The sequence below is a fragment of the Microcebus murinus genome, chromosome 15 (genome assembly GCF_040939455.1).
Source record: "Microcebus murinus isolate Inina chromosome 15, M.murinus_Inina_mat1.0, whole genome shotgun sequence".
In the NCBI taxonomy this organism is placed as follows: Eukaryota; Metazoa; Chordata; class Mammalia; order Primates; family Cheirogaleidae; genus Microcebus; species Microcebus murinus.
This window is the reverse complement of record NC_134118.1, coordinates 43,931,763-44,075,941: the sequence shown is the minus strand read 5'-3', so window position 1 is coordinate 44,075,941 and position 144,179 is coordinate 43,931,763. Positions and strand designations below refer to the sequence as shown.

The 144,179-nt window shown below is 36.1% G+C and overlaps 1 protein-coding gene across 2 annotated transcripts; it reads left to right on the top strand.

Moving 5' to 3' along the window:
* The first annotated feature begins 92,010 nt into the window (after positions 1 to 92,010).
* Positions 92,011 to 123,345, top strand: USP38 (ubiquitin specific peptidase 38). 2 transcript variants are annotated; one of them, XM_012783817.2, is made up of 10 exons: positions 92,011 to 93,255; positions 95,022 to 95,157; positions 101,221 to 101,350; positions 103,070 to 103,171; positions 106,654 to 106,812; positions 108,591 to 108,784; positions 111,620 to 111,713; positions 114,124 to 114,230; positions 115,747 to 117,106; positions 122,138 to 123,345. In XM_012783817.2, exons 1-10 carry the CDS (start codon positions 92,574 to 92,576, stop codon positions 122,297 to 122,299), a joined length of 3,126 nt encoding a protein of 1,041 aa, XP_012639271.1. In that variant the 5' UTR covers positions 92,011 to 92,573; the 3' UTR covers positions 122,300 to 123,345. The 2 variants fall into 2 exon arrangements, with proteins under 2 accessions (XP_012639271.1, XP_075866716.1); XM_076010601.1 differs by lacking the exon at positions 92,011 to 93,255 and having other exon boundaries at positions 95,042 to 95,131.
* Positions 123,346 to 144,179: the final 20,834 nt, after the last annotated feature.

The window sequence follows — 144,179 nt, the reverse complement described above, 5'->3', positions numbered from 1 at the left end:
GCTGCCAGTCTCCAGCCACAGGCCGTGCCTAGGATTGGGTTGTGGGGAGGGTCAGAGGGGGAAGAACTTTGAAGTTGATATAGAATTAGAACAGCATAGTGAATGCCTGAAGATAGTAGCAGTAGTTACCAATAACACACCTGTTCTTGTATCTATCTGAGAGTGACTAGAAAGCCATGGGATCCGAAAGAGATGTCCTCAAAGAGGAGGAATAGAGATGATCAGAACCAAATAGAAGGCCTGGTCCAAGCCACTGTTGTCTTCTTCCTGGATTTTTGCAATCAGTTTTTTAATAGTCTTCCTTTTGCCATGGCCCTCCTTTAGTCAGAAATACCTGAAGTAATGACTGACCCCAGGACTGGGGAAGAAATGTGCAAGATGAATTTGGAGGATTCTTGTCTAAAAAAATGGGAAATTATCAAAAACTACTAGGATTGTATCAAAAGGATTTAAGAGCCAACTTCAAAAGGGTACAACAGCTCATAAATGGAATAAATGGAGATCAATATAGATTTGATTTTAACAGTTTGAAATATATCAAATATGTTAAAATCTTCAGTGCTTTAAAAAACAAAAGGAAAAGAAACCAGTTTCCACCATGGGAGGATCCTAAAGAAACAAAGCATTATTCTGAAAACCAATGAATACAGGTAAAAAAAAAAAAAACAAAACAAAACAAAAAAAAACAGAATTATAAGAATAAACATCCACGTAAGTTTGTATAATGAAACTTAAGCTCAGAATCTCCAGAGTTTAGTGCGATCTCTAGCATGCAGTAGCAAATTAATAAATGCAGTGATTTTGTAGTTATTTGCAAAAATAAAGGCAAAACAGTGACATCAGAAAGATGGCAGAATATAAAGCTGTTTACCTTCTTATCCCCTGTGGACACACAGCTTCAACAACATTACATGGACCAATTCCCTTTATGAGAAATCCAGAAATCAGTTGAGAGGCTCCTGAACCCCAGGCGAGAGGGAAATGAGTCTCATTGAAAACGGTAGGCAAGGCCGGGCGCTGTGGCTCACGCCTGTAATCCTAGCTCTTGGGAGGCCGAGGCGGGCGGATTGCTCAAGGTCAGGAGTTCAAAACCAGCCTGAGCAAGAGCGAGACCCCGTCTCTACTATAAATAGAAAGAAATTAATTGGCCAACTGATATATATATAAAAAAAAATTAGCCGGGCATGGTGGCGCATGCCTGTAGTCCCAGCTACTCGGGAGGCTGAGGCAGAAGGATTGCTCAAGCCCAGGAGTTTGAGGTTGCTGTGAGCTAGGCTGACGCCACGGCACTCACTCTAGCCTGGACAACAAAGCGAGACTCTGTCTCAAAAAAAAAAAAAAGAAAAAAAGAAAACGGTAGGCAAAATTCAAGGTTCCCTGTCACTGTGACCTCTGCCCCCCAGCACAGTGCCACAGGATCAGGAGGAAACCCCCAGTTTCCAGTATTTTCCTTGGGGGCAGGGGTAAGGAAAGGTCTGGACCATGCATCCAAAGAAGTTATGACTCATCTAAAGTTTGCCCAGGGGACTGATTTCTGCGTGGTTTCATCTGGATGCTGACAGGTGTTTCTGGAAAATCTCTTGGTTTTTACAGGAAAACCACTGCCCAAACTGAGATGGAGTTGAGACAACAAAGAATGACTCAGACAAATCCAGCGGGGTGAGTTAGACGAGCTTACTAGAGGTTACTTCCAAGGGCACTTGCTCCTGGGCAGCACAGGAACTTCTTCCACAGGAGCTTTCTAGCTAGCAAAATCCACATCTGCCCACCCACGGTGTTGCCTTAAATCCTTCCCATTGAGGGATGCAGAGCCCTTACATTGTATCACTATATGCTCCCATTGAAATAAATCAAGCATGTGTAGCATAATCATCATGGGCCTTCATATAACCCATGTCATGTTAATGACATAGTTTTCTACTACATGGGGATTTTAGTATTACATGTAGTATTTAGTATTACATGTAGTATTACATGTAGTATTTCTACTACATGGGGATTATTAGTGCTACAGGGCACTGTAGGACAGCTGAAACAGGTCTAAAACAGTCAGGGCTAGTCTAAGCTGGTCATCTCAAGGCAAGACAGTGCTGAGGCACCCAAGAAAGTGCTGGGCACTTTTCATATGCCCAGTAGTTACCTTGGTATTTGCTTAATCTACTTTGTAACAGTTTTACTGAGGGCTCCAGGCTAACATAGTGTTTCTGCTATGTGGTGAAGAGCTTGCATTTTTCCCTCAACAGAGAAGGTGGCAGGATGGGAGTCACTGATAACAAAGGCAGCAGTGTGGACTTGCAAGCACATATCTGCCATAGCCTCTCCCCCTGGCTCAGTGCTGGGTGACTGGGGAAAATCCCTAAATCCCAGCTTGGCCCTGGAGAGAGATGACTTGAACTGTTCATTCACCATTCCAACTGTTCTGGGGCTGCCTGAGGGAGTAGATTTTTTCTCATCTATCTCGGAATGCTCATAGGACCCAGCATACTCTAGATGCCTGGGGACTGCTGAGAACAACCACAAAATAAAGATCTTGGGGCTTGCTGCTGCCCCAGAAGGCCCACAATATCACAGAGAAACACCAGAGGGAGCAAGAGATTACAAACTCCTGAAACAAAAAAATTAGTGCATCCCTCCAACAGGGATCTTACACACACAAGTCCAGATAAAATGCATACAGACAGAAGGTTTGAGAGGGCCCCAGAATCTCTCTGCTGGGCTGACCACTGAGGGGCTTCTCCCATACAAAGCCAGTATGTGAAGATGGAAGAAGTGGCTGTTTTTTCTAATGTGTGGATACCAGCATGAAAAGTCAGGGAAAATAAAGACACAGGAAAATATGGACAAAACAAAGGAACAGGATAAATCTCCAGAAACCCTAATAAAACAGAGATATATGATTTATCTGACAGAGAATTCAAAATAATTATCATAAATATGTTCAGCGAGTTTAAGAGAAAAGCAGATAAACAAAGTGAAAATTTCAAAAAAGAAGAAGTATTTTAAAAGTACCAAACAGAAATCTCAGAGCAAAAGAATGCAATAACTGCACTGAAAAACTTCACTAGAGGGGTTCATCAACAGAGGAGATCAAAAAGAAAGAATCAACACACTCAAAAACAGATTCAAAAGGCAATCTATGCAGTGGGAGAAAATATTTGCCAATCATATAAGTGATAAGTGGTTTTCTATATATAAGATAATGTCATCTGCAAACAGAGATAATTTTCCTTCTCCCATTCTGATTTGGATCCCTTTTATTTACCTTTTTCTTATCTAATTGCCCTGGCTGAGACTTCCAGTACTATGATTAGAAGTTGCAAAAATGCATGTCATTGCCTTGTTCATGATCTTAGAGGAAAACCTTTCAATTTTTCACTGATGAGTAGCTGTGGTCCTTTCACTTCTGCCCCTTATTATGTTGAGGTAATTTCCTTATATTTCTAGTTTGCTGAGGTTTGTTTTGTTTTTGTTTTTGTTTTTTTGTTTTTTTGTTTTTGTTTTTGGTTGTTTTTTTTTTTTTTTTTGAGACAGAGTCTCGCTTTGTTGTCCAGGCTAGAGTGAGTGCCGTGGCGTCAGGCTAGCTCACAGCAACCTCAAACTGCTGGGCTCAAGTGATCCTTCTGCCTCAGCCTCCCGAGTAGCTGGGACTACAGGCATGCGCCACCATGCCCGGCTAATTTTTTATATACATATCAGTTGGCCAATTAATTTCTTTCTATTTATAGTAGAGATGGGGTCTTGCTCTTGCTCAGGCTGGTTTCGAACTCCTGACCTTGAGCAATCCGCCCACCTCGGCCTCCCAGAGAGCTAGGATTACAGGCGTGAGCCACCGCGCCCGGCCTTGAGGTTTGTTTTTTGATCATGAATCAGTATTTGATTTTCATCACTTTTTCTGCATCTACTGAGATGATCATGTGATTTCTATCCTTCAATCTATTAATGTAGTATATACCACATTGATTTTTATATGTTGAACTATCCTTGAGTCTCAGGAATGAATCCCATTTACCTGGTTTATGATCTTTTAAATGTGTTGCTAAGATGAGTTTGCTAGTCTTTTGTTGATGATTTTTTTCAACTGTTCATCAGGGATAGTGGTCTATAGTTTTCTTATGGTATCTTTGTATGGCTCTGGTATCAGGGTAATGCTGGCCTCATAAGATGAGTTTGGAAGTGTTCCCTTCTCTTCAACTTTTTGGAATAGTTTAAGAAGGACTGACATTCATTCTTCTTAAAATGTTTGGTAGAACATTTTACACCAGTGAAGCCATCTGGTCCTGGGCTTTTACCTGTGGGTAGTTTTTCATTAACTATTCAAGCACTTGCCAGTTACAGGTTTGTTCAGATTTTCTTTCTTGATAATTCAATCATGGTAGGTTATAAGATTCTAAGAATTTATCCATTTATCTAGGTTATCCAAACTATTGTCATATAATTACTCATAGCATTCTCTTATAATTCTTTTTATATCTGTGGCATCAGTAGTGATGTATCCTCTTTCATTTTTTATTTTATTTTCTTGGGTCTTCTCTCTTTTTTCCTTAATAGCCTAGCTAAAATTTTGTCAATTTTGATATTTTTGAAAAAACAATTCTTAGTTTCATTGAGTTTTTTAATTCTCAATTTCATTTATTTTTGCTCTAAGATTATACTGTTTCCTTGTTTCTGCCAACTTTGGGTTTAGTTTGTTCTTTTCTAGATTTTTGAGGTATAAAATTAGGCTGTGTATTTGAGACCTCTGTTCTCTTTTAGTGTAGGCACTTATTACTATAAACATTACTCTTAGTACTGCTTTTGCTGCATCCCATGTTTTGTTATGCTGTGTTTTCACTTTTGTCTCAAAATATTTCTCACTTCTCTTTTGAGTAGTTCTTTGAATCATTGGTTTTTCAAGAATGTGTCATTTCATTTCCATATATTTTTAATTTTCCAGTTTTTTCTGCTATTTATTTCTAGCTTCATTCCATTGTGGTAAGAAAAGACATTTGACATGACTGAAATCCTCTTAAATTTGTTATGATTTGTTTTTTTAACTAATGTGGTCTATCCTGGAGAATATTCCATGTACTCTTGAAAATAATATGTATTCTGCTGTTATTCGGTTGAATGTTCGGTATCTGTTAGGTCCATTAGGCCTCTATTGTTGTTGATGTCCTCTGCTTCCTGATTAATCTTCTCTCTGAATTCTATCCATTATTGAAAATGGAAACATTTCCTACTATTATTGTGTTGCAATCTATTTTTCTTTTCAGTTCTGGCAATGTTTGCTTCATATATTTGGTTTCTCTGATGTTGAGTGCTTATACATTTATGATTGTTATAAATTCTCAGTTATTTGACCCTTTTATCATCATATAATGTCCATCTTTGTCATTTCACAGTTTTTAACTTAGTTTATTTTGTCTGATATAAGTATGGCCACCCCTGCTCTCCATTAGTTACTATTTCTTTGGAATATTTTTCCACCTTTTCAATTTCAGTTTCTATGTGTTCTTAAGTCTTAAATTAAGCTTCTTATAGACAGTACATAAGTGAATCTTGTTTATTTTTAATTCATTCAGCCACTCTGTCTTTTGATTGAGAGTTAATCTATTTACACTTAAAGTAATTACTGATAGAGTAGTAGTATGCTTTTGCCATTTTGTCTAGGGTTTACTGTATGTCTTATAGCTTATGTCTTTTTGTCTCTCTTCTTCTCTTGCTGTCTTTCTTTGTGTTCATTTATTTTTATAGTGATATGCTTTGATTTCTTCTCCTTGTATTTCATGTATCTTCAATAGGTATTTTCTTTATGGTTACCATCAGAGTTATATAAAACATCTTATAGCTATAACAATCTATTTTTTGCTGATAAAAAGTTAACTTCAATTGCATACAAAAGTATACCTTTTATTCCTCCTACGTATACTTTATGTTTTGCATCTTTGTATGTTGTGCATCCATTAACATTATAAATCCATTATAATTTTATAAATATAGCTATTTAAGTAATTTTGCCTTTTAATTTATACATCATAATTAAAAGTTATTAACTCACCATCTTTGCAGTATTATAGTATTCTGTGTTTGACTATGTATTTACTTTTTCCAGTGAGCTTTATACTTTCATGTTTTTGTGATGCTGTCTGGTGTCTTTTTGTTTCAACTCAAAGGACTTCCTTTATCTTTTCTTATGCAGCATATCTACCAGTGATAAACTCTCTCAACTTTTATTTGCTTGGGAATGTCTTTATTTCTCCTTCATTTTTGAAGGATCATTTTGTGGGGGTATAGTATTCTTGGTTGCCAGCTTTTTTTTTCCCTTTCAGCATTTTGAATATATTTTCCCAATCCCAACTGGCCTGCATGGTGTCAGCTGAGACTCTTCTTGTGATCTTATGGCTCCCTTGGACATTATGATCACTTTTCTCTTGCTGCTTTCAGAATTCTCTTTTTGTCTTAGTCTTTTGACAATTTGATTATGTGTTTCAATATGGAGTTCTTTAGGTTCATCCTAGTTGAAATGTATTGGGCTTAAGAGTCTCAATATCCATTTGCTTCCCCAGACTTAGGAAGTTGTTAGTCATTATTTCTTCAAATAAATTTTCTTCTCTTTCACTTTCTTCTCCTTCTATAACTTCAATTATGCATATATTGGTCTATTTGATGGGTGTCTCATAAGTATCTCAGGCCTTCTTCATTCTCTTTCATTCCTTTTTCTTTTTGCTCTGCTGACTGGATACTTTCAAGTAGTCTGTCTTCAAGGTAGCTAATTCTTTCTTCTGCTTGATCAGATTTACTGTTGATCCCCCTCTAGCTTATTTTGTAGTGCAATTATTATACTCTTTTGCACTAAGATTGATTTTGCTTTGATTCCTTTTTTGTATTTTCCATCTCTGTATTAATATTCTCATTTTGTTCATGCATCATTTTCCTGGACTCACTGAGCATCTTTAACATGTTATTTTAAACTCTTTGTCAGGTAATACATATATGCCTCCATTTCTTTATGGTCACTTTCTGGAGATTTATTTTGTTCCTTTGATTAGGGCTTGTTTTCTTTTTCTTTATGTGTTTTACAACTTTGTGCTGGGATCAGTGCATTGTAAAAAACAGCTACTCTTCCCAGGTTTTATGGATTTATTTTGTACAGAGAAAGACTTTCACTAGTCACCCTGGCTAGAGATTTTGGGAGCCTCTCAAACCTTTTCTGTGTATGCAACCTCTATGGACATATATAAATTCCCAATTAAAGAGATGTTGGTTTCTTTTTTCAAGAATTTATAATCTTTTGCTCTTTCTGGTGTTTGTGTATGGTTCTGCAGGTTTTCTGACCTGCTGCAAGTTTCCCAGTTCTCTTTTTCCCTCACCAGCCCACAGACTTCTACAGCATTCCAGGTCTCATCAGTATTCTCAGATAAGTGAGACAGAAACTAGTACCTTGGAAAGTCTCCTGAAAAGTCAGAATACTGAAAGAACTCTCCAACTCTTTTCCTCCTCATGGAGAAGCCAGGCCTTGGCATTTTCTCCAGATCATTTCACAGTAAGTGGAGGGAAGAAATATGGCAAGTGAATACATGGTAGACCAATCTATTGCTTTTGTTTTCAGAAATAGTCCGGTACCCTTTCTTGTCAGCACTTAGATTCAGGCAAGACAGAAACCAATCCTTTAAAAACCTCCCTAACATTTCTGAACATTGGTCATGTTTTAGTCTTCTTTTTCTCTCCCCAGAAAGAAACCAAGAACTGCAGTTTTCTCCCAACTGTTCTACACTGAGCCAGAGGAGGGACTCTGGCAAATAAGTGCCACAAATTTTCCTACTGGATTTGATGCAACTGGTTTTGCAGTCACCTAGAGTGCAGGAGGTGCTTAAATGGTTTCCACATTTCTCACAAATTGGTTCATGTATTGTTGAGTTAGTGCTTCTGTGATAGAAGGAGGGTCTGAAATTTCCTAATCTGCCATTTTGGTGATGTCACTAAGAAATTTCCTTTTAATTACATAAAAAGGTTTACATTTCCTGAAAGTCTTTGGAAAAGTAATCTTAAGCTGTTTCAATTAGAATTCTACTAAATAAGAAAAGAAGGAATAAAATTAATAAGGCTGTTTAAATTTTTGTGACTTATAAAGAAAGTGAGGATCACAATACAATCAAAATGTTTTGCAGGAGCTCAAAGGCCATTATGACTCTTTCTCCATCTTTTGCTGCTCCACATTAGTATAAGTCAGCTCCAGTCTTCTGTATATCCCTGCGGCCAGTCTTTCTCTGCTTTTCTAATCTATACAACAGAGTACATAACCAACAATAACCCTAGAGTTCAAAATTCAAAATTCAAAAGACCAGGAGAAGATCAAAACTTAATAGATTAATTTCAAATTCCTAGAGAGGCTTCGAGTAGGCTAATTCTGTTGTACAAACATGGCTATTCTCACTGTAACCATGTAGATTAACTTAGGTGGGGAGGGGGGTCATGAGTGCTTTAGGACAAATTAGTGGGGCAAGCAATCCCACAAGTTTTCACTAAAAATGATAGTCTGAAATGTTCCAAGCATGAAAATATGCAACGTGATTTGACAATTTCTGTTAGATTTTGTTGTTAAATAAATGTGTTTGTTTTTGTTGAAAAAGAAAAAAAGGTAATAGAACCTACAGCAAATGTTTAGACTAACAATTCATTTTATTTGCTGGTGTACCTTGTAAAATAATTAGTCCAGAAAGAAGAAATCAAGCCAGTAGATACATTCTGACTGAGACTGTCATCAAACACAGAACAAGAAAAAGATGTGACTATTATTGTGAGAAATAAAAAAAAAACTGAAATGCTCAGCTCATGAAAATCAGCAATAAAGAAAAGAAAATGAGATACTTGGATATTCTCAGCTGAAGAAACAAATACTCAAACAAAATGGGGCATAATGTTGTCTGATATGGTGTCTCTTTGTTTCCATTTAGAGAATTGGGTGCAGAATGGATCACCAGAATACAAAAAGCCAGTAACCTAATAAAGTGAATATATTTTCCATTCCAAGCACAAAAGTACTGAAAACACTTTATAAATTTGGCTGAAAAAAACTTAATATTTCTTAACGAGGTGATATTTCTTATAATGAATGAACAAATAAGATTTTATACTGGCGTGACATTTATGAATGATAAAGCATTCAAAATTCATTAACAATCAGCAAATAAATTTTGCAGCCAGCAATATTACTCCCTGTAAAATATAACTATAGTGAATGGATTAATTTGGAAGACCAAGAGGGAAAGAAATATCCTATAACTATCCATAGTAGCTAGAGGTTGTTATGGTGAACCAATATCATTTCTTTAAGAATCTAATCAGAACAGACTTCCCAGAAATAGCATTCAGCAGTGAGATTCGAATACTTTTGTATGACATTCATTTATAAAATGAATGACTTTATTCCCTTACCCTTAATATCATATTACTCGCCTATAGTAAAAACAACCAGATTCAAATTTATTTATTGGGCTTCTTCAGATTCTAAGTCCTTTGCTACTTCAAGGAGTAGGAATTACTATTACTAGTTTTAATTTTTCTCATAATTCCTGATAGTTAATATGCATACAGGAATGCTAAATATTCTCACTATAATAGACATGTACTTAGGCCATTATTTTATACTATATTTATACTGATTATCCCATATGGGATATTTACTAGAACCCAGAAATTTCTATGACATTCACTCTATGAAATCCCCCACTGCACTTAAAAAGATTAACACTATTTCAAAACCTTGGGCAGAACTGCTGCATTTTTATTGTTAAAATATTTAAGACAAATGTCTGTTGTTGTGAGGATAAGGTATCTTAAAAACCAATATATTAATTAGTGTTCAGATATTCTTACAATGTCATTGAAGTTCAATGTACCACAAGCAGATATTTCGGTACATATTATTTTCCAGCTCAAGTTTAAAGAACTCTGTTCTAACTAGCATTTCTTCTCATTTCCAGGTTTCTTTATTTGAGGCTCTTTGAAATAATATTGACTTTAATATTAATAACTTGAAATCACAGAGTCCTTATCTCTGCCAACCTGATGTGAAGAAAAAATGTTTGTTCCCTTTAATTATATTTCACCTATGAGTGTTTACATCAATGTAATGTACTTTTCATTGTTTTAATTATAGTTTTAAATGTAACTCAATCTTACTATTGCAATACCACTCAGTTGTGTGAGATTTTGTTATTATTTTGTCATCTTCAATGATTTTACTTTTGTTCTGGACTGAGAGATATTGCAATTATAAAGTTAGCACGAACAATATATTTCCTGATGATCATTGCTAGTATGTGTTTTCTACTTAGAAAATATTCTAATTAAGGTCAAATACAATCAAAAGTTTCTTTCTACAAACTGTTAAGTACAATCATCATGAAATCAAATCTTATTTGAGAATTTAAGTATATTGTGCTTATCTCTGGATACTTTGATTGAAAACATACAGGTAAAAATGGAACATTTACATACCATTGAGCTATTTAAAAAATACAACTACTGCCTATAATAAAAACACAAGAACTAATTTCTCTCTTTTTATTTATAACATGACAAGGCAATACCTAGACTACACATATATCGATGTACACATGTTAAATAGTTATTAAAATGTTTCTTACTACTAATCTCCACCAATCCAAGAATATAAATGGCATTGGATTTCCCCAACAGCAACACTGGATGTTAGAAAAAATGGTCCAATGTCTTCACAGTTCATGCAAAAAATCAGTGTATCAAAAATTTAACATTTCAGGCACAACTTCTGAGAAAGTGACTAAAAGGTATGCTACACTAAAATGAAGTAATAAAGGAAGAAAGATGACATGAAATCCAGGAAATAGTGAGTTCAACAGAAAAAGTAGTGAAGGAAATGTGTATGAACTTGTCAAAAAGAAATCTCAAGCTGAGAGCCACACAGGAAGCCTACGCTGAAATCATGCAACAGAAACATGGAAGATTCCAGAAAGGATGCTTTTATTAAAAAATAAATAAAAGGGGGTGATATCGTTACTAGCAGATTATCTGAGAAATTTAAGATCATCAAAAATTATATTCGGAGATACTTTACAGAGCTGTTAGAGGTTATAGAAAGACAGCTTTTGATTTAAAGAAAACAAGGTAATTTGGGCGGAGGGAAGGCGATTAGCAAGTCCAGAGGGAATACATCTGACCAGAAACTGTAATTATGCTAAGACGCTTGAGCTCAGCAGTCAAAATGAAAATACATGCACACACATGCACATACACACATGTACACATTCATAATAATGAAAATCCTAGAAGTGGATTTAACCAAAATGGTGACATTTACTATATTAGGGTGTAGGAAAAAGACAAAAAAATCTCATCTACTATGACAAGAAGGCAATAGACACTGTCTAAAAAGTTAAAAATCATGAGAACTGTTTGCACATATTTAAAAATAAGCAGTGAGTTCCAAAAAAAAAAAAAATGAAAATGTTAGAAAATGTGAAGCATTAATAATTGTCCCTAAGAATGAGAAGTTGGAAAATGAAGGAGGACATGGGCAAAAGACACGAGGAAGTTTGGGAGTTTCTGAGAAGATAAATAAGGTGACCACATATTCCAGGTTGTCTAGGATGGTCTGGTTTATTTTTTTTAAATCAAATAACAATGCTTCCATATTAATTTAGCTTATTTTCTATTCCACATTTTATTAGAGTTGTATGAAGAGTGAAGTGATAGCTAATATGTTGGCTCCATTAGCAAAAGCACAACATCACACAGGGTTCATTATGCCAGTTTCATATCTGTGTCATCAGATCCTTCAAGTGGAAAATGAGTTAATACTAATAATCATTTATTTTTTTCGTGAAACTTATGGAATCAAAATTTGGAAACTCATTCTAGTGAACTAAAACAGTTGACATTATTGTTAATGTCATTCAAAAAAAAGTTTGTTTTCCAGTAATAATACATATATAAATTTTGATGAAAACTGTCATCCTAGTCAAAACAATATTCCTATTAAATTAAAAATCTATGACATAGAAATATACTCAGAATTGATTGTGGTACACACATAATTCGTAATTGTATTCAAATATGTCATAATTTTAGACCAGTTAAAAAAGGAGTGGAAGGTTTAAGAATTTATGAATGTTTTATACAACTGACTGCAAAATTTTGTAATAAAACTAATGTGAAAATAAAACAACAGCAAAAAAAAAGAGAGCTCCCACATGGTAAAATACATTGTCTCTTTGCTATGTGTTGTAAAATAGTTAATCCTTTGAAGAACAACTTTGTAAAATCACATTTTAGGGCCCCTAATAATGTTGGTAAAGATGTTGAACTCATAAAACATTGAATTGTATTTTTTCTGAAAACTGTAAAAGATTTGATTTCATCTTTAAATTTGAAGTTTAAAAGGAAAAGAGCAGAAGCATAAACTCAAGGGCAATGAAGCAAAGAAGGCAAAAAGAGGTAAGATTAAGAATTCACAGGAATTCACAGAAATCAAGGAGGATTATCACAAGCTATAAAACTTGGAGTTCAGGTCATGTTGAGCCAGATCTCTAAAGGGTATGGGGCTCCAGATAACATCAATATTATGAGATTTTGTGAGACATATTTATTATTCATTATTACCCAGTCTGGACCCCAAATGCCCCATTTAATGGCTTGATTCAGGTCCAAACTTGCTGTCTCCAACCTTACAGTGGACATCCATATTCCAGAGGTTAGCATCCTATTTTCTGATAGGGAGCTGGGGCCCCGAGGTCAAGCTTGGATTGAAACAAAGAGTGACGAGATGAATGGAAGAAAGGAGAAAGTTCTCACCAACTCCATGCCCCCTCAAACACCTTTTCAAAACAGACACCTCTGAAATCTATCCACCACTTTTTTGAATGTTCATTGTTTTCTTAAAGGAGTAATGAATCAAAAATCCAAAAATTTCACTCAGTTTTAAATAAAGTTTATTCAGCAGTTATTCTGCAACCATGAGGAAGAAGCCAACCAACTAATGTTGGTGAAGTGAAAATACAGGAAAGGCCAAAGTATTATGTTTGATATTGTGCCTGAGTAATTGAACTTACGTGGACAACTGCTTCTGGATTTCTTCTATATGATAAAAATAAACCCACATTTTAAGCAACTCTTGACCAGGTTTTTGTTTCTTGCAATCAAATAAAATCCTGAATAATACACATTTAGAAGATGAAAGATTAGATAGTGAAACAAATACTTTTTTAAATTTGGAAAATCTTCTTGGAGAAAAAACAACTATGTGTGAATGCTGTAAATTAGACTCCCCTAAGCAGACAACTGTGCTACATGTCATGATCAAAATGCCAAGAGGAATCAAAAACAAAAGGAATACTAAATAAAGTTAATGCAGGTCTCATTTAGTGAAATCCATTTTCACAAAGGGTACTTGACCTTCATAAGCCAATATCTGCAAAGTTTTTAAGAGTTTGTAAACCACTCAGACAAATTCCCTTTCAGAAGAAACAGTCCTTTTCTAGGAAGATCTCATTCAGGAAAGAGAATAGAAAGTACACTTCAGTACAATCTCCAACAGTGAAAAAGCCACCAGGTTTATCTCTGCATGGGCTAAAGATTATCGCAGCAATGTTTTAAATAGCAAGAAGAAAATGATACAAAATAATACTCACATTAAATGTCTGACAGTGAAATACCATACAGTTTTAAAAAATGAAAATGCTTTTACAGGTCCTAAAGATTTCTCACCTACTTGAGAATTGTTCAGATTCCTCCTACGTTAAAAAAAAAAAAAATCTAAAGAAGCTCTCCAATCAGGATGCAAAAAAAAACGTGCTATGCAATAAATAAACAAATTTTTAGAGAATGTATCAGCCAAAACCTTTAGCAAAGCACTATTAATCAGTACCACCACACACTACCCTGAGAGACAGACATTTATTTACCCTCAACTGGCTTCAATGTACCCAACTGTAAAAAGGGAAAAAGTATTTGAACTAGATAATACCTAAGACTCAATACAACGTTAAAATTCTTAAATAATGCATTTTCTTATTACATTGTAATCTATATTTGTTAGAGAAAAATTATAAACACAGATTGGCAGAAATAGCATAACATGATTTTTGCCAAAATCTGGCTATCTTATCTGACAGTTTCTTTTCCAAACAATGAGACAGAGGTTTCAGGATAGTAAGAGACAGAGCCCAATCTGAGATTTATTCATCTATTTTGTACCCAAGATCATGCTAAGAATGGGTCAGATATTACTTAAATTGCTTCTCAACCATCTGCTGGTGAAATTTTCTCTTTCAAATATGCAAATCACTGGGATCTTTTCCAGGATAAATATTTGGGCAAAAACGGGGTTTCTTATAGCCCAGCTTTGTGGGTACAACCTGGAAATTTCTTCAAAGTAGGATAATATTCCCATCCAATCACAACTTCTTTTCTTTGGTTCCCTTGAAGCACTGAGCAGCAGGTTTTTTGTTTTGTTTTTTTTTTGTTGTTGTTCCCTAATAAAATCAGTAAAAGAACTATTAATATAAAATTTAGTTCCAGAAAAAAGAGCTCTAATACAGATTTTCTAAACACTGTGTGTTCTCTTAAACTCTTGTGATACTGATCTTAGGAAAGCTAATGTCAATTCATTGGTCCCATTTTTTTTTTCCAGAAGACTTGTCAAACGTCTAGAGTCTAAAATCTCCCCAGTCTGTAGCCAGGATAGTACAAGAAACTTTTGAGACAGTTGTATTGCAACTAGCTTTTTGTCACTTCGCATATTATAAGCATCTTTCCATGTCATTAAATGCATTCCTACATCATTATTTTTTCTTAAGGAGAATTAACTTTCTCATTGTTTCTAATTATAAACATAATATCTCCACCACTGTTTCATCTTGGGCAATTTACTAAATATCAAAGCTTCAATTTCATCATCAGTAAAATAAGAATAATATAATTCCTATCTTTTGTTGGAAAAATCAAAAGAGAAAATTAATATGTGTCATTTTCACACTGCTGGATACATAGTATTATAATTTAAGTATCAGCTTTTTAAAAATTCAAACAGTAGAGAAAATTATAAAAAGAAAAGTAAAAATATATAATTCTACCACCCATGTCGAAGTCCTTTTGACATTTTCTTTCAATCTTTTTAGACCTTTCTCTTGGCATATGTGTAAGTGCTCACAGACACAAACTCATGCATTATTTTGATTTTTTTCACCATCGCATCCCTAAATGATTAGCAAAGTATTAAATAAATATTTGTGGAATATTAAAAGCATTTATTAATTAATTAGTGAAAATGTGACTTCATGAAAAATCTCTATTGTATTCAGCCCCAGCTAATGGAGTATTTATTTCATATAATGTTTGACACATGAGAAATTCAGTATAAAAAATAATCTGAGTATTTTTCACAGTGCATTGGAACATGACTTAATTTATAATTTGGAAAAGGTATGTGTGGGCTTATATCAGTGAAAATGATTTGCCTGCAAGCAACAGAAAATATAATTCAGATTAAATTTAACTATGAAGACATATCTTCACATAACTAGAAATCCGGAGAGAAGATGTTCATCAGAGTTGTCTTGATCCAGTATTTTATCTCAATTTCTTTTGGTCTTGACCTCTTCCAGGTGTTTTATTTATCTCCACACTACTGTGTTTCCCCAAAATTAAGACAGGGTCATGTATTTATTTTTCCTCAAGAAGACACCCTAGGGCTTATTTTCAGGGAATGTGTTATTTTCTTCTCAAAGCCTCAGCTTACAGCATGCATGGGATGGCAGGGACCTGACAGGAGGAGCTGACCTTGTTGGTGGGGCTGCCCACACCTTTCCAGTCACCTCTGGGATAGTAGCTGTCACGATGGGGCAGATGAGAAGGGCTGCTCGACTTCTTTAGTGCTCCCGGTCGAAATGCATGGGTTGTGCAGATACACTGCACAGCCACGCCCATCACTACATCTTATTTTCGGGGTAGGGTTTATACTGCGCAAATGCTTAGAAATCCTGCTAGGGCTTATTTTATGGGTAGGTCTTATTTTCAGGGAAACATGGTAGTAACAAGATACAGAAGTTCCTTGTATCACATTCACATATGAGAATGGCACAAGGAAAAGTAATGATTTACTTTTAGAAATTGTCTGGAAGTTCAGCCATAAAGGGTTGTAGGTATCAGATTACCCTCCTGCAGAAATCCCCATAAAGCAGGACAAATATATGAGGTGGATGTTTTTTAGCATTAGAAAAAAGAAAGTATGGGAATATAATATTTGAGAGAAGATAAATATATAACACAAGCTCTCCTTCTATCCTGGCATTTGTCCTACACACACTTACAAACCATCTCTGAGAGAGGTATAGCCTGAATCAGTCTCACTGGGTGTATAATATAAATATTTGAGTTTGGGATTGCTGAGACAGTAAGGATTGGCCAGGGAGGAAGAAGTTATGCAAAGAAGGAAGCACATAAATCTATTAGGATTTATCTTGAGTCTTTAGCCAGACACTTAGTTGTGTATGCACAGGATGAAATTCTGCAAGGCCTGACAGGGATCAACTACTAGAAGTCTGTAGGCTGAATGAAGATTCCAGAGATCACATGATATTGGGATTCTGACCACCCATAAACCTCGTACAACTTTCTAAGCATTCAATATCTTTTTAACCATTTTCCGTGTGTGACCCCAGAAAGGTCAAAACTTAGAATGAGCATGCCTTGGCCATAATATAGAGACTCCCGTAGACCTATGTAAACAAAGCTGAAAACAGTGCCTCAAAAGAACTAAATGGAGTCATCAATTAGTTTCCTACCAAAACAAAAATCAACACTCTGTAAGGAAAAACAATGTGACCTTTACAATGTCTAGCATACAATAAAAATTACTAGATGTACAAGGATGAGAGAAAATTTGACTTATAACCAGTAAGAAAAAAAACAATCAATAGAAATAATTCTAGATACGATAAATGTGTTAAACTAATAAGAAAAAAATTTTAAATGTTTATGATAATTCTACCACATCATAAGAACTCTTGAGGGCTTGCTACTTTGTCTATTTTAGAGTGGAAAAGAGGTCCATCTCTCAATTTCCTAAAAATAAAAGCAAGTGTTGTAATTTCATGTATTCACTGTCAATTGCCCCAATATAAAAGGGAAGGCACTTCTCTTTGGAAAGAAAGAAAGAGGAACCAGATCATATCCATGAAGCTTGACTATGGTTGAACTTCATTTTGCCTGCATTATACTGATATGCTGATGTTGGAAGTTAGAAGGTAGACAGGTGTTGGTGGACATTATCATTTGAAACACAGCTTGAGGGAGTGTGATGAAATAGCGATTTAGTTGATTTTAAAGCTTATTTCCTGAATCAAACAGAATTCATTCAGAAAAGAAAAACTGATTCTATTGCATTTCAAGCAATAGGATGTAAATTAAATTATTACAAAATCAGTGGAAGGACTGATTTTGTCCGTCCAGAGTGAAGAAAAGCCAGCACTAACTCACAGGTTGGCCAGTGGCATTCAGAAACTAAAGTTACAGGCATCACAGGATATAGCTAGCAATGAACACAGCTGCTTTTGCACCATGCTGGGTGATTTTCAAGTAAACACCTACAGGCCTCTGAAAAATCTCAAATTGCTCCTCATGCATCTGCCACTGCTGCTGAAGTAGCAAGAAAATAGAAGCTTCACTTCAGTCTTTCAAATCAAATGTAGGTACCTCTTATTGACAGAATCTAATCCAGAATCTGGCTGGCCAGGATTGTAAGAATTTAGTTTCCAGGCATTCATAATATAGGGAAGATTCTAGAAGAAAGAGAATGCTTCTGAGTTGCCAGTAAGCCATCAGAAATATTTTCTGTTACCCCGGTTTTATCAATTCTTATAATAATACCTTACATTTGCAAAGTATTTTCACCCACATTTTCTTACTTTACCTTCTGAATACCATTATGTGCTGATATAGTTAATACTATGACCCTTATTAAGAACTGACACTCGCAGTGGTGATAATTTTCCTTTTGTTTATTCTTTCTTTCTACAATACGTTAATGGGCCCTGCAGGTGCATTTTAATCAAGAAAATATTTTGACTGTAAGATAGAAATTTTCACACCAAATGGTGTCCCATAGTGATGGTCACCAAGAATGGTCCCCAGTTGAACTTACAGGTTTATTTCTTTAAATTGTCTTTTATTTATAATATTTTTAAATGTGATAATTGTTAATATTTCTAATTCTAACTATACTAATGAAGAATAATTATGTATACTACTCTTACATATGTGGAAAGAATTTACAAGTTATACAATCGGACTTTCACTACCTACTAGTAATCATCATTTGCATGATCAATTTGGGCAGCATACAGAAATTTCTCGAACATTTAATTGACAAACCAAAACACATAAAGTAGCAATGGTAAATGTCACAATTATTATTTTTAATGAAATTCACACACAAAAAAATAGTCATTGTATATTTGGGGGCATTGATAAAACAAAGAAAACAATCAATGCAACCTACAAATCATAAACCGTGGAGAATCCTGGTGATCTATAAGATCTGTATATTCTGTCACTAGCAACTCTGACAAAATAAATTTAAATTTAATCTTTTAATAATTTCTACTTATCAATATCTCAATACATTTGAACCACACCTTTTCTAAACTTTCTAGTACAAAATATTAATACATAGATATTTCTATGTGGTTATAGTATCAATGCCTGGATATAAAAGAAGATTTTGATCTTAATAAAATAGGTAGCAGTAAAGACAATACCACTGGGCCAGGTGCAGTGGCTCACGCCTGTAATCCTAGCACTCTGGGAGGCCAAGGCAGGCAGATTGCTCAAGGTCAGGAGTTCAAAACCAGCCTGAGCAAGAGCAAGACCCATCTCTATTATAAATAGAAAGAAATTAATTGGCCAACTAATATATATAGAAAAAAACATTAGCTGGGCATGGTGGCACATGCCTGTAGTCCCAGCTACTCGGGAGGCTGAGGCAGGAGGATTGCTTGAGCCCAGGAGTTTGAGGTTGCTGTGAGCTAGGCTGATGCCATGGCACTCACTCTAGCCTGGGCAACAAAGTGAGATTCTGTCTCAAAAAAAACAAAAAAGGACAATACCACTGACAGATAATTTCTAGGAACTTATCACTAATCAGACAATGTAGAAGTAAAAGCTGTTATTAAAACAATTAACATTAAAAAAGGAAAGAATTGAATCCTATTATTTCATTGGGAAAAAACCTTTTCTGTGATCTAAAGTCACAAATAAAACTGGCTTTAATCACATTTACCTCTCTCCTCCCTTTCCTGCTTCACATTATTGTGCCCTCTTTTTTCTTCCTCTACCCCTCTTCTTCCTGTTCCCTCCTTCATTGTTTTCTTTTGTTTGTTTTTATTATTTATTTATTAATATTTTATTGCAATATATTTAGAGGATACAAGTGGCTTTTTGATACATGGATGAATTGTATAGTGGTGAGGTCAGGGCTTTTAGTGTACTATCACCCAAATAGCATAGATATCCTGATAACGTAATTTAGATCCTTCATTCCCCTCCCAAACTCCCCATTTCTAAGCCTCCAAAGTCTATTATACCACTATCTATGACCATATATACATATTACTTAGCTCGCACTTATAAATGAGTACATGCAATATTTGTTTTTTTGTTCCTAAGATATTTCATATTTCACTTAGGATGAGGGCTTCCTGGTACATTCAAGTTGCTGCAAAAGACATTTCATTCATATTTCATACCACAATTTCCTCATCCATTCATCAGTTGATAGCCATTTAGATTGATTCCATATCTTTGCAATTATGAATTGTGCTGTGATAAACAGATAAGTGCATGTGACTTTTTGATATAATGACTTTTTTTCCTTTGGGTAGATACCTAGTAGTGTGATTGCTGGATCAAATGGTAGGTCTACTGTTAATTCTCTAAGAAATCTTGATACTGTTTTCCACAGAGGTTCTATTAATTTACATTCCCACCAAAAATGTATAAGTGTTCCCTTTTCATCATATGCATGCCAGCATCTGTTGTTTTTGACTTATAAATAATGGCCATTCTCACAGAAGTGAGAGAGTATCTCATTGTGGATTTAATTTGCATTTCCCTGATGTTTAGTGATGTTGAGTATTTTTTCCATATATTTGTTGCCATTTGTCTATCATCTTTTGAAAAAAAAATCTGCTCATGTCTTTTGCCCACTTTTTCATGGGGTTGCTGTGTCTTGCTGATTTGATTTTTAGGTACATTCTGAATATGAGTCCTTTGTTGGATGTATGGTTTGCAAATATTTTCTTCCATTCTGTAGGTTATCTATTTACTATGCTGGTTATTTCCTTTACTGTACAGAAACGTTTTAGTTTAATTAAGTCCCATTTACTTACTTTTATTATTGCTTTATTTGCTTTTGGGGACTTAGTCATAAATTCTTTGCCTTGGCCAGTGTCCAAAAGAGTTTTCCCTATGTTTTCTTCCAGAATACTTATGGTGTCAGGTCTTACATTTAAGTCTTTAATCCATCTTCAGTTAATTTTTGTGTATACTGAGAAATAGGGATCCAATTTCATTCTTCTGCATGTGGTTCTCCAATTTTCCCAGCATCATTTATTGAATAGGGCATTCATTTCCCAGTGTATGTTTTTGCCTGCTGTGTCAAAGATCAATTGGTTAGATCAATACGGTTTTATTTCTGGGTTCTCTATTCTGTTCCATTCATATATGTGTTTACCTTTATACCAGTTCAATGCTGTTTTGGTTACTATAGTCTACTATACTATTATTTATACTATTAATAGTATAATTTGAAGGCTGGTAAGATGATGCTTTCAGATTTCTTCCTTTTGCTTAGAATTGTTTTTGGCTATTTGGTCTCTTTTTTGATTCCATATAAAATTTAGGATTATTTTTTCTAGTTTTGTGACAAAGGACATTGGTATTTTTATGGGAATTGCATTGAATCAGTAAATCACTTTCAGCAGTGTGGACATTTTAACAATATTGATTCTTCCAATCCATGATCCTGAAACATTTTTTAATTTGTTTTTGTCATCCATGATTTCTTTCATCAGTGTTTTGTAGTTCTCCTTGTAGACATCTCTCACTTCCTTAAGTAAATATACTCCTAGGTATTTTATTTTCTTTGCAGCCAATGTAAATGGTATTGAGTTCTTAATTTGACTCTCTGCTTGCCTATTATTAATGTAGAAATGCTACTGATTTGTGTACATTAATTTCATAACCTGAGACTTTACTGAATTTATTTATCAAATCTAGGAGTCTTTTGTTGGACTCTTTCAGATTTTCTAGATATAAGATCATATTACTGGAAAACAGGGATAGTTTGACCTCCTCTATCTAATTTAGATATGCTTTATTTCTTGACATTGCCTCATTGCTCTGGCTAGGACTTCCAGCACTATGTTGAATAGAAGTGGTGACAGGGGGCATCCTTGTCTTGCCTTATTCCAATTTTTGAGGGGGAGATTTTTTTATTGCTGATTCAATCTTGCTAATTATTATTATTCAGTTAAGGATTTCAGTTTCTTCCTGATTCAAGCATGGGATGTTGTGTAGGTAATTTCCCACTATGGTGTTGCTATTGGATGTCAGACCCCTGGAAGAGTGTTCAGGTGCCAGCAGTGGTGGACAAGACTAGGTAATCCCCAGTTCCCAGGCCTGTGGGCGGCATGCTTGAGTCCTAGAGGGGCCATACTGAGACCATCTGCCAAAATTTCTCTCAAGTCTCCCTGAGTTCAGGTGCTGGCTGTGATAGTGAGGGGTTGGAGTGATCTGCTCTGGAAGAACACTCAGGCAGGACAAGGTTAGATGCACTGTGAGCCTGTGACAGGAGTGGGGCCCTCTTGGTGAGATTACTAGTGGCAGGAAGCTGTGACCTACCCATAATATTCACACCTTGCTCTCTCAGCAGTAACAGTGGCATCTGTCCTCCAGGGGCACAAAAGCACCCAGGTTCCACCCTGACCCAGCTCCAGCAGAGGTGAAGGAGGCAGCTCAACCCACTGTGTGCAAGGCTACCAGATTTGCCATGGGCTGTGCTGAAATGTTCCAGCAGGGAAGGTGTGGTTGTGCCAGGGACTTGCCTCCAGGGTGGATAGGTTCCTCCTAGGAGAGACATGCTGCACAGAGAGAGGACTGCTAGCCCTTCATTTCCTCGGGGAGGTGGTAGCTTTTGTCTTTGGGGCACACAAAAGTGCTTGCTGCATATTTTTAGGGGGAGAGGGTAATGCCCAAGCTCTGTGAAATATTGAGTGTTTTAAGTACTCTGTCAGAGGCAGGACGGACACTTTCAAGTGCTCTGGCTTAATCATCCTTTCTGGAACCCTTGCCAATCCCAAGCCAAAGCTGCCTTGGCAGCAGTGGGCAGGGAAAGGAAGGAAGAAGAAAAGTCTCCAAATGCTGGGGAGCAGGTGCCCTGGTCTCCTTTGTCCTTAGTGGCCTTATGGCATGCTGCACTCTCCTCTTGGCTGGAAGTGGCCTGCCCTGAATACCTAACTAAGCTCTGGGAGTCTGACAGTTCCCCCAGTACTCACCAGTCCCTAAGGCTTCTGGGGTCTGAGTGGGTGCTGGTGGGCACTGACTGTGGATCTCTCAGGCTTGGCAATCTCATTCTGTGTTCTTGGTTCTTGATATGCTCTTGGCCAAAGAATAACCAGACATACCAAAGTAAGGCAAGCACAAGGTGAAATTTATTAAGAGGGAGCAAGATATGATTATAGAGCAAGAGCAAGATACAGGTTTACAGAGTAATATACATATGCCACAGATGACAACCAAACTCCTCGTCATATCAAAAGAGATCTTGGTTATGGTCCGGGTCTTGTTTTATAGTGTCTGGATAGGGACCTCCCCATGGTTCAAATATCACTGTGGAACCACTTTGATGGACAGTTGGGAGTTATGTGACCTGAGTCTTTCTCCACGAAGCTCTCCCATGAGCCTCCCTGAAAGCCCATCTGTGGGGGTGAACTGCAACATAGATTTAAGTTAATAATATGATAATCAGCCTTAGGTTGCCCTTAGTCACCTCCCACACGTATGCCACTTGGCCCATGGGCTAAAGAGTTCACTGCATTCTTTGGCAGTTGGCGAGCTAAGTTCTGATTGGTAGATTGGTAGGGCGTTCCCTCCTCCCCCACGTGCAGCAGTTGCTTGGGGCATTATTAAGTTGGGGCAGTACCAAGATGGGGGCCTGGGGCATACCCTTTTCCTTCTTCCCAGATGGGGCAATTGCTCAGGGCAGCACCAAAGCAAGGCACCCAGTTTCATCCATAAGGAGGCCATAATCCCTTGCTATCTACCTAACAGATCCAGCAACATAGAGACCCAGGAGCTGAGATTCCTAGGTTGGGACAGCTGGAAAAACAATACCTATCTGTGAAGGGAGGGAAATGAGCTGCACTTTGTATAGAGCCTGGGTACAGTGATCAGAGTGCTATTGAGGGTGTATGCCCCCACCAGGTTTAGAACTGGCTGTCCTGCCATTCACCTTCACCTAAAGCTCTTTCTTGGGGACAGAGGTGCTCCCTCTTCCTCCTCTCAGATCCTAAGACTTCCCACTAACTAAAATTAGCTACTCAATAGAGCAATACTCATGATACAGCAATTTGAGGTGTTTAGCAGAGCAGTGATAGAAAAAAATAATTTTTATGTGCACTGCTCTTCAAAAATCTTAAAAACTTATTATTAAATACCATTAGTTGGTTCTTTGAAAAAATAAACAAAATTGACACACCATTGGCTAAGCTAACGAAAAGCAGAAAAGAGAAATCTCTAATAAGCTCCATCAGGAACAAAAAAGGAGATATCACAACTGATCCCAAAGAGATACAAGATACAATTTATGAATACTACAAAAATCTTTATGCACACAAACTGGAAAATGTGGAGGAAATGGACAAATTTCTAGAAACACACAGCCTCCCTAGGCTCAATCAGGAAGAAATAGATTCCCTGAACAGACCAATCTCAACAGCTGAAATAGAAACAGCAATTAAAAATCTCCCTAAAAAGAAAAGTCCCGGTCTAGATGGCTTCACACATGAATTTTACCACACTTACAAAGAAGAACTAGTACCTATCTTGCAGAAACTATTCCACAACATCGAGAAGAACGGAAACCTCCCGGACACCTTTTATGAAGCAAATATTACTCTGATACCAAAACCAGGAAAGGATGCAACAAATAAAGAAAACTACAGACCAATATCCCTAATGAATATAGATGCAAAAATTTTCAAAAAAATCTTAGCTAACCGAATCCAGACACTTATCAAAAAAATAATCCACCACGACCAAGTGGGCTTCATCCCAGGGATGCAGGGATGGTTCAACATACGTAAATCTATAAATGCAATTCACCACATAAACAGAAGCAAAAACAAAGACCACATGATTCTTTCAATAGATGCAGAAAAATTCAACACCCTTTCATGATACGAACACTGAAGAAAATAGACATAGAAGGGACATACCTAAAAATGATACAAGCCATATATGACAGACCCATAGCCAACATCATACTGAATGGGGAAAAATTGAAATCATTCCCACTTAGAACTGGAACCAGACAAGGCTGCCCACTATCTCCACTTCTATTCAACATAGTGCTGGAAGTCTTGGCTACAGCAATCAGACAGGAAAATGGAATCAAAGGTATACAAATAGGGGCAGAAGAGATCAAACTTTCACTGTTTGCTGATGATATGATACTGTATCTAGAAAACCCCAAAGATTCAACCAAGAAACTCCTGGAACTGATCAATGAATTTAGTAAAGTCTCAGGATACAAAATCAATACACAGAAATCAGAGGCATTCATATACGCCAACAACAATCTAATTGAGAACCAAATCAAAGACTCAATTCCCTTCACAATAGTAACAAAGAAATTAAAGTACCTAGGAATATACTTAACCAAGGACGTAAAAGACCTCTACAGGGAGAACTATGAAACACTGAGGAAGGAAATAGCAGAGGATGTAAACAGATGGAAATCCATACCATGCTCGTGGATCGGCAGACTCAATATCATCAAAATGTCTATACTACCCAAACTGATCTACAGATTCAATGCAATACCTATTAAAATCCCATCAGCATTCTTCACAGATATAGAAAAAATAATTTTACGCTTCGTATGGAACCAAAGAAGACCCCGAATATCAAGAGCAATTCTAGGCAACAAAAACAAAATGGGAGGCATTAATATGCCAGATATCAAACTATACTACAAAGCTGTAGTAATTAAATCAATATGGTATTGGCACAAAAATAGGAATATTGACCAGTGGAACAGATGTGAGAATCCTGATATAAAACCATCCTCATATAGCCATCTAATCTTTGACAAAGCAGACAAAAACATATGCTGGGGAAAAGAATCCCTTTTCAATAAATGGTGCTGGGAAAACTGGATAGCCACCTGTAGAAGGCTAAAACAGGACCCACACCTTTCACCTCTCACAAAAACCAACTCACGCTGGATAACAGACTTAAACCTAAGGTATGAAACTATTAGAACTCTAGAGGAAAAAGTTGGAAACACTCTCCTAGACATCGGCCTGGGCAAAGAGTTTATGAAGAAGTCACCAAAGGCAATCACAGCAGCAACAAAAATAAATAAATGGGACATGATCAAACTACAAAGCTTCTGCACAGCCAAAGAAATAGTCATGAAAGTAAACAGACAACCTACAGAATGGGAGAAAATTTTTGCATCCTATGCATCCGATAAGGGACTGATAACTAGAATATACTTAGAACTCACGAAAATCAGGAAGAAAAAATCAAATAACCCCATTAAAAAGTGAGCAAAGGACTTGAACAGAAACTTTTCTAAAGAAGACAGAAGAATGGCCAAGAAACATATGAAAAAATGCTCACCATCTCTAATCATCAGGGAAATGCAAATCAAAACCACAATGAGATATCACTTAACCCCAGTGAGAATGGCCTTTATCAAAAAATCTCCAAACAATAAATGCTGGCGTGGTTGCGGAGAGAGAGGAACACTCTTACACTGATGGTGGGACTGCAAACTAGTTCAACCTCTGTGGAAAGCAATATGGAGATACCTTAAAGCGATACAACTGAATCTACCATTTGATCCAGCAATCCCATTGCTGGGCATCTACCCAAAAGATCCAGTGACACTTTACAAAAAAGACACCTGCACTCGAATGTTTATAGCAGCACAATTCATAATTGCAAGGCTGTGGAAACAGCCCAAGTGTCCATCAATCCAAGAATGGATTAATAAAATGTGGTATATGTATACCATGGAGTACTATTCAGCTCTAAGAAACAATGGTGATATAGCACATCTTATATTTTCCTGGTTAGAGCTGGAACCCATACTACTAAGTGAAGTATCCCAAGAATGGAAAAACAAGCACCAGATATATTCTCCAGCAAACTGGTATTAACTGAGTAGCACCTAAGTGGACACATAGGTACTACAGTAATAGGGTATTGGGCAGGTGGGAGGGGGGAGGGGGGCAGTTATATACTTACATAATGAGTGAGATGTGCACCATCTGGGGGATGGTCATGATGGAGACTCAGACTTTTGGGAGGAGGGGGGGAAATGGGCATTTATTGAAACCTTAAAATCTGTACCCCTATAATATGCCGAAATAAAAAATAAAAAATAAAAAAAATAAAAACCATTAGTGGAGTGCCTCACAGGACTCAGACACTGTCCTAGGTAAGGTTGAAAAACATTTCATCCTACCAAATAGTACATGCTGTAATTAGCTAAAGCAAGATCCAGACCCAGGCCAGTCCTGATGCATGACCATGCTGCATCCCCCAGTTTCTTCTCACCTTATGTCTACACTCTGGGCGCTTACCGATTGCCTTTAAATTAATTCCCGTTCAAGGGACAACCTCCATTTGCCTTTACGTCTCCTTATCAACTAGAAATATCTGTTGCTCTTCTGATATCACTATGTCCTCATTATTTACTACCTCTCTTTCCAAAGCAGACAACCAAAAATCTCTTTCACGTGGGCACCTCTTCATCCTATTTATGAATCTTTTTATTTAACTGGGAAAAAGTTTCTGTGCAGCTCTCAGCAGAAAGAGAACTTTTCCTCTCCCTCCAATAATATATGATCTCTAGAAGAACTGAGGAGGAGGGGAGAAAATAAGGCAAAAATTCATCAAAGGACAAGAGGCATCTCAAATTGTAACCACGGTGACTCTTTAGTAAGCAGCTGAGACAGCCTAGCAACCTACCACTTTGAAAGATGTTCCTATGGTACAAAAAATTATAGCTTGGTCAGAAATCTAAACAAATATCTTAGCAAGAGATATTTGAAGAGGTATGCATGCCATAATAAAAATATCTCACACATATTTAGCACTTCTCCTAAAAATCTTTACAAATATTATATTAATTGAGCCTTACAACAAGCCTATAGAAAAGTCTGAATAATTTTCTTCTTATTTTATTTATAAAAAACACACTTTTATATAAAAATTCAAATAACACAGTACATAGAGCAAAATGTGAAGGTCACATGACTTTCTATCATCATTTGTCTTTTCATGTGCATCACCATCTCTATTATAAGTAACTTGAGAACAAGAACAATACCATATGCTTTGAATTCCCACCCCCTTGCACAGTGCATTACAATGTGAGCCCTAGATAAATATTCGTGATGATGCCAATTAAATTCATCATACCCGTAGAAGACAGAAAGCAAAATAAAACAAAAATCCATTCTAGTTATCCAATCTTAGAAAAGGAACCTGAAAAATCTGTAAAGATTAGTTAAGGGAAAAAATTTAATGATAGCATGTAAAAAATTCAATAACCCACAAGAAGCTGAAAAATATTGTGAATAGTTCATTGACAACACAAAATGCCAAGTGTGTGTGTGTTTTCCCAGGCAAGTTTAAGGGAATATGGAAGAAATTTTTCCATTTAAGAGAGGTATTTTTACAAGAGTATTTTTAAGTAGGGGAAGAAATGATGAATGGATGGAAGGGAGGGAGAAAGGGAGGTAGAAAGGAAGGGAAAAAAGAAAGGGAGGGAGAGAAGAGGAAAGAAAAGAATCTTTCAAAGACTAGAAATCTAGCTTAATCAAAAAGAGCAGGAAAACCCAGGAAGTATGCCAGATCAGGTACAAACCAGAAGTTAGGCAGACTGAAAAAGAATTGTGTGGAACTTCTAAAAGAATGTCCAAAACCATTAGCAGAATTCAGAACACTACCTGTGGAATTGGTGGGGCCACTTAAAGGTCATGGTGTACAACTCACACAAGAGCTTGGTGAGGAAGAGAGAAATGGCAACTGCCCCAAATAAGCAGGTGCTTGAGCTGATTTAAGGAGCTGAGGGTTTATCCTGCCCAGGTTTTTGAGTAGGTGTGTTGAGATAGATACTAGGAAGGGTGGACAATAGATAAAGGCCTTTATTTTTCACCAGTCTCTCCCTCTTTCTATGTCTACTTTTCCTTGCCCAGCTATCTTCCACTTCCCTCTCTTACCTGAAAATTCCTGTGCCTTTCTCCGTCATTGTCTTCCTTGCCTTAAAGAATTCAACCCTCCAAGACATAATTTTGTATGGAGTACTCTCAGTTTCTAAAAGTCTAAAATAGATGTCAACATTTAGAAATAAGAAGACTTAATGTTCTGTGTTTCAGGTACCCCTTGAAAACAAACTGAAGATGTGGCAGTACAAGGCCCTGGTCCCTTGGGAACAAAGAGCTGGTACTGAGTGGCTTCTATCACTCTACACAGAGCCACATTCTGCGTCCCTTCAGCCTCCATCCAGCCAGATCTACCGCAGAGACTATGTGCCAGGCCCACTCAGGATGCAAGTTTGCTCCTCTGTGAGCATTCTTATTCCCCTCTTTGTTCTCATGTATTTTCTTCCTATGCATTCCCTAGATATTTATTGTCTTCTTAAATTTCCATAAGCTATAACTGTAGTACCTATGTTATTTTTGTCTGTTCCTAATTTTTAACTGAACATATAGAAACTTTTCATTTTCTCTTTATTTCATACCACCCCCATACCAAATAATATGCTTTTTAAATTAGTCCCTGACTAAGGATAAAAATATCCTTAGCATACATCCAAAAATAAATAAATAAAACCACTTTGCTCTTGCTCTATTGCTAATTCAAAACCAGTACTAAGCTTTGTCCATGTTTTAGCAGTGAAAATAACATAAATATTGCAACATATGTAAGTTTCTCTTTGACAACCAGGAATAAAGAGGTGGTGTTTGTTTGCTTTTTTAAATTGTGAGTGCTAACTTCTGTTTAATCACTGTCATGTCCTTAAAACATGTGCGCATTATGAACACAAATCTAGTCCCCCTAGAACTTGTGTGTGAAGAGCTCCCAATGACCTCTCTGCCTAGTCATTTTTATCACGATCAGTTCCTGGGCTGCCCAGCCTTGCTGTGTATAGACAAATTCCCCTCCCATTGAACCACAGCTTGTCTCTAAAAAAAACTCCTCATTTACATGTTGCTTGCAAATTTGAAACTCCTTCATACAATTTTGATAATTGTACATCCTTCTGGGCATACATAGCATAATGATCTTGACATCTAAAGATGTCAGGTGAGACTCACTGCTAGAATTTTTCATTTGGTTGAGAAATATTCATGGAAGGCCTGTTTGGTGTCACATGTCATTCTAGATAGTAAGGATACAATATGGAATATGCCATAGTCTTCACATTCCAAGAATATGCTTATTCCCATTTTCATAGACAAGGAACCAAAGATAACTGGACATTTCACTCGATATACCTAATATCTAAAAAATCCAATGTAGTAGCAGATCCAAATTTGTCAATGTATACATGATTCCTCTTTCCAGAGATTATGGTGCCCATTTTGATTTTTTTCTTACTTTTCCTCTTTCTTTTTTTATCTATACAGCTTGTATAAATGTCTATCTTTCATTAAATTCAACGATGATTTCATGCTCAGACCAAAAAAAGAAAACGATTGCATTATTTACCTGCTCAGATGTTACCTTAATATGACACAGAACTTTTATATATGTTGGTGATCTTAGGTGTTTGTGCAATTCAGATTCCTCATTTTTACATTTTGAATTCTTTCCTTTTTTATGGCTATTTACTTTTTTTCCTTATCTCTCCACAAACTGGGATAAAAGACTTCCAAACAAAGTATTAAAAAATAGACTCCCCAGGAAATTCGGAGATAGTAATTACAGGCACTCTGGCATTCCTACTTAAGTAGGTGTTTTAAACAAATTTGGCATAGGCTCATTTGCAACAGTCCCTATTTTTGTAAAAAAAAAAAAAAAGTAATAAAAGAGTTTTATACTTCGTATTTTTTTGGTTGTACCACTTTTTAAAATTCTTCACCTTTGCAATATTAATACTTAAGAAGTTTCTTGCAACATTTTATTTCTATTCACAATAGTTCTTTGAATAAGCATTTTTCATATTTTAAATCTGAGACCTAGGCAGAATCTTTCAAAATTCTATTGCAAACTGATAATTCTTTTTCTTTGGGCTCTTGGAAAAGTCGTGGATATCTGAATTTCAATCACTAATAAAATTGTCTCAGGTCCGGTGGACTAACCCCTTTTTATCTGCTTCCTGCTTCCAGTTTTCACATGGGCACTAATTATCTTAATTAACTGCAATTGGTTTACCTATCAAAATTGCAGGAAGTTAGTCAACACGAGTCTGCAATGGAGCAACTAATTATCTCTGGATATAATGAGAACTTCCTGTTTCTAGAATTGCAAGGTTAAGGAATATCCTGGCAGTAGCAGTATTGTTGAGAAGCTCTGTCTGTTACCAGCCATCCCTGCCGCAAGCACACACCACTAGCAAAGATGCCATTACTAAGTGTGTGCCAAGCATCTCACCAAATACCATGGAGCACACAATACGCAGCACTGCGGGGTTTTTAATCAGCCCATCCTTCAGAGACCTGGTCTGTGCTCAAGGGATTGCAGAGGGGACCTTTTGTAATATAATGCAAATAGGAGTAAAGAGATAGAGACTCCTTTCACAGAATAACAACCAGTGGTACTACTAAGAACCAATCACCCTTAGCAGGGTAAAACTTGATTGTTATCATAGATTTTTTTTTTTTTAACCACAAGGCTGGACTAATCGGGGTAATTTCCCTTCTTCCACACATGGATTAAAAGCATCCTCAGACAACCTCAGCCAAGAAAGAGAGAATAGAGTCATTAACTACTCAAGACCCAGGACAGGGATGGAGAAGAGGCTCCCAAGCAAACAGCAATCACCAGTGTAGGGGGAAGGGACACATCTGGAGCAGACTGCACGGCCACTCCTGCTTCTCCACCTAATGGGGGTAAGAAATCCTCCCTTCAGTTTTCTCACTAAAATCTTAGAGCAGTAAGAGCTTCTTGCAGAATGGAGACTAAATCATATTATTCTACCCTTCCGATATTTAAGGTATAATAAACAGATTAAACAGATGAAGAAAAAATGACCTACCCTCAGGAAGCTAACAATCAAAAGCAGCAAGGGCCAGTTTATACAATGCTGTAGGTACTTCTTCAATTTATTGAAGACACACTATCAGGACAATGGCTCTCCTGGGGGGGTCGGCTGTGGATACATGTGTGGTGGGTGTTTATTAATAAACACATATTCAGTTGTAAGACATATGCTGATTTCAGACATATTAACTAGAAAGATGGTTTAATGAAATAATAACAGTATGGGTATAAATATTACTGCTAGAAAAGAAGTCATCATATCAAAAAATCATCGATACTCATATGTTTGTCACAGTGCTATTTACAATTGCAAAGATATGGAATCAATCCAAGTGCCCATCAACCAATAAGTGGATAAAGAAAGTGTGGTATATGTGTACCATGGAATAGTACTCAGACATAAAAAAAGAATAAAATAAGGTCTTTTGCAGCAACTTGGATGGAACTGAAGGTCATTATCTCAAGTGATGTAAGTGACAGAAAACCAAATACTGCATATCCTCACTTATAAGTGGGAGTTAAGCTATGGATACATAGGGGCCTATAAAGTGACATATGGACATTGGAGACTCAAAAGGGGGAGACTCAGATGAGGTTGAGGGATAGAAAATTACCCACTGAGCACAATGTACCCTATTAGGGTGATGAGTATACTAAAAGCCCAGACTTTACCACTATATACAATACATCATGTAACAAAAATAAACACTTGTTACCCCCTAAAAATATTTAAATTAAAAAAATTTAAATAATGGGGACCATCCCGTAAAAGAAAAATAAATAGTACTGCTAATCGCGATGGTGCAATGGAATCTACATTTAATTTCCACCATTTGTAAAAGATGTAAAAAGTGACTAAGCAACAAACTCCATTAATATAATACACTTGGTACCAATGGCATTGTTGGTATAAAAAGAAAAAAAATATATATAATACACTTGGGATAAAAATGCACTGAGATAAGCTTCTCTTGATCAAGATGGTTCTTTAAAAAGGAATTTCTCAGTCAAAAAAAAAAAAAACACTAAAGTAACACCACCCCGCTTACAATCATCTTACAAGAAACCTAATAATCTTTAACTAGACATTTTTTTTGCTCTTTTTATAAATTTATATAAATTCAAGGGGTACAAGTGCAGTTTTGTTACATAGGTATATTGTGTAGTGATGAAGTATGATGGGTATATTGTGTAGTGATGAAGGCTTTTAGTGTGTCCATCAATTGAAGAGTGTACGTTGTACCCGTTAAGTGATTTCTTATCACCTGCCCCAACCTTCTGAATCTCCAGTGTCCATCATTCCACACTCTATGTCCATGAGTACATATTATTTAGCCCCCACTTACACAGGAGAACATGTAGTATTTGACTTTCCACTTCTGAGTTGTTTTACTTAAGATAATGGCCTCCAGTTCCAGCCACATTGCTGTAGACATGCTTTTTTAAAAGATATAATCTAACAATGATTCCTTAACCATTTATTTCCCCATAACATGCCTGTACCAACAGGAAATCTCTGAACTGGCTTTCTTAGGAGCTTCCTCCCTATAGCACATTTGAAACAAAACTTTGGCGCATGCCCACAATCTGAGAAACTGTAACACAAGTACTAAATCACAAGTGGTACTGCCAAACTAGAAACTCCTCTGCTTCTTCCAGGAAAGGCCATGGGTTCTGGTTGGAGAGGCAATAGTGTAATGCAAGGAAAATTCAGGCAAAAAAAAAAAAAAAAGAGAGAGAGTTTTTGATTCAGTAAAATCTGGAAGCTAAAAGAGTCTCCTTTAACTGGGGAAAAGAGAAGATTGAGATGAAATGAGATAAAGAAAAATTTGTAACTCGGGACATAGACTTCTTCACTAGCAAAAATGCAGCTCTGCTCCTAAGAGAACACAAGGAAGTCAGTAAAAAAAAAAAAATCTAAATTTGGGAGGGTCTGGACAAAAGTATTCATACAAATAGAAAAATGAAGGAAAAATTTTAAAAGGTTTGTTAGAGGTTCTGACTCTATTCTGAATGTCTACGTTCCTTCCTATTGTCTTCACCGTCTGTAGAAAAGTCTTTTTGGCCTTCCTGCACAACTGCTTTCAGAAAGTCACACTGGGAATCCTCTGCAGTCAAGGAACCACACAGGACATAAGAGCAGGGCTGGCTTTTTGAAGCTACTAACCATCAACCATACCCAAATCCCATGGTGGCAATGTCAGAAGAAGCAGCCTGCTGTAAAGCTTGCCCTGGGCTTATCAGATCTATTAATTAAGGTGTGCCTGCCGAGAAAGAAGGTAAGGTTAGGGACTCAAAGTCTTAGTCACAAAATAGCTTTAGATCTTCCTGTGGAAGCAGAAATAGTAGAGTCTGCTTTTCCCAAAAAGACAGTGACACATTGTCAGTTTTTATAGTTGCCAAGGAGCAAATGTAGATTAAGCAGGGGTCTTCTGAAAATAGTACTCCAGCACAGGGGATATGCATGGCAAGTTTTTAAGCATTCTCTCAAAAATCAGTAGGCCTCTGTCTAATCCATCTTTATCCCTAAACCAACCATGGAAAAAATGAAGCATGCAAATAAAAAGGGAAACAGGGTTCTTATGGTCCTCAACTCCCTCCTCTACTTCTGTGGCTCATTCTGTAAGTGCTTGGCAAAGGCAGACCTCATCTTAGACATTGTCCCAGATCCTACGAAGTATTTTAAAAAGTGAATGATGAATAAGATGTGATCCTTGTATTCAAGAAAATTAGTCTTTTTTTATAAATAAATATATAACATCCAAAGATAGATAATTATACATAAGTTTAAAAGTTACAAATTCCATGAGAGTCCAGAAACAGTACCATGAATATAAGGAAATTTAGTGACGAAAAAGTTTGCATTTAAAATTAGTGCAGAATAATGGACTATATCATTTTTTATTCAAAACGATGGCTATTAGCATCATTTAGGAAAATATAAAGTCAGATTTAATCTGAACACACATACATATACATATACTCCACATGAATTTAAAAACTATAAATAAAACAAAACCAAGCAAGCATTAGAAAAAATTCTATTAGAACATTTTTATAATCTTTGGTGCTAGGAAAGGCCTTTCTATGCACAAAGGGAAAGATATTTAAATTTGATTTTTTTTTTCATTTTTTTTTTATTTCAGCATATTACAGGGGTAAAATGTTTAGGTTATGTATATTGCGTTTGCCCCACCCGGGTCAGAGCTTCAAGCGTGTCCATCCCCCAGACGGTGCACACCGCACCTGTTAGGTATGTATATACCCATCCCCTCCTGCCCCTACCCATCTGCCTGACCCCCAATGAATGTTATTACTATATGTGCACTTAAGTGTTGATCAGTTAATACCAGTTTGATGGTGAGAACATGTGGTGCTTGTTTTTCCATTCTTGTGATACTTGACTTAGTATACTGGGCTCCAGCTTTATCCAGGATAATATAAGAAGTGCTAGAGTGGAAATTAGGGAGGGGGGAGAGGGAGGAGGGGATGGGTGATAACATGTACAATGAATACTGTCTGGGTGATGGGCACACTTATAACCCTGACTCAAGCATAACAAAAATGATCCATATAACTGAAAACATTTGTACCCCCATAATATTTTGAAATAATAAAAAAATTAAATGTTAAAAAATAAAATTGAAAAGAAAAGAAAATGTTCCTAAAGATATCATTCAATAGACTAAGGAATTGTCTTTCTATTCCTATTGCTAAGTTTTGAGGTTGTTGTTTATTTAAAAATCATAAATATATGTTAAATTTTATCAGATTCTTTTTCTAAGATGTAGCAGGCTGAATAATAGCCCCCCAAAATGTCTATATCCTAATCCCAAGGGCCTGTGAAGATGTTGTCTTATATGACAAACGGTTTTTAAGAATTTTGAGATGGGGGGAATATCTTGGATTATCTGGGTGAGTCCAGTGTAACCACACGACTTACAAGAAGAAGTCAGGAGAGTCCGAGTCACAGAGAACAAGACTGGAAGATGCTATGCTGCTGGGATGAGGCCACAGCCAAGGGGTGTGGGCAGCCTGAAGAAGCTAGAAAAAGCAAGGGAACAAATTCTCCTGCAAAGCCCCAGAAGGAATGCAGCCCACCCAACACCTTGAGACTGATTTTGGACTTCTCATCTCCAGAGCTATAAGATAATAAATTTGAGTTGCTTTTAGGTACTAAAGTTGTAGTGATTTCTTTACAGCAGCAACACTGGATGCAAGGACTATTGCATTGGATTTCAACCTCTTTTAGTCTGTGATTACAGTGAATTACTTTACAGAAGTCTGGTTAATAAATCATCCTTACATTCTTGCTAAGATGATCATTCTTTAAAGATTAAAGGTTAAGAGGTCTTATTTTTTTTTAATTCAGTGGTAGATTTAGTTTGAAAATATTTTATTTAGTATTACAACTATGTTCATAAATGAGATTGATCTTTAATTTTCCTTTCTCATAAAATCTTATCTGTTTTGGGTATCCTGGACTCATGAAAGGAAATGAGGAGTACACCTTCTTTTACTATTGGATAGACACATTTTATAAGATTGGGATTAAATAGCTTCATAAAACTCACTTGCAAAAGGTTCAGAGGTAGGTGCCAGTATTGTGTGTAAATATTTGAATGTTTGTTAGGTTTTTTAGTGTTTATAAGCATTTTCAAGTTTTATTCTTTTTGAATCAATTTCGGGTGATTTACATTTTTCAATAAAAGTATTTATTTCAGCTCTTTTCAAATCCAGTAACATAAATCTTTTTATAGTTTTCTCCTACTTTTTTTACACTTTACTTTATATGTAGTTATGCCTACTATTTAATTTCTACTATTATTCATTTGTGACTTCTCTTTATTTACCTTGTTCATTGTTGGAAGAAATTAACCTATTTTGTTAGTCTTCTCCAAAAACTAGCATTTGATTTAGTTGATCATATATTATTTATTTGATTTCTATTTCCTTAATTTATGTTCATATCATTTTTATTTTCTTTCTTTATATTTCTTGGGTTTACTCTATTATTCTTTCTTAAAATGTTTAGTTGAATATTTAGCTTATTATTTTTTAATCTTTTTGCTTTCAAATTTCTAGATAACTATTACATTTAAAGAAAAAACTGAATGAAGTAGAAACAAAATAATTGTACCCCCTCTTGCTCACTGAAGTTTTATTAGGCAAGTTCCTTCCTGTCCTTTGAGGAAATTCTACAAAATGTCTGATGACTTTTTCCATTATCTCAAATAACAAGAGTCTTTTTCTGGTCCCTGTAGTTTCAAGAATAGTCTCATTTCAATTATTACAATAGTTGTTCTCACATAATAGCTAAAACTCTGAAATTCATTAAAAGTCAAAAATTATCCCAATCCCAGTTTAGGTTGCTTCAAAAGGGAAATCTGTGCAAAAGAGAGGTGTGGTCAGCTTCCTTACTATTCTTCACTTTCTCACTGCCTCCCCTCCCTCCCATCAGCTTGGTAGCTAGAAATTATGGTAGGTAGCAGAAAGACCTTCCTCTACTAGTATCGGTGCTCAAAGGTTACTCTTTTATTCGTTATATTGTTAAGGTATAGTCTCTTCTGCTAAGAAAAAGGATTCCAAAAATGCAGTGACTTAAAATAAAAGCTTATTCTCCCCTATAAAGATCGTCAAGTGGTCTAGGCTAGAGAGATGGCTTCGTTCCATGAGATCAAAGACCTATGTTTCATCTTATTGCTCCATACCGCAAGAGCTTTGTCCTCATTTTCATGCTCCAAGATGGGACACTACCTTGCCTGCATTCCAACTCACGGGGAGGATACGGAGGAAATGGAGCACTTCCAAGAGAAGCAGGTGATGCAGTTGCAGATCACATCTTCCCACTTTTTCAGTAGCACAAACAGTTCACACTTCTCTTTCCTTCTGAAACATCTCACTTATCAAAAATGTGTACTTTGAGGCATCTCCATACTGTTTTCCATAGAGCTTGTACTAATATGCAGTCCCATCAGCAGTGTATTATATGGCCATTTTTTTCTGTCCGAAACCACACCAGCATCTATTGTTTTTTGACTTTTTTATAATGGCCATTCTGACAGGGATAAAGTGGTATCTCATTGTGGTTTTAATTTGCATTTCCCTGATGATTAGTGATGTTGAGCATTTTTTCATATGTTCGCTGGCCATTTGTCTATCTTCTTTTGAGAAAAAAATCTGTTTATGTCTTTTGACTACCTCTTGATGGGGTTGTTTTTTTGTGTGCTGATTTACTTGAGTTTTTACAGATTCTGAATATTAGACCTTTGTCAGATATATAGTTTGCAAATATTTTCTGCCATTCTGTATGTAGATTGTTTATTTACCCTGTTGATTATTTCCTTTGTTGTGCAGAAGCTTTTTGATAGTTAACTAAGTCCCATTTATTTATTTTTGCTGCATTTGCCTTTGGGGTCTTAGTAATAAATTCTTTGCCTGGGCTGATGTCCAAAAGAGTTTTCCTGACATTTTCCTCTAGAATTTGTATGGTTTCATGGCTAACATTTAAGTATTTAAGCCATCTTGAATTAATCTTTGTATATAGTGAGAGATAGGGACCTTGTTTCATTCTTCTGCATGTGGCCCTCCAGTTTTCCCAGCACCATTTATTGAATAGAGTTTCCTATGTGTGTTTTATCAAGGACCAGTTGGTCATAGCTATACGGTTTTATTTCTGGGTTCTCCATTCTGTTCCCTTGGTCTATGTCTCTATTTTTATACCAATATCATACTCTTTTGGTTACTGTAGCCTTATAGTATAATTTGAAGTCAAGTAATGTGATACTGCCAGATGGTTATTTTTTCTGTCGATGCTTTGGCTATTCAGGCTCTTTCTTAGTTCCAAACGAAGCTTAGGATTATTTTTTCTAGATCTGTGAAATATGACATTGGTATTCTGATGGAAATTGCATTGAATCTGTAAATCACTTTGGATAGTATGGACATTTTAACAGCGTTTATTCTACCATTCCATGAACATGGGATGTTTTTTCATTTGTTTGTGTTGTCTATGATTTCTTTCTTCAGTGTTTTATAGTTTTCCTTGTAGAGATTTTGCACTTCCTTGGTTAAGTACACTCGTAGGTATTTTATTTTCTTTGAAGTTATTGTAAATGGTAGTTTAGGCATAAAGAGAGATTGAGATAAACCCATTGAGGGACATTTTGCAATATACAAGCCAATATTCATTTAAAATGCCATGGTTATGAAAAATCAAGGAATTGTTCCAGATTAAAGGAGATTGAGGAGACATGATGACTAAATGGAATGTGTGATCCTAGATTTAGATTCTAGATCTGCAGTCCCCAACCCCCCAGCCTCAGCCTGTCAGGAACCAGCCACAGAGCTCCACTGTATGCCGCATCCCCCAACCCCTCAGTCTGTGGAAAAATTGTCTTCCATGAAACTGGTCCCTGGTGCCAAAAAGGTTGGGAACTGCTTTTCTAGATGCAGAAAGGACATTAGAAGGAAAATTGGCAAAATTTGAATAAAGTTTGTAGCTTACAGAGTACTGTATTAATACTAATAGTAACTTCCTGGTTTTGATCATTGCCCTATGGTTATGTAAGATGTTACTATTTGAGGAATCTGGATATATACAGGATTTTTGCACTATTTTCCAACTTTTTTGTGTGACTGGAATTATTTTAAAATAAAAGGTAAAATACACACACACACACACACACACACACACACATGCACATATGCTTTTGATCTCCAGTTTAAATCTCTAGCCCAAAACTCACTTCTAAACTAATATATTCAGCTGCCTGATTGATGTCTCTGCTGAGATGTATCGTAGGCATTTCAAGCTTAACATTTCTAAAATTGAACTCTTGCCCTAACTTCAAAATGTCTTCTTTCAAAACTCTTTTCCAGATTACTAAATGCCACCACTACCTATCCAGTCACTCAAAGCAAATGTCTTGACATCATTCCCCATATCTAACCCACCACCAAAATCTCTTGAACCTATTTACAAATATGTATGTCAAATCCATTTGATTATCTCCATCTCTGTTGCCATGATTCTAGCATAAACCACTTCATCTCCTGTGTAGCATATTGTAATGATCTCCTAACTAGTCTTGCTAGTTGGACCAGAACTGCCCTCCACGCTGTTCTTCAAACAAGTGCACATGTGATCTTTTTAAAATGTTAATTAGATTATGAGTCTCCCATTTTCAAAATACTTCAATAACTACTCATACCTAGAATAAAATTCATAATTATTAATTTGGTTTAAGGCAAACTAAGCCCTGAATAATTTTTCTGTCATTCCTACCCCTTTTTCAAACACACATACATTCTTTCTGCTCTCTCCATCACTTGTCTCCAGATCACAGCATACATAAGGTTCTTCAAGAACTGCAATTTATTTGCTGCATAAGAGCCTCTATGTAATTATTATTTCTTCTTCATTGGATGCTCCTCCTGCTGCCTAGGAGCCTCTTCTTTATAGTTTTCCCTTGATTAGTTCCTTTTCATCTTTCAAATTCAGATTTCATATTAAAATCTCACCTCATTCTAGAGGTCTTTCTAGTTACCCAACTTAAAATGTGTCCTTCTTGTTTTTCTCTCTCATAGCAATCTGTCCCTTTCCCTTACAGCACATAGGACAATTTTTAATTATAGTTTTATTTATTAATTACTTGGCATCTATATCTCCCATTAAACAATGACCTCAATGAGACGAATCAGGTCTGTTTTATTCACCTTTATATATCAAGTACCTAGTTTATGCTCAACAAATACAGGGTGAACAAGCACATAAATAAATTAATTAAAATGCCTCTGCTGACATATACTGTCTACACTTACCATGGGGGCTAGGCAGTTCTGATTCTGATTCACTGCATGAAATATGACTCATCCAGGTGAATTGAGATAAACCCCCAATTCAACAGCAAGTACAAGTGCTATTATATCCTTCTGAGGACCAAGCTAAATTTGTTTTGTGATGGTAGTCTCCATAGGTTAGAGATTGAGAATTATTTTCATACTTAAACAGTATACAGAAAAGATGCATTGTTTAGTAAATGTAGTTAAGCACCTATACTTGGTTGTCATTCTACAACTTAACATAGAGTGAGTAGCTTGACCTAATATGCTAAATAGCCATTCTTCTAATCACCAAATCCCTTTTGTGGCTGTACTTTGCAATGCATTAGGAAGTACATGATGGGCCTTGACTTGTATGTAGGTAACATATGCCAAAGGATAGCTATTTTTTAGTCTCAGAACTATGCTGTTGAGAAGATCCAAATTATATAGCAAAATTGGCTTGGCGCTTCTTGTATTTGGGTCAGAATGTTCTGGGTATGGAGTTGTAGTGGAGATGTTCTTATGTAACTTATCAAACTTTAGAAAAAGGGATGCATAAGAAATCTGAGTTTAGAATAATTTGCCTTTGAGGATTTGTTGGGAATATATTAGTTCCAGAAACAAAATTAAAAGAAATGAGAAGGGAGATTTTATTTTAAGGATTTTAGTTTCACTGTGAAAACTTGATAATTGAAACAGAAAGAAAACAGAAAGTATTCATATTTCAAGCTTTCGTATTACTGCATTGTATTAATAGGATTAGTGGCATCTGTACCTAATCCTCTCTAATTAGCTAAATTGCATAATCTAAATAGGTTTGTAAAATAGAGGGTGAATTTTTCCAGAGAGTGTGCCCTAAGAACTAGAATAAGCAATGTCATGTGGACCCATTTCAGAATCTCCTCTAATTATTTTTTGATCTTTTTTTCCAAGAGAGAATCTTTGACTTTGGATTTGACTTTTAAACCCAATGGATTAACAAGATCAATAGCAAAGTCAGGGAAAATAGGCATTAGGAGAGGGAAAACCACCTATATAGTTGGTGGGGGAGCTCTTTTACTGGCAAGATATAACTCTCAACACAAACCAGGTTAACCAAAAGGAAGATTAATTAGAAATAAAATTGTATAACTCATAGAAATAAAGAGGAAACAAAGGATTTTTAAAGACCTCAAGGAATAACTCCTAAGATCATCTCTCCTTACCTCTCTTCAGTCTCAGTTTCTCCAAGCAGGGAGAGGCATAGAACCAGCAGCTCTGAATCTTATACTTTCAGCTTTCTTGCAACAATGAAAGAGAAATATTTCCCCAGAGAGCCATTTAGGAAAAAAAATCTCAGGAGAGTATTCTGATTGGCTCAGCTTCAGTTAAAAGTCTAGTACTGAACCAATCACAATGCCCAGGAGATATGATAATCTAATTAGATAGGGTTGGGTTGTATGCACAGTCCTGAGGCAAGAAGATAGAGGACTACTATGATTGGAAACTCCACCAGAATATCAGGACAAAAGAAAAAAAGAACCCTCACTTCCCCACCAAAGGCTCAGAGGTAGACATTGTTGTTACAGGAAAAAAGAAGAGAAGCTATGTAGACAAAAGCACAAATATTCATCTCACTTTGTATATCCCAAACAGAAGAGAAGAGTTGAGTTTTTTTTTTTTTTGAGACAGAATCTCACTTTTGTTGCCCAGGCTAGAGTGAGTGCCGTGGCATCAGCCTAGCTCACAGCAACCTCAAACTCGTGGGCTCAAGCGATCTTCCTGCCTCAGCCTCCCGAGTAGCTGGGACTACAGGCATGTACCACCATGCCCGGCTAATTTTTTTTTGTATATATACTTTTAGTTGGTCAATTAATTTCTTTCTATTTTTTAGTAGAGACGGGGTCTCACTCAGGCTGGTTTCGAACTCCCAACCTGGAGCAATCCGCCCGCCTCAGCCTCCCAGAGTGCTAGGATTACAGGCGTGAGCTACCGCGCCCGGCCCCATAGAGTTGAGTTTTAAAGCCAAGATTACTTAATCACAACTTTTCTTCACCTTATTTGTGACAGAAAATAAAAACATAAGTTTTCCATAGCTTGTGGGGAATTGAATATTTCTCCTTGCAAGAAGTGGTCCAAAGCCTGGAAAAGTAGTAGTCAGTGCAAGGTCTGGTGACAGTGGATGACAGAGTTTCCAAGTCCAGCTTCTGTAGTTTGAGCAGCATTGTTTGTGTGACATGTAGTCCAGTGTTGTCTTGCAAGAGATTGGCCTGTCTCTGTTGACCGATGTTGGCTGCTTCTTCACAAGCATCCTCATCATTTCATCCAGTTAGTTGTAGTAGACATCTGCTGTAATCAATTGACCAGGTTTCATGAAGCTATAGTGCATAATACCAGCGCTGAATCACCAAACAGACACCATTAGCTTTTTTTGATGAATATTTGGTTTTGGACTGTGTTTTGGCACTTTGTCTTTATACAACCATTGTGCCAAATGCTTGTGATTGTCAAAAAGAATCCATTTTTCATCACTCATCATGATATGGTGTAGAACTGGTTTGCCTTTATGTCATGACAGCAAAGAAAGGCAAGTTTCAAGATGATTTCTCTGCTGAGACTCATTTAATTCATGCAGAACCCATATATCCAGCTTCTTTACTTTACCCATTTGTTTCAAATGATCCAAGATGGTTGGAATAGTAACATCAAACCTTGCTACTAATTCGCACATAGATTGAGATGGATTTGCTTTTTATCCACTTTGGTCTCAGGTCACCCATATGGCTCATTTTCAAGATTAAAATCACCAGAATGGAATTTCTCCAATCATCAATGTACTGTGAATTCATTAGCCACATCCTTCCCAAACACTTCATTGATATTTTGAGCTGTGTGCCCAGCACTAGTTCCATGAAAGAACTCATATTCACAAATAAACAAATTTTTTATTGATTCATGGTTTCACAAAAATTGCTCTAAAAAATTTGAAAGATAATCACAAGCCAAAATGTGAGTTTGAAAGACTGAGGATGTACCTTCATAATAAAAATTAAACAAGAAATGTCACAGTGAAATGTCAGAGATATCAACTATAAAACTTAGTACTTAAGGAAATCAGACATTTCATACTTAATAACCTAATAATTAAAAGTGGAGCATCTCTCCTGGCTATAGTTAAAGAGAGACTTAATGGAAGAAAAGTCATAGAGATGTGATGTTTCTTGCTCTGAAGATGGAAGAAAGGGACCAGGGCTTAGGCAGTACAGATGACCACCAGAAGTGAGAAAAAGTCAGGAAACAGATTTTTCCCAGAGCCTTACAAAGGAATCTGGCCCTGTTGACATCTTAACTTTAGCCAAGTGAGACCTGTTGTCACACTTCTGGAATACAGAACTGTTCTTATTATCTTTAACAAGTATGTGTTGTTTTGTGACACTAAGTTTGTGGTAATTTGCTATTGCAGTAATAAACAACTAATATAAGGTGATATGAAACTATTTACAAAACTTTGATTAAGAACAATAGACCATACACCACATATAGTCTATTAATATTATTTGCTTCTGAGGAGGAGTAAAAGGTGTAAAATAGCTGTGCTAGGGGGCTTTTCAAGTTCTTTTCAGAGGATTTTCCAATGAATGAGTGATATGAGAGGGCATAAGTTACACCATGTTCACAACAGGTGATGTAGTCCCTCGTGTCAAAAAGTCAGTATACAGATGTAGTTTAGTATTTTTTCTTTCCTGACTTCTGCCTAAAAAACGTCTAAATTATGGAAGCCTAAATTATGGAAAGATTTCACCTGACTTCAGGAAATTTTAGCCAGTGAGTAATATGTCTCTGTTTCTCGTAAAACACACTTAACGGAGACAGGAACCATGAAGAAAGGGGGTTTGCCACACAGTTTCTGTCTCCTTTCCTGGCATGAGAGGCAGAGGCTAAGTAGCGGGTGAGGAATGTGTGGGTCTGCATCTGCATTATAGACCAGAACTGTAGAAATAAGCCATTTCCTCTGTAGGTTTCAATGATGCTGCCAGTAATGCTCTCGATCATTGGAGGCAGGAATAATTGGAACCAAATCCACCGACAGGAGAATTCCTACTCTAAAAAGAATTCAACTGGGACCTGTTGTGGTAGAATAAAAATCCTAAATATCAGTGCCGCTTCTTTCTTTGTTCAAATACCCAGCAAACAAAAAAGTTCTAGAGTCAAATGTCAAAAAGTAGAGAATCGAAGTAAACCATATGCAAATTACATAAGCCATTCTGCCACACCTGGCCATGATGTTATCAAATACAGGCTCCTTGAGGGCAGGGACTTTATTTGTTCACTCCTTTACACGCAGTGCCTGACAGTGGATACTTAATGCAAACATACTGAATATATGAAGAGCATTCCAATCCCACCATGACTTCAGCAGGTCCCAGGAGGTCCTGTTTGGCTTGCAGTCATCCTAAGAGAATATGATTCTGAATTTCCTCAGCCGAAGAACAGCCAATTCCAGAATACTTCTTCCTTTTGCCTGGTAGTGCATGCCAGTCGCTTAAAATGAGCAAGAATCCTTGTGGGTGTTATAAAGACACACACCAGCAGCTGCTTGTCTCCAAGGGAAGCCCAGACATTAGATGTCTAATATCATCCGCTTCAATGACATGATAGTGATATCAGTTGAATCTTTTAGTGCCACACAGCTTCTGTCTCCTTCTTTCCAAACTGAGAGCAATAACCTCTTCCCCCCCTTGGGCCTTTGTGCCAGCTGTTCTTTTTGCTTGGAATGCTCTCTCCCAGAATTTTGCAAGGCTGGCTCCTTCTTATCATTTTTGGCTTAGCTCAAATGTCACCTCGTGAAAGAGGCCATCCATGCAAAAGTAGTACCACAACCTCTCTATCACATTACCCTGTTTCATTGCTAGCTCATATTCTCTTGCTGCTTCGATTTGGTGTTTGCTTTTGTTTTAGTTTGTTTAAAGACTGCACTTTCAGGATTACTTCTATAGTTCATTTTCCTTTGTTTATTGTCTGTCTGTCTTCCCACTAAAGTTTAGACCTTTGAGAGAAGGGACCTTTTCTTCCTTCTTCACCTCTGTGTCCCCAGTTTCTAGAACATAGTGTATGTTCACAATATATGTTTAATAAATACTGTTGAATAAATGAATAAACATGTCAAAGTTAAGTTGATGGCACCATTCAATAGATAATGTCACAGTACCTGAGCAAGGCCTGGGAATCTAGCTCTAGCAGGCAGACAGAACAAGAGACTGACTAGCCAGTTAGTGTCCTTCCCCCACATGCCCCATCCCAACAGGTGCTCTTTCACCCACTACTGGGGCATCACACACATCATCTGGCATGTTCTGGGTGGCGGGAGAGTTTCCTGCAATCCAGAGCATGAGGCCCTCCAGGAAAAGACAGTACCTTACTCAGTTTCCTGTCTCAAGCCCCTGGCATGTGACAGGCACCATCAGGGCACTCATTAAATGTTTGGTTGAAGGAATGAAACTGTTGAGATCTGTGGTCAATAGAACTGAGCTTAAGTACCATCTTTGCTATGGTATAGTTAGGTGACTTTGGCAAGTATTATACTCTCTGAGCCTCAGTTTCCTCATTTGATTTGTAAACATCAAGTGAGATAACAACAATGTAGAATCTCCTGATACAGAGTCAGTTTTCAAAAGGACATTTATTTAGTAAAAAGGGCTATTCAGTTTAGTGAAACTTACTCTTTTGGATGGAAAAAAAGTGGCAACCACCATTCTGAAATCTAAGAACAATAAATATAATTTATTATTCTATAAATATCTAGACTCATATTTCAGTTTTACATTAAGGAAAATATGGGAAGAGCAGTAAAGATAAAATTGTGATGTTTTCCAAAGCTACAAGAGGGAATGATAATTAAATAGCGGTATGATTTTTCTTTTAATACAGTTCTTTAGATGAATAAAGAAATCACTGAATGTTGCCAGGATTTGTTACCAAAAGTGTTTTAATTCCTCTTTAAGATACAGAAACATATATCAGATCTTCCTTGTGTTTTGCAGAAAGAAATGTTAATGATTCAAGAATGTTCACAAACTTTCACAGTGTAATGAGCCCACCTTGTGGCCTTTTATAATATTACCACTTCTAAAGTGAAATATTACTTGTTAACCATAGGTTTAAATGGTGTTTTTATTCAACAAACAACTTTTGAGTACTTACTGTCTTACTGTGTTCCAGGTATTATGTTGACTGTTGGGGGCAAAAGAAAATGTAATAACAAACAAACAAAAACAAATTTGTTTATTCAACAAACAACTTTTGAGTACTTACTGTCTTACTGTGTTCCGGGTATTATGTTGACTGTTGGGGGCAAAAGAAAATGTAATAACAAACAAACCAAAAACAAGGCCCCTGCTCTGAATTCATGCAAATCTAAAGGCAATCAACTTTTAGGCAGAGATATTATAATAAAATAGTTAAGTATTCTTATACAAAGGTATGAACCTAAGTTACTATACCAGAGTTAAGTGTCCCCAGAACTCAGAATGAAACTGCTATTTCTGCACTTCCAGGAATAACTCTGATCACTAAAGAAATCATGTATCATTTGAGGCTGGGCTAAATATTAATTTCTGGTCTGCCACTTCATGAGGACGTGGTACAGGATTTTCTTTTATTTATTTATTTATTATTTATTTTGGCATATTATGGGGGTACAGATTTTAAGGTTTCAATAGTGAACTCCCAGAAGTCCGAGTATGTCTTGCTTTCATCTGAATCACCTGTTCTCAGAGTATATCAAGTAGAATAATATTTTTAAAGTAGCCCCCTATGTATGTTCCCTACTGGTAAGCAGGTTATCTCTTTCCCTGTGCCCACTCAAAATTATAGTTTTAACCACTTTGGTACAGCACTCACCGGCCACGAAACCTTGCCTACAGCCGGCACTCACAGTCCCCATGACAGTCTGTGCTGTGCATTGACAACGAATGCGTTTTGCTCTTGTGTGATGAGGAAAGCTTGAAAGCATTGAGAGCTTGTTTTACTTTACAGGCAGCTTTACTTGTAATGTAAATCGGAATAGGTAACATATATATATATACATATATATGTTTTTATTATGTTATTTTTAAATGTTCACAATTTTATTTTGATAAATGAAAAATTAGAAAAGTCTTATCATGGCTGTCGGCTAAAGTCGACGCTTGGCTGTGCGCATTCATCTGTGGCTATGTATCGAAGTGGTTAAGGAAATGAAAACAGAAAAGTCTTCTAAGGAAGTGAATGATATGAAATGGAAATTTCCATAGGGCAGGAAAAGGAAGGGGAAAGCCCATTTTTCCCAACCTAATTGTTTGAGGGAGAAAATGGGAACAGACATGGGAGGTAAGTAATCAGATGTGTACCCCAACCCCCTAGCCCCAAGGCTCTGTGGAAGGAGGAGGTTGTAATAGACTTGGAGGAGCAGTCTCCATCTGAGACTCTGAGAGGATGTCATTATCCAGAGTGGCCCTTGACCAGCAAATGGCCATACCCAGTATGGCCAAGACAGTGGAGAGGCATGGTCAACCACAGGCAGAGAAAGCCATTGTCCCTCTATTCCTGTGTGACAGAAATGCTGGGATAAGAACCCAAAGGGCAATAGCAAGACCAAAGCTAACCTCTAGTGCCTCTGTTGCAGGTGAGCATTCTTGGCCAAGGTCAAACGGAGGGTGTAGCAGAGACTCAAAAGGGTCTTGGTGCTATGAAAGGCAAAAGAGAAGCCAAGTTAACAGGAAGGAACAATCAGAATCAGATCTTGACCAAGCTGAGAAAAAGTAAAGCATAAGTTTACCTGTCAGAGAGCTCAGTAGTGGACTCTAGTAGAATCCAAGAATAAGAACAGATCAAACATGCCTCAATAGATAGCAGCAGCCCTCACCTAAAGATGCCATGTACGCTACATCCATACACCCTGGTTCCCACATCTCTCTACCCCTTAAGTACAGAGTACAGCCTTCACTTGCTTCTACAACTTATGCCCCTACATATCTCATTCAGCAAAACCAAGTTAATTCCTAAGGGTCCATCCCCCTGTAACAGGATAAAAGAAAAAACTGGAAAAAGCTAATTAGTTTTAAAATATATCATTTTATAACATTTATATGTCCACAAGATTGAACATAAGGTTTCATGGCAAAAGCAAATTTAAAATAATATTGAAGGCAATGGAGAAAGTACAGCTTTTAAGCTTGGCATAGGTTCTTTGGAAAGATCTCTGTGGTAGAAGTGTGCAAGGTGAGCTAAAATTTTCTTCCTCTTCTTTTCCACTTTGTTCATTCAATTCCTTCAACAAACATTTTTGAGAACCTACCTTACACCAGATACTATGCAGATAATTAGTACAAATATGATTTAAGAGAGGAGGGGACATTTCTTTCCTCCAAAGTTTTCAGATCTGGAGATTACATGAATTCTTTAGCAATCCAGTCAACAAATATGTGTTGGGTATTGACCAAGCACGACACACTGTGCTAGGCACTAGACAGCAACAGTAGTGCCAGAAATTAATATCAGAAATGAAACAGGCTGTAGAAAGATCAAGTCAAGTAAGCTGTCATAGTTTTATCAAGACAGTCAATGGATTCTCAAGCCAGGTAGATGAACCAAGAACACAAGGATTTTATGAGTTCCTTCAGATCACTCTGTTGTAGGGTTACTGTCCCTACAATTCCCTATTAAAGAATTAAGATCAGTTCCCAAGTTAAGAGACTTTATGTCAAGTATCAGCATGACAATTTCCTTCCCAAATTCCTTTCAAATAAATAAAAACTCAATTTCCTTCCTATTCCTTCACTCTTCATTTATTCAATTTATTCAATAAATATTAATTGCTGCTATGTGCCAGCAAAACTGTACTAGATGCTTGAGATACAGTCATAAATGAGATCTTCTGTCAGTTTCTACAACACATTTCTTTTTCATCAATCCTCCCTATCTAAAGGGCTATGGAACTCTAGATTTTTCTCCTGGCATTAAGCCCATTCACCTCATCACCTGCCTCAGCAACTATCAACCACCAAGGTGCCATGTTGTTCCAGCAACACAACGAACCCAAGGCTTCTCTAAGAGGCTCTCACCTTATAGAAAGGGAAGCAGGAAAGGAAACTCTTTTGTTCTCCTCTCCTTCTTGTTCCAGGCTCCCCTGCCTAGACCAAAGAGGGCTTTTGTCTTCTCCCCACGTGACATAGCCTGCATTCTCCTTACTCTGGAGCTCACCGTGAAAGTCTACCCAAGTCCTGCAAGCTATTGATTATTAAAGGAAAGCTTTTGGAATTCAGGAAACTCTTTTCTCCTTGGGATGACGAATGTTTGCAAGTGACAGCCTAACTTTCAAGGATATCGTCTCACTATGGATTATTAAATTCAAAACTAACGAGTGACCTTGTTATTCTAGCCTGTCTTTGCCTTCTTCCTAAATCAATGAATGGATAAAGAACTATAAGATGATAAGAATAGGTTCAGCAAAGGGTAGCAGGGAACCTCGGCTAAAAATCTCCAAACAGGATCCTGTTGCTTATATTTGAGTCATTATCTGAAAAATGTCAGTTTCTGTCATCATGCTGCAAGTACCTTTACAACAGGACTATGTTCCCCTCCCAGTGTGTCTCCAGTTAATGAAGACATGGTCCTTGCCCTTGTAGTGTTAGACTGCTCAAACAGACAATTAAACAAACAATTACAATGCAATGTGTTTTGTTCTATAACAAGAAACTATACAGTGCCTCAGGAGAACATTTGAGGGTGACCTTAACCCAGACTTGAGCACCAGAGAAGGATCTCAGAGGAAGTAATAGAAAACCAGGGACCTGAAGGGTAAAGATAAGTTAGTCAACTAAAGGTCATTTGTGAAGGACTCCAGTATAAATTATGCTTCAGAGTTTGGATTTATTTCTAAAGGCAACAGAAAGCCACTGATGGGTATAAATAGGGGACTAGGAATTTTTTAAAGGTCACACTGTAGGATAGGGATTGAATACAGACGAATGCACGAAGGTGGGTCAGGCTGTGAGAATATGTTGGTATTAATATAACAGTATTCCAGGCAAGTTTGTAGATTTCCAAGTGGCCTGGCTCAGGATGATGACAGTAAGAATAGAGAGAGGTAGGTAAGTTGATGACAAAGTAGGGAAGGAATGAGAGGAATTTAGGGCATTTGCCAGGTTTCTGCTTGGGCATCTTGATGATGCCATTGACCAATGTGAATAACAGGAGTAGAAATGGCTTTGTGAACAATCTCCAAATGCCTTTGGGAGCAGTTGTACATAGAGGCTCCATGCTCATTTATTCCTCAATAAATATTTTGATTGCCAAAAAGACCATGTTTACAAATTCATATATGAATATTATTTTGAATGAGAAAAAGCACAAGTTACAAATGTTAAAAGACTAACCAATACTACAAAATTCACAAAAGCCAGAAAAATAGTGTAATAGGTTTTTTAATTATTTACATTATTAATTAGCTGCCTGAAACCCCTTATAATGTTTTTCCTATATTTTTGGCTGCATTCTTTTTGATTACCTCTTCATATGACAAAAAATTTATAATATTTTATGTAAAGAGAATAGAAAATAATTCATTCTTTCCTCTTGCATGATTAAAAGGAATTTGGTTTTTAAAATATTGTTAGTTTAGAAAAGTGTGTTTCAGTTTTACAACTCATTGTAAGAAATGCTTTGTAAATTTTTAGAATTGTCAATTTTTTTAAATCTCTATCAAGTTTCTTTCATTGTAAAATGAAAGATTTAAAAAATTTCTCACGGACTAGCTTCTGACTCTATCCATTTATTGCTTGCTCCTTATCCACTCACAACTTCTATTCCTGGTCTCATAAGGCACATGTATATTACCAAAAGACCTCTGGTCATGCACCTTCTTATCATAACAGCGGGTTAGCTGACATGGCAGGTGGTAGGGATATTCTTAGAACCCATTCCTACACTAGGATAGCAAATAATAACCATACAGAAATGACTACAAACCACGTAAATATTGTGCACTAAAGCTAAATTAATTGTATTTCCTATTCTACTCTCTCTATTAGCTTTACCTATGTCTGTCTCTGCCCCATCCATTCCACCTCCTCCGTCTTCCCTGCCCTACCCAACATCAACACACATGCACACATGCACACACACACACATCTTTATTTCTTTATTATGACAGCTTAAGTCTTTGATCTTTATTCAAGTTGTTAAAGGCATAAAGAAGTTTTATAGAGCACAATCCTAGTGACTAGAATAACAAAAAAAGAAGAAAAAAAAGTTTTAAAGAGTTCATTTTATGGTCAGGCTTCTTTAAGATAAAAGCATGAGAGTGCTATCTCCCAATATAGAAAAGCTGAATCAGGAGCCTAATTTAGGGAAGAATATAATTGTAGAATGAAGATTAATTTCAGCCAATTTCAGTGTTACTTGGTCTCCTGATATTTTCCACAGAGCTAGATTAAATCGATGTCTAATCTACTAGGTTTTAGAAATTTGTCATCATGAAATATCTAGAGATTTGCAAAAGATTGATTGAAAGAATGATTGGGGAAATGGAGAAGAACTAAATATGGATGAACAGGGAGTATTAACATATTATCAATTATTAAACTTCAAGACATAGAAATTGAGAAGGCTACTATTGCTGATATTGGGTGGGGGAGGATGTGTGTGTGTGTGTGTGTGTGTGTGTGTGTGTGTGTGTGTGTGATGTTAGTGTTTCAGTTTTCATTTGGCTCTGTAATGCTTTTTCTACTTGAGATATTATCTAGGAAAAGAAAAAGTTGAAATCTTTTGTAGGATAACCTTATAAAATAACACAATTCTAAGCCCAAAGAAATCTGAGTAACGTATTTTAAGAACATTCTTATTTGTCTGGCAAATAGTTTTCCAATTTCCCAAATGTCTCTACCCTCCGTGTGCAGATTTGATCCTTGTAATTGCATGTATAATATATGTGTGACTTAAGAATACAAATACATAAATGCTTTCTGAGCTTTCACTTCCAACTCTGAGTAAATAAAATATAAGAAAAAAGAGCATAAGGTATTGTTGTGCTATTGTTGTATTATTTTGGTTTTTTGTATTATTTGTATTATTTTGTTTTTTCTTCTGACCCTGCTGCTAACTAGACAAGAAACTTAGACAAGTAACTTGGCTTCTTGGTGATTTCAAGAGTTCCTTCTAGCCTTGTATGGTACCATGATCTTATCTCAGCCTCCACTTAAAACTTCTGGAAATCAATTCTGCTTCCTTATTCAAGTTCCCTGGGTGACTTTGTTGCCTGTATACTTCTAGGTGGCCAGATTTTTTTTTTTTTTTTTTTTTTACCATATTTGGCCCTAGTAGCATGATGTGAAATAACCTCTGCCATCTTTTTCCGTTAAATAGTTCAGAAGCCTTCTATGGCTCCCCTCAACACTTTTTTCTTAATGTTAAGAATTTTTGTCAAAATGTTAACCCCCTTACTTTTACTTACGCACTCATCTGTTTAAATTAAACCATACTCTTTAAAAATTTCCTGCGTTGGGCATTTTATTTAACCTTTCTTAAACTGTTTTTGAGTTATTTTCAACATTTTCTTGGAAAAATATGGTGGTTATGGCTTTAGGGGAGTATATCAGAATATAAAGAGTACAGACTCTGGAATCTCACAGACATTGATTTACTCCAGCTTCACCAGTCTCTAGCTGTGGGTCTTGAGCAAGTGACTGTTGTTTAATACAAGGCTCTCCCTTATAAATGAGAGAAATACTAGAATCTATCACTGCGTTATTGCAAAACTCAAATATGGTAAGGTAAGTAAAGTGAATTTAGCATGGCATCCAGCCCAAAATAGGCATTTAATAAGTGTTAGCTATCATTATTATTATTGAATTATTATTTCAATTGAAGTTATTGTTATTTCTTTTCTTCATCCTACCTCAGTTAATGCCACAAAATAAATATAAATGATAGGTTCTAACAAATAAATAATGTCTCTCTACTTTCTCTACCAAAGAGCAAGTAGTTCTTAGAGAATCACATATTAGATTAAATTCTAATTTTCTACTAAGAAATAAGACATAGTTTGACAAATAAAAAAATGTTTTTAGTTTGGTAAAAACTGAGATATAATATGAAAATAGCTTGGGTTGTAACTTGACTAAATATTCAATAACTCACATTCAAAAATTCAATTATGCACTGAAGCCTTAGATTTAAAAGCAAGACTATTGGCTTGGGAAAGGATTTTCCAAAATCCTTTTCCACCCTTTTTAAGAGAGATGGGAAAAGCCAATCATGGAAGCCTTTGCCCAGAGAATCCTCCAAGAGTGTAAAGATAGGCCTTCAGCTTAAAAAGAGGTCTGAGTTAGTAGGAAGAAATTTAGAGACACAAAAGTAAAACAGGTTACTTTTCTGGCAGAAAGAATCGTGGAAACAAGGAAAGCAGGGCAGTCATGCATTTTCCTTTTTCAATCTTCAAGCTAGAGAAGAAACAGCAACATTGGATAAGGTGAGAGGAATGTGTCAAGGACAGCACCTGCAGGAGCCCAAGTGACAGCAGTTAAGTCAAGGAGTGCTACTGGATCCTAACCAAGGTAAGCAAGAAATAACAATAATGCCAGCCACAGACTTAGGCCTTGAATGTCAGCAAGACATGCTGTACCCAGGTGGGCTGGACATATCACCTGGGGATCAGAGGAGGCTAAGGATGACACACTTGAAGATGCCAACACTTACCCACCTTGACAAGGATTTTTTAACCCCACCCATCTTCCTCATCTCCATGCCCATAAATGCTGACACTGTCCTAGAGAGAAAGTAAGGAAATGGAGGAAAGGAAATTGTGTGAAAGGCTCAGTGTTTTCATTCAAGTGGTATTAAACATTGCTTAAGTATTAATAGTTTAAAATTATTGAATCAGAGAAGCTTTACCTTGCATATTAAGTTGTTTTTTCTTGGTTAAGTATTAATAGTTTAAAATTATTGAGTCAGATAAGCTTTACATTGCATATTAAGTTGTTTTTTTCTCCCTTCCAATTAGTTAATGGATGTTATACAGAAAGGCTAAATTAGCTGCAGACTACATTCAGTAATTACAATTCTTCTGTATGCCCAAGTTATAATGTGGTTTAAATTTTTTACCCCACTAAGCCAATATATTTTAAATTGTAACCACATGTCTGGTATTGCATCCCTCCCTGCCTACAATGAAACTCAGATAGAATCATGGAATTTAGGGATATTACCACTGAAAAGAATTGCAACAGAAATCTAGTCCCTTCTGAAAGGGTTAACTAAACGGACTTGTTCCAAGTTATTAGTGGGTCCATGGCAGAGCCAGGACTCTGGTTTCCTACCCTAGACCTCTGCCATTTTCCCTATAGTAAACTGACTAACAGAAGAAGGGGAGGAAAAAACAAGATTTCAAGACTGTGGTAGGGCCAGGCGCGACATATTTGACAGTATGACATCAGAACCACATTTATTAGTGTCACCACTAACCTTATTTTAAAAAATCTTTAGGTATTGGGAAATACAAGGTTTTTTTTAATTCTGATTTTCTCTTGAAAGTTCCAATTTTATCATTGGCAATAAAAATTCTCAGTTGTTTTCCTTCAAGTGACAAGGCCACTTCATGCATTTACCAAAAAAAAGTCCACTAAAGAAAAACTACAGTTTGTCTGAATTACTTTTAAAGAAAAATGGGCTGGGGGGTGGTGGCTCACGCCTGTAATACTGGCACTCTGGGAGGCTGAGGCTGGAGGATCCCTCAAGGTCAGGAGTTTGAAACCAGCCTGAGCAAGAGTGAGACCCCATCTCTACTAAAAATAGAAATAAATTAATTGGTCAACTAAAATATATAGAAAAAATTAGCAGGGCATGGTGGTGCATGCCTGTTGTCCCAGCTACTTGGGAGGCTGAGGCAGAAGGATTGCTTGAGCCCAGGAGTTTGAGGTTGCTGTGAGCTAGGCTGATGCCATGGCACTCTAGCCTGGGCAACAGAGTGAGACTCTGTCTCAGAAAAAAAGAAAAGAAAAAGAAATGATCCTTGCTTCCATAAAACTGCTAAGCTTTGTTCAACATACAGCTATATTTGGAAGCAATGTCCTGTCCTATGATAGGATAGGAAGGAAGGAATTGAAAAAGTTCTACAGTGTCTCTGCATGTCTCAGGAATGACATGATCCTATAAGAAAATATAAAGTACTTTAATACATGTGACTAAATATGAAATATAAGTTATTTTCTTTTATTTATGTTTATGTTCAGTAAATTTTTTTATGTGTTTCTGAAAAGATGATACATACACATGGTGCCAAACTCAGAGAAATGGGTATGGAGTAAAACATTACCCTCTCTCCTCTCTGATCAGGCAGCATTCAACCTATAAGCAACTGATGTTTGTTAAATTTTTCCTGTTCATATGTTCTGCACATTTTCTTGTTGGTTAGTTTAATGCTTTCCTAATTGCTTTGTACAAGTTCTTTATATATTTTGGATACTTACCCTTTGTTTGTTGTCTGTGTAACAAATAACTTTTACCGTGGGGGTTGTCTTCACCTTTTTTGGTGTCTTTTACAAAGTTTTAAAATTTTAATGGAGTTGAATCCGTTAGTCTTTTTTATGGTTTTTGCTTTATACATCTTGTCTAACAACCTACTGTTTAAACATACCAAGAGAAAAGTTAGACATTTGGAGAAGAGTTTTAGGGGCAATTAATGATAAATAAATAGAAAACTGGGTAAATAAAATAATCCAAGCTACTCTTAACTCTATTAAAAAAAAAAAAAAAAGACTGTGGTAGGCAGGATCCTACAAGCAGGGGCATTACTGCCCTGCCTAAACCCTCTTGAACTTGGGCTGTGTCTGTGAACATTGTGAGATTTCACTGTCATGATTAGGTTGCATAGTATGACAAAAGTGAAGGGGGAAGGAATGTTACTCTGGTGGCCTTGACTTAATAAGGTGAAAGCCTTTAAAGGAGGGATTGGGCCCTTCCTAAAGAGGGAGTTTCTCCAGCTAGCCTTGGAGAAGGGAGCTGCGTGCTGGTAGAGGGCCTGCAAGAGGCACTCAAGGCAGGAGCCTGCTGGTGCCTCTAGGAGCTAGAGCAGCCTAGGCTGACAGCCAGCAAGGAAATAAGGAACTTAGTCCTACAACTGCAAGGAACTGAATTCTATCAACCACATCAGCTTGGTAGGAGATCCCAGACTTCAGAAAGGAAGGTGGCCTGGCTGAAATATGGATTATAGCCTCGTAGGAGCCTGAGAGGGCTAAGCTAAGCCCTGCCCAGACTCCTCACCCTGGAAACTGTGGAATAATAAATGGGTATTGTTTTAAGTTGCTAAGTTTGTGGTAATTGGTTATACAGGAATATGTAACTAATACAGACAAGTATTCCTATTTTTCACTGAATGTATACTAATACCTAGCTCTTATTGGTGACTTTTTTTTAGTAGGTGTTTTGAGATTTACTCATAAGTGATTCCTGGAAGTCACACTTTTAATTACACCTGTTAGTCAAACATATACTATGAACCTATAATTGCCTGTCTATATATATAGTTTACATGCTCAACAAATGTGATAATGCCTTTTGCATCACACTCAACACTTGCCTGAGAGGGTGATTGAGTTTTGCCTACTTACTACAATAAAATTAATCAGGCAGAAAGGTAAATGTAATGTATATAAAGTTAAAAATCACAAGACAGATCCTTACGGAGTGGTGGCCTATAAGGTAGAGAGATAAGTCTGGTTCAGGTTTAGCTATACTGAGCACAGTATTCAAGTTTGAATAAATCAAGTGTATCAGATTATGACCAGAATGAAATTATAGGGTGTAGGTAGAATAAACAGAAAATATCTTGTTGCCATAGCATGCCAGATGTATTTCTAAAGACACTAGCTGACAAAGGCAAATAGTGATTTAATGTTTGTTCAACAGCTTTTAGTAATGTTAATTCCAGGTTATCACTACTTATTAAGATAACTGTTCTTCCAGTCCTATCAACCCACAACATGAAAAACAAACAATTTCAAAAATCACTTTATATTTTTACTTAAGCACTGGCCTTAACCTTTTAATTAGAAAGTATTTACTGAGAATCATTTGTTTCATTCATCTAACACTTAATGAGCGTCAAGTCCCCTGCTAGGTGCTGAGGATAAGTGGCAAAAGATACATTTCCTGCCCCCGAGGAGCTTGACTCCAATGGAGCTTCTATAGTTTTATGTCCATAGATAGCACTGTACTAAGCCCTGCTGTTAATCAGTACCAATGATATGCGAGGTTCTTTACCTAAGGAAATTTGGCTCTAGTTGGGGAAATGGAAATGAATATTTTTAATACTGTGCCAATTTGGTTGAAATGTATTATTCATGCCATAAGATTTCAGAGAGAGAGAGAAAGAGATCACTGATGGATGGAATAATCCAAAAAGTCTTACTCAAGAACTTGAGCTGAGCCTGAGCAGATAGCTTGAGTTCAGGAAATCCACAGAGGGATGATTCTGGGTAAGGGGAGTGCTCCTGAGAGAACGAGTAGAGGTGGACATGGAGCTCAAATAGACTTAGTATGACTTAGTATGTTGGAGAAACACAAAGAAAATGGATCTACTATGTGGAAAAGAAGGTTTTTTTCCAATTAGAGTAATGTAGAAAATAAGAATGTCAGAAGAAAGTATAGATTTCAGTTGTACATAATGTGTTTTTATTCTGAGGCTTCTCGTTTAAAAGTTATGTCATGTTTGGAATGGGTATCATTTGCAGCAGACTCTATTGGTAATTTTAGTGGTATATAGAAGCAATAAAATTCTTCTCTGTAATGGCACACAGAAAATTGTATCCTCTTCAGAGCTAGTTCAACAAGTCTTCTCATGTAGATATTCTAAAAAGCCGATTGGAGAGAGAGACATGAGACTCTCAAAGGATATGTTCATTTAAGAATAAATGGTTGGCCAGGCGCGGTGGCTCACGCCTGTAATCCTAGCACTCTGGGAGGCCAAGGCAGGCGGATCACTCGAGGTCGGGAGTTTGAAACCAGCCTGAGCAAGAGCGAGACCCCGTCTCTACTATAAATAGAAAGAAATTGATTGGCCAACTAATATATAAAAAAAAATTAGCCGGGCATGGTGGCACATGCCTGTAGTCCCAGCTACTTGGGAGGCTGAGGCAGCAGGATTGTTTGAGCACAGGAGTTTGAGGTTGCTGTGAGCTAGGCTGACGCCATGGCACTCACTCTAGCCTGGGCAAGAGAGTGAGACTCTCTCTGAAAAAAAAAAAAAAGAATAAATGGTTGTAATCAGTTTTTTTTTATTGTTGTTATTGTTTAGTTGGTTGGTTGAGCTGGTTTGGTTTTAGTGCTTGTTTTTGTTTGTATAAGCACCAAGATGTCAGAATATGTAAGGTTGAGATATCATTGGATGACTTTAAAGTTATCTCAGCCAAAAGTATGTGAGATAATTAAGATCCAATAGTATGTCAATAAAATATCTTTAGAGCAGATTAAATTATCATAAAATAATTTAATGCATTAAAATATCATATGATAGTTCCAGAAATGTAGAATCTCATCAAGATGTAAAAGATGTTACCTGCAGCTTTGGTAGGTGTGCAGACTTCTCCCTTTTCAAATGAAAAGAAAGAATTGAATAAGGCTATAACATTAGCCCAGGAGAAATAGTCTGTGAAACCTGACCCATCTATAGTTTGTGGACTTTCAGGGCCCTATTTACATAGAATATGACATACCTGTTGCTGAGGAAGAAATACCTGTACAACTGCAAAAGCAGATTCTATGTCCCAGCCTCAAATGTCTGCCCTAAAATAGTCACAATAACATGACATGAATTGTTGGTGAAACTTCAACTTATTTGAGATAACAGAACTGTTCCTTTAATTGGAACTGTCTTGTAAATCCCAGAATGGTTTTAGATCAAAGAAATAATGAAATAAATCAAACCATAGTGCTAATATTTTTGAGATAATGAATAAAGTTTTTGTGATAATGCTTAAAGCAATTGGCCCATTGGAGAATGTAACATATTAGCTTTGTGATTCTAATGGAAAATGTATAATTGATTTTAGATTTGTGAGTTTAAAATTGAAAGATATGAGACTTTAACTTAGGTCAAACAATTTTACTCCTCATTGAGTGAATGTATCTCTAGAGGGTATCAATAAATTAAATTATTAAATATAAAGGATCTCTGTTTTGATTAGCTTGTAGAGATAAATAAGTATTTATATATAAATCAAATATTTCTAAAATTCTGAGAAAATAAGGAAATTGAAGTTTTAATACTTTAAATGTTCTAGACTTCTGTATCTTACCATAATAATTTCTGTGCATCATGTTGGCTATATTACATTTCTGAATATTTAAGAGGAAAAAACCCAAAGAGCAGAGCTACAGGTCTTCTTTGATGAGAAGGAAAGTCTCAGAGCGTCATGGGGAAGGGCTCTAAATGGTAAACTATTGACACTTCAAACAGTTGACTCCTGGGTGCGGGTTTCTGAGCTGACACTGCTTAGACAACTCAGAACTACAAGTGGACTGAGTCAGGATTTCCAAGACTTTTTTCCATGAAGCAAAAGGCTTCATGAAAGTAGATTCCTAACTCAAGATCCAATAGAATAAGAATTACTTAGAACAAAATGAATTGACGTGGGAAATTTTATTGTAGTTCTTTGTTTAGAATGTTGTTTCTTTATAAATGTTTCATTTTTTAGATATAGGAGGTATGAGTAGATTTGCAAAGCAGACTGAAGGAGGCATATGCTATTAACACTTAACGTTGTACCTATTTAAATAATCAGGCCAAATTCAATGGGACCAGCCCATTTTTAATGTGTGATTAAGAATAATCTTTGAAATTTTTATAATTATCGGGTGAGAAAATTGCAGAAAATTGTTTGAGCGAGTTTAATCTATTCAGCTGGATTAACCATGTGATGGTTAATAGCCATATATCAAAAGACCTCTAAAAGATGGTTATTTTTATTTTACATAAAAATTATTGGACTTAGCAATAATTTTTTTAAAAAAAATTTAAAACACAAGTTGTAAGTTAAATAGACAGTTAAGAAAAGTTTTTAGAAATATCTAAAATATTTTAAAAATATATACTACTTTAAACAGTCAAAAACCAATTTTTGGCAACCAAAACTCAAATTGAAAGAGGCCAAAGCTGACTTCATAACAGAAGTCATGATTATCAATTATACAAAATGAAATTGAAGAGAAAATATCAGTGTTCCGCTGTAGTTGAAGAGTTGGCATTGTTTTTTGAAACTTCTGTTTCAGTTATATGTATTTGTGCATATGTGTGTGTATTGATCACAATATAGAATTTATTTATTACTGAGGGCCACAGTCAAAAGCCTTGAAATTCACTGATGTAGATATACCAGTACCTCCAAGTGGCTCAAACCCTTTGCCAAACTCCATCAGCTGTGGAAAAGCATCTTGAGCCTCAGACATGAGATTTCCTCTCAAATTTTAAAAATCTGGGTGAGAAAAAAATCTGTTTTCCTTTCATTGTTCAGCCATTCCTTAATCTATCACTTAAAACCACTGCTCTCTAATAAACAAGCCAAGGCATCTGAATGCGGGACACGGGGTATCTCTCTCACTATACTCCCCATTCATTCCCTAACTCAGTGCATGCTGCTTATCCCGAGCAGCCACTCCCTCAACCCAAACCTGGTCTTGAAATATCACCAGCAGTCTCCTAGTGGTTAGTCTTTTTTCAGTCCTTTTCCTATTTGGGCTCTGTGATGGGTAGTTATCTGTCACCTTGACTGGAATAAGGTAAAACATTATTTCTGAGTATGTGAGGTTGAGTCTGGAAGAGATTTGCATCTGAACCAACTGGGTAAAGAAAAATCCCTCTCACCAATGTGGGCAAGTATCCAATCTGTTGAGGGCCCAAATAGAACAAAAAGGTGGAGGAAGGACAAATTCACACCCTCTTCTTGATCTGAGACTTCCATCTTCTTCTGCCTCAAGACATTAGAGTTTCTGATTCTCTGGCCTTCAGACTCAGACCAAATTACCCCATGGACTTTCCTGGTGCTTCATCTTATATGCATGGGTGTGTTGTGGGGGAGGGTGTACATGTGTCCTCTGGGCCTGTTTCTCCGGAGAACCCTGAGTAATACAGGTTCCGTGACATTTGATTCTATTTTTCCTTCCAGGGCACACGTGGCACTATTGTGATAAATATACTTTGTCTACCCTACTCCTCATCTTCACAACTGAGTTTCAAGTTTCATGTCTTAGAGAGACTTTCAGAATATTCCATACCACACTAATATTTCCTTTCTCTGAAGTATTATAGCTCCTAAGTTTTATATCATATTAGTACTTAGCTATTTGTTTTCTTATTCTAATCGTGGCAGAATATTAAAGCATAAAAAGTTAATTAGGTCATAAACACCTTATCAGTAAGTCTCCTTTGCCACACATACACATTTCAATCACATCTTAGAGTGACCTTTTCTCTTTTTTTTGCTTTGTTTTTTATTTACAAAGGTAGAGTGACCTTTTCCTGATGTTGCCCTTATTCCTTGGTTGAAAGAGCGTTTCCTAGAGTGAAAATGTTACATCTATAATTTAAAAAATTTTTAATGGTAAATTCCTACTCAATCTTCAAGATTAGTTCATATATCATTTCCTCAGGGAAGCCTTCTCTGACACCACTTTCCTTAAATCATTAATTACTCCTCCTGTATGTTACCAGCCTGAACATTTCTCACAAACATGAATCACATTACACTGTTCTAACTTATTCAAGTGCCCATCTTGTCAGCTGATGGTGGGCTACTTGATAACAGTCTATTACTCATCCCTGTGTCATGACGTCTAGCATCTGTCTGACACAATGATAGCATGGTAGATTGGATTGACTAGTTTTAAACGTCTGGTAATACATTGCAAATTAGTTACAAACTGACACTGAAAATTTTGCCACGACACAGGTTATTAGGAAATGCACTAGAAGTGGTTTGAATACAAAAAAGATTAATAGAGGCCTTTTGGAAAATAAATGAAGTCCACCAATGTTTCTGCAAATATGAGCCTCCTTGTGATTCTTCTGAAGAACCAAAACATAAAGCACTCTCTCTCTCTCTCTTTCTCTCTCTCTCTCTCTCTTTCTCTCTCTCTCTCTCTTTCCATATATATATATATATATACACACACATAAATACTAAGAATTAGCACATGTGCAATTATAGGCAATATCATGTAAATTTTTTCATTTCATTTTTCAAGGAAATTCTCCTTAAATTTCCCCTTCCCCCATACATATATATATATATATATATATATATATACTATTTGTCATAAAAATTTGGTCCCCCTATTTACTACACCCACCATAGATGGGGTTTGCTGGTATAGCAGGCTGAATACTGCCCCTCAAAATTCACATCCACCCAGAACCTCCGAATGTGACCTTATTTGGAAACAAGATCTTTGAAGACATAATTCAGAGAAGGACAGGGATGAGTTTACATTGGATTAGGGTGGTCCCTAAATCCAATAAAAACATTTTTATAAAAGACAGAAAAGGACACCCAGAGGTGGCTGCCATGTAAAGACAGAGGCAGAAACTGAAGTTATGTTGCCACAAACCAAGGAATGCCAGGAGCCACCAGAAACCAGAAGAGGCAGGGACAGATCTCTCCTAGAGGCTTCAGAGGGAGGACAGCCCTGCTGACATCCGCCCTCCAGAGCTGTGAGAGGATAAATTTCTGTTGTTTTACGCCACCATGTTTGCAGTAACCTGTCAGAGTAGCCCTAGGAAACTAATATACCTATTATCAATCATTAGCAATCCTTAGATAACGAGGTCCTCTTATATGTACATTAGTCCAATAATCATCTTGCCTTCTGAAACTTTGCTTGAGTACATTTACCTGTATTTACTAAAAGAAATAAAATCATTTCAGAGATCAAATGCCTCAGACTTAACAGAATGTTTCCTTTGATTCCCAAACAAGTCTGAAGAAAAACAAAAATCATTATGTAGATTTTATCCAATGTCTTCTTTAAAATATGTCAAAACTTGAACTAGAAAAGGGGCTTTAATTTTCTTTTCAAAAATTATTTTCAAATTATGGATTTCCAGAATTCAGTCAAGTTGCTATCAAATTTGTTTCATATTTGCTTCAAAATTGCTGTGCATACTTTGACCTTGTTTGAGCTGAACCTCTTTCACTTTTGCCACTTCAATTATTTTTAGCCAATTAGCCTTTAATTACTGTCAACCTTCCTTGCAAATTAGAAAACCCGGGGGAGCTTTTAAAAAATATCTTGGCCTAGTCCCCACACCTAGAGATTCTAATTATTCAAAATGTGGCTCAGGCAGCAATACATTTTTTCAAACTTCCTATGATTCCTATATACACATAAATTTGAAAACTAGTCACTAAAACTACTAGCCTGCCAGATTAGCAATAAATTTGTAACAGATTACTTGACTTTGTATGCCAACAGCTAATCCGCAGGCTAGCTGTTTGCTTTTATTAGCACCTCGTACTATTTATCTGCAGAATTTTATGACTCTTCATCAATGATAGACAAAAGTTTCACACAGTAAAACTTTTTAGAAAATTCCTCTAAAATAAATTATTGAAAACTCCACACAATTATAGTTTAAAATTATAGAGCAGAAAGGGACCTCATGGGTCATAAACTCCAACTGTTTCAATTTTAGATAAGGTATTTTTATTCTAGAAGTTTAAGGAATCTGTCCAAATTTAAACAGCTAGAAAGTCACAGTATATGATATTAAATCTAGTTTTCTATCTATTATATAAAGAAAGTTATAATGATTTTTTTAAAGACCTACGTTTGTCCTTATAAAAGCCATGAAAGAGAGAGGTTGGAGTGTTTCACAGGCTGGTAAGCAATTTTTTTCTAAATCTTAAGCTTCACTGGGTTTTTGCATCCCATAGGAATTATTCCCTAGGTCAAAGACAGAAACATTAAAAAAAAAAAAACTCATTTAAAAAAAAAGAAAAAAGATTGACTTTGATTTTTTCAAGATTTGTATAACAGTAAATGGGTTTTGACCCCGTCAAATTTAAATTACACTTTTCCATATAGGAAATTAGCATGGGCTGCTGGCTTTCTCACCCCAAATCACAGATTCCAGGTATTAGCAGCAATCACAAAATCCACAGGAGACTTCTATGAGGAAACTGAATACTGTGTCCTAAATAGATAAAGGGGTCGTGGAAACCTCTGATTTGCTGTCAAGTCAGACAGAGTTGGATAACCTGAAGACCCGCCACTTGTGACTGGCATCTAAAGTGGGAGTGGCCCTGTGGGACTGAGCCCTTAACCAGTGAGGTCTGCACTAATTCTGTGTAGTCAGGGTCAGAACTGAGTTAAATTACAGGATATCTAGTTGGTGTCTGCAGAGAACTGGAAAATGTGATGTGTGGAAAACCCACACATTTAGTGTCAGAAGTGCTATGAGTACCTACCAAAACACTTTTTTTCCCTTTAGTGACAAATAGAATTCAGGCAAAAAACTTATATACATGTATGTATTTACATATACATATATATGTGTATGTATTTATGTGTATATATATGCATGCATGTATATAATACATGTGTACATTATACATATGCCTAAATATGCATAGTATGACTATACATAAATATAAAATGAGGAAAGAAGGACATAACATGGGGGGCAAAGAACATTAAAAAAGGCATCAATCATAAATGTAAATGTACTTAACAAGACATCCTCAGATTTAGGTGGTAGCTGAGGAGCTGAGAACAGAGGAGAATTGCTTGAATTTAGGATATATTTTGAAGGTGGAGCTGACAGGACTTGCTGATGGACTAGACTTGGGGGACGAAGGAGAGAAAGGAACCAAGAATTCATTGAGATGGGGAAGAGGATGGAAAGAATCAGCTGGTGGTGGATGCTGAGAATCAAGTGTTCAGTTTCTGACTTGTTAAATTTGAGATGTTCATCTGACATCATATTTGAGGTAACAAGCAGGCAGTTAGATGTACATACAAGTCTGTCACTCATGGAGAGGGCAGGAATGTAGATTTTAAAAAGTTGGGAATCATCAACTTACATGTAGTACTTAAAGTGATGGGACTGGATTAGATTGCCTGAGCAGAGCATAAATAGACTTGGAAAGTGGGCTGAGGACTGAACCCTGCACACCCTAAGACAGACAGATCAAGCAGAGAATGCATGCAAGCAAAGGAGACCAAAAAAAAAAAAAAAAAAAAAAAAAAAAAGCCAGTGATGTCTGAAGAAAACTAGAGGACTGTAGTGTCCTAGAAGCCAAGTATAGTAAATTTTAAGAAGAGAGCAAACATTGCTAAGTCAAATATTGCTGAGAATGTGAATGACATAAGAGGAAGAAATGAGCCACTAGATTTGGCAAAAAGGGGCCAATGGCTGACATCAATATGAGCAGTTTCACTGAATAGTGGAGAAATCAACCTCTTGTAAGCTGGGTCAGTGTGAGCCTTATCGCGTCAAGGTAAACAAATCGCATTCCATTTTTGGACCAGCAAAGCTGAATGTGGTGAGCTATGAAGATGCTGGTGACATGCCACTGAGGGAATCAGTTGCAAACCCTTATATATTCTATGTCATCTTTGGATAACCTAGAGTATAAATAAAAGTATTAATATGATACTTTAAACACACTGTGAGACTTTATGCTTATAGTCATCTAATGGTTAATTCATTTCTCAAGTGAAGAATCTGCTTATAAACCAGTCATTCTCATTTTCTAAATAAATGAAAAGTCTTAAATATATCATTCATGTATCATTTTCATGAATGATGCACTCGGGGAGCAAAAAGAGGTAGCTCAAATCACAGGGCAGTTGGAGGGCAGCTCCAGGCTTGTCAGAGAAAATAGAAAAAATGGAAGATTTAAGAGCAGAGGAGGTAAGGCTTTCCTTCCACATTCTCCAGGGAGTGGTTTATTCAGGATTGAAAACCTATAGATAGATATATGATCACAAAAAAAACCACACATTCTACTTCCTGGAGTGCTGAGACAAGTAATTCAGGATACAAGAATGCTCACTATAATCTAAAGAAAGCCCTTCCTCTCTCTAGGACTCTTGAGCTCTAAAAGGGAAACATTAAAAGGAAAAAGTGAATATGAAAAAATATCTAACCTATATCCATAATTTTTGGTCCTCCTCCATGAGCTTCTGTAGCCCCAAGCCCATTCCCCACTCCTCAAACATATACATGCCCTTTGCTTTTCTCATTCTTCTTTTCCTTTCTTCTTTTTTGGACACATCAGTGAAAAAAAAAACACTAAGAAAATCTCCCAGTATGCCCAGTATTCGAGAAATGATGAACAAATTTCAGCAATGATAAAAATAAGTCTAAATCAACTTTGCCTGTATGTTTTTCAGTACCTGTTTTTCCTCTACTACTTTGGAATAGATGTAGTTTCCTACATAGATTCAGAAATTAGTATTTCAAAGCAAAAATTGACTTAAAAAATAAATTATTTCTAAAAAACAGTAGGGCAACTGCAAAATAATTAAATTATCTTGAGATTTGTGCCTTACCCTACATTTTTACTACTATCTTAGACTATATCTTCATGACCTCACACTCAGACTATTACAATAAAATCGTGTGTGTGTGTGTGTGTGTATTGGTATCTTACTATCTGTTTCTCTTTAAACACTGACAAATTAGTCTTAGTAATGAATTACTTTGCTCATACCAATCCCTTGTAAAAAAAAAATTAAATTCTCTTTAACCCAACACAAAATGCCCAACAGTCTATGACCAATTACAATAGGCAAAAACAGTCCAATGTTCTAACAATTTTACCCTCATTTAATGCCTTTCATAATCTGGCTAAATACCATGTGTCTTAGCTCAGGCTGCTATAACAAAATACCATCGACAGGGTGGCTTTAACCACAAACATTTATTTCTCATAGTTCTGGGGCTAGGAAATCCAAGATTAAGGTTCTAACAGATTTGGTTCTTGGCAAGGGCCCTCTTCCAGGCTGGCAGATGGCAGCCTTCTCACTGTATCCTCTTATGACAGTAAGAGAGAGACAGTGTTCTGGTCTTTTCCTCTTCTTACGAGAGTACTAATTCCATTGTGGAGGCTCCCCTCTCATGACTTCATCTAAACCTAATTACCTCTCAAAGGCCCCACCTCCTAATACCATCACATTGAGGGTTAGGACTTCAATTTATGAACTGGAGGGGACACAAACATTCAGTCCAAAGCACCTTCCTAATCTTATTTTCTGTCATTCCAAATCTGGACAATCACCTGTATAAGGCCTGTTCCTTCTCACTTCCACACTTTTACTCCTAGCTTTTTAGAATCTAGTTATACTTCAGAAATATAAAATTGGCAACATATATTTGTTTAGCTTTATACCAAGACTACAGTAGGCTCAGAATGAGAGAGATATATCACACTGAAATACTAGGGCTCTGTCCCTAAAAACTTAACAGATTGTCTAGGGGCAGAGATGGTGATTTCAGAGCTAACTAATCAAGTAGGTACAATCTGTGCGACAAGACCATATTCATGTTCTTCTAAGTGAGTCAGCTATAGTTAGTCTAGGCAGCTCTGGAAAAGATCCTGCCCAGTTAAAAATGAGGGACCTAAAATTCAGAAATCCCAGGATGAGAGAACATATTAGTATAGTGAAAAAACACTGAACTGAGGATCAAATATTCTGATTTTGTGCTTATGTTACAATTAACTAGCTGTGTCTCCTTAGGCAGTCTCTTATACCCTCTGATTCTGTTTACTCAGCTTAAAAAAGAAAAATATTGATCTTATTAACTCAAAAGCCTTTTCTAACTCTGAATTTTCACAGCTTTAACAAGTAGGTCTGACATTCCAGCAATTGATAAAGCCACTGAAATAATTTCTAACTTTATCATGGTTCATGTATGCCAAGCTATATCATTTATTCATGTATTTAACAAAGGTATTAGATGCGCACCATATGAGGCACTGGGTTAGATCCAGAGAATGCAAATATAAATCCCTGCTCTTGAGAAGATCATAGTTGAAGGAAGTTAAATATGCCAAACAAATAGTTCACAACATGCCATACATACCATATCAGAGTTGTATGCCAGTTAGTATAATGCACAATGGGAGAGGAACTAACTGCTGGGAACGTGGGGGACAAGACCAGGGAATCCTTTGAAGGAAATTATGTTTGAGATGAGCCTGGTGTCCTCTTGATTGGTGGAAATTCCCACTCTAGAAACATAAAACCTCCATTCATGGCCCGTCAGTGTTGGCTTATAGCACATGCAGGTGCCTGGATTTTCACAGGGCCTTTCTTAAACATTAAGAAAAGGATGAAAAAGAAAAAAGTTCACCCCTTAGAACAAAGCAAACAAACAAAAAGCTCTATCTTTTTTTAAGAAAAACAAATCTTATTTTCTTTTTATTATTAATAATTTATATGGTCTGAAACCAAGCTATTCTGAAAATGAAGTTAGAAGAATTCATTCACAGAAAGACATTGTTCATCTTGACATTTCACTCAGCTTTTATAGGTTTTGTTTGTGACTGGGTAACTCAACAGAATCATAAATTATAAGCTTTTCACAATGATAAAACTTTTTAAACTCAAGAAGGCAAAAACTATATAAAGCTCTCTGAATTTTACAATTTTAAAAGAGCTTTATAATTGTATCCATTTCCAAAGTATAGATCTTTTAACCTCCAAAGCTTGTCACAATGTTTGATATACATTAGGTACCCCATAAATATTTGTTAAATTTACATTGAATAAGTGAGTAAAGAAGTGAATGAAGGAATAGATGTATGTGAATTGCCTGGAGAAGACATCAAATGAGAGCTAACCAAAGAAGAGTTTGCACTAAATATTTTTAAACGTAAAGATTAAATCTGGCCACGAATTCTTTTAAGTTTCTCTCATCAAGAGGTAGAGTCTATTTCCCAATCAGGGCTGGTCTTATGACTTGCTTTGATCAATAGACTATGTCAAAGTAAGGCTATGTGATTTCTAAATGTTGGACTCAACCTTTAGAACTCTGTTTTTACCCTTTTGAAGCTCTGTTTTATACCAAAAAAAAAAACATAGATTATCCTGAAAGAGACAACCTAATAGATAAGGAAAATTTCCCATCCAATAGCCCCAGCCAACAACTGCAGTCTGGTTGTTTTGACTGAATCCAAACTTTACAGAACAAATCCTTTTAAATAAAAGGATTTGTTCTGTGAAGTTTGGATTCAGTCAAGGAGCCCCACTTGAGGATCCGGAGCGCCACATGTAGCCTTGAGGGTGCAGGTTCCCAACTCCTAAATTAGACATACTCCCAGTAGAGCAGCCAGATTACTGCAGCTACCTATGTAACTTCACCAAAGACCAGCAAAAGAACCACCCAGATGAACCCAACCAAATGGCACAATCATGAGTAAGTAAATGGGTTGTTGTTTTAAGCTAGCAAGTTTTGGGGTGCTTTGTTACATAGCAAAATAATAATTGATAAAGAAATTTGTACCTAAAAGTGGGGTCCTGACTTAACAGAAACATAAAATATGTGCCACTGGATTTGGGACTATGTAGTGAGCGGTTGCTGGAAGAGCAGCAAAGGTGACTGGAGGTATGGTGAACAAACCATTAGTGTGCCTAAGAGGCAGTGATGATTGTTATTGGAATCTGGAAAAATGGGAACTCATGGTATATATAGTTGGGGAATAACTGGTAAAACTAAAGTAACTTGGAAGCTAGATAATATACCTCAAGAACTGTTGGATCCAGCTAATGAGTTGTCAGGCAGAATGTTGAAGGTGTCAATTGTCTTCCTTTAGCTATGTACAATAAGGCATAAGACAAGGGAGATTAAATAAAGAAGTCTCTTAGTTTGAAAACAGAATATACAGGAAATTTAGTGGGCCTAGCATTTACTGAGTTTACATACCAAATTTTTTACTTTCCCAAGCCTCTCCAGCAAAAAAAAAAAATTCTTGAAGCAGGATTTAAGAAATCATTAAGTGGAAGTAGATCATCATAAAGGTCTTCATCCTCATCATCTTCATGTTGAGTAGGCTAAGGTGGAGGAGGAAGAAGAGGAATTGGCCTTGCTGTCTCAGGGGTGGATGAAGCAGAAGAAAATCCACATATGAGTGGACCCATAGTTCAAACCCATGTTGTTCATGGGTCAACTGTAACTGTGGCCAGAGATTGCACTATGGTAGATTAAATATGGCCACACATTCATTTCAGTTCCTTTCATCAAGAGGTTGGGTCTCTTTCCCAATTCCTTGAATCTGATCTGATATTTTTAATTTCTCCAACCTATAGAATGTACTAAAAATGAAAAGAATAAGAATCGGAACCACCTTCACTCAGGAAGTGGCCCATTTCCTTATTCTCCCATCCACTAAGCAAGAACCATCAGGTTAATCAGAAATACCAGATCATCCAAAACTAATCACATTATCTCCTCCAACTAATAAGGTAAGGAGAGAGATAGAAGCTTCTTATTGTACACAGCTAAAATCTCTGTTTCCCTAGAGCAAACTATGGCCTTTGGATGAAATCTACTCAGCCTTATGTTCTTGTAAAGTTGTATTGGAAAACAACCATATCCATTCATTTACTTATTGTCTATGGCTGCTTTCATGCTACAAAAGCAGAGTTGAGTGCTTGTGACAAAGACCATATGGCCCACAAAATGGAAAATATTTACTATCTAGCTCTTTACAGAAAAGGTTTGCCAATCGCTGCCCTAGAGTGACTGACTTGGCAAGACTTTTGACCATACTCACAATAAAAAATATTCTTTATAATGTGATCCTCCTCACATAATCATACATATATTCTAAGTGATATAATCTCAAACTAATGTTTCATGAAATAATACTTATCCCTTACCATATGTGATCCACTCTGATATTTTCTCTTCTATTTTATATCATTTTTTAAAGCTGGTCACAACTCTCTAAAATGATTTCACAGCCCACTAATGACCCGCAACCTACAGCATTCTCTGAAGCAGGCATAAAGGAAGAACAGTTTTTCCCTGCATTTAGATACATAAAAAACACTGAAAAAATGGTAGCAGTTATTGTTTGTTATCAACTTCCTAATAATGTATAGCATTGCAGTAAGGAGAAAGACATATTTAGATTTTCCTGTGCTCAATATTCATTTATTCAACTAATATTTCAACAATAACTTTATATAGTACCTATATGCCAAGTATTTGCTAAGGTTCCATGGGTATAAAAGTGGCAAAAACAGCATGGAGCTTAGACTTCAGTGGGGAAAATAGATTTGAAACAAATTCAAAAACACATAGGTACTAATTGTGATATGAAAGAAAAGTGCTGAGTCCTGTAAGCTTACAATGTAAGAGGGCGGTGGAAACTTACATAGTTTTGGAAGGGGTAAGGCTTTGTCTAGTTGGAATGGCTTAACTGGAAAAGTGGAACTGGAGCTAATGACTTTAATAATGGGAAGTTTACTAGGAAAATAGAGTGGAAGAGAGAGACAGCAGGACCCAAAAGAAGCGACTTGCCAAATCAATTTTAATAATTACAACAGCTAACATTATACAGCACCTACCATATTTCTCTAAGAATTTTACACACATTAACTCATGATTCAGCTACAAAGAAGCAGATATGAAACAAGGTTTCACACTCCTAAGCACTCCTATACCAAACTGCTTCATGGAGTAAAATAAGATATTACTGGTATAGTTGCACAGCAGCCTTAGGGAATGAGAAAAACAAGGGCTTTAGTGTCAACTATACATAAATTTAAATCTGTATCTGGGTGATCTTGGGGAAATTACTAAGTTTTCTAAGCCTCTGTTGCTCTACTGTAAAATTAAATATCATGGAAAAAGTAAATCATTGCCAGACATATGGTAAACATACAAATCTTCTTTCTTTCTAAATTTTACCCACCCTAGACTCTGAGCTCCATGAAAGCATGTGACTAAATCTAAGTCCATTTTTCATTCAGCATATACATTGTGGAGAGAAGTAGTGTGTACTGAAGTGAAAAGACAAGACAGGCATGAGAGACATTTCTTCGAATAATTGAGAGAAAATTATTTTCTACCTATAATGCTATACTCAATCCCTCTATGATGTAAAGATGAGGGTAGAAAAGATAATTTATGACATACAAAGTCTCAACAATTTATCTTCAATTCATCATTTCTCAGGTAGCTACTGAAGAACATACTCTACCAAATTAAGGGGATAAACCAAGAAAGAAGAAGACAGGGAAAGTAGGACACAGAAGAATCCACACCGGGTAGAGGCAGAGAGATTCCCAGATGATGGTGAAGTCCCAAAAGGCCCATAGATGTGTCAATCCCAACTGGGGACCAACATTGGCTCTGAGAGGGCTGTCTTCAGGAAAAACATAAAACTGACAAATTATCCATTTTGATGATGTTGAGAAGAATTTCAGAGCTGCATGTGAAATTTGGGGGATGAATTAATAAAAGGAACGCAGAAAACAAAGCAAATTTTAAAATGAAGCAATTGTTAACTTCATGAAGAACAAACATTGTACGTGAAAGGAAGTGTCAACATGGTTTAGCTATGAACAGTATTTATGTAGTTACAACTGTGTATACAATTACTATTCATTTAACCAAAAATTATGATATGGGTGTATGGGAAGCGTAGAAGGAGAGGTGATGATTGTATGTCTGTGGATGGGGAGGCAGTGGTAGGAGAGAGAGATGAGAGAGCTGTATCTTCATCTTCCACAGTGGCAAGTTAACAGAAAGAAAGTCAAAAATTTAAAAATGAAGAAATAGTAGTATATAGAAATGTGGTAGAAATAACAGAAGAAACAAACTAAACAGTTGAAAGTGGTTGGGAGAGGGCTGCGGTTAGGGAGCATGGAGAACAGAACTGTTACTTTTGTTGTAAGACCCATAGCAGTATGTGCACATTTGTGTGTGATAAATAAAACTTAATTTTAAACGATATTCAAAGTAAATGTTTGCAGAACCCCTGAAACACCTCTGATGACTTCCAGGAAAATAATTTTAAAACTATTTAAAGTTCACTGGGAATCTCTTAGAATATTGGTCAAAGTGCTGGATCGCTCACAGTAGAGAATAAAAGCTTAAGTGAATTTGTATAAATGCTTTATTTGGAGTAACTTGGATTATATTTATGATAACACTATGAGGTAGCACTATCCCAATGCTGTGAGTAAATGTGAATGTGTTCTACTCCCACACAGCATCACAAAAGATACTCGATTTTTCTTGAATATCAAAAATACAATTCTAGGAGTCAAAGAATTTTGTTAAGTGTCTAATATAAATTCCTTCTTCTGAAATTTAATCTTCTTCAAAGTGAAATTGGAAGAGTTATTCATTAAAACCATCTCTTGTTAGCAACTTTCTACTTTGCTATTCATTCCGTGAACATATTTTTTATTATTGTTCTATAATTTAGTGTCAATCATAAGATAAATTACAAATTCACAATATGTGAAAAATTATCAACAGCAAAAGGATGCATGAGCTGCAAAAGTCTACAAAGTCATAAAAAATTATTTACGGGGAATGGCAGACAACAAATTCTGAATACAATAAGTCCTGGGGTCAGATTCTATTTTTGATAAGTTAGTCATTTAATTGTAAAATTATGGAGAATGCCTACAGTACATTAACACTCACAAATTTTGACCTCTGGCAATCCTTAACTTAAAAATTCTCACAAGGTGTTTTTTAAATAAATACATTGAAACTTGCCTTAAAAACTATTTTTAATTAGGTCACCTAATTAAAATGCAAAATGATTCTAAAAAGCTTATATACTTATTTTGTTTTGTTTTGTTTTTTTTTTGAGACAGAGTCTCGCTTTGTTTTCCAGGCTAGAGTGAGTGCCGTGGCGTCAGCCTAGCTCACAGCAACCTCAGACTCCTGGGCTCAAGCGATCCTCCTGCCTCAGCCTCCCGAGTAGCTGGGACTACAGGCATGCACCACCATGCCCGGCTAATTTTTTTTTATATATATATCAGTTGGCCAATTAATTTCTTTCTATTTATAGTAGAGACGGGGTCTCGCTCTTGCTCAGGCTGGTTTTGAACTCCTGACCTTGAGCAATCCACCCGCCTCGGCCTCCCAAGAGCTAGGATTACAGGCGTGAGCCACAGCGCCCGGCCTATATACTTATTTTGGAAGAGCCATCTCCTTACTCCCTACATCCTATGTTCTACAGTAGGTTGTAATGATAGGAATACTACCACAAAAAAGCAATTACAAATGAAAGGAATGATTTTCTGCACAGTAGGGCCTCTGTGTTTCTAGATGACCCTTTTATCTGTCTCTATTTGGATCCTGTTTTGGTTTTTCCATCGCTGCTAACTCAGAATTCTAAGCTCTTTATTCCAGGCCATATTCCTCAAGTTCCCTCAAGAGATTTTACCACAGTACTTTTTACAAGTGATTTAAGAAAAAGAGACATTATTGGAACAAAAAAAAAAAGAGGCTTTATTAGAGCTCTTGAAAATGAAGGAAAATCTGAACAGGTAGCATCTCAGAAAGGGTAAAAACCCAACCAGCTCATAACATCATTACCATCAAATTACTCGGCCCCAACCACCTCCTGTCTCTCTATGTCTTTTTTTTTTTTTTTTTTCTTTTTTGTTTTGTAACAACTTGGATGGAATCTCTATGTCTTTACACAGGTTTAAAGAATAAGAACTTGTTAGTCTAGTTTTGGTCACATGGAGGACAGGGAACAAAATCTAATTATTGGAGAAACTCACAAAATTACTGAGTGTAGGGTAGGATGGGAATCGCTCCAACAAAGAAAGGGTTGCTGCTCAGCAGGAACAAACAAAGTAACAAGTGCAGTTATGCACTGCATAATGACATTTCAGTCAGTGATGAACCACTTATACAATGGTGGTCCCACAGGATTATAATGAAACTAAAAAATTCCTATTGCCCGCTATTTACTATTTATACTTTTTATCGTTATTTTAGAGTATACTTCTTCTACTTATAAGAAAAAAAGCCTTAACAGTAAGCAGGTCCTTCTGGAAGGTATTTCAGAAGGCATTGTTATCATATGAGATGACAACTTCATGTGTGTTATTACCCCTGAAGACCTTCCAGTGGGACAAGATATGGAGGTGGAAAACAGTAATATTGATGATCTTGACACCGTGTAGGCCTAGGCTAAGGTATGTGTTTGTGTCTTAGTTTTTAATTTTAAAAAAAGTATAAAAAAATAAAAAATAATAAAGGATTTTTAAATAGAAAAAAGCTTATAGAATAAGGATATAAAGAAAGAAAATATTTTTGAACAGCTATACAATGTGTTTATGTGTTAAAGCTAAGTGTTAGTGCAAAAGAGTCAAAAATATTTTAGAAATTTAAAAGTTTATAAAGCAAAACAGTTATAGCAAGCTAATGTTAATTTATTATTGAAAGAAGAAATTTTTTATAAATTTAGTGTAGCTAAAGTATACAGTGTACTTTATAAAGTCTATAGTGTACAGTAATGTCCTGGGTCTAAACATTCACTCTCTGCTCACTCACTGACTCACCCAGAACAACTTCCAGTCCTACAAGCTCCATTCACAGTTAAGGGCCCTATAAAGAGGTACCATTTTTTATCTTTTATGCCATATTTTTACTGTACCTTTCTATGTTTAGATATGTTTAGATAAACAAATATTGTTGTTTTATAATTGCCTGAAGTATTCAGGACAGTAACATGCTGTACAGGTTTGTAGCCCAGTAGCGATAGGCCATATAACCTAGGTGTGTAGTAGGCTATACCATCTAGGTTTGTGTAAATACTCCACGATGTTCCCCAAAGAATAAAATTGCCTGTTGGTGCATTTCGCAGAATATATCCCCATCGTTCAGTGACATGTGTAATCTTCATAGAGGAAGCGGGAAGATGAAGCATGAACTCCATCAACATGCTACACACTCAGTCCAAAAAAAAAAAAAAAAACCCATATGCATCTCTACTCCACTCATAGCCCTTCTCTTTTGTAAAATAGTTGTTCCCCTCTCCTGTCCAGGCTGAATATCTCCTAAAGCACCTTAGAGCTCCTACTTGCCCATCTCTTCATTTACCATGTCTCTCCAGTATGTTCCAAAACCTCTCTCTAAGGACTCTTTATCTCACCATATAAACATGCCAAAATATTTCCCATGCTAAAAATAATTCCTTCCACCCAATATCCGTTTGGCAAACCCTTTCTTTTCTCTTTTCAAGCCAAGCTTTCAGAAAGAGAAGCCTACTGTGCTCTTGCCTTCCTCAGCCCCCACAGCACTCTGCTTCAGCTTGCACCATCCCACTGAAGCTGCACTCTCTGAGTCACAAACGACCTCCTCACTGCCACACCTCATAGATCTGTTTTGGCTTCTCATTTTGTGAGCAAGCACACAACAGTCATTCAAAACCATGAACTTTGTAGTCTCTCTGAGTTCATAATCCCGGCTCTGCCATTTACCCTAGGCAATTTATTTCATCTCTGTGTTTTCTTATCCAAAGCATAGTGAATAAAAATACCTATATCTCAGATTTGTCTTGAAGAGCTAATACGTATAAAGTACTTAAAGCATTGCCTGCTACACAGTAAGTGCCATATAAGTGTTAGCCATCTATTATCGTAATTTTATTGGATCTGTTTCTATGACATTTAATATTGTTAGTAATATCCCCCTTGAAACCTTCAATTCCCTTGGCTTCTGTGATAGCATTCACTTAAAGTTTGTGCACATCTCTATCATCTCTCCAAGTTCCTCTTCCTTTAACTGACTCTTAAGTACTGATGTGCCCCAGAGTTATTCTGGGTTCTCATCCCTTTTCATTTAACATGCTGTCTTTGGGAAATTTTATCTAATCTCATAGTGCCAATTACCAATTCTTTCTTCTCTCTCTCTCAGTCTCTCTCTCTCAGTCTCTCTCTCTCTCTCTCTCTCTCTCTCTCTCTCTCTCTCTCTCTTTCTCTCTCCCACGCTCCTTTCTCTCCATCTCTCATTTCATCCAACAAATATTCATCGAGAGTTATTCTGTGCTGGACATCATGCCAATCATTCTAGCCCAGTCTCCTGCCAGATCCACATATTCTGACTTCACTATCCATGTACCTCAAATTTGAGATATCCAGAAGTGTATTCCTCTCCCATCCTCCAAAAATATTCCTCATTCTGTATTCCCTGACCCATAGACAAGCATTATCATTCACCAGGGTGCCCAAACCAGAATCTTGGGAGTCATGCCTCAACTATTCATCATTCTCATCCATCCTTCTAATCAGATGCTAAATTCTACCCTTAAATATTTCTGCCTGTTATGTGGTGGTTGAGTGCCCAGACTGTGGAGTCAAATCTCAACTATACTACTTAACATTAAGCAGCTATATAACATCATACATAAGTTGTTTAACGTTTCTCTAGTTCTCATTTTTCTTCTATGTAAAATGGGGATGGAATCTATTAGAAAGGGATGTGATGAGTATTAAGTGGAACAATCCATGTATAGTACACAGCACTGTGCCTAACATATAGTAAACAGTGAATAAATTTACATTGTTTCATGAACAGAATTCCCACTGACATTATACTAATTCAAGTCTCTGCCCTTTCTTGGCTACCATCCTAATTGGTTTCCTTGTGACCAATTTTGTCCCTCATCAGCCTATTCATCATATCACTGTCCCAAAAATCTGATCTAAAACACATTAGCATAAAATAGAAATGCAACACACTATGAAGCAAATAGTTTATAGACTCTTAATTAATCACACATGGAGGGAAAATGTATCCTCAACTTGGATCTACCTGAAAATTGGTTTCAGGTCAGTGGTAAAGTCAAAGACATACATTCAACTTTCAGATGCAAATCACATTTCCCAACTATTGGCCAACTTTTTCCAAAGCAGATGCTATTCATATCCATTAAGCCTGGCCCGACCAAAGCAAGTAGTTAAGATTATTTATTACAAGGCCTCAGTTCCTGATTCTTTGTTGATTGTCCACAACATAAAGTAGATTAATGATTATAACTATCATAAATACTGAAGGAAGTTCATTAGGAAGAATAGCTGGGTACTACTGAATTTTTAATAGGCATATTTAAAATTCTGAATGGTCGCTCTAAGAAACAATGGTGATATAGCACATCTTATATTTTCCTGGTTAGAGCTGGAACCCATACTACTAAGTGAAGTATCCCAAGAATGGAAAAACAAGTACCAGATATATTCTCCAGCAAACTGGTATTAACTGAGTAGCACCTAAGTGGACACATAGGTACTACAGTAATAGGGTATTGGGCAGGTGGGAGAGGGGAGGGAGGCGGGTATATACATACATAATGAGTGAGATGTGCACCATCTGGGGGATGGTCATGATGGAGACTCAGACTTTTGGGGAGAGGGGGGAAATGGGCATTTATTGAAACCTTAAAATCTGTACCCCCATAATATGCCGAAATAAAAAAAAAAATTCTGAATGGTCACCAACCTGGAGAACTTGGGGAGTTGAAAGGGATATAGCATAAAAAGATGATTTAGTTGATAATTTATTATTTTAATACAAGAATTCAACCATAAAAAGCATAGGTAAGCTTAAATCATGTTGATAAATAGCATTTGATATGTTATGGAAAACATGTTAAAAAGCAAAAAATTATACCACTGAATCCTATATTCCTATTCCAAAGAGGAGAAATCTTGCAGCAAGAGTTAAGAGAGAATTCTTTTTAACCTCATAGGCTGGAACTAGCTAATTTTACTTATACCCATAAATACTGACATATTAGATGTTAATCTACCTCTTATTGTCTACTGCCAGTAAATTTTGTCTTGGTTTGGCTGAAATTTAGTCAACCTGCCCTTCTTTAAATCATTCAGTTTGGAAAAATACTCCCCAAGAAAAGTATGGTTTTGTGAGCTTGACAAAGCAAAAGAATTAACCTGAAAATGTGCAAATAACTGGGAAAATTTTTTTCAACCTTTTAATCATGTTCTGAAAAAAATTAATTACATGAAGTAGCACTTTCTCAACCATTTATTGAATCATATTTTTAGTCAAACAGAAAAATTAATTTTATTTACTCTTTAAAAAAAACAAAGCAATATTACTTTACTGATTACCAATTCAAAAGAGCTAGAGGAAATAGAGCACCTTATTTTTCATAGTTGAATCAGCTGTGTGTTGAAATGATTCTGCAGTAGTACTAAACCTTATAAAATAACTAATGTCTTTATTGCTGCTTCCTTTGGAAGTAATTTCATCTGTCATATGATCTTATCTTGGACTATCTTATTAAAAAATTATAGAAGACAGAGATTAGAAGATAAAGAATAGTTTCTTCACAGATGAGACCATAAAATCAATGAAGCAGCATTATTCATACAGAAATAGAAGGAAATATACATCTTTTACTACTATTACACACAAAAAAAATCTCTAAAAGCAGTTTCCATATCATCATACAACAAATCCTGCTCACAAATTTATGGCATTGTTTGTATGCACTTGGAGGATTGAGAATGGAACTTGTTCAGAGGTTTTTTTGAATGGCTATTAAGATTAGAGAAAACTTTAAAAAGAAAGGTAATTTTCAAAATTCTGCCTCCCTTTTAAAAAAATTTTATTTCAAAAAAATATTGTTAGTGAATAATATATTGAATTCTCCCTAAAATATTTGGAGTCCAAATCTATACATCATATTGTTTTGGGGGAATTATTTTATATGTATTGTATGATAAGTCAAATGAGTAATTATTATTTATAATCTTTGAAAGGAGACAAGCAGATTTATGATCAGTGAAGTTAAATAAAAATCCTATAGTTCTGAACTTGAATTGGAAATATAAGTATAAACTCATGATTGATTTTATTTTTAAAAATCTATATATTTATCTATCTATTGAGAGAGAGAGAGAGAAGAAAGCTCTGACTTTGAAATGGCCCAGAAACAATAGAAACAAGGAAATTTAGTAGCACCCAGAATGTGGTTGCTAAATACTACTTCTTACAAAAAGGAACAAAGATAATTTGGAGAAATAGCTACTTCCAGAGGTTGGGCAGGAAAAGTGTAAAATGAGCCTATAACACCTTGTCATACCAGAGGTCCAGGAAGGCAACAAAGACTGCTAGGTTCATGTCAACAGGATTCAGGAGTCAATCTGAGTAAGCTCCTCCTGTCCAAATATGGGACAATTTAAGTATCAATAAGATTAATATGAAACTATGTTTACATTCATTAATTCATAATAATATCGAAAATAAAACATATTTATTTTCTTTGAAGGATGCTTTACCTTCCTTAGCTCTGTCTGGAATAAAGCAGCAAACAGATCTAAAGATGTACATGTTTATTTTTTGTGGCCACCAGGCTTTTAGCACAATATGAAAAAAACTCATATTTAACTCAAAAATTTTAATAATGAATATGCTTACTAATATGCTTAACTTTTAGCCTAACAACAGCATTTTCCATAGGTGATGATCGCAGGAAAAAATAGTGAGCACTATCTTTGAACACTATGTAATGAAAGAAATTTACATGAATCCATTCCTTTTGATTCTATAGAATCTGATGAAATTAACAATTCTCTATAAAGCCACCTAAGAACTGCTAATGATGTTTTCTAAAAAATTGCCCAAATCATTTTAATCCTGTCAATTTTGGTCTATAGATATTACATTCTTTAGAAAATATTGAGCAATAATCAACATTTCATCTTATTGAGAAAAGAAACTTTGTAAGAAGCAGTAGTTTACTTTTCATTTGATGTACTGAGTCCCTTTCAAATATACACTGAATTGCTGGAGGAAGATAAATTCAATGGAGTGTTCTCAATAACAGCCTCTAAGTCAGTCCTGTTTTCAAACCAAAGATGCCTGTTATTGCCAATATATTGCTGTTATCTTTTGACAGATGGCTAAGGTAACGGATTACTCCATTTAGTTAAACAAGCTCTATTCACTTGTTTATAGATGTACAAGAGTATAACTCTCTTTTTTTGTATCATTCACCAACACTCATTTCTTAGCACCAACTTTGCTTTTCTTCACATTCTGTGCAATATGTGCTTGAGATCAAACATCCAATTTTCAACACTGTCATTACTGTCCATGCCATTTACAATATCCAACAAGAAGGGTATGGTGTAGTAAAAATTGCATGGGCTTTTAAATAAGACATCTTGGTTATAATCACAAGATCACTTACTAGATATGTTGGAGAAATGACTTACCCTGAGTCTGTTCCATTACCTGTGAAGTAGAAAGAATCAACCTAACTTGCAAGTTGTTGTAAAAATTAGATGCGGTACATACAGAAAGTAAATGTTAAATGATAAAACAAAGGTTTAAATTAAAGCAATAAGTTCTTGTTTTCTCTTTTTGATCTCTAACTTTCTGAATAGTAAGGTACTATTTTAATTATACTAACATGTCCCCAGTGAGCTACGTAGTCAAACTCCACTATCCATAGTTACCCCTGATGTAATTTCTCACCTCTCTTACTTTCATTCCCTTTCTGGTGATCCTATGAGAACAAGTGTCAGCACCAGAATTTCTATACAGAAGGGACTTGGATCAACAATTTGGTAGGGAGACATTAGGAAGATTGTCATAACACTGAATTTGCACAGCAAGGACACTGTGTTTAGTTACAGTGTAAACAGAGGAACTTTTGCATTGATGCTGTGCTTGCAAAGCAAATATTCTGTTTCTTTTTTTTTTTTTTTTTTTTTTTTTTTGAGACAGAGTCTCGCTTTGTTTTCCAGGCTAGAGTGAGTGCCGTGGCGTCAGCCTAGCTCACAGCAACCTCAAACTCCTGGGCTGCAGTGATCCTTCTGCCTCAGCCTCCCGAGTAGCTGGGACTACAGGCATGCGCCACTATGCCCGGCTAATTTTTTATATATATATCAGTTGGCCAATTAATTTCTTTCTATTTATAGTAGAGATGGGGTCTCGCTCTTGCTCAGGCTGGTTTTGAACTCCTGACCTTGAGCAATCCACCCGCCTCGGCCTCCCAAGAGCTAGGATTACAGGCGTGAGCCACAGCGCCCGGCCTATATTCTGTTTCTTTAATGTATGTTTTAGGAGTAGCTTTTCAGCAGGCTGATGGAGATACAAAGGACCTTCAAATCCCCCTTTTGGGTCATCTCCAGGCATCTTTTTAGACCATCATTGATCATTATCCCCCATGACACTTTTCAAAACTGGATTCCGAGATTACTCAGTGTCTATATCTATACTCTTCCTTTCTCATAGTCCATTTCCTCCTCTATAATATCTACCCTAAGAGAAATTAAAAGTTATAAACTATTCATTCCCTACCACCTAATTTTGGCCAAAATTTCAGTTTTCTGAAATCAGAAATCTGAATCTTGAATCAAGAGAGCTGCATACATTGGTTAATGCAGGAGGCAGACTGCCTGTGTTTAGGCAGTTGTATGACCTGGGGCAAGTTCCTTATCCCATTTGCAGCTCAGCTTCTTCATCTGTAAAATGAAGATATCAGTAGTAATCTACCCCATAGGATTGTTGTGAGGATCAAAAGAGTTCATAATCCGAATAAACTGGGTGCAGTGGCTCATGCCTGTAATCCCAGTGACTCTGGAGGCTGAGACAGGATGATCACTGGAGTCCCAGACCAGCCTGGGCCATAAACATAGCAAGACCTCATCTGCTAAAAAGATGAAAACAATAACAACAACTACAACAACAAAATAAAAAACTTAGGCTAAGCTACTTGGGAGGCTGAGGCGAGAGGATCACTTAAGCCTAGGAGTTAGTTCAAGGCTACAGTGAGCTAGATCATACCACTGCACTCTGGCCTGGGCAATGGAGTGAGATTTTCTCTCAAAAAAAATAAATAACTGGTGCAAAGTATGTGATATATAAAGGTCAACTATTATTATTGTTACTAAGGTTAAAATGGCACCATTTTATATAGGTTCAGCATTCATATAGGCTACTTATCTATCAGCAACTGCCTCATAATCAGGTCCTCTGAATATTTGGTAATTAAGCCCTTGGCTCAGCCATGTCTCAAGTCCATTTTTATTCAATCTGATCTGTAGCAAAGTAGTTTTCCTTATTCATTCTACAAATATTTACCAAGTGCTTACTATGTGCAGACACTGTGTTAAGAGCTGAGAACACAATGGTGAATAAACACTGATATTATCCCTCACGTTGTGATGCTTACATACAGTGGGAGACAGCACTCCCAATCTAATAATCATAAAACAAGTGGAAAACATTAGCTACAAAAAAAATGATACAAGGTGAGGTATGTGATGCTATAAGGCCGATTTACCAAAAATCAATTTGCAGAAAGCCAATTTGCCGAAAGTCAATTTTCCAAATGACTAATTCACCGAATTCCCTAACAGACAATTCACTGAAAGCTAGTTTGCCAAAAGCCAATTTCTAGAAAATCAATTTGATGAAAAGTAGTCTGCCAAATCATCATTTCACCAAATGAGCAATTCACTGAATTATTGAGGATTCTTTTTTTTTTTGAAGTCTTCATTTCACAGAAGTTTTGATGCATCCTTTCATGACAGCTCTTTAATCCTAAACTTGACATCATCTGGGCTGAATTTCAATTCTGTGTTTTCACATTTCAAATGCCAAGCCCTTCTCGAATGCCCAGTGATCCGTACTTCAACATAAGTAAACCATGGGCTTCTCCTTAAATGCAGTTTACTGTCTTCAGAATTAGGCTTCTGCCTGTCTCTGCCACTTCCAAAAAGACAGCTGCAGGGAACCATCCTAGACCAGGGTCATGAACTGATCTGCAAATTGTCTACTGCCAAATTTGTTTTCAGCAAATTGGTCATTTATGGAATTGACTCTTGGTTAGCCACTTCTCAGTGAAAATTCTCAGAGCCAATGTGTTGCGAGCCTATAAATGGGAAATTTGGCCTCATCAGACAGGTGAGGGAAGGCTTCACTGAAATAACTGAAGTCAGAAGGATACATAAACAACCAGGCAAAAGAGAAAGGAAAAAATGTCTAAGCAGGTGGAACAGTATATGCAAAGGCCATTTGGAAAGAGGAAGCACTGAAATTACCAAGGTTGCAAAAGGCCAGTGTGGCTGGAGTACAGAAAACAAGGGGGAACGTAGTGTGAATCAAGGCTAGAAATATAGTTGGGAGCTAGACCACACGGTGCCTTGTACACTGTGATAAAGATTTCTGCTCTTATTTTAAGAATGGAAATTCTTAATATTTTTTAAATAGGAGAATGACATGATTTTTAAATAGGAGAATGCATTTTGAAGAGAACATTTTGCAACAGGTGTGGAGATTAAATTTTAAAAGCCTGTCATTTAGGCTATTTTCTAATTTGGAAATTTGTTATTGCAGTAGTTCCAGAGAGAGAAGATAGTAATTGGACTAGAGGATGGGGAAGAAGTGAAGGAAAATAAATCACTTACAGGGATATTTAGGAGGTAGAAATGACAAGATTTGTTATCGGCGTTTTGGATATGAGGGTGAAGAAGAGGAAAGTGTCATGGCCAACCTCTGTATTTCTGGTTTGATTAACTAGATGGTGGTGCTATTCCTGAGAAATGTAACACAGGAAGAAAATGAGGTTTGTATAATATTCTCTATCAATGTATCGCTATATATTTGTATATTTTATATATCTACTGGAATATCATCTTTCAAATGTTAAGTTATTGAGAGATTAAATGTGAGTTCGTTTAGGGATTTTTTTATGCAATTTAGAGTATGTGGGTTTGTAATAAACCATAATATTTTTTATCTTGGCTCCACCATTTACTAGCTAGTTAACTTTACATAACTAACTTAACCTTTCTTTGTTCCAATTTCTTCAACCTTAAAAGAGGGAGGCCCCCCAGAAAGAAAGAAGGTGATCTAATTAAATCTCCTTATGAACATTGTAGTGACAAATATCCTGGCAAACATATTGATTGTATGTTCTGGTATAGAGAGCCTAATCTATGGAAAGATTAGGATCATGTAAACTAGTAACTATCTGAGTATAAAATGGAAAGTGTTATTACTGAAAAAACCTCCGTTTTGTATAAGTAATATAGCCACATGCATTACTCATTTAAAGACTTCATATGTTAATCTGTGCTAGAGTGAATCCTGACAGAGCCAGAAAGGACATGGGGAACAGTGTTAGTGGTCCTGAAACTCTCCCTGCCAAGCCTATACCTTGTGATTCCTTGTAATGAATATTAGCAAAGCTTGATACAGGGTAAAAATCTCTAATTTTTGTGTATCATGTTTGACAATACAATTCTTTGTGTATTTATGATCACTGCCTCAGAGAATTGTTTGAGGACAAAATGAGTTAATACTTGGGAAAATGCTCAAAATAGTGCCAAGCACATAGTGAGTACTCATTAAATAGACTATTATTAACCTATTATTATAATCTGAGGGAAAAAAAGAACTATCACTTATAGAGTGAATATCATGTGACAGGTACTTATGCTAAGTGCCTCCCAAGGATTATCTCATTTAATCATCCAAAAGCCCTATGTTCTATGTTTATTATCATTTTATATGAGAAGCCTGAAGCCTGTAGATTAATTTTCCCAAGATCATATAGCTCATAAATTGTGGCACTGAATTTTACACTGAGGTGATTTAACTCTCCAGTCGAGCTCTTGTTTCTAATCCCAAGTAACGCTGCCTTGCAACACTATGTTGTCTCTGAAAGTCCATTGGAATGGCCATCAGGTACCACTTTAGTATGATGAAAGTATAATTTATTAATATTAACTAGGACTTAACCTCTATGATCATAAATCTGTTTTGTCTCTCTCCTCCAAAGATCATGAAAACCTCCATTATCAACAATATAACCATAATTACTCATTTGATTTATTCTACAACACACATAAAATAATCCCCCTAAAAAACTATTACTCTTACAATGTGGTTACTAACTGTTCAAAACTTTTTGCAGTTTTGCTCTTAGAGTATACATTCCACTAGGGATGTAAAAATTACTGTGTTAATAATCACTTGAACTATTTCCTTTTCATGTGGTATGAACCAAAGTACTGTATGACAGATAAGTTTGTTTCATTTTATCTCATATTTTAGAGATTTTTTTCATTTTGTTCTATAATTATGTAAAATACTTACATGGTTCTAAAGTAAAATCTACAAAACAACTTTTCAAAAAAATTCAAGCTTCTATATGCCCTTCTTCCCCTATAGGTATCCTTTTTATGACTTTTTTTCATTTTTTAAAAAGACAAGCAAATATAATTGTGTACACACACACACACATATATTCCCACCCCATGCCTTTAAAGATAAAAGATAGCTTACTATAAACACCAACACAGCTGTTTTTCCTTTGGTGATTTTTTAAATTAGCAATATATTCTGAGATCCCTCCTTTTTTTTTTCTTTCTTATGAATGGCTTATTTCACTTAGTGTAATGTTTTCAAGGCTCACCCATGTTGTAGCATGCATCAGAATTTCATTCGAGGCTGAATAATATTCTTTTGTATTTATATGTCACATTTTATTTATCCATTCATCTCTTCAGGAACATTTGGGTTGTTTCCACCTTATGGCTATTGTGAATAACTGCTATGAACATTGATGTACACATATCTGTTTGAGTACCTGTTTTCAATTCTTTCAGATATATACCTATATATCTTTCAGATATATACCTAGTCAAATTGCAAGATCATATGGTAATTGTTTAACTTTTTGATGAACCACTAAACTGTTTCCCACAGTGGCTACATAATTTTACATTACCATCAGCAATACATGATTTTCCACATTCTTGTCAATACTTGCTATTTTCTACTGTTTTTTTTTTTTTTGCTTTGCTTTTTTTTTTTTTTATTTCAGCATATTATGGGGGTACAAACGTCAAGGTTACATACATTGCCCTTGTCTCCCCTCCCCCCTCGAGTCAGAGCTTCAAGCGTGTCCATCCCCCAAATGGTGTGCATCACACTCACTATGTAATTATATACCCATCCCCTCCTCCCCCCTGCCCCACATCCGACAAACGTGGTTTTTTTAAACATTTTGGTTACTTTTTATATCTTTGCCTCTCCCTAGCAAGGGTTAGAGGTATGCCCTTCTCCTTCACAATGTTCACCACATCTCTCAGATGTGGGACTACCCCTCCAACCCCGGAATCCCTGGTGAACACCACCACCCTTTGAGCACCATAGTGTTAATCAGTCAATACCAATTTGATGGCGCTTATATTATTTGCAGCTTCTTATAACCAGCCAGAACCACTCCATAGTCAGTGGTCTTTTATCAGGAGAAAGTTATTGAACTTTCAAAGCTGTAGTTATGGCTTGTGAAACAGGGGAACTAGTTAATCAGCATCTGACCATAAATGAGCTGCAATTGTTTTCATATTGCGTATCTTGAGGCCAGTGATTGTTTAGCTGCTAGAGAAAAAAGAAAAACCTTGTGGCAGCTAGAATATAGTTTATTTTTTACCTCTAGGGGTGCACGACTTAACCCTTGCTTGACATGACCTTAGATGTTGTTTATAATTTAGTATCTTATTGACACAGTATGTTCTGTCTTATGATCTCTATTTTAACATTAATCCTGGTCAGTTGTTGTGTCTAACCACAAAAGGGAGGGAGTACAATGAAGCATGTCTGACCTCCTATCCCATCATGGCCAAGAACTCAGTTTTTAAGGTTTCTCTGGGGTCCCCTTGGCAAAGAGAGGGTCAGTTAAGTCAGCTGGAGGTTTAGTTCTCACAAAAAATAAAAATAAAAAAAGAAACCTTGCTGGAATTTTAGAAGTTGTGTTAAGACTGTATTTATTTAGGGATAATTAATATTGGTATTATAGTTTGAGTCTTCAAATCCATGAACACGGTCATTTATTTAGATTTTCTTTGATATTTCATCAATGTTTTGTTACTTTTAGCACGAGTCCTTGTTCTGTTAGATTTACACCTAAGTAGTTTTGATTTTGAGCAATTACCAATTTTGATTTTGGTTTCCATGTATTTGTTGCTAGTATATAAAAGTACAGTTGATTTTTCTCTATTACCTTGTATCCTGAGATCTTGCTGAATTCACTTCTTAGGTCTGGAAATTATTTTGTAGATTCCTTGGGATTTTTTAGACATTTTTCATCTCATTTAAAAAAAGGTTCACTGATTCAAAAAATTGTTATAATAGTTTACTCTATGCCAAATAGTGTTCTAATTGCTAGATGTTGAAGTGATTAAGAAAATTAAGTTTTTTGACCTCATGAAGCTTAGATTCTAGAGGACGGAAAAAGGCTGTGAGCAATTAATTAAATAATAAATACGTTAATTTCATATAGTGGTTAAGTACTATAAAGAAATAAACAGAACAACAGAATAGAGTAGTAGATAATGTGGAACTGACCCCCAGAGGAGATAAGTACTGAGCAGATATTGAAATTTCAGGAGTCAGAAAAGAAAGTTTCAGTAAGTACAAAAGTCCTAAGATATGAAAGAGTCTGACCTAAGAAGGAACCATAAGGCCTGTGTGGCTCACATAGTAAGGAGGACAGTGGTAGGAAAAGACAAGAAGCAACTTTATGTAGGGCTTTAAAGTCAGTGGTAGCCATTTGCACTTTATTCTAAATAAAATGAGAAGTGATGGAGAATTTAAAATAGGATAGTGAGATTAGCATGGTATTCACTATAAGTTATTTTAAAAAAAAAAAACAAAAACCCCATATATCAAAGCTATTGGTGCATTTCTTGGCAGTTTTTTTCTTTACAATTTAAAAAACATGTATGTACATAAACTGCATAGATGAAAGACAAGGATTATTTGCAATTACTTCACATGATGGTTTATTGATCACAGCTGTCTCTATATAGTGTGTTTGCTTTTGATTCTATAAGGTAATATAAATTTCCTAGGGGGAAATTTCCTTTATTATAACCTCATAATAAAGCTATTGCAGTTGACCAACTCTAGCTACTGCTGCTGGAACTGCCTTTTCTCTTTGCTTATCACAAACACACTTTTCATCTTAATGGCATGGTGGAAATAATAGAGCCTCTAGAATCAGACTTGGATATTTATTTCATCTCTCACGGAGTCAGTCTTATAAAACGCAGCTATTAACATCTACTTCCAAAAGTCTAGGGGTTTTTTTGTTGTTTGTTTGTTTTTTTGAGAGTCTCAACTCTGTTACGGAGGCTAGAGTGCCGTGGTGTCAGCCTAGCTCACAGTAACCTCAAACTTCTGGGCTCAAGCGATCCTTCTGCCTCAACCTCTGAGTAGCTGGGACTATAGGCATGTGCCACCATGCCCCACTAATTTTTTTTTTTCTTTATATTTTTAGTTGTCCGATTAATTTCTTTCTATTTTTAGTAGAGAGAGTCTTGCTCTTGCTCAGGCTGGTCTCAAACTCCTGAGCTCAAATGATCCACCCACCTTAATCACCCAGAGTGCTAGGACTACAGGCGTGAGCCTCCACGCCCAGCCCAAAAGTCTGTTTTAAGAACTTAAAGTATAATATATTGAGTTTCAACACTTGGGTGGTGCTAAATAAATAATTTCCTATCTTTTGCTTTTTCTCTTTTATCCCATTCTTAGCTCCCATTCTCAGATCTAAGATATTTATAAAACCATTTAATTAGCAATGGGGGCACCGTAGGGTAAATATATAAAAATCTTAAACCCCATAACCATGGCATCAGCCTGGTTCACAGCAACCTCAAACTCCTGTGCTCAAGTGATCCTCCTGCCTCAGCCTCCCGAGTAGCTGGGACTACAGGCATGCGCCACCATGCCCGGCTAATTTTTTCTCTATATATTAGTTGGCCAATTAATTTCTTTCTATTTATAGTAGAGACAGGGTCTCCCTCTTGCTCAGGTTGATTTCGAACTCCTGAGCTCAAACAATCTGCCTGCCTCAGCCTCCCAGAGAGCTAGGATTACAGGCGTGAGCCACCGTGCCCGGCCAAGAAGTACTTTAAAAATACAGAATCATGGCACTTGTGGAAGCCTGACATTATGTTATCTGCATCATACAGACTGAAAATAGAACATTCTATTCTGTCAGACATCTTATTTTACAACATTAAATTTCTCAAGACCTAATATTAGCAGAAAGGGGAAAATGTTATACATAATTCAAAGTAAACTATCAAGTTTTTAACTAACCAATATTTTTTCTGTCTTCTTTGGAGGAATCCACTGCTACTATTCAACAATCTTCATTCATCCTTAGCTCCCTAGCAAAAGGCTAATTCCAAATCTTCTCCACTCTACCTCAAATTCACAATCCTACCATTCCCTCCTAATACTTTACCTTCTCCATTATTTCTGTCTCCCAATGCTGCACTATTCTAAGTCAAACTTCTCTGTAGCTTTACCCACTACCTATTTGAAAAAGGAAGTTCCAAAGTCATTCCTGTCCTCAAACATGACTATCTTTTAAATCCATCAATAAACTTCATTCTTTTACCTTCATTCTTTCTCCAAATCAACTCAGTCTCAACTTCCCCTTTACCTAGCTCCTATCTCCTCTAAATTGCTATTCTTCTTAAGATTAATTTAATCAATGTGTTTTTTTAATATATATATATATTAGTATAATGTTTGTAACTTGGTAAAAAAAAACACTAGTAAACTGAAACAACTTAAAATTTTGTTCATTTTTCTACTGGATATTTTAAATTAACTATTTCTTCAAAGTTGTGTCTGTACTACAGGCCATTAACATCTGATTTCACAACTACATTAACCAAGCCCAAATGGGGTCATAATTAGGCAATATTTTACAATGTAAAGACCTCCTGATTAAAGTTTAATTCTTGTTGTGAATCTGGAATTTAACTCTCTAATGAAAGAGTACAAGTACGGCTGCATCTGTTCTTCCTTGTTATAAACCATCTTCAATGTTAGCATAGGTATACATTACATTTTGATATTTTCACCTGGCTATTTTCAAAATACTCTTGTATACAATGCAGGCATAAAAATACTTTCATTCTTTCTCACCTGACATTTTCCTTACTCCCCTCCCATTTTTTGGACAGCTTATAAACTTTTGATATGATACAAAAAAGCTGACTAGCGGGTTCTTCGCTAGAGGCCTGCTACTGACATTGATCGTCTCTAAACGTCTGACGCCGCCAGTGCAGTTCTTACTTTAACAAGGTGAAAAGCAGGCACTCTAGAGCATTTCTTGAAGGACGAGCCAGGACATTAAATGACTTCTCAATTCAAATCTTGAGTTTTCCTTTCTTTCTCCCCGCATGCTCTTTTCCTTGGACTTTACATAAACAGCACTTTCTTGAGTTTTCACGAGTAACCTGCCCCAGACAAAAACGACGGAAATCAGCCGCGGGAATCCTCGAGTCCCAACCACCTACACGGCGTCCACAGGGCCGCTCTGCCAGGAAGACCGCCTGTGACTCGACACACGCTCCCCAGTGACGCGAGTGTCGCCGCGTGACTCGACTGGAGGCGGCCGCGCCTGGCAGCGAATGGGCGGGGCGGGCGGGGGTCGGGGGCCGAGCGCAGTGGGGAGGGAGTCTACGAGTTGGAGTGCAAGAGGAGGAGCGGGCAGGGAGGAAGGAAGAGGGAGGTGGGGAGGCAGGAAAGGAGCGAGCAGCGAGGAAGGGAGCGGGGAAGGAAGACGGGAGCGGGGAGGGGCGGGCCTTTCGGGAGGTTCCTATGTTCTTCACTTCCTGTTTGCCGGCTCTTCTGAATCCGGGTCAAGGGTGTTCGCTTCGGTCTCTTCTCCCCGGCGGATCCGGCACCCTTCGTGACAGCGCCTCCTGACTCAGCCCAGGGCCGGTTCTTTCTCAAGACTTGCTGAGCCTGGACGCCCGCACCTGGCCCGGAGCACGGAGGGCGCCTCCTCCACCTACTGGCTCGCAGCCCCGGGCCCGGAGCGCCCGCAGACGCTGCTGGAGGGGCTCCCGCTGGCCCCTCGGCGCTGATGCTGAGAGGGAGCGAGGGCCCGGGGCGGCGGCGGAGTACAGGCCTCAGGCGCCTTAGGCCAGCCGTGGGTGGTGTCGGTTCTTACGCTCCCCAGGCTCGCCAGCTCCCGCGCCGGCTTGGATGGGCCCCCCTACCCGATAAATGTGGCTGCTGAGGCGGCAGTGGCGGTGGCCGGTCACGCTGCTGCTGCGCTCCAAGTTCATCTCCGCCCCGGGGCTCTCCTGCTCCGGCTGGGGGCTGCCGCCGTCCGCTCCTTACCCCCTGGCCCTAGCCTGGCAGCGAGGCGACAATGGACAAGATCCTGGAGGGCCTGGTGAGTTCTTCACATCCGCTGCCGCTAAAGCGGGTGATTGTGCGGAAGGTGGTGGAATCGGCGGAGCATTGGCTGGACGAGGCGCAGTGCGAGGCCATGTTTGACCTGACGACCCGGCTCATCCTGGAGGGCCAGGACCCTTTCCAGAGGCAGGTGGGGCACCAGGTGCTGGAGGCTTACGCACGGTACCACCGGCCAGAGTTTGAGGCCTTCTTCAACAAGACCTTCGTGTTGGGGCTCCTTCAGCAGGGCTACCACTCGCTGGACAGAAAGGACGTAGCCATTCTGGACTACATTCATAATGGCCTGAAGCTGATTATGAGCTGTCCGTCGGTGCTGGACCTCTTCAGCCTGCTGCAGGTAGAGGTGCTACGGATTGTATGTGAGAGGCCAGAGCCGCAGCTCTGTGCCCGCCTGAGCGACCTTCTGACCGATTTTGTGCAATGCATCCCCAAAGGGAAATTGTCCATCACCTTCTGTCAACAGCTGGTTCGAACCATAGGCCACTTCCAGTGCGTGTCCACCCAGGAGAGAGAGCTGCGAGAATATGTCTCTCAGGTGACAAAAGTGAGTAACTTGCTGCAGAACATCTGGAAGGCTGAGCCTGCCACACTGCTGCCTTCTCTGCAAGAAGTTTTTGCAAGCATCTCTTCCACAGGTAAGGATCCTTATATTTAAGGAGACTAGCATGGAAAAATTTTTTTTCGGCATATTATGGGGGTACAGATTTTAAGGTTTCAATAAATGCCCTTCCCCCCCTCCCCCCACAAGGGGGGGAGGTGGTCTGAGTCTCCAGCATGACCATCCCCAGATGGTGCACATCTCACTCATTACTATCATGGAAATTGAATATGTATGTGTGTGTGTGTCTGTCTGTCTGTCTCTCTCTGTCTCTCTCTCTCTCACACACACACACACCATGTTTGCTTTCTGCTCCGTAAACATTCTTAAGTGAAGCAAATCCTAAGACCGTCATCCAAAATTTATTCACATCCACAGCCTTTTTCATGTTGTCACTTTGTACCTTAAAAACAGGCAGCTTTCCTACTTTAAAGGTTGAGAATGTCTAGGTCTGAGACCTTTAGCACCAAACAAGTTGCTTAATTACCTAGCCTTTGCTCCAGTTATTTGGAATGCTTTGAGGATGATGGCTACTATATAAAGCTTCTATTCAGTAATGACTAATGGTATCATAATGTTTACCATGTTGTTATTGTACATGTCCCTATCATTTTGTTGTACTGAGTTTTGCCCTCATTTTTGAATTCTTGGGATTGTGCAGTTTATTACTGAATTATCCCAGTTAACTATGTAGTTTTTAAATACTGGCGTTTTCTGTCTACAATATTGTGTGTAAGAAGGGATACAGGTAGAATGAGGGAAGGGAGAGTATGAGGACTTAAATATGTAGATGTTTTTATGCCCATGAACTGCATCCTGAGAAAGCAGGAAAGGGTCAAGTGATAACTTGGCTAGAAAATGCTTTCTTGCCCAAGAATTTTACCAGTGCTTTATATTCCTTATTGTGTCTTGGAGCTTTAAAGGCTGTAGGTTGTGAGATAATAGGCTCAAAACCAAGTTTACTTCCTCTCTACTTGGAACCATTCTCCCTGATTATACCCCCAGTGGGGACTCTGGCTGTATGAAATTGAACTTGTGAAGGAGGCATCCTCCTTTTATCTTAAGAACCAGAAATAAGAAGAGAGTTTTAACAAACTCCGCACATTCTTATGAGTTTAATACATTTATGAAAGAATTACCAACTATAAGTTTGTGGTATCTGAGTTGGGTTTTTTTTTCCTTATTGTAATTTTATTTGTACTGCCTGTGTTGTCATAGGTTCCCTCCAGCTTTTTCAACTGTAGCAGTAAAGGTGCTCATCTTGAATTTGATTAATTTTGATATAGTTTTAAGCAGTGTCCTCCTCACCCCTCAAATTCACTTTAATTTCTACTTCTTTAAGAGATTTTAAAAATCTTCCTTAGAGCAATGTAATGACTACTATAATAGTGCTACATTATTTTGGAAGATCTGCATCAAAATGATACCTTGTGTTTCTTCTCTAACTACTGCTTTTCAAATGAATATTTTATCACAAAATAGCTTGATACTAGTAAATTGTGAAAAATTAAAGTAACTTACGAGCTAAATATGGCCATGGTAAATAACAGTTTTTATATTTTAGTATTCTGTCTATAGGATGAGTGATCATTGCTATTCACTCTTAATCTTTCATTTCTGAAATTTAACATTTCTTGTACATTAGAGGCCCATGAGGTATAGCATAACAACTGCTTCCTGATTAACACCTTTGCTGCAATTCCTTTTTTTTTTTTTTGGTGGTAAAGTGTTGTTTTGTTCTCTTTAAATACTTCACTTGAACCTTCTTGCCATATTCCTTTTTCTTTTTAATTAAAAATATAGATGCATCATTTGAACCTTCTGTAGCATTGGCAAGCCTTGTGCAGCATATTCCTCTTCAGATGATTACAGTTCTCATCAGGAGCCTTACTACGGATCCAAATGTAAAAGATGCAAGTATGACCCAAGCCCTTTGCAGGTACTTCTTCATGACGCTATAGATGGTAATTGTAGATTTGGGAAGAGGAGGTATTTTGTTGTATTTTGAGAGTAATGAAAAATGACAGATGTGTTTAAAACTAAAGTCATGGAATTAAATATATGTTCTCCAAATTAATTAGAATGAATTATTTGCCTTATAGTCTCTACAGGCATACCAGTAATTCACAAAGCCATTTACTTTTTTTAATTTCCAAAATATACACACATATACCCTTATTGTACAGTCAGAAGTTGGTTTGATTATCAGTATACAGTATTTTACTAATTTCTTTGCTCATTATTGTTTCCTGCAACCTATTCTTTTTTTTTTTTTTTTTTTTTTTTTTTTTTTTTGCTTAGTAAGTGCATACTTTACTTTCTCTTTCAGCCAGGCACAATGGTTAATACACTCTTCACCCTTATCTATTTGAAATTTATTTATTTATTTATTTTTGTCTTCTAGTATTTTGTTTTCTTTCATTCTTTTTTTTGAGATAGAGTCTCACTCTGTTGCCTGAGCTAGAGTGCTGTGGCATCAGCCTAGTTCACTGCAACCTCAAACTTCTGGGCTCAAGCAATCCTTCTGGCTCAGCCTCCTGAGTAGCTGGGACTACAAGCATGTGCCACTATGCCCGGCTAATTTTTCCCATATGTTTTTAGTTGTCCAGCTAATTTCTTTCTATTTTTAGTCGAGATGGGATCTCACTCTTGCTCAGGCTGGTCTCAAACTCCAGAGCTCAAGCCATCCTCCCACCTTGGCCTCCCAGAGTGCTAGGATTATAGGTGTGAGCCACCACTCCCAGCCTGTCTTCTAGTCTTAAATAGATGATTTGGCATGGTACAGAATTGTAATTTGATAGCCATTTTCTCTTAGGATTTTGAAAATAATATTGCATTGTCTTTGAACATCTATTTTTACTGATGAGAAGTTATCTGTCATTCTGATTAACATTCCTTTTTGAGTGGTCAGGCTTTTCTGGTAACTTTTCTGTTTTTATCTTTAAAGTCTTACAGTTTTACACTTATATTTCTAGGTATAACTTTTGTACTTTTCTTCAATCATTCATTTATTCAAATCACATTTATTTGAGCCCTTGCCTTGAGTGCCAGGCAGTGTTCAAAAAATCCTTTAACAAACCGATAAAAATATCTACCTTCTTGGGCTTACTTTCTAAATGGGGAGGCAGATAATAAACTAATAACATATTTCACTGATTCTACTATGCCTTTTAATTTCAAAGATGTTCAGATGTGGAAATGCCCAGTCATTTGTGTTCTAGTTAAATTAGCATGACTTTTCTTGCTTTAATGGTACATAAGCTAATTATGCATCTTAAAATTGATTTGATTAAATGTGAGAGGTAAAATAATTTAGGATGTTAGATAGTGATAAGTGTTTCAGGTGGAAAAAAGTAGATAAGAAGCAGAGATAGGTTGTGGGGCAGTGGTTTGCAATTTTAAATAAAATGTTAGTGGATGAGGAAGGTTTCATTGAAGCTACCATAATAAAGGAAGTGAGGAAGCAAACTTGTGGCTATCTGAAGGGGAAGAGTATCAGTACTGTCTTGCAGTTCAGTAATATTCTCTTCAAAGATGCTCATCTGTAGAGTTTATTCCAGCTATTGAGTTTCTTTATATCATTGACTCTTTTTTTCTAATTGAACTTTTTCTATCTACTTGTTCTTGTTTTATACCTGCCTATTTTTGTTTTTTAATTTTTTTCTACTTTTTCTGGTATGTGTATATATATGTATTAAGCATATTTAAATGAAATATAAAGATTTGGAACAAAATGGTTTCTGTGCCCTGTTATAAATTTATAGTCATAAGGTAACATATAAACTGAATTATTCATGTTCAGTTCAATTATCTTCAATTATTTCATGAGTTCTCAAAAACTACATGTATACTAATCTCATTCTCTGTAGCACAAACTCTGGGGACTTTGATTTTCTCTACCTTCTCCCCCTTTTTGTTCCATTGTTTAAGAACGTCTCTTTCTTCTAACTTTTATCCTTGCGCTCTTAAATTTAATTGAATCAATTTATCTGTAACTTTACTTACAATTTGTTATTGCTCATTCTCTCTTTAACTTTCAGAAGTTTGTGAAATTGCTTTGTATATTTGAGAAAAGTCTATGTAAATATTGTTCCTGTTGTATGACTACTACCCCCACTGCTTTTAATTTATAGTAACCACCCCCTTGCCATATTTGATCTATATTTTTTCCTCATCTTCTTGATATCTTTTTTTTTTTTTTTTTTTTTTTTTTTTGAGACAGAGTCTCACTTTGTTGTCCAGGCTAGAGTGAGTGCCGTGGCGTCAGCCTAGCTCACAGCAACCTCAAACTCCTGGGCTCGAGCGATCCTTCTGCCTCAGCCTCCCGAGTAGCTGGGACTACAGGCATGAGCCACCATGCCCGGCTAATTTTTTATATATATATCAGTTGGCCAATTAATTTCTTTCTATTTATAGTAGAGACGGGGTCTCGCTCTTGCTCAGGCTGGTTTTGAACTCCTGACCTTGAGCAATCCGCCCGCCTTGGCCTCCCAAGAGCTAGGATTACAGGCGTGAGCCACCGCGCCTGGCCCTGCTTGATATCTTCATGTTCGTTATTCTTGAAATTCTAGTCCTGTGACACCGTGCTGTTAGGAATTTCTTCTCCTATCTGTTCTTTTTATTTTCCTCCTTACTTTATTCTTATCACTTCGTCAATTCTGATCTATATGTGACTGATTTCCAAGTCTTTCTGTAAAGTTCTCATTGTTCATTTACTTTTGAGAAACACTCTTATCTCATCCTTATATGTGTAATGAAACTCCTATGTCCTATTTAGAAGCAACATGCCTTTGTCAGTGTGACTATAACAGCACTAATATCTGTTTGTCTTTGGGATGAATATATCACAAATTATATTGTCTTTTTAGTAAAATAGATTCAGAAAATTACAGATTTCACAGCTAACAGGGAAATTAGATATTAGTTTAACATTTTCATTATATAGATAATAATAGCTAACATTTTTCTATATATGACATAAGTTATTTAATGCTCACTGCAACCTTCTGAAGTAGGTACTGCTATTGACCCCATGTCATAGTGGAAAACACTGAGAGGCTAAATAATTTACCCAAGCTCACTCAGATAATGTATAAATGGTGAGTCTGGTATTCAAACTTACATCTGGCTCCAGAGTTATCATACTATATAGTCACCAGTGAGGAAACAAACCCAGAGTAGTCAAGTTTCTCACTTAGGACCATTCCGTTAGAGGCAGAACTGTCTTCATGGCCTGATGTTGGTTTTTATTTTTGGTTTTTTCCTGTTTTTACCCCAGTTGATACTAATTTTCCTAGATGTCTGATCACAAACCTATAAGCAGTTTTCAACTCCATCCTTACTTTAATTCTCTTTGATTAGCATAACTAGTAAGTCCTTTGGATTTTTTTTTTTTTTAGAACATTTCTTAGAGTCACACTTTTTTTATCCCCACCACCTTGAGAAATCTGGCCTTCTGTATTGCACAGTCTTCTAGCTGGTCTTTTTCCAGCAGTGACTTATTTTCCTTCTCTAAATCATCCATACCTACCAATTTTTCTTTTCCAATCAAGATACTACAGTGACTTCCACTACTTACTAAATCAAGTGCAAATTCTACTTCGTGGCATTCAGTATTCTTTATTTTTCAACCTCTTCAAAAACAACCATGGTACCCAACTTAGAAATTTATTTTATTTTCAAAATATATTCAAAATTAATTTTTACCTATTTGTTTTTATGAGAAGTAGTGATCCAGTTTTTGTATTACTTCTCCAGGTTAGTCTACATGATCCTATTTAACCCATAATCTACCTGAAATAATTATTCTTATATAGAAAATTTAACAGAAAGAATACTGATATTTGTACTAGAGTTCTGATACCATACTCCCCCATCTTATTCTCCCCCATGCTCTATTCACTTCTCCAACATAATATGGATCATGCTTCACAGACATTTTCTATAATCCAAAGAAATGCAAGTGCAAATACCATACTAGAACCAGACAGGTAACATTAAAATATGAAGTAGGACAGGTGTAAGTGAAATACCAGGGAATGGAGTACACAAGTACCTTCTAAAAGAGACAGCTCATCTTCAACTCCAGTTGTCTGTTGCCACAAGGAAATTTGAATCCAGTCTTGCTTGATCTGATTTTTCAAAAGAAGCCTGAAATCCAGTTTTCCGTGTGACATTTCTCAATTTTTAAAACATTGGAACAAATAAAAGTGAAGCCTGGGAATAGCCCTCAAGCTGCCATGTAAAAGTGAAAGTTGGATTTATTCTCCATAAATTACAACTAAATGTAGTTTGTTGCCTTTCATAATATTGGCAGTTTTAATGTTAAGGTTCGAAAATTGTATTTATTTTTTTAGCTATAGAAAGAAATGGTTTCATTTATTTAACTAATTTGAGCACAGTGCCAGGCATTGTGCTAAATAAGTACTAGGAATCCAAAGATATATATGTAAGATTAAAAAAAAAAAAAAAAAAAACAGCCGGACGCGGTGGCTCACGCCTGTAATCCTAGCACTCTGGGAGGCCGAGGCAGGCGGATCACTCAAGGTCAGGAGTTCGAAACCAGCCTGAGCAAGAGCAAGACCCCGTCTCTACTATAAATAGAAAGAAATTAATTGGCCAACTGATATATATAGAAAATTAGCCGGGCATGGTGGCGCATGCCTATAGTCCCAGCTACTCGGGAGGCTGAGGCAGAAGGATTGCTTGAGGCCAGGAGTTTGAGGTTGCTGTGAGCTAGGCTGACACCACGACACTCACTCTAGCCTGGTCAACAAGCGAGACTCTGTCTCAAAAAAAAAAAAAAAAACTGAGATCACTGCTCTCAAGCTCACAGTCTAACAGAGGAGACAAGACTTTTGAGTATGTAAATGACATTTAGTATTTATATTTGACATTTGTACAATCAAGGTATTTTTTATTTATTGCCACATGTGTTAATATGTGGTAGAAGAGAAGCATTCACAATGAATATTTCCACTGTTATATATTAATTCATTTAAACTTCATAGCAGCTCTAGAAAGTGAGCATTTTTATCTGTAACATACAGATGAGGAAACTGAGACACAGAGAGATTAGATAATTTACATGAGGTATTTACGGTCCCCTAGCTAATAAATGATAAATTGAGATTTCTAAACCAGTCATTCTGACTCTAAAAACCTTTTCCCCCTCTTCTTTTTCCTAAGTATATAACCCCCAAAATTGGATTACTGGGTCAAATTATATAAACATTTGGTCCCATTGCTTTACAAAACAGTTACATAGTCTTCATTATGATTGATGTCTAACTTTAGGGAGTTTCTCCATCAGACCCCATATTACTTTGTCTTTTTTCCATTAAACTGTGTTGGTATTCAAGAAGAAAAGCATTCATTAATGCAAAAGGGGGCCATTAGGATATTTGCACACTCAGTGCTCTTGTAAATATTTGAAGTTTCCTTTTGTTATCTATGTATAGAATTTTGGAAGAGATGAAGATGACTATTTCACAATTCAAAATAGTCTTTTTTAAAAGTGTATTTCATATTAGACTGTACTCACCAGGATGGAGAAATCTGGGTTCATATCCACATGTCTTAGTTAAGATGTCTACATTTCGACTGTTCTTCTTAGAGTAAATTTGCCTGATTAATTCTTGACATAGGTTGAGCATCCCAAATCTGAAATGCTCCAAAATCTGAAACTTTCTAAGTGTCAGTGTGATACTGGAAAAGGAAATGGTCGTTGGAGCATTTCAGATTTCATATTTTTGGATTTGCAGTGCTCAACTAGTGAGTATATAATGCAAATATTCCAAAATAAAAAAAAAAAAATCAGTAATCCAAAACACTGCTAGTCCCAAACATTTCAGATAAGGAATAGTCAATCTATACCACTAAATAACATAAATTTTATTTATTCACAAAGTGAGTGCTTATCTACTGTAATGCTTGTTATTCCTAACTAAATAATGTTGAAAATATTTTTAATACTGACAGTTTGTTTTTCTTCAATTTTCAGAATGATTGACTGGCTGTCCTGGCCATTGGCTCAACATGTGGATACATGGGTAATTGCACTTCTGAAAGGACTGGCAGCTGTCCAGAAGTTTACTATTTTGATAGATGTTACTTTGCTGAAAATAGAACTGGTAAGTGGGAGTATATAAATCTATTAGAATATGTAGCCTCATATAATCAATATTTTTGTCTTTGGATTATCTCCTTGAAAGCATCTAATTTTGAATATGTTCTTGTTTTTATTTTGAAATAGGCTTTAGAAATTTTTTAAATGCCATTGAAGTATAAGTAATTAAAATAATTGTTTTCAAATATCCAATATGAAAACATATTCCTCCCATTTTCTCTTAAATCCAACTAATAAAGCTTTACCACCATTACTTAACCAAAATTACCTTTGACACTAATGCTTTCCAACGTTGCTAAACTCTGGGGTCATTTCTCAGACCTCTTCTCATTTGACCTGTCAGCAGCATTTGACACAGTTGATCATTCCCTCTTGTTTTAGGACATACTCTCCTGGGTTTTGTCCAACTTCACTGGCATATCAATCGTCCTATACTTACTCTTTCTGATTTTTAGCGTGCCTTAGAATTCAGTCTTTGGTCCTCTTTCTTCTCAGTCTGTACTCACAGCATAGGTGTCCCATGGCTTTAAATAACATCTCTAATGACTGCCAGATTTATATTTTTAGTTCATTGTTCTCCCTTGAACTCCATATTCATATATCTGTCTGTACTTAAATCTCACCTTCACCTTATCCACAATCTAACTCCTGGTTATTCCTTTGCAGACCTAGTCCTCCCCATCTTACTAAGTGGCTACTCCATCCTTTCATTTGCTCAGGCCAAAAACTTTGAAGCTATCCTCATCTCTGAGATGTTGTTCTCTCAGCCCATATCCTATAAATCCTACTAACTCCACCTTTAAAATTTATCCAGAATCCTACCACTTTTAATGAGTTACTTCACTACCACTCTGATCCAAAATCATCTCTTGCTGATTGCAGTAGCCTACCTACTCCTGCCCTTGGTCCCTCTAACTGTCACAAGGTCCTACATGATCTGCCCCACTGCTGCTTCTCAAATCCTGTCTCCCACTGCTCTTGCCTCTGTCTTACTTACTCGTTTTACTTACTCTGTTACTTACCACTGCTAGCTATATCTGTAGCACACTAGCCTATAGGCCTTGGGGCCTTTGCAGTACTGTTTGCCCTGTTTACAATGCTCTGCTCCCAGGTATCTGCCAGGCTTATCTCATTCCCTTCAGTTTTATAGTCAGATGTCACCTTTTTCACAAGGTATTTTTTAATACCCTATATAAAATAATGGACTCCTTTGCCATCCAGCATTCCCTGTTCATCAGACCCTGCTTTATATTTCTCTGCAGCGCGTATAACCATGTGTTACTTTTTATTATCATATCCAGCCTCTGGACAGTAAACCCTGTGAGATGGAGATTTTTTTTTTATTTTTTTTTTGATCCACTGTTTTGTCCCCAGTGTCTCGAACAGCATCAAGCAATAGTAGGTGCTCAGCAAGTATTGTTGAGTGAATTGAATGAATAGTGGACCAGAGAGCTGTCACTGTGTAAACATAGTTTGACAGATTTTCTTATAATCAGAGAATTTTATGAGTTGTTTAGGCCATTACATTCCCCTTGATCTCTGTCCATGGTGTTATTTGCTAACTTTCTTCTTCTCACAAAGTTTATCAACATATGTTATGGTAGAATTTTCCAAGAAGGGGGATATTCACGTAAATAATATTTAGCCCTAGGAAAGTAACTACTGACTGGGTTACTTATTTTCCTACAAACTCTTAAGGTGGGTGTCTTGTCTTGTTTTGAAGGTTTTTAATCGACTTTGGTTTCCTCTTGTGAGACCTGGTGCTCTTGCAGTTCTTTCTCACATGCTGCTTAGTTTTCAGCACTCTCCAGAGGCATTCCATTTGGTAAGTTATGATATGGTTTTCTACATAGAAAAAGCCTCAGTTTTAAAATTTAGGTTAACATTGAGTCACATTTGTATACAGTGAAAAAATTGTAGGTTAGTTCTAAATCTAACAATCCTCATGTTGCTTTATGATTTAGAAAATTGAGATTGTGGGATTTCCCTCCAAGGAATATATTTTCAGAATGTTTTGTTTCTCAGCAAAACTGCCTCATTTGAAACAACTGCTGGCAATTGAAAGTTACTGCTCTAGCAATGTGAGCAGTAGAAAAATAAAGGAAAGGAAAAAAATAGAAAAAGAAAAAAAAAAGAAAGTTACTGCTCTACATGGGAGATTTCACTGATGGCTATCTGCTGCACATATGAACAGTGTAGAAGGATTAAAATGGTTGAAAGCTATTGACTGTTTTAGGATTTCAAAGTCATGAAAAGCTCAGTCCTTGCCTTATAAACTCAATATTAGGGCTTTTCATTCTCTATCAGCCCATACCCTACAAATCTTATTGACGCCACCTTTAAAATATATCTACAGTCCTACCACTGTAAGCCAGCTACATCACTGGCTTTGATTTGATTTGATTATCAATTATTACAGATGAGGAATGACAAATGTTGTTCGGGAACCTATCCATTTACCTATCTAGGCCATCACAGGAAAGTAGAATCTTAGTATTGGCTACCTACTTTATCTAAAGTCTGACGCTCAGTTTTATAGAACTAGAAACTTACTGTCAGTACAATCACAGTATAAAAATCTTAGGGATACTGATGCCCCATAACAAAATTTAGAGGAGACTAATGAAGAAGTGCAGAATTTCAACTAATTTTTAGCTAGAAATATAACTAGCCTCAGGAAACCATATACTCACATAGGCTGCTTAATGCCTCATTTCCACTGAAGTAAAATCCGCAGGCTTTGTACTACGTAAACCTCACAAACAGGTTATCACATTATACATTATCACTTAGGATGAGTGATTTCTGCAGTTAATTGCTCTAATTTTGGCAGTTTGATCATGAAGCAATAACCTTATATCTGTTTGTTACACAAACAAAACTCAAACTTGAGCCAGTATAGCAAGTGTACTAGCAAGGTATTCTGAGGAATAAAACATCAATTATTTGTCCCTGTCTTTAGGCATAATTGTGTATAAACCATTTGAGAAAAGGCTTTGTATTCAATGTTTCTAGAAAAGAGATTCTCTAAAGTAACTTTATCTTTCATTCTAATGTTTATTGATCTTCACATTGAGGACATTCCTTAATTTCTATGATTGATCACTTATGTTACACTCTAAACCTATTTCTTTTCTCACAGTTTTTTAAAAGACAGAAGATATCTCCTTACCTTGTATTGGTTTTTTTCTGGAAAAAGTAGTTGAAATAACAAATATTTGAATTTGAAATATTTGGCTTATTGAAATAAACAAGTATTAAATAATTTATTTAGGAAATAGATCTTAAATTGAAAATTGTGATCTGACTTACTAAAGCCTAAAAGCAAAGACCTAAATAGTGTGTAAAACCTGACCCTCTACTCAACTAAAAATAACTTAGACATGTAGTAGTGGATCCTGTGGTAGTTAAATCACCTATAACTCTAAATAAATCAGGGAAGGTCTCAGGTTTAGGGGTTGCTAAGTGAGCAATAATCTGGAATCAATATCATCATAATTCATTATAGTAAATGTTTAAATATTTTAGTGCAAACTAAGATTAATGTTATAATATGTGTTGTTATGGGTTAGGCAGCTTTTCATATATCTTTTACTAAGTGGAAAAATTTATTTTAAACAGATAGCTATGGCAGAGAGTAATAATGGAGAAAGAAAAAAATCAAAGCTTCTAATGTTTTATACATTTTCTCAAAAAGTAACTTAAGTTTAGTGAGTACTATAATAATGTTTAGAAACATTTAGTTTGACTTACTCAAAAAAATCAACTTTCAAGCATTAAGAAAGTAACAGCCTGCTCAGAAGTGTGTCTATTTAACTGTGAAGAACTAAATTTTATTTCTCTCTCAGTGATAATATTGACCATTTAGTAGACAACCATATAACCTGATTGCAAAGACCAAATCTACACTAGAAAAGCCTTTGGCAGATTTGGAATTGTAAATTTACTGATTTCTAAAATACTTTCCTTTTTTCTTCCATTTCTTTCTCTCCCTTCACCTCTGAGGAAACTAATTTTGAAGTTCTGACTATTTTAACAGGAGAGTATCTGATAGATGTGGCTTTTTGGGACAATTATAATTCAGATTTCCTTAGAAATGTAGAGATGATAGCAATAGAGTGAACTCACAGGACCTGGTAGTTTTATGGTCACATCAATACCTGTGATGGAGGTAAGATTATAAGAAGGTAGTGTAAAAGCTAAAATATGATTTAAGACCTCAAGCATAAAAGTAAACTAGATGGAACAGAATAAAAATAGCACTGTGTTAATTTAAGAATATGGTTGTTTTGCAGGAAGGAAAGGGAGTTGATTAGGGTATTACTGTAATTGCTGTTACTGCTGTTTAATGATATCCTAATAGAGCTGTAACTTCATTTTTACCATGAATTAGCAACCAAAAAAATGTACAAATAGAACATAATAAGATGTCTTTTAATAATACCATAAGAAGTATAAATATATAGTATCAGGTTATAGTTTATAATTAATTGGAAAAAGTATAGTGCCATGGAATGTGCTAATGTGCTATAATGCTAATGGAATGAGCCATTTCTGTAAAATAGAATTTGTTTTATTTTTTTAAATAACCTCTTAGCTATGTAATTGGCTCTGTATCAGTTGACTTTTTAGTCTCATTTTACAATGAAAGAATATTGTGTTGATTATCAATATTAACAGTTTTCTTCATGTTTATGAGCAATGAGCATTTTATATTTTCCTTTTATTTTTAGCTCCAATTCCTTAAAGATAATAGAAGTTTCTGATTATTGTTAGAACCATCTCCTATTTTGGGGAGGTGGGAAATGGAGTTTGTGAGTAAGGATAGCCACTCTAACATAAGACATCATCTCTGCTTATTCTGAACATAATCTTGTTACCCGAGCTATAATTTTAGATACATAGATAAGTTATTTCAAAGACTTTCTTGAAACAGACTTTAATGTGCAATTGTATAATTTTTTCAAGTGGAAAATTTAAAATTCACACTAGATGGAGCTCTTAGCTAATTCTAGCTTTATTTTTTTTTAAATTTGTTCCTGTTGAATGATCTGGTAAATATAATTTAATAGCCCTAACATTTTTCAACCCAAGGCATTGCAATCATATGTGACTGTGAAAGTTAGTAATAGATTTACCTTGATATGCTAGAAATTTTTGATTTCATAACTTTTTAAGAAAAAGTGTATGACCGAACATAGAGAAAAGTATTTGCTGATAATATAACATTTGCATTCTGTTTATAGGCTAAAGAATTTGTTGCCAATTTGTATAAATTAAGGAATATTTGTCTTTTTTTCTCTTTAGATTGTTCCTCATGTAGTTAATTTGGTTCATTCTTTCAAAAGTGATGGTCTGCCTTCCAGTACAGCCTTCTTAGTACAATTAACCGAATTGGTACACTGCATGATGTATCATTATTCTGGATTTCCAGATCTCTATGAACCTATTCTGGAGGCAATAAAGGTATGATGATAGTTAAATATTTGTGGAGTTATAGACCATGATGTAGTAGATAAATGTGGTAAAACATTCCTATAACCAGCTATCCAATTTACCATTTTATGGTAATTTATGGTTTTTGTTTGAAAAATACAATTAGAATCAGGTTTCATTATTTAGGGAGTTACTTCTTTCTTGCTTGCTATCATTATAAATTAATAAACTTTTTTTCATTTCTACAATGCCTTCAATTATAAGACATATCTTTAAATTTATAACAGCCTGGAGGAATTTTATTAAAGAGAAATGCTACATTGAGTATAAACATCAAATTTGCATGCCAATATCACACATGTTAAAATATGTAAAGCATATCTTAGAATCAAAGAAATGCAGTTCAGTAAAAGATTTGACTTTGATTTCTTCCCATTTTTAATTCAATTTTTGCTGTAGACTGTTTATGAATATACATACTTCATACATCTTTACTTGAATTATTTGTGGAGTTACCCTGTTTTTAAACTTAGTATAAACTGGATTCAAAATGCACTGATTCTGTTTGTGTTAAAAAATGGGTCACAGTAAGCACACCTTCATCTTAGTAAACTTACTGTATAATCAGGGTATAACAAAAGAACTGGAGAACTTAACCAAACTTAATCAGAAGTTATTATTAATAGAAATCTTTTTACTGTATATCTAAATCAAACTGGTTTTGGTTGACCCTGAATACACAAGACTTTTAAACAATCCATATGTACCACTGATATGACACTTTGACACTTCAGAAGTAAATTATGGACAGGAGCATTCTGTCATGGATTTGACAGTAATGTCAAATTCTACAGCTTCACTGTGCCCACAGATGAAAGCTGAGCTGTTACACTTGTGAATTGGTTGCCATTCTTCAGTTTTTCAGTGCTTTTCATGTTGAAAATTCTGATAACATATATAGGCTCAGAAGAAGCAAAGGACTAACTCGTAGCCTAAGGAAAGCATTTTATCTTAGTTGTGAACAACAACAACAAAAAATTAGATTAAAATTACTTCAGAAATGTTTGTTTTCTAAGGTCTAAGTACTAAATGGTAATAGCAGTCCAAAAGGCACAAATGATTTTGCCAACTTTCCTTATTCTCCAGTTCTCTACTCATGCTTGAAATCATATACACCTAAAATTTTATATCATACTTCACAAAGTTGATAAGAATCTGTATGTTGTAATAATGTTCTATATGGTTAAACATGAGATTGAATTTTCTTTTTCAAAGTTAGAAGTCATTGTGCTTAGATGCTTTCATTTTTCATCCCCTAATTACTTTGGACTTTTATTTCTAAGTGTTAATACTGAGTAAATATAAGTAATGAATGAAAAGGTGACATTTTTATTACAGAATTTGAAAGCAAATTGTTTATTGTTTAGCTTACTCAATTGTGTGCTAATTTAAGTCTTTATTCTACTGCCTTTGCAAAGCACTGCAGTATACTCTCTGATCTCTAAGTTTTATTTTGTGAACATTTTGCTGGCAAATAAGGAACGTAAATTGTTCAAATATGACTGGAATTCCTGATTTTTGAATGTTCTTCAATTTGATAAACTCCACCATTAGGAGGTATTTATTTTAGCTATGCAATATAATTTGATTTTTTGATGACTTGCTAAATACTATTAGTGATTTCAAAACTAAGTTGAATAAAAGAAAGTTCAAATGTCAATGTAAGCATCTTCTTTATGGTATTAATTAATTTAATAATAAAAATAGTTTTTAATTTTTAAACAGTTTTTCCTCTTTCTGATCTATAGGATTTTCCTAAACCCAGTGAAGAGAAGATTAAGTTGATTCTCAATCAAAGTGCCTGGACTTCTCAATCCAATTCTTTGGCATCTTGCTTGTCTAGACTTTCTGGAAAATCTGAAACTGGGAAAACTGGTTTAATTAACCTAGGAAATACATGTTATATGAACAGTGTTATACAGGCATTGTTTATGGCCACAGAGTAAGTTTAAATTTGAGTATTTTGATTTTAACTGTAGAAATTGATGCATACTAATGAAATGTATAATGATGGAATTATCTACACATTATTTCTTATCAATAGCACAAATGTGTTAACATTTCTTATATTGCCTTATTCAGAAATGAAATGGCTTTTAGTGCTCAGAAACTATTGAAGTATTAACTTATATAAATTCTTCTTCATTATTTATATTGTGCATTCATTTCGAATCCCACTATTTTTTAATTACTCTGACTTAATATTTAATAGTGTCACAGAGGAATTGAGTAAGCCTTTTCCAAAGAGTTTAAGTGTTCTGGAATACTTTGCTGTTATCCCATAAGAAGTGTGGTTTTTTTTTAACCTACATATCTTTTGAGATCATTTTTAGTGTTAGCTGCTTGTAGATGTTTTGTTGTTTATCAGATAAACAACTTCTTTTTTGATCTTTAAGAAATTTATTTATTTATTTATTTATTCATTTATTCTAGATAGTGTCTCACTCTGTTGCCTGGGCTAGAGTGCCCTGGCATTAGCCTAGCTCACAGCAACCTCAAACTCCTGGGCTCAAGCAATCCTACTGTCTCAGCCTCCTGAGTAGCTGGGACTACAGGCATGTGCCACTATACCCGGCTAATTTTTTCTATATATTTTTAGTTGGCCAATTAATTTCTTTCTATTTTTAGTAGAGACAGGGTCTCGCTCTTGCTCAGGCTGGTTTCAAACTCCTGACCTTGAGTTATCCACTCGCCTCAAAGGATGTTTAAGAAATTTAAGTTCTGCTTCCCATCCTAAGACAATAGTTACTGAACGGATATCTAAACCAGCATGTTTCTTTGCCCTCTGATGAACTTATTTTAAAATCCTTTTTTTTTTTTGCAACCAAATAAAGAATCTGAGGTTGTTAGTCATGTGAATGCTGTTTGTGAACAAAATAATGATAAACTTCCTGAAAGCCAAAAACATGGTTTAATTTTTCTCTCACAAAGTATTCATGGAACTTGCCCAGAGATGTTTACAATTGAGTTATAAGCTTTTGTAAGTTGTCATTCCTGCCTAGAGGAATCATAAATAATGAAATGTAGAGTTAGCTTTATTTTTTGGCCTTAGATTATAATATCAGCACTCATGTAGTTTTGGTTTGGTTTAGTGTTTTGTTTTCTTTTTTGGTCTGTTTGTATTTGGCCTTTTTTTTTTCTTTAAGAAAAAGGTATGTACTCTTAGATGTAAGTGATACCAGGCAGAAGACTGAAAGAATCCATATTTTACCACCAGAGGTCATCTAGTCAGACATCTCATTTTACAGATGACAGAGAAAACAGAGACCCAAAGCAATTGTAACTGGCAATAGCAAATAAAAGAGCACCTCTTACTGAAACGTGGCCAGTAATACAATATGGTATTATTGAATAGGAAGACAGCATATTTTATTTCTTAAGTAATATGTGAATTCTTTATGGTTTTAAAAAAATTAAATTTAAACACGTGTAGGATAAAAACGAGGCACTCCATTCTCAAAGATAATTTCTTAACAGTTTTGTGTGCATTGTTCCAGACCTTTTTTTGTACAGTTATGAGTTCGTACCTAATATAAAAACAAATGCATTGTTTTTTTAAAAAAAATTTACAGAGAATTTTATATATGTATTCTTTTCTAGCTACTTGCTTTTATCATTTAATAATTTGTGCTGAAAATATTCCCATATTAAGGCAACATAGATGTGTCATTCTGAGTAAATGGTTATGCCATGATGTATTTAATCATACTCCTGTTGATGAATATTAGGTTGTTTTGCTTATAATTAATATCTTCTGCCCATATGCAGATATAGAGGATTTTCTTTGATTAGACACAAATTGTTTTCCAAAAAGGCTGTAGCATTTTAAACTTGTATACTAATATATTATTGTATCTATGACCACATATCTCTACCAGTAAATCAGTCTTTTAAATTTTTTCCAATCTGGGGGAAAATGTCTTTTTGTTTTAATTTGCATATTGCTGACCATCACAGAGTTTTTCCTTCTCTGTTTTTCTTTGATTTGCGTTTCTCTTCTAACTAATCTTTTCTTTGTATATCTTTTGTTGTGTCTTTTTCATTTTCATGTTGATTTATATATACTCTGGATGATAATCCTTTGTTACATGTTTCCTTCTAGTCATGTGACTCAAACTCATGGAGTATTCTGTTTATAATTTTTTATCTTATGTAGTCTAATCTGCCACTTTTCATTTATAGTGTCTAGATTTTAGAAAGCCTTCACCCTCTAAAGTTTTCCCTTTTTTTTTATTTTAAATACTTCAGTAGTTTTGCGTTTTACATTTAGTTAAGTATTTCTTTGGCATCTATAATGAAGTAAAATCTTATGTAACTCTTTCCAAACGGATACCCAATTGTTCCTTTACTATTTTTTTAATAATTTATCCTTTTCTCATGCTGTACTACTACCACACTCTTTAAATCACTTTAACTTTATAATGCTTTTTGATATTTTTTATTTCATACAGATTTGAAAGAATTTATAAGTTACTTGAGTTATAAATTAATAGCTTAACCTATTTCTATTTGTTAGAAAATAGGCATAATATGTGACAGCACATAGGCCATTGCCAGGCCATATAGTAAGTGTTCACTCATTGTCATTCTCTGCTTCCTTGTTTACTATATTATAGGTGATAACTTTATTAGGTAAAGGGCCATCAGGATAGTGAAGTTTTACCTGGAGAATAATAAGTTCTTGAACTAACTTCCTTTTAGCTTTTAAAAAGTCTTTTTAAAATGCATGTGTGTGTACACATATATACATAAATCATTATATTTTATTCTCTTTCAGTTTCAGAAGACAAGTATTATCATTAAATTTAAATGGGTGCAATTCATTAATGAAAAAATTACAGCATCTTTTTGCCTTTTTGGCTCATACACAGGTGAGTATATATGTGCGCAGTATGTTTATGTTAACTGCATTGGTAATATTTTTTATACTTTACATTATACCAAACTGTCACACATCTCATCTAGCACAACATATCTTCTTAGAAATGCTAAAGAGATGCTGCCTCAAATATCTAGATATCAGCATATGCCCTAAGTTTTTATTTCTTCCCTCTGCTTCCCATTCTTATAGATGAATATTATGCCGACCCATTGTTCTAAAAATTAATACAAATAAGTTCTGATTTCCTATCCAATAAATAAAGCTTCTTCAGGAAGAATTCTTTTTAAATGCATCTTTAATAGCTTACAGATACTAAATTAATAGATTTGTGCAATAATGAACAACTAAAATAATTTTGTAGTACCTTGGCTTCTTTTTTCTGTCTTTTCTTGTATATACCCTTTCGTTATGACTAAAGATCTCTGTAGTTCTATTTATCTTAAGTTATGGAGATTAAAATTTTGAGATCTTTTATGTCCACAAATTAATCCAAGGAAATTAATTTATGCTGAGGACAAAGAAAGTGATATATAGTAAATATTCATTCAAAAAACGTTTATTGAGAGACACTCTATGCAGTCTCATGATAAGCATTCAAAGAGGAATCCTTACGTACAGCGAACTTAGGGTTTAGATTTTGAGCCTATCCACATGAATAATATATGTGATTTATATATAATATATATTAATATTTTCTGGTTTTAGTCTGATTGCCTTTGTCTCACAGAGGTCTATATGAGCAGTAGTTAAGGCTAAAAGAAAAGAGATTCATAATTGATGGGATTCAGTTGATGGGAATGCCTTGTTTTCTGTCTATAAGCTGAGAATTACTCAAGTACAACTTCTTAAATGGAGAGAATTGAGACAGGATTGACATTTGACATGATAATGATGGCTTATGAGTAGTAATATACTCAAAGAGATAATTTTATTATTCTTTATCTGGGGGAAATGTGTTCACAAATTAAATTTAACATATTAGGACCAAGAGAAATGAAAACAGTGAAAACTACCTCCTTCCTCACTCCCCCATTGTTTCTTAGTAAATTGATTTCTGTACTTGCTTTATCACTGGTCTGTATTTACTATATAATATGTATGTTATGTATATTTATGCAGATATATAAACTATATTAACTTACTAAATCAGAGCTACTAGGAAAAAAACCTTAGGGGAGGTTTCCCTGCTCCCAAGAAAAGAAGAATAGAGATTAACAAGAGCCTAATTAAAGGTCTGCCTCAGTCGAGACACTCTGTGGTAGCAGACTGACAGGGATTATTTTAGGTAGGTAGATTTCCCTATATAATTGAAAAGTCTTTTTTTTTCTTATGATTAATAAAGCTAACATATATTTAGTATTTGAAATTTTTTAGCCTCTTTGCTAAGTCTTTTATCTTTTAATCTTCAAAACCAATCTTTCAGGTAATTTATAAGGTATATACCCCTTTTACATATGAAGAAACCAGGCTTAAGTTACCTGCTCAGGGTCATGCAAACAAGTAGCAGGACTGGGATATGAACCAAATGGCTCTGAAGCCCATGCTTAACCAGTACACTAAACTTTTCTTCAAAATGCTATAAACAACCCTAACTTGAGTAAAATTTGCCTTTACTGAGGACTCCATTGTCATATGCCACAAATATTCAAAGTGTTGAAAGAATTCCTGAGTTTAAAAATATAATCACATCTTTTCAGATACCTTTTCAGGTTTTCCTTTTTTTTTTTTGTCATGGCAAAATTTAGGATTTAAACCTAGCTTACTCCAGAATACATGATCAACCACTAGTTTAAACTGCCTCTCTACTTAAAAGAAAAAATATCAGCAAGGTCCCCAACCATTGTGCTTACATTCTGCACACTTCTGACGTGTATCCCCAGTCAAGGAAATTTTCACCTCAAGTAGATATGCATGACTCTGTAGAGTATTCCCCTTATTGCTTTGTTGAAGATATATATTCATTAACATATCTTTTTCTGATGTGATATTTTTTTTTAAATTGTAAACTCAATCACATGAATGTCATAGAGGGATAATGACAGGAGCATTACATCAAGTTAGAGACTTAGGTTCTAATGTCATCCTCTGTGCCATTCGTTTAGCTATCTGACTCTGGACAAATCACATAATTTCTCTAGCTCTCTGTTCTCTTCAGAGTGATAAGTTAAGACCAAAGGTTACCTAAATTAATTTCTAACTAATTTTATCTGCCCCTAAGTTGCCCCCATGTCTGGCACTTTTTAGTAAAGGTTGAGTACAATGTAATTTTAAGTAATCTTCACTAAACATTGTATATTAAGATTTCAGTTACTTATTTCATGGTGTATATCTTTTATTTTAAGATTTCAGTTATTTATTTCATGGTGTATATCTTTTATTTTCTCTACTGCTATCAAAAGAGGGAAGCATACGCACCTCGGATATTTTTTGAGGCTTCCAGACCTCCATGGTTTACTCCCAGGTCACAGCAAGATTGTTCTGAATACCTCAGGTTTCTGCTAGACAGGTAAAAAGTGTTTTTAAAATTATGCTTTCAATTGTATCATTTCATAACAGTTTATTTCTGCTTAGTATTATTTTTACCTTTTAAAACATATTTCAAGTGTTAGTCTTTGAAATACTGCTGAATTTATTGTATGTTTTTTAAGATTTCTTTTGTTTTTCATTTGGTTTCTGTTTTGGATTTTCTTTCTTTAGCCATCTGTTCTCAAAGTATGATACTGGACCCCTAAGGATTCCCAAAACACTTTTAGAAGTCTGTGTGGTCTTCTCTTCTTCAACTACATATTTGTGTGAGGCCAGATTTTCTTTATATGCCTCATCCAAAAAAACATATAACAATAGATAGAATGCAGAGAAAATATGAGGATCTAGCTGTCTTCAATTAAGCCAGACACTTAAAATATTTGCAAAATGTAAAACAGTGCTATTCTTCTCACTAATTTGTTTTTAGTTTTAGAAAATATAACTATGTTTCATTTTTAAAATGTTATTTATATTAACATCAAATGGATTTATTATTTTTCTAAATATATTAATATGTAATTAGTTTTATTCTCAGTTTTTGAGTACAGTAAATGTTGATAGATATAACCTAGATAAACAAAAGTTCTTATTTTTTTTTAGTTATTTTTAAGAGTGTAAAGGAGTCCTGAGACCAAAAAAGTTGAGAGTCACTCCTTTAGACCAGTACATAACTATATGGGTTTAATATATTTTACTGTCATCTAATCACTTAGTTAATAAAACCTATTATCTTCTTGTACCTGCCTGCCTTTGCTCTCTTCTGTTGTATAACTAGTAAAGTTAGTTGGGCTCAACATGTGCAGCCTTCCTTCCATTCAACTCAGGATCTATTCAGTGGTTTCTTTGTGCCAGACTTTCTATGAGATGCCAGGCAGATAGAGACATACAAGTATAATGTAATAAGTGCTATAAAATAGCAGTATGAAGAAGGTTTAATGAGACTATGGAGTAATAATGGTAATAAAAGCTTCTCTTCTCCATTCTTTTTTGGTTTTTTTTTGAGACAGAGTCTCACTCTGTTGCCCCTGCTATAGTGCCATGGCATCAGCCTAGTTCATAGCAACCTCAAAGTGATCCTCAAGTGATCCTCTTGCCTCAATCTCCCAAGTAGCTGGGACTACAGGCATGCACCACCATGCCAGCTAATTTTTTTCTATATATTTTTAGTTAGCCAATTAATTTCTTTCTATTTATAGTAGAGACAAGGTCCCTCTCTTGCTCAGACTGGTTTCGAACTCCTGACCTTGAGCTATTCTCCCGCCTCGGCCTCTCAGAGTGCTAGGATTACAGGCATGAGCCACTGCACCCGGCCTTTTCTGTATTCTTGAACTATGAAACATTCTTTTTGATTAAAAGAGGAAAAGCTTCAGTTTTTAAATTAAGCATTATATATAATGAAAACAACTTGGCTATTTACATAAACCACCAATATTTTTAAATAGAAATGGCATTTAAATGTAAATGAAGTAGCTATTTAATGATATATTCTCCTGCAGGCTCCATGAAGAAGAAAAGATCTTGAAAGTTCAGTCCTCACATAAGCCTCCTGAAAGTCTGGGGTACAATGAAACCTCTTTACAGGAAGTAGATAAAGCAGCTGTACTAACAGAGACCCCTTGCACAAGTGATGGTGAGAAGACTTTAATAGAAAAAATGTTTGGAGGAAAACTACAGACTCACATCTGTTGTTTGAACTGCAGGAGTACCTCACAAAAAGTAGAAGCCTTTACAGATCTCTCACTTGCCTTTTGTCCTTCCTCTTCTATGGAAAACTTGTCTTTCCAAGGTCCAGCATCATCACCCAATATACAAGATGATGATCTAATGCATACCACTGTACCAGGTCCTTCAGAAGAACCAGTAATTTATAATCCTGCAACAGCTGCCTTTATCTGTGACTCAGTTGTGAATGAAAGAACAATAGGCAGTCCTCCTGATGAGTTTTACTGTACTGAAAACACTTCCGTCCCTAATGAATCTAACAAGATTCTTGTTAATAAAGATGTACCTCAGAAACCAGGAGGTGAACCCACACCTTCAGTAACTGACTTACTAAATTATTTTTTGGCTCCAGAAATTCTTACTGGTGACAACCAATATTATTGTGAAAACTGTGCCTCTTTGCAGAATGCTGAGAAAACTATGCAAATCACAGAGGAACCTGAATACCTTATTCTTACTCTCCTGAGATTTTCTTATGATCAGAAGTATCATGTGAGAAGAAAAATTTTAGATAATGTGTCACTGCCACTGGTTTTGGAGTTGCCAGTTAAAAGAACTACTTCTTTCTCTTCATTGTCAGAAAGTTGGTCTGTAGATCTTGGCTTCACTGATATTAGTGAGAACCTAGCTAAAAAATTAAAGCCTTCTGGGACTGAAGAAGCTTGCTGCCCAAAATTGGTGCCCTATCTATTAAGTTCTGTTGTCGTTCACTCTGGTGTATCCTCTGAAAGTGGGCATTACTATTCTTATGCCAGAAACATCACAGGTACAGAGTCTTCATACCAGATGTGCCATCAGTCTGAAACTCTGGCGTTAGCATCCTCCCAGAATCATTTACTAGGGAGAGATAGTCCCAGTGCAATTATTGAACAGGATTTGGAAAATAAGGAAATGTCAAAAGAATGGTTTTTATTTAATGACAGTAGAGTGACATTTACTTCATTTCAGTCAGTCCAAAAAATTACGAGTAGATTTCCAAAGGACACAGCTTATGTTCTTTTGTATAAAAAACAGAACAGCACTAATGGGTTAAGTGGTAATAATCCAACCAGTGGACTCTGGATAAATGGAGACCCACCTCTACAGAAAGAACTTATGGATGCTATAACAAAAGACAATAAACTATATTTACAGGTAAGTTGGAAATATAAGCTTTCGTATTTGTGGAAAATATTAAACAATTGGCAGGTGGTTAAATGAGTACCCTAATTTTGAAACCTAACTTAAATGTTTTCAAGGAACTCTGAAACTTGAGTCTGGATTTATATGAAATGAGCTGAACCTATATAATCAAACTGTCTTACTTTCTAATACTGTGAATTAATTATTAAAGTGACAATTAGATGCAATATAGAAGACCTTATTTATTTTTAGTTACAAAAGATGTGCTCATTATAAAATCATGTCACATAGAAATATATGAAGTTTAATAAAATGAAAGTATCCTTCTTCCCCTTAGTCTCACCTACCAGGAGAAACAACTGCTAAATTTGATATTTATTCCTGAAAGATCTTTGTGTAAATATTTTAAAGGTTATTTATTGACATTCAAGTGGATAAGATAAAGAACACTAAAAGGTAGTGTAAAGAAAGGATTTGTATCCTTTGAGGATCTGGGCAATAAAACCAAGGAGATGATAGAACAATTAATAAACAAAAGCTATGGAATAAAAGTTTCATGAGATGAATTTACTCATAAATATACTTTTTTAAGGAGTTAGTGATTTTATTACTTTGAAGTTAATAAATGTCTTGCTGAAAGTTTTTTGTTTGAAACCGGCCAACTTGCTCTCAACATAAAAGATCAGTAGTAAATTATGGGGGGAATTGTGGGTATATTGAGTAGTCTCAAGTGATTTTGAGTTTAAATGAGTAAATTTCTAAAAATTTTATGTTTTAAAGTCAGAAAACTCCTAAAAGATACAGATAGAATAAGAGAAGAAATGGGCCACTGTAGTATTGATTTTTAGAGGGAAATTTTCTCAAAAGCTTTCAAATATACATTATAAAATACTCAAATAATGATGCATGATATATTTTTATTTAAAGGAGTATTGCAATGTTATAGAGTAACACAAAAACAATAGACTTTACAGAACAAAATGGAAATTCACGATATTTGTTAGAACTGATTCACTGCCAACGACTAATCTGACATCGAGTCAGATGGCCTGTGATTAAAGTAATAAAAATAGAATGTGTTCAACTATGTCCTTCTTACTGGATATACTGTAAACACTAGTTATTAATTGTCGTGATTCTTGAAGATTGGAGAGGTGGAATGAGAGGAAGAGGGTTAAATTGAAATGTAAAATTTCTGTAATGTAAAATATAGACAATAAGACCTAGTGCAATCTTGACTTTTAGAAATATTTGTATTATCAGTAATTGGGTGAAATATATTTATCAAAAGAGAAATGTGAGTTTTGAAAGGCAAGAAACTACTCTAATTTTTGTGATTGTAATGTCAAATGCTTTTATAGCCGTAACAGCTACTTTACTTATATTACAGCCTAGCTGTAAATGATTTTCCAGTTTAACTACCTTGCCATTTACTTCATTACTTTCTGATTATACGGTATTTGAGCATGAGGAGTCATTGTTTTCACTATTATTTTAAGGCTCTTATGTTACCATAAAGGAAAAGCATTATGTATTTTGTAAATTCAGTTGTTCAGTGTTTTAGGTTTTTATTTCCATCTTAAGTTTTTTATTGGAAAGTTGTTTAATGCAAAAAAACAATATTGCAGAATTTCACAATAAGGTATTTATTTACCTATATTAAGACTGGCTATTAAAGCTTCATTATCCAAGTGCCTTTTTTTAAAGCAAAGTACAATAATAAATATTCATTCTTAATTGGGAACTTAAATATATTTAGATTGCGATTATTTACTTTTAAATACAGTAATGTGATTAATAAAGGCTTGAATTTTAAAGTTTCTCATACCATATAACCAAATTATTCTGGTATTTTAAATTTGTGTTAAGAGATTCTATGTTTATTCTGTTATGCTGATGAAACATGCTCATAAATGCCAGGCAGTGGGAAATCGTGATATTGAAATTTTGTATGCAGAAGTTTTCAGCTATCATTTTGAACACATGGGGCATGTATGTGTGTGTTTTTGTTCTTATTCCCATTTTTGTTTTTACATCCATTTTTGAAGTATGGTTCAAAATTTATGTCCATTTCATAGCTAGTGCTTTATATTATAAAACATCATGCTTCATAATAGATTACTATGTCTAGATTAGAATACAACTTTAGCTTTAAAAAATAGTATTATACTGATTTATGAAACAACTATAAAAACTTAAATCATACAAGTAAGGATGTAGAGTGAACATTTTGATTTCCTTTGCTCTTGAGCAATACTGCAAATGAACTTACCATTTTAGTACATAGCAGGGTTCATAATCACATTAAAAACTCACTTTATGATCATTTTACTTTTCTTAGGATTTCATTTTTCAATTTTAGGATTCCACATTTAAATTTAAATCTAGCCACACCAGATTTTCAAGTGTTAGAAAAAAAATGTTGCTCTTTCTAGTATTGTCAGCATTAATGGTTTTGAAAAGCCCAGGCAAAAAAATCCTACATGACAAACCATTTTATATTCTATGTTTCATAGCCTGACACATAGGAAAATAATGCAAATTGTGGATCTCAAAGTAAATTTTGGAAAGGGCTTTTTTCTTCATATATTTCTTTTCCTTCAATCCAACTTCTATTAGGAATATCTACATTTTTTTAGTGTCTGGATTACAAAAACTATGCCTTTGGTTAGGATCCAGTGAGAGAAAGATTGTGTAAGTACTACCACCATTGCCTTGTGAAGATTACCACCCCATCTGTCCCACATCAACCACAGACAGCTTTTTATCTTCTTGCTCGGTTTCTTTCCTTTGTTTCTTTGGAGGAGGTGGTAGTTTAATTAATTTTTTTATTTATACATAAAGAAGGGTATATAATATATGTGTGCAGTTTAAAGAAAAAAGGATTAATTTAATGTCAATGATTTTACTTGAATGAGAGATCTAAATATACTGAAAGTTACTTATCCCAAAGCAATAGTAACTTTCTGTGACTAGATCTGTAGTCTACTATTGAAATTAGAATTCATTTTAATACTTGATACAATTTATGATATAAATTACATATTCTATGAGAATCATAATTTTGACATTGTATACAGTGTTCTCTATATAAAATAAGAAAGATAGTTTTTCCTACTTTCATTGTTTAAGCTTATCTTTAGAAAATAATATCACACATTTTTCTCAGTCATATATTTATATAAACAAATAATAAAAAAGGAATATTACTCTTTTGGGAACCTGTGTCTTGAAATAGAATATAGGTTTCATAGATGTCAAAAAGCACTGGAGTTATTAATTTTATGTTTTATGTGTCCTTCCATGTAGTTTCTGGGAGGGAATCACTTTAATAACAAAGTATAGGCAAAATTTGCTATGTCTTCGGAACAGAATTTCTTGAACTCTACCTTACATATTCATTCAGTTTTAACTAATTAGGGAACATACCTATATCTGAAATCAAATATTATTTTTAGATACAGAGTCATAATTTCATTGCTTGTTTGGATAGTTTAATCAGTTATAAAGCTAGAGCAATGAGGATTTTGATTTTTGTGTCCATTTCTACTGTATCTATCTATGGCTTTTATTTTCTATTTGTAAAACATTTGTAATTTTTTAATTTTACAGATTGAAGAATAAATTAATACATATCACCTCAAAAATAACTGTGTGGGTAGACATTGTATAGAGGAGCCAGCAATTATAAATGTTATAAATGACATAGTAGATGCCAAAAGTTTGCAAGAAATATGCTGCAAACTAAATTTTAAAAGCTTTATCAGAGGCAGGTTAATTTGGCCATTCTGTTGCAAGAGTTTCTTATCAAAAGTCTTTTTCAGCCCTAAAAATATGTGATCCTTGTGTGTTGGGAGTCATACAGCAGGCATTGTATGCTACTGAGAAATAAGGTGTCGATAGTGTGAGGAATAGATGTCAGGGTAAGTCTGGATTTTTTTCTTCATAGTGAAAAATTGAGTACCTTATGAAGGGGGAAGAATAGTTAAATTTAAAAATGTTATCTAGAAATTATAACATAGTATTAGCTGGACAAATGAACAAAGTCATTGGGATTTAATTTGAAAAATTGGAAATAATATAGTTTTTGTTATTGTTGATAACTATTTTGAAAGTTCTTCAGGATGATTATGCTAACAAGTTAAGGGTTATGCTGTTACCAGTGGCTTTTAGACCATATTGTTAGCAACCCCACTTGAAAGCTGTAGACCCTCTCACAGAAAAATGGACACATATCAGAATATTTGCATATTCTTCCAAAGAGTTTGTGGGCCCCCAGTTTTGGAATCTAGTTTTACACCATGCTAAATGAATTTACTGTTATTTATTCACTTTTGCTCTATTTGAAGCTAAATGTCTAATAGTGTAATAACCTAGTATGTCCCCAACATTTAAGTGAATATGACTGATTCCTGATAAAAGTTGTATTAATCTGGCAGGGGAAAGTTTTAAGTGTTAATGTAAGGAGATAGGTTTCATTTTACTTATCTTTGTTTTTTGAGACCTGTCTTACTAAATTTATTGAGAAATAGTTTTAAGGAAGGGGTAGAAAAAATTCAGGCTTCTTCCCATAGTTATACCTTTTGCTGTAATCACCCACTTCCAGAATAGCTCCAGTTGATAGAGGATAAGCCATTGTGATAACCTTTGAATTCTACATTCTATATAATAGAAAAGAATCTATTCCTGTGTGTATTAGAGAGTGTTACAGGAGCTGCAATATTTTCTGTAGAGACATGACCTAGGGGCATTAGTTTCCTCTCTTGTAAAGTGAGCTGTTGAAACAGAATGAATGGCTTTTAGGATCTGTTTGTTCTGTGGGGTTGCACCAGGACTTTGCTGTCTGCCTAGTTTGCTCCAAAGATTATTATGTACTGCATATCATTTGGTAAGGATTTGATAAAGATTTGATGTCAGTATTTTTAAAGTTATTGAGATTTGAAGGATGCTAAGGATTAAGATAATTTTAAAATATTTGTATAGATGATATACCCTGTATTATATTTAGCATTTTCATTTCATAAAAATTATTTTTAATTTTAGGAACAAGAGTTAAATGCTCGAGCCCGGGCCCTACAAGCTGCATCTGCCTCCTGTTCATTTCGGCCCAACGGATTTGATGACAATGACCCACCAGGAAGCTGTGGACCAACTGGTGGAGGGGGTGGAGGAGGATTTAATACAGTTGGCAGACTCGTATTTTGATCCTGAGAAGAGTCCAAAATGCACTGATCACAAAGCATCCAATACTATGACTGTTAAAATGTCAGACTGTAACAAATATCATATCTATCTTTTATTTTTCTTTTGGACCCTTATACTTTAAGAAAACACATTCAGTGCTTGTTTTTATTTCCTTGACAATACATTTATTAACAAAATGCATCATGGGAAAAAAATCTACCTCTTAAAATTCTATTTGCTTTTATGGTTAGACATGCTTGACCAAAAATGTTCAGAGGAAAATATGTACCTGGTCCCTAATTAAGCTGCATTAAATTTGGTAGAAGCATTTAAATGGTCTATCTTCAGTTTTACTACATAAAAATATAATTCATTTAGCATTCTTTATAAAAAAAAAATGATGCTAGAGGTAAAGAAAATATTGTTTTAAAAAATGCTTTATTTCCTATGTAGTTACCCCATTCAAATCTTTGAAAATACCAGAGATGATACAGTCTCTAATGAAGGCAATAACATAAAATTTTATTAAGCTATAGTACTTTTCAGGATTTTGTTTAGTGCTGTTTTCAGCATCACTGTATTTGCATTTCAAGTACAAATGTTTCAAAAAAGGATTATTTATACATATGTGCTGAGTTGATTTTAAGAAAGGTGCATGATCCTGTAGGAGCAACATTTTTACCTAAAAATTGCTAACTTTGTAGTATTTCTAATTGTTCAAGGATTTTAAAAGTCTATTTCAGGGAGTATATCTTCTGTGTGTTTTGAAGAAAGTGAGTTCTGTATGTGCCTTGCAGTACTGTAATTCAAAAATAGGAATCTTTGGCTGCGAAAAAGTTTTTTTTAAAAATGAAATGTTAGGAAGTAATTTTTGTGCTAACATTAAAATTATAACTTTTTGAAAGGTATTAGATTTTCCAGAAGTAAAATCTGATGGTTCTAAATCAATAAGTGTGATAGTTCATTTTTAACTTTTAGAAGAATTCAGAGGAAATGAACCTAGCTAAGTAAAAAATCTTTCTTGATTTTGTGACTTAATCCTCAAAATATTAAACATTGATCACGTATTTTTAGAGTTGCACATTTTGAGTGTTTTGTTTGTCTGAGTCATGTGTCTTGCACAGTTGTTTCTATTTCATAGTTTCAGATAAGATGTTAAAATGCCAGTTCCAACCTTCCCATGTTTTCTTTTTTCCAGGAAACTGGAAACATGTCAGTTTTCCTTTGTCTTGATTATATAATATTCAAGAGTAATCCCAATTATCCCCCTTCCTAAAGGTTTTAACTTATCCATGGTTGTACATTGTTCTGAAGATTGGTCTCATATTTATTTTGAAAACATTTCAAGGAAGTAATGTTCTTTGGTGATTTGAGGTTTCTCTTTTTCCTGAGCTTTATGACAGTGGCTAAAAAACAGAACTTCTCGTCTTCATTCCACTCCCTCCCACTCCTAACCTGTTTTTAGTCCCCAGGAAGAGTAGGAAAACATATTGGATTAAAAACTGGAAATTCTTTTCAGAATTACTCAAGATTATAAATGAATGAACCAGAAGGATTTTTATCATGCTTTCCTGTGGTTTTCCTCTTATTCTAATAGTGAATTTTTGAGCTACCCAATGTGTTCAGTTATCCACTGGCTAGTGAGTATAATCAGATGGTATCAGTCTTGGCATCTGTTGAAACTGGTAAAGTCATTTAAATATTTGGCACATTGATCTTGGGCTAGGAAGCTTCTAGGAACTTCCACAAAGGCAATTAGACCTATACAGTTTTGTCTATGAATATCAAGTCTTTGAAGGATCTTGTTTCAAGATATGCATCGAATTTTCAAAATAATAACAAAAGATGAAATTCTAGTTATAGTGTTCCCTTAGTATCTGCAGGGGACTGGTTCCAGGACCCCTCTCCTTACACCAAAATCCGCAGATGCTCAAATCCCTTGTACAAAATGGCATAGTATTCACATATATGTACATCATCCCAAATATTTTAAATCATCTCTAGATTATTTGTAATACCTAATACAATGTAAATGCTATGTAAATAGTTGTTATACTGTATTTTTTTATTTGTATTATTTTTATTGTATAGTTATTGAGTTTTTCCTAATATATTCTATCTGCAGTTATTTGAATCTGCAGATGCAGAACCCACAGATGCAGATGTCCAGTGGAATATAACAATACTGAGACTATTCAAATTGTAACTTCATATCGTTACCAAAAACTTGAAGACTTACTTTTAAGATTGGAAATACAGTAATATTCATTATTTGCTGAATTTAACGTATTTGGAATCAGAATAATCAAAAGCTTCATTCAAAAACCCATCCAACTGAACTTTTTAAATAAGGTAATATTTAGGATTGCTGTGACCCTAACAGATCCCTCTTACTTAATTACTGATTTATTTAACTGTCATATGAGATCTTGCCTTTCTTCCATACTCCTAACCCTTGTACTTTCTTCCACCTCTTGGAAATGTTATGATGCCTGACTCTGAAGACTAGAGTATTATTGCTGTTTCTCTTTAGTTCAATCTAAGGTAATCAGTTTAAATGAAGTTGCTCAGTGCTGCTTAAAAGCGTTAGGCTTCCTTACTAACAAAAGTGAAAAACTGGAAATCTGAGTTTGTTTCTTTCAAAGATGGATGTTGGAAAAAAAAGATGAATGTTGACACATTGAGAAAAGTATAATCATGCAAGCCCCTGTTATCTGCCCACAAAGCAGGGGCCCAAGTAACTCTTGACTTGTGACATTAATACATCTCAAGTGGGAAGAAGGATTCTAGCTCATTCTCTATTCTGGGGTCCTTCTACTGCCTCTCTTCTAGCTGAGTAATCAGAGAAGCAGGGCAGTAAAGAACTAGAGATCCCCCAACTTTCGTCTCCATATCTTAAGATGCCAGTAGAATCTTTTGTTTGTAAAGATAAAGATTCCTCATGATGTCTGAAGATATTGGGGGTCCTCTGACAGATTCAAACAGCCTATTAACTCACGTCTGTAAAGAACAAAACTATTTCAAAACTAAGTCTTAAGCGTAAATCGATAATGTGCTGTTCTCATTTAGTTTTTTCTGTGATAATGTTACTTACAAAAGTGGCTGTCTTCTTTTCACATACTCTTTCTTTATTCTCTTGTAAGTGGAGGTTGGATGCCTATTGTGTGCCTAGCACAGTTTAGGAAAAAATAATTGACATAGTCTATCCAATTACTGGAATCACCATTTTGATGTTATGTACTTTGTTCCAGGTCTTAATTCTATCTTTTCCTATGATTGTGTATATCACATAATATACCCAATATGAAGAACACTTTTTAAATGGATAATTTAAAAGAAAAACACTACACATTTATTTATAGTATCTTTTCTCAGAAGAATGGTATAGTTTATCCTTTCACCATCTGTATTTTCTAATGAGTTTACATTTCTAAAACAGTGTTTCTGAAGTAGAGAAGGATAGATTATTCACATTAGGAAATGTTACCTGATCATTATTAATAACTCAGGAACATCACCTGGAGGACTAAGGTTAACTCTTGGTTAATGTGATCCTACAAACTAAGAGGTTAAAGTGCAACAGCAAGAAAACTTGAATTAACATTTTTCCCAAAGAAACTTTAAAAAATTCTAAAATATAAGCAGTTATATATATATATATTCTCAAACATTTATCAAACTGTCATATCTTCAGTGTTAGCCTTATTTTGTTCTATTGAGTCAATTTTCTTACCGAGTCCTGTTTGGAAGTGAATGAATCTCAAAATGAATTCAAAGTAAACACTGCTTAAAAAATAAAAATAGCTTGTTAAAAAATTGCAGCTTTCCCATATGAAAGAAATTGCTGTAGAAATAATTTTTAAAGAAATAAGAACCAAGATTTTTATAAAATCAGCCATCTAGGTTTCACAAATTCAAAAATATGTTATGTAAAACCTTTAGCCGCAATGTTGCATAACCAGTGTGGATTTAACATTAAAAATAGAATCTAAGAAGTCAGCCAAGTGTATTGCCAGCTCTCCTCAATGTCTGTTATGGCCAGCAGTTGTTTTTCTCTTAATAGGTCTCATGTTTTCACGTTTTGCTTTGTGTGGTACACACACACACACGCCTACCTAGGTTTCAAAGGGATGAAAAGGTTAGCCTTTCCCAGCTAGATCAGTAGTTTTCAACCTTGCACTCATGTTAAAATTACTTAGAGAGCTTTTAAAAAATAATATTAATACCATGCTCAGGCCTCATCCCAGATCAATTACAGCATGTGAGGACCAGGCATCAACATTTTGTAAAGTTTTTCACGTGATTTTATTGTGCAGCCTGGGTTGCAAACTGGGCTAGAAAAGGAATTTTTTCCCCTGGGCTTTTATCCAAGGGGCTTTTATTCCAAAGGAATTCAATGAATGTCTGCATATCCTGGACACTGTCAGATATTAAATGTCTTTAACTTGTACCAACCCCGTAAGTGGGCTCATAGCCATGTCCTTCTTCACCCCTTTATGGATAAAATGAAGACTCAGATTAAAGGACTTGTTCAACATCATGCAGGTAGTAAAAATCAGAAACTGAGATTTTTTTTTTTTTTTTTTTTGAGACAGAGTCTCGCTTTGTTGTCCAGGCTAGAGTGAGTGCCGTGGCGTCAGCCTAGCTCACAGCAACCTCAAACTCCTGGGCTCGAGTGATCCTCCTGCCTCAGCCTCCCAAGTAGCTGGGACTACAGGCATGCGCCACCATGCCCAGCTAATTTTTTATATATATATATATCAGTTGGCCAATTAATTTCTTTCTATTTATAGTAGAGACGGGGTCTCGCTCTTGCTCAGGCTGGTTTTGAACTCCTGACCTTGAGCAATCCGCCTGCCTCGGCCTCCCAAGAGCTAGGATTACAGGCAGAAACTGAGATTTTAACCCAAGTCTTCAGAACTCCAAAGTCAATGCTCCAATGGAGGGACAGTAACAAGTAGGAAGAAAATGTAAGCAAAAGGCTTCAGCACATATTAAAGGCTTACAATAAATTTTATAAAATAAAATTTCTGTAGTGTATTTTACTTACCCTTTTGCACTCCAAACATTATTCCTAAAAAAAAAATCTGCTTTGTTAAAATCTGTATGTATGTGGTAAAGAGTAGAGGAATGCAGTTCTTAGCAAATGCATTTGCTATGCTCACCTAGTTTCTGTTTAATAAACTCATCTCTTCTTGCCAGTCCTCCCTCAAGTCATAGTGGACCTTGCATCGTTTTTATTCAGACATCATATACTTGACATTTCTAGGCCCTTGTACGTGCTGATCTCAATACAGCATATCATTCCCCTCTCCTATTTTCTCCTTCCAGCTTTCAATTGACCTATTTCTGCTCACCTTTCAGTCTTCTCATACCAACCTCACAAACTGATTGTCTCCCCTTTTATCCTGGGTTATATCTTATTTCCCTTTGAAAAGGCCATGGCTTAGTAGTGGAGGCAAATTAGCCCTAAAATCTAATTCTTTATACTCAACAAAGATTAAAAGTAGCCTTGAAAAGAACAAATTATGGTAAATTCTGTAAGTGACTTAACTGCATACAAAACAAAGTCCAATCCTCTTTAAAGGAATGTAATAAGCCCACTATTTAAGAGGGTAAAACTTACAACATCTAGCATCTGATAAAAAATTATCAGACATGCAAAAAGAGGAAAATATAACATCCAGGAGAAAAAACAATCAATAGAAACAGATTCAGAAAGTATGGAAAGGAATCTGCGAACTAAGAGCTTAAAAGAAATGTAAAAAAAAAACATGAACAGGTGAGAAATGGAAGACTCAAGAATTCAACCAACCCCTAGCAGAATAAACACAGAAAAACCATACCATAGCATATCATAGTCAAATTACATATTAAAAAACAGTGATAAAGAGAGAAACTCTTAAAAGCAACTAGAGGAAAAGAATACAAGGTCAGCAAACTATATACAGTGCACAGGCCAAATCTATCCTGCCTCCTTTTTTTCCATAACATTTTATTGGAACACGATTACAAATTGTCTATAGCTGTTTTCACACTACAATGGCAGAGGTGAGTAGTGTGACAGGGATTAAATGGCCTGCAAAGCCTCAAATATTTACTAGAGAATGTTACAGAAAAATGTTGTGACCCTTGATACAGAGAAAAGAAAGAAAATATGTAAGCTAGAAAACTGCAATGATATCTATAAAGTGTTGAAGGGGGAAAAGACTGTCAACCTAGTGAATATTCAATATATCCAGTGAAAATTTCATTCAAAATGAAGATGAAATAGGTATTTTTAGACAAAAATTTTTTCTCTTGACTATCTGCACTACAAGATAATGTTAAAATTCTTCAGGCTGAAGTAAAAGGATCCAGATGGAAACTTGGACCTACACAAAGGAAAAAAGAGTGCTGGAAATGAATTTGGTACCATTGACTCAATTTACAGCATATCCAGGTAAGGAGGGACAGCTTTGGAAAGCTCAAGACTTACACTGTGCCCATGAGCAGCAATTGGACCTCCTGCTATATCCATATGCCTAGAGCTCATGAGCTCTCTCTATGCAGTTAGACTCCCAGGGAAAGTATAAACATGGAGGAAAGCAAGGGTTGGCAACCTATAGCCTGTGAGCCAGCCTCCTGATTATCCATGTAGAAAATCCAAAATAATAGAAGAATGCTTAACTTACCTATCAATTTTTAGAATTAATAAGTGAGTTTAGTAAGTTCCCTGAACTTACTAAAATCAATATACACAAAATCAATATACAAAATTTAAGGGTGTATCTATACACCAGGGACAAATATTAACATACAAATTTTAAAAATTATTTAATATAAATAACTTTTTAGAAATCTAGAAATCCAATTTTTTTAGAAATAAAAGATGCATAAGACCTCCACACAGAATACTATAAAATGTTATTTAAGAAATTAAAGAAATCATCCACATTCTTCCCCGGACTAAAAAGAAAAATTAAAAATAAGAAAAGAATATAATAATTATATAAATTTTAAAAAAAAGTCCTAAATAAATCATGACTTAGAAGACTCAATATTATAAATAACCTAATTTTTCTTCAAACTGATCTATAGAATCAATGCCATCCCAATTTTGGAATTTTTTTTGTATTAATTGAGCTGATTCTACAATGTAAATGGAAAAATTCCAAAAATAGTCAAAACTCTTGGAAATTAAGAACAAATTTATTTACAGGATAACAGGGCTTATTATGAAACTAAAATAATTAAGACCACGTGGACTTCTTATTCTATTCAGAAAAGAGAATTCAGAAATAGGCCCATACTTACATATTTACACCAAGTGATTTATGACAAAAAAATGTTTGTTTGAGACTGAGACTGTTTCCAGGACATAGAACTTTCAGAGCTAAAATCAGGAAAGTCCCAGGCAAATTGCAATAAATTGAACACCCTAGACCAGAGGTCCTCAAACTTTTTAAACAGGGAACCTGTTCACTGTCCCTCAGACTGTTGGAGAGTGTGCACTAGTGGGCCCTGGGACATGTCGGCTGCTGAGCAGGACAGGCAGCGGTGGCAAAAACACCCAGTCGGCAGGATAAATGTGCTAGGCGGGCCGTATGTGGCCTGCGGGCCGTAGTTTGAGGACGCCTGCCCTAGACAAAGGTTGCACTTGAGACCTGTGTGGTAAGGATGGTCTTTTCCATAAATTTTAATAGAAAATCATGTAACTGGTAATCATGTAAAATAAAAGAAACTTAGCCCTTTCCTCACTTTATATACAAAAATTATATTTCAAGTGGATTCTACATCTAAATTGGTTGTAAATCTAAACTGAAGGGCAAAACAACACTTCTAAGAGATTACTTAGTACAATATCTTCAAAATCTTAGGGATATGGAAAGATTTCTTAAACAGGACCAAAAAAGCCTTGATCATGAAAACAGTGTTAAAATGGACTATGTTAAGATGAAAAACTTCTTGGATAGAGCTGGAACCCATTCTACTAAGTGAAGTATCTCAAAAATGGAAAAACAAGCACCACATGTACTCACCAGCAAATTGGTATTAACGGATCAACACCTAAGTGGACATATAGGAGTAACATTTATCAGGTGTCAGGAGGGTGGGAGGCCGGAGGAGGGGATGGGTATATACAACCAAAAGAGTAAGATGTGCAATGTTTGGGGGATGGACACGCTTGAACTCTTACTCAGGCGAGGAGGGCATGGGCAATATATGTAACCTTAACACTTGTACTCCCATAATACGCTAAAATAAATAATACAAATAAAAATTAAAAAATAAATTTAAAAAAAGATGAAAAACTTCTGTTCATCAAAGACTCCATTAAGAATAAAAAACAAGCCGGGCGAGGTGGCTCACGCCTGTAATCCTAGCACTCTGGGAGGCTGAGGCGGGTGGATTGCTCAAGGTCAGGAGTTCAAAACCAGCCTGAGCGAGACCCCGTCTCTACCATAAAAATAGAAAGAAATTAATTGGCCAACTAATATAAATCAGCCGGGCATGGTGGCTCGTGCCTGTAGTCCCAGCTACTCGGGAGGCTGAGGCAGGAGGATCGCTTGAGCCCAGGAGTTTGAGGTTGCTGTGAGCTAGGCTGACGCCACGGCACTCACTCTAGCCTAGGCAAGAAAGTGAGACTCTGTCTCAAAAAAAAAAAAAAAAAAAAAGAATAAAAAACAAAGCCATGGAGTAGAATATATTCGCAGTGCACATAAGTGAATATATAAAGAATCTCTATAAATCAAACACATTTCTACACATTCTCATTTGTAGAAAAATGAGCAGAAGACTTGAGCAGGCACTTCAAAAGACAGCAAATTTCTAGTGTACATACAAACAGGTGCTGAACTTCATTAATATCAAGAATTCTATACATAATGAGTGAGATGTGCACCATCTGGGGGATGGTCATGCTGGAAACTCAGACTTGTGGGAGGGGGAAAGGGCATTTATTGAAACCTTAAAATTTGTACCCCCATAATATGCCAAAATAAATAAATAAATAAAAGAATTCTATATAAAACTACAATGATACACCATTAAATATCCATAGAATAAGTAAACTTAAAAAGACAATACCGAATATTGGTGAGGATATAGAATGTTAACTATCATATACTATTTATAAGAGTGTGAGTTGATAAAACTATTTTGGAAAGTGGTTTGGCAATATCTTCTAAAACTGAACATGTACATATTCTATAATCCAATAATTCCATAGCCAAAATAGATCCTACAGAAATGTGTGCACAAAACACATTTTTTTGAGATAGTGTCTAATGTTTGCACAAGACCACGTTGTTTAAATGTTGAAAGCGGTTGAAACAACCAAAATGTTCATGAAGAATAGAAGAATAAATTGTGGATATTCATATATTAAATTTCTTTACAGCAGTGAAAAGGAATGAACTTCAGATAACACATCACAACATGGATGAACTCCACAACCGTAATATTGAGGGAAACAAACCAAACACAAAGGAATGCACAAGGTAATGATTCCATTTATACAACACAAGCAAAGCTAATTTGTGGTATTAGAAGTAAAGATAATGTTGCCTTTGGAGAAAAGGGAGGGATAAGATATAAGAAGGGATCACGAATGGGAGAATTTACCATGTGATTAATGATTATTTTTTACCCAGTTCTTTGCTAACTGGGTTGTGTTCATTTTGTGACAAGAAATAGAACTATATAGACTTATAATTTTGTTCTTTTCTGTATGTCTTTTATACTTTAAAAAAAATTAAAAATTCAATTATAACTGGCAGTTCCTTTGAGCGTGGCCTCCCAGAGTGTTAGACTAGAGGCAGGAAAATCGTTAAGCTGCTGCAGGAGCCCCAGTGATGGGTGATGGGTCTGATTGGAGAGGATAAAAATGGATTGTTTCCATATGTCCAAATTGAGTATCCATTTTTAAATTTAAATTAAAATGTCATATTTTAACTGGTCAATAGTCCCATGTGGCTCATGGCCCCCATAATGGAGAACACAACTCTAAATAGTGGACCATAGTGGTGGACCATAGTGGTGATAAACGGCATTTTTTCATTTTATGCCTCTTTTCCATCTTATGCATTATCTGGGCACCCTTTAAAAAATTAAATACATACATGCCTATTCTCTAATTATGAAATAAATAGACATGCTTAAGAAAAAAATTTCCTGTCTCCCTGGAAATTTCAGGCTCAATTATATTTAGAGAATGGACCATATGTGACTTCTGATAAAGGAACCTATAACAATATTAATGTTTTCCCAATTATTTGTTTTTAGTTTTTTTATTTCAGCATATTACGGGGATACAAATGTTTAGGTTACATATTTACCCCAACCAAGTCAGAGCTTCAAGCATGTCCATCCCCCAGACAGTGCACACTCTGCCCATTAGGTGTGTATATACCCATCCCTTCCTCCCCCCTCCCATCTACCTGAACCCCAATGAGTGTTACTACTATGTGTGCACTTAAGTGTTGATCAGTTAATACCAATTTGATGGTGAGAACATGTGGTGCTTATTTTTCCGATCTTATGATACTTCACTTAGTAGAATGGGCTCCAGCTCTATCCAAGATAATACAAGAGGTGTGTTTTCCCCATTATTAAGGCAACAGACCAATAAAATTATTTTTTAATACTGCTGCTGTTGACAACTTATTAATCAATCTGTCCACAGCTATAATTCATAATGTTTGCTTGGCTCTATTAGAATGCCTTGTCTTCTTTTTAAGTTTATTTTTTATTCTTTGCATCTTGGGTTGTATTCTGTCCTCCACTTCCTAGCACTGACACTAGTTTCTTGCAACAGACAATAACAGAGGTGAATATTTTTCACAATGTCTGTCTTGTGGTTTTTGTGGTCTTAATATCAAAATCACACTCCAGTACAGCACACTAGCATTTAATTTCTGCCATTTAATTTCTCCAGGATGATCTATCCTTAGCTAAGTCCAAGACACATGTTTATAAATACTATTCATGCTGTATTTTTAACAGCTTATGTTTCCAGAGAACTTAAAGGTGTGAGAGACAGGCTTGACCTTAATTTGGTTCTGTCTTGAGCAGTTTGTTCTCAAACCATGGTTCAGAGTTAATGAGGAAAATATTGAAATCTAGGCTCAGAACGTGGAAAAGGAATTTGCTGTTGAAATCAATGGTACACCTCTGTAGGTTCTCTGCTGAATAACTTCTTGCCTTGGATAATTTCCACCCTCTTGGCTTTCAGTAATAGCAGAAGCAATTGTGTAAGCAGATTAGCCAATAGTCACACACAAGTTTATTCCTTCCCCCACCGATGGCTAAGATGAGCACAAAACCAAAAGTAAAATAATGATAATAATAATAATACAAAACTTGCCTCTCAATCTCCGCTGCCTTGGACTAAAGGAAACATTCCAAGCTAAACTTAGAATCTTGCTTTGGGAAGTGATCACCCAGAATACTCTGTTTTGTCTTCAGTGAGGACACTGCCTGCCAGAACAAACAAGTCAGCAATTGTCTGGAACTGTTTATTAAATATTCCACTGTCCCTCATTGGAACATCATGATTAGGCCATCAAGGTTAGGCACTTACATAAACAGCTAAGTTTGTGTTAAATAGTAGAAAATAATAAATTGGCTGCCATTTGGCAAATAAGTTATCCTCCTAGATCTTCTAATGACTCAGAATAAATGTGCTAAACAATCCATATCTCTATTTTCCAGGCAACCCAGCTATCAATAGTCATCACGGCGCAGTAGGCCGGGCCATCCTAGTGCATATGGTGCCTCTATGACAATTAGAAAAAGGCACCCACCCCATTTGGACAGACCAAATAGAAACAAACATCTCTTGCTCTGAGCTGATGAAGTCTGTACCGGTAGGCTTGACGGATCTCCAGATTGCATTTCTCAAGGGCCGAATTTCTCAAACGCCCTCATCTGTGTGTCCTTTTCTAGGGCAAAATGTATATAACGTACTCCATCATTCTGAAGGGGCAGTTCCCAAAGTTGAGAAGCTCAGGAGAGACCCCAATAGAGTTTACTTGAGGTTTATGGAAGGCAAATATAGTGATTGTGAGCTTTGTGCTCTATAGAGGAAAACACAGTTTGTAAGTGCATAAATGATTCAGTGATTCTCTCAGGGAAACCAGCTGCTTGTGTAAGTGTCTTACATAAGTTTGTTTATAATTAAGAGAATATTTATTAACATCTAATATGTGCCGGGTACTATGCTGGATACCAAGGTTGTGAAGTTGAACACGGCGGGCCCAGTCTTTCCCACCTACCCATCCACCCCCAGTGTGAAGTGCAGAGTCTGGCAGGGAAGGAAAATAATCAGAGCAGCAATAACAGTGATGGGAGGAACACAAGGCGCTACGCTTATGCCTGGCAAGAGAAAACGTCTGAAGGGGTCCTAGAAGCCTAATAAGTTAATTATATATTTCAGTGGGTTTCAAGAGACATCTTGTCATGGTGACTTGATATCTTTTGCAATATTTATGTTCTGTTTTCAATTTATTAGTCACAGCTGCTTCCTACCACGTTGCAAAAAATTATCTAAAATGAGATAAATTCATTCTGGCTGTCATGTGGCAAAAAGTGCATAATGACTGCTCATCATTTCACCACCAGCCTCCTCTGCCAGCACAGAAAATGAAGCATAAGTATTATACCGGGGCCTATCTCCCAGGCATCCCTCATCAGAAATCCTGAGCCTGTAATTTCGTCCTTAGAGCCTTGGTGCTAGGAAGAAAGTGACTCAGGGGAGAGGGAAAAGGAAGGACAGTAAAGAGAATATTAGGGAGTGCCAACTGAACACCCATGCAGACAGCTTATCACTGTCCGCCCCACTCGAGAGCATTCTCTAGGAAGCAGCCCACCAGATGCTGCACCGCTGCGCCTGCCTACCCTGCTTACTGAATCAGGAAAGGTGGGCCTCAAGGACAAGCCATCCAGAGCCTGACCAACAAGCCGGGACTTCATTCTTTGCTCTAGAAATTGAATTGGGACAGTCAGGAATCTCAGCAAGTAAAATAAAAAGACACAGAGAATTATCTATTGGTGGCAAGTGGTAGTTCCAGGTGACCCTATTGGCCAGGGATTAGAGAGACCTTTTGAGTAATTTGTAAAATAAGGAAATTGGTTGACAGAAAGAGGATAGAGCAGATGTGTAGTGAGAGGCAGAGAAAACAAGCAAAAGAGAGATGGAGAGAACGGTTAATCCTTATAGGCATGTCAGTTCCTCTCCTTCCTGGTTGTCTAGTGTTTCCTTGGTTCCCATATATTTGCATTCTTTGATAGACCTTTATTTTCTCTGAAAGCATTTCAATGAGTTTCTAATCTTTGCTCCAAGAGAACTCCAAGGAAAACAGTCAGCTAGCTAGTTTCCATTTGTTATCTTACAATACTCACAATCACTCTAATAGATAGGTTTCATTATTCCTATTTTACACACCACATAATTGAGGCTAGGAGAATTAAAGTAAGTTGGCCAGAGTTAAAAAGCTACTCTCACAGCTAGCAATGGAAAAAAAATTACCCAAGGATCATATAAATACCTGGAATTCTCTTAGAAAACCACTTCATCCCACTTTTCCCACCTGTTCTTTTCTCCAAGTTGAATAACAAGCTCCCAAAATCCCTTTGTATAGGTACATGGTTAACTCCAGAGACACCTGGTCTATGTTTCTCTTCTGTGTCTTCCTCTCTTTTTTAAAGCAGCATTAGAGTTTGTTTTAATGACTTTTCATCTTAATACAAATGCCAAGCATGGGTGCTTTTAGGTCACTTGTTCCTGGTGGTGACCCTCCCACTGTATGAAATCAGTGAAAACACAATTTTAATATTGACCTTCTATAAAACCACCTACTGGCACTAGAGATGCGTCAGAGTTGGCTGCAGGCAATGCCACTGCTACAAGGCAGAGTTGTACATAATGGAACGACAACAGATTTATTATTATAACATATTAATAATATCCTTACGCTAGACATAGAACATGGGCAGGAGAGAGAGTCATTTAGCAAGATAATGCACTTGTTAAACTAAGACAGGGCCATAAAAAATGTTTGGATACCTCTCTTGAAAAAAAAATTGTTTGGGGCCCAGAGTGTGCTGTTGGCAGGAGAATTTTTCAGAACCCAGTGATAACCCTGTGATTTTTTAAATGATCATTTTTGTATTTTCTTTCATTTTGTAATAAAACCTCTAGAAAGAAATCTTTATCAGATCTAATAGTTTTTGATTCCCAAAGTGGGTAGCAAATAATTTAAGATATATTTATTGGAATGTTAAAGGTATAGGACTTGGAAATGGCAGAATAAGATAATGTGTAAAAATTTCAGTTTGTGGAGAATAGGGCATCATGTTTTTAAGACAAAATATTTTATTCAATTGCACCTTTGTCTATTTAATTATAAAGCAGAGTCAAAAAATGTAGGGGAAGATTATTTTGCTTAGTAATTTTAGTTTAAATTTCTGTGGATTCTTTTCGGCATTTATTAATATTTAATTCATGAACTCTTTGACCTTTAGAATGACACACTTTTGTAACCTCTGTTTTACTCGTTTGGTTGTTCAACCCATGACTTTTTGGAGTAGGTTCATCAACTTTATTTTTTAAAAACCTGGTGAGAAAACCCTCCTAGGGTCTTACTACTCATAGAAAGAAACAACATGAAGTAGGCTGGACCTACGGCCAGTTTTAAATTGACCTGCCCTTATGGATGAAGTGACCAGAGTTTCTTAGGGACGAGTTGAACTGTTGAGAAGAAAAAGGAAGGAGGTGGCAGTGAGAAAGGACATAAAGCGGGAAAAAGAAGACCACAGATAGGGGTAGCAGGGTTGAGAATTATTGCTGGATTTTTACAATTTGATTTCATACTTAAAAGTCTAGTTTTTTGAAAAATACTTAAAAATTTTAGTATATAACTTTTGATAATTGATCTAGTTAGATATATAATTGTTTGCTGATACAAATGTCCTGTATTTTGCACGTGATAGGAACCTAAGCTGGCCAACTCTAGAACTTCAATGAGTACTCTCTTTCAACATCTACAACTGCTGGGAGGGCCACTGCAGCTACAAAAAATACAGCCTCTGCCAAAAGTTCATTAAAGAGTGGGGGGTCAGGCAGCCAGGTTCCTTCTGCAGTGATAGATGTTAGAGAAGCTAGAACGCTGGATCCTAAAAGGACAGGGCTTGCAAAGGAGTGACACACCTTCAAATTCTCTTTCCTTCCTATTCCCCAGTCACTACCTCCTTCCCATTCTGCCTCCTGGCTTCTTCTCCGTCCTGCAATGATTGATATAACATATTATCATGTATGTCAAGATACATCCTAATTAAAAATACCCATGGTTTTTGTTTTTATAAAAAGCCACAATTCTGAAACTAGAGAGTGGTGACTGTTTAGGCAGAAATAATTGGATAAAGGTTTATGGGAAGCCAAATGTGAGGATCAACCCAGGAAAACACACCAACAAAGTGGGACGATTCCGGAGTCTGTTACAAGTTGGAAAGCTTTTATAGGAAAGCTTAGGAGAAGGGAGGGGGACTCCCGTTACCACAGTTATCCTTTTTCATTAGTGGGTATAACACAGAGGTTACAATAATTGGATACAGACTGCACTGAGGAGTACACTGTGAGCCCTCGTCTTAGTCTGTTTCTGAGTCAAAATACCTTAAACGGGATAATTTATAAACAAGAGACATGTAATTTTCACAGTTTTGGAGGATGAAAGTCCAAGATAGAGTTACCAACAGGCTCAGTGTCTGGTGAAGGCCCCATCTCTCCTTCCAAGATGGTGCCTTTTTGCTGCCTCCTGGGGAGGGCACAAACACTGTGTCCTCGCATGGGAAGGAACAGAAGGGCAACTGAACTAAGGAACAGACCCAAGCTGGTTCCCTCCAGCCCTTTTACGAGTCACTGGTCCATTCATGACATGGAGCCATCGTGGCTTAATCACTTCCCAAAAGGCCCACCTTTTAATACTGCCACAGTGGGGATTTTCAACATGAATTTTGAAGGGAACACATTCTAATCACAGCAGCCTCTAACCTCCTCTCTCCTTCACTACCACATCCTAGTTAAGTCCAATGATGGACACTGTCACCTGCATCCAGAAATTAAGACATGATGACCCAGACGAGTACTTTCTTCATAAAACAATAGAGTTAAAGGCATCTTAGAGTTCCTCATTTTATAGTTGAGGAAGCAAAAACCTAGCAAACTTGGACGATGTCTTATGCCCAAATTACACAAGGTTCAATTACATTAGCGCCCAGGACTTCTGGTATTTTGTTTGTTCTGCTGTCCTGTTCATGAAACCATGATGCCTTTCAATTCCCCTCAATGAGCAGAGGTGCTCTGGGATTTAGGGAAGCTGCCTGATTGTTACAGGTACATATCCATTCACCCCAGTAAGAACTGTAAATTGTGTCTCTATTCTAAAGTTTGGAATTACTAATTACTGTCAAGAGCTGAGTTGGAGAGAGCTGAGCAGACAGATGTTAATATGGTTGATTAAGCCAACAAGCCAAACTGAAAGTAACAATGATGCCTTTATTCCTTCACTGCAATTGTATAAGCGAGAGGCCAAAGGAGAAAAAGCATCAGCAAAAGCATGGGTGCCCTCTCTGAGCTGCAGTTCCCCACAGAACAGCTCCAGGCGAGGGGCAGAGGTGTCAGCGCAGACTGGGGGATTGTCGCACTGCCTAGGGGTAGGACTGGGGAGGGTCAGGGACAAGGAGTGGAAAAGTCCTAAATGTTAAGTCAGTGAGGGGAAGCACCTTGATAAGGAGACCTCTGAAAGGAGGTATTTGGACTAGGAAAGCAGATATGTGTAGGAGCGTGGCCACCTGCGAGTCACTGGCCTGTTGACTACGGCTCCTCTAGCTCCTGCACCAAGTACACTGCAGGGAGGGGGGCCTCCCCCACGAGGACTGCCAGATAAAGCCTTTGCAATGGCCTGTGCTCAGACCTGAAAGGCCACACGTAGCATTCTGGCCTGGAGCCAGACGCCTCAATTACATGTGGGTATGGCACCTTTTCACGTCCCCAGACATGTTTGCAAATAGTCTATGACTCCTTTGACATGACTTTTGCTTAATGTATATTTTAATTGTCACACCTAACTAGAGTTGGAATAAAGCTAATTATCACCAAATTCTCTCCAGGATAAAGACACTGTAGGGGTGGAAAAGTGTGATACCTTTCCTCACCCATCCTAAGGGTCATGGCTGATACTCCTACAGCAAGAGAAAAGCATTAACAAATTTATTTCAAAGTTTTACATGATGTGGGAGACTTCAAAAATGAAGACCCAAAGATCCAAGGAAAACTGTTTATTTTCATGCTTAGGGTCCATGAAGAATGGACAGCTATGTAGAAATGTGATGGAACAGAAAGGGTATGGTCTAATAGCAATAGACAGAGGAGAGACCCAGCAAGTCCTGTCTGTTCAGATTCTTCTTGACGTCTCTGTGTAGCATTCCATTCCTTCCTCCTGGATACAGAGCAGGATGCTTCTGGAACAAGAGTCGTATGACCTACAATCAGATAAGGTAGGTCAGGGACTTTCTTTGTGGCCATCTCCTACACAGAAAGGGGGAGGAAGGTTAGAGTAATAGTCGTAGGTTTTATGGTTTGTTTGGGGGAGAAAAGTTCTAGTTTCTATGGCCCACCTCGGGGAAGAGGAATTCTGGTTTGTATGACTCAGGAGACAGGAAGATGGAATAGGTCAGAAAGGCCTTGGTTCTGAGGCTGCTTCTGAGGCCTTACAATCTCCTTTAGTTCAAAGTACACGGCATGCCAATGCGCCAGACTTTGGGGTATGCTAAGATGCTGTAATTAGACATTTTAATGCTTTATTACCAGTGCTTTTCTGTGTCCTAATAAAGAGCTGGACACCGCTGTAAGACTTCACTCAATAAATACATGCTTAGATTTCTTTTTTTTTTTTTTTTTTTTTGGTCACTATAAAGATCTGAATATAATTAACAGTCCATTATATTTTCTCTGCTTGCATAATATGGCTTTTAATTTTACCTCCCAATTTTATTATTCCATTCATTGTATATGGGTTTAATTAGAATGTCTTCAAATCTCTCTTGGTAGAAATAAAGAAGCTAATTGAGTACAGATATTAAAGGAAGTATATGTCAACTGGCATGTAAAAAGTCGTGGCTGCCCCCTAAGGAAGTCTCATCCTAAGAAAAGATACACCAAGTAGTATACATAAATCCTCTTTCCCTATTCCTGCCTCCAAACACCACCTGCTTCCCTACTGTCAATACCCTCCCTAAGCTAGAACAGGAAATGTGGGAAGGAGGGGCGGAAGAAGTGGAAAAGAGAAGAAATTCATAGTCTGAACCAAACCAAACCTTTGTTTCATCTATTCATAGGACTTTTAAAAGCTTACTAAAGCAAATTTAACTCTGCTAATGTGTATTTTTAAGGGTTGGATATTGAATGTGGAAAGGAAATTGAACTATATGCAGTGCAAGATTGAAGTGTTGTGTGAAATTCCAGTATTGTGCCCATTAACTGAAAAAATATTTGCTTAGGGTCCCTTTTCAGTATCGCCCCTTGGTGAGCCAGCAGAACTAGAACAGCTGCCTGGGGGTGCTCCACTGCCTGTCACCTACCATATATTCAAACTTGGAACATCTCCAGCTATGCCTTTCTACACTGAATGTATTTACATACCTTTCCCTACTTAAATAAACATCTCACAAAATGGTATAGATATTATATAGGATGAAAGTGGAAATAGACTACAAAACAGAAGGCATCTAGTAAGTGTCATCTTTCTGCTTCTTCCAACTGTGCCACAGGCTTGAAACACTTTAGATAGGCTTGGGTGGAAAGATATTAAAACTAGTTCTTCATTTTCCCAGGGTGTTTTTGTTTTGTTTTGTCTTTCTTTCTTTCTTTTGTTCTTTCTTTTTTTTTTTTTTTTTTTTTGAGACAGAGTCTCGCTTTGTTGTCCAGGCTAGAGTGAGTGCCGTGGCGTCAGCCTAGCTCACAGCAACCTCAAACTCCTGGGCTCAAGCAATCCTTCTGCCTCAGCCTCCCGGGTAGCTGGGACTACAGGCATGCACCACCATGCCCGGCTAATTTTTTATATATATATATATCAGTTGGCCAATTGATTTCTTTCTATTTATAGTAGAGACGGGGTCTCGCTCTTGCTCAGGCTGGTTTTGAACTCCTGACCTTGAGCAATCCGCCCGCCTCGGCCTCCCAAGAGCTAGGATTACAGGCGTGAGCCACAGCGCCCGGCCCGTTCTTTCTTTCTTTTCTGATTTAAGACAATTTGTAAGCATTATTTAAAAGTAGGTGCCTGGTATTTTTTTCCCGTTGTATTTTTTTTTTTTTATAATTAATGTTCTCCTTACTACCTTGCTCACTTTTTTCTTTCCCATTCTCTTTCCAATTTTTTTATCTTTCTTCTACTTAGCTCAGTCTGCTTTTGTACGCAGGCAGCCAATGGGATACAAACTGTAAAATACATCTGGCCTGACTTGTTATTTTCTATCTAACTCTTGGACATAGAGAATAAGAATCTGGAAGTATAGGTTTTCCATCTTCTGAACAAAAATAAATCCATGCTGTACTGATTAGCCTAAATTTTTTTAATGAATTCAGTTGTCCTGTATTATACTTTAATCAGAGGTTCTTTGAACAGAGCCAAATCCCAGCTGCTCCAGAGACTTTTGGGTTGAACATGGACAGCACCATTGCCTGGATTCTCCTTGCTCTTCGGGGGCAGCTCAGCAGATCTTCCCATACCCACTCCCAGCTCTACCCTTCTCCATGAGTCTAAGGCAGGAAATAAAGACCAAGGCACTATCTTGGTGAGCTTTGACTCTTCATCAACCAGAACCACTAATGGTCCATGTTTTCTTTCTGGCCATTCTTCAGGGCCATCAGGAGTATTGAAACTGCTTCAGCTTTGTTTACTCATGAATAGAAGCAAAACTATCCTAAATGATATTTGAGTGAATTTTCCTTCCCATGTATTTCATTTACTAAGGAGGACAAAATGTATACATGAGGGCAATATATTGCATCGTTTACAACTATATTGCTTAATTTTTTGGAATATTTATAATGTATGAGGATTAACTGTAGGGTTATCCTTTTCAAAGGAAATGTACCAAACTTAGTCATAAGTGATGAGTCAGTCTCATCCCAGAAATCACAAAGAGGTGCTGTATGAGCAAAGATAATGAGGACTTCTTCATGGAAATATGCCAAAAATAATATATAGAATAAGAAACCACTCCAGGCTATTTTATGTCTAAATATAAACAATAAGAGCAATATTATAAACTGTAGACAAGAAGGAACTTGAATGAGAGTGCTAGTAAATGTCATCCATCACAGTAAAACAACAACTTGCCAAGGCTTGGGAAGAAACTGACTAACTGCTACAGTTACTGATCAAGAGGAAGGAGTTGGGATTTTCACACATGAGAAAATGTTACCCACATGTGACATCAGGCAGCAAGGAAGACACAGAGTGTCATCCTTATATTAAGCATCCCACAAAGAAGGGTTCTACAGACAGGGCCATGGACTCATCTGCCTGATAAGGAGAATCAGTTTTCCATTTGGATCTATAATCAGGATACTTATTTTCCCACTAAGAATAATTGCCTTAGTAACAGTGAGGCACGAAACACAAAGGTACCAAGGAAACAGTATCCACTCTCAGGTTTCATGATCAAATCAAAGCAATAAGATGAATGGGGCAGAGATTTTTGCATGTTTTGTCAGCTGACGTGTCCTGAGTGCTCATAACTTTGCCTGGACATAGTAGGTGATCAACAAATATTTACTGGATGAATGATTGTATGCATGAATGAATAGGCAATGATTCAACATTATTCACCCTCAGAGAACTATTTATTTGCACCTGTAAGTATCAGACATTTTATAAAATGTTTTGGAAGTATAGTAGCTTCCTTTGTTTGCTATTCAGCTACCAAATATTAAATCAAAAACATATTTAAAGCAAGAACATAAGCAGAGTTCACATTTGTTAAAAAATGTAGAGCCAGTAGTAGCAAAAAAAAAAAAAAAAAAATACTCAGAGCCAGTAGTAGCAAAAAAAAATGTAACAAGTATTGTGGACCTACTATGTGCAGACCATTGTAACAAATAAGAATATGTGCTCTGATATGAAAAGCAACTCAAAAGTATGAGGCAAAACAGAACTAAAACACACAAAACAGGATGAGCAGAGTTTGTAGGCCACAAAGAAAAAAGAAATAACCCTTGTTTTAACCATTTGGGTCTTGATGAGTAGTAACTAGAAGCTCATCTCAAAAAATCTACCCTTCAGCCCTTAATATTTTTTGTACTTGATTATATAGGTTGTATTAGTCAGAGTTTGGTGAAGAACACACAAACCACTCTAGGTATTTCAAGAAGGAAGCAATTTAATACAGAGAATTAATGCACTTACACAAGCCCACTATATAGGCTATGAGAATAAAAATTAGGGAAAAGCTACTCATAGCTTTCAAGAAATCATAAAGTTCAAAGATTAGAAGAAACCTCTGCTAATGATCAACTTCCTGCAGTATCAAGGTGGATGATTTCCAGAAGGATACCTAAAAGCTCTGGGAAACCTCATGTCTGCGCTTTGCCAAAGTTTATATGCTTGTCCACAGCTGTTGAATCAATGATGGCTTCAAGAAGTGCCCCCCATTCATGGACCCTGAATTAGAAACCTGCTGAAAAAGCAGTTTGAAAAATGGAATTTCCAGGCTTCCAGACCCTGCAATCTGGGGAGAAAATATTAATAGATGGGAGTAGGACTGTTGCTAAGATCCCAACAGACATCCAGCACAAAGATTTAAATTAAGTCTATAGTCAAATGTAAATGGTTCTCATCATCATATGGACTCAGTCATTCTC

Coding starts and splice junctions, on each gene's coding strand:
- USP38 (XM_012783817.2), top strand. CDS start 92,574: ATGGACAAGATCCTGGAGGGCCTGGTGAGTTCTTCACATCCGCTGCCG. Junction 101,351..103,069: donor CTTTGCTGAAAATAGAACTG/GTAAGTGGGAGT, acceptor CTTGTTTTGAAG/GTTTTTAATCGACTTTGGTT. Junction 114,231..115,746: donor CTCAGGTTTCTGCTAGACAG/GTAAAAAGTGTT, acceptor ATTCTCCTGCAG/GCTCCATGAAGAAGAAAAGA.